This window comes from Cryptomeria japonica, chromosome 3 (genome assembly GCF_030272615.1).
Source record: "Cryptomeria japonica chromosome 3, Sugi_1.0, whole genome shotgun sequence".
Taxonomy (NCBI): domain Eukaryota; kingdom Viridiplantae; phylum Streptophyta; class Pinopsida; order Cupressales; family Cupressaceae; genus Cryptomeria; species Cryptomeria japonica.
The window spans coordinates 662164407-662308585 of NC_081407.1; the positions used below are offsets into that span (position 1 = coordinate 662164407).

Here is a 144179-nt window from a genome sequence, read left to right on the forward strand (position 1 = left end):
TTTTTAATATGTATGTTAATGGATATATATAGATTTATTATCAATTTATGTATGAAATATATTATTGTCATAAAATTTTAGAAATATTTATATTTTTAATATCATGCAAGATAAAAATTATGTTTTAGAAGAGTGATTTCAAATAATGAGTAATATGCTTCTTTATTTCATAAGTTTTATTATTTTTTAAAGATGGGAAAATATGGTTATAAAAAAAATTGAAGACTAATTTAAATTTAATCACATAATAAACAATAATCTTAGATAAATGAATTGGATTTTAATTGAAATAATGCAAATTAAATATGGTACTTAATTTAGATTTTATTGATAGAGAAATAATGTTGAAACTCCTATTATGTTCAAACCCCATTCATGTACTGCCCCTCCGAGAATTGCATTTTGATTTGCATCCTGATAGACTTATTTAGACATATGATGCTTACCTATATGGTTATTTATGACTCTTCTGCTATATTAGATGGTATCATTAATACTAGGACTTTATGTTGATTTATGTTATCTATTATGACTCTTTATGATTGGAGACTTTTATGATTGATGATGTGAGACTTATTATATGACATATGATATTTGATGGATCTTATGGATGTTGATACATAGTATCACCTTGATGGATGGATTTATATGACTACATATGATCGTTGTTTACATGGACTATGTGACTTATGATGATACTAACCCTATTTCATGATGATGATTCTATGTGATGCTTTGATATTATATTATGTGACTGTCTTCGCGAATAGAGACAATGTCATATCACTCATTGCGAGCAAGATATGTCATCGCGATTCTCTATCACTTGTCTGTTTATGAATATGTATCATATATGTTGCATTGGTTTTTTATGTAGGATTGCAGGTGCCAAACATCGACTCCACCTGGCTTCACAAGTCTGAGTGTGTCTTTATCCCAATGGAAAGTTGTCATACATGAGATAGATTCCCTCACATACTCTAGGTCTAAGATGTGTACCTTGTCAGTTGCACCATGGTGCAAGTTGTGGTTAGGGTTATGTATTGAGTATGTTCCATTGGAGTAAGTGGATTAGAGTCTATGTTTATGCAATTAATGTGTAATTATTTAATTGTTGGATTGTAGATATTTATTTGACTACTTTGGGTCATGATTTAATTGTGAGATTGTATCTATCCAATTAGGATTTGTTTAATTGTCTTGTTGATTTATCATGGTCTATTTTTAATCATCAATTATCTATTTATCGGTGGTTTTTTTTTTTTTAATTGATGATTGATAAGATTTAATTATTTTAATGATCTGATTAATTATTATTTCATGGTTAATCTATTATTGATTTATTATTTATTGGTGATGAATATTAATTTATTTATTTGAGGATTATCAATTATTTGGTATTATTTATTATTTTGATTTATTGATGAGCAATATATTTATTATTTATTTATTTTTTTGTTGAGCTTTATTTAATTATTAATCATTATTGATTTTTGATTTATTGACCTTATTAATTTGTTTATTATTATTTGTGATTTGATTTTATATTTTTAATTGGAGTTCCTATTTCTAAGGCTTTATCCTTTTAATTTATTAATTGATTATATTGAATAATGTAGCATCATTAATGTGTTTTTACAAGTTTATATTGTCGGTATTTGTAATTGTATTTATACTTACCTACCCTTGCATATGATTGGTGGAATTTTAATCGGTAGGTAAATTATATTGAGGAAATAATATATAACTTGAAACTATAGGATTTAGGTAAATAATATAGTTTTTAGAATATTTTCATTGATCGCCTTGCAATATAGTTTTCGTGTTTTATTTTTGTATATATCTGGCTTCTTGTGCATCCACGGGGATTGGAATATTTTTGAGGGTTTGAATATTTGGATTTTGGAGACTTTATATTTGGCTTTGGATTCGATTGTTGAAGGTTCTTTGCTAGATTTTGGATTGCACTTTCAAATTTCAAATTGTTTCATCTATTTCCAGGTCGGTTTTGTTTGCCAGCTCTCTACATTTTTCTTTCAAAAAGATTGTTTTAGTGGCTTGAAAAGATTATTTGAGGGAAAAGGATTCAAGATTTGTAGTAGTTTAATTACTATATGATAGAGTATTGATTTGGGGAAAATTTACATTTCATTGAATCTATTTTCTAGATATTGCATTGTAGCAAGCTCTTTGTGCTTTCTCTGTGTCTGATCATGTCTTTAGTTGGATCTTAATAAGAGATTGCATTTGTGTGTTCTTGAGTGTTGGTTTCAAATCTCCCCCTTGATTGAACCTATTTTGGTGTCTTGTTCTTGATCGGTGGCTGAGAGCTCTTTGAGACTCTCTGAGACTGCACTGCAGAATGTGCAGATGCATCCAACCACTTGCATTGGTTGCATTTTGTCCCTATTAGACTTTCTTGAGTTTTGTTTTGATATATGCAACTTTTTCTTACTCTCCTTTGATCAATTTAGCTCCCTAAACCTCAACTTTGTCTCTATGGGAGAAGATTTCCTTAATGCAATTCTCTGCAATGTTTATGTTCTTGATGTCTTTTATGTTTCAATTAGTAACTGGATGTCTCAGACCCTATGTATGCAATATGAGGGTCATTTTCGATCCGTAAGTCTTCCTAAGTCCTCTCCCTAGCCTTAGGTCTTTGTTTGGAGTTATTTTATGCACTTCTCCCAAAAAAAATATAAGAACTCCCACAAACATTCTTGTTTGGACCAAAAGTGCTACTGTACAAACCAAACACTCCACCATACATACCTAGGATGCTACTTTTCATACCAAAGGCACTGAGAGACATGCCATGGGTGCTAAGGTCCTAAAACTATAGACGCAAGAAAAATGACCAAAAAATGCTACCATATGGACCAAAAATACCACCATACCTACCAAAAAATTCATGTTACATACCAAGGGTGCCACTCTGCATTCTAGGGGCTCTAAGCTATGTTCTGGGAGCCCTAGATTGCTCCTGAGGTCCTAAAAAGTCAGTTTTTGGCCATGTGAGAGTCTTGTTGGGGTTTGTGCATACTCCAGAGGCATTGGTGATTTTTGTTAAGCTTATTTGAGTTGAATATTATGTATTTTGATCCTCCATGATGTTTCTTGTGCTCCAATAAGAGGGTTCATGCCTTACCACTAAGGTGTTTCATATGCGATTTGTGGCTCTAGGGATAGGGAGAATGCCTCGTTGCTGAGGGATTGGTTTTATGGCTCTATTTGGATGTGTTATGCCTCATTTTTGAGTATTTTCTATTAATTTGATCTTTTTTATGGTTTTCATTCATGATTGGTTTATCCTCGATGTTTCTTTGGTGAAGGCCTCTCTCTATGACTTTGGTTTATGAGTTCTCTTTACTCAATTTGTCCTTAGTTTGTTGTGACTGTTCTTGTATCATGTTTGAGCCTTTATGATGATGTTATATGTTATTTGGATATTTATTTTCACCCTATGGTTTTGGTCCATGGTAGGGAGAGTGGGATCTTGCATGTGTGGACCAAGGTCTTGAGCATTACGCCTCCGGGAGAGGGTCTAGAATTGATGGAACCACATGAAGAGTTTTATTGTAATTTAAAGTGATAAATTAAACAATTGATTATTGGGTTTGGGTATTTTGGAATTCACTAAACAAGATAATAATTGATTGTGTGCCCCTCCTCATAGCCCTACAAGCATGTGCACTCCGGATGAGCTTGGGAAGACCCTTGTAGTGGTAAACCGATCTCCCTTGAATGGATCCAAGGCTGAGATGGTTCCACATGTCTATCAAGGTGAGTTTTGGCCCCTTCTATTATGAGGATATAATGTGATGACACTCTTTCCCTACATGTGTCCATTCTCCATATGCCTTCCTTTAGTGATTTTTCCTCTAGAGAGTCTATTGCTGATTCCAGCCTTGTGTTGCATTTTTGTGTTGTGATCTCTTATTGGAGTCTTGTTGAGTCTTGATGTATCTTTTGGTTGATAGGTGTCAGCTTAGGTCATGAGTCTGAGTTGGAACCTTTGTCATCTCCTATCATAGGGGGGTGGTTCCTTGTTTGGTTCCACATGGTCTGGTGTTTGATGCCTTCTTCCATTGGGATATTCCTCTTCTTGGATGTAGGATGCGTAGATTCTTTGATTCTTCATGTGACTGTTCTTTAGAGCCGATTGTTATATTCTTGGAAGAGAAGATAGTGTATCATAATTAATTTTATATGTAACAAATATTATGTCTCTTTCTATTAGGTATCTTTTTGTAATTGTGGATGAAATTATAAAAAAGTCTAATGAAGAGAGTAGGAGAAACATTCCTTGAATATTCCTTGATGTGTCAGATTGTTCATAATGCAATAGGAATATATGATTTCCATGTGGAAGTGGACCAAAATAGATTTACACATTTGTGTTGCATTTGCATTGAAAGATGGTATCATGCTATGTTACCCTATAGAGTGTTCATGATAGAAAGGATAGTGGTGGTTGCTTGAATCCTAGGTGAAATAGTTAAGTAAATCTATGATGCATTATGATAAAAGGAAATAAGATTATGTACTTATGTTACTTGTAATATTAAGCCTTTCGGATGTCATGTAGCAATAGAGACTATGTGCTTATTCTATGTACTCCTATGTATTAGGTCTTGATGAAATAGAAAAAATGATCTTGTAATAAGATGAGGTATTGTTATTTTTTGTATCTAAGAAATGTTCATTATGTTAGGATTGAGATACTATACTTAAATGATCAGATTATGTTTATAATACTAAATATGATTCTTGAATTTTTTTAGTAGTATGGTATCCTATTTGGAGGATAATTGGTGCTTATTATTATAACCTTGCATATGAATATGGATAGTATTCTTGATGAGATGAATAATGGTTGTGATTAAGGAAATAAACAAGTCATATATGAAGGGAAAGGATAAATGCATTTAGATCCATGATGCATTAAATGATTGATGAATCAAGATGCTACTTAGACACATTTGATTATTCTTTTAAAAAGAACTTAAGGAAATGCAATATGATGGGTTATGCATATGTATTAATGTTAATCTAGTTGCATGGAAAGTAACTATTTATATGCATGGTAGCTTATGATCTTTTAGATAAGTGTTATGTTTACATGATGTGAAGTAGTGACGTTAATATACCCTAGGGAGTGGTTATGTCTGCAAGAGTATGTTTGGAGATAAGTTGATATTTAAAGAAATTTATCCGCTTGCGTAATTTAATTTTTATGGTTGTGTACATGTTGTTTCATGTCATCTTGAAAATAGTTAATGTTGCATTGATGTATGATGATGATAACTTATAGTAATGGATGATTTTTTTTTTAAAAACTCCATTTGCTAGTAGATTTTAGGTTATTCCTCTAGGGTATTTTGGCGGGCATTACAATTCATTTGTTATGAATTTCATGATTTATCTTGCCATTTTTCTCTATCTATTGTACTTATAGATTTTTATTTTCATATTACTTAATTATTATATATCATAACAATACATTTGTTTCAATGACACTGCATAATATTATTGAAGGACTAGGTCCAAAGAAAAACATAAAGATCTAAAAAGTGAGATGTGAGATCCATCATGATCATCCAAAGACTCTAGGCTATTTTGGTGATTACTTTTGACCATTGAATTTTAATATTAGAATATGATTATGCTACAGATGGATGTTTCTTACTAGTTCAGTTAACTCATTACATGCTTTCTGATTGACACATATTTTTGAGACCTTAAATGATAGTTATGTGTGTGTTATCATTGTCGTAACTAGTACATTTAAGAACACTAGATACTTAGTTACTAATAGTTATTATATAGTCATGAGTACACTGCAACACAATTATTAAGATGCTAATAGTTACTTCATGAAATTTTATAGTTAGAGTTACATGCTTGTCTCTTTATAAGATATATTGTTATAAGTAACATGATGAAGTATGAAATTGCATTGTTCTAATTATATACATGTTCCTTGCTCATTTAATTATGTTGTCATGATTATGTACATGATTAATTATTCCAATGTTGAGTGGATGCGTGGAATTGTTTGTTTTCAGAATTGAATTATATGATGTTATGGTGTATGTGTTATGTTAATATAGTTACATGTTATTATTGTTTGCTATATTTATGGTGTATACAAGTGTGCAAATATACATTTCCTTGGTCAACGGAATTGGAAGGCTACCCAAGAACCCTATATGAACTCAGTAAGGCCAAGGTGTTGTCCATTTTGAGGAGAAATGTCTCGTTTATGATGTAAAGTGTGTTTACAATGTGTTGCTTTCATGAGTGTTTGTTAAGTGTCATGTGTAAAAAGGTGTTGTCTATAATTGGTTCATGTTCCTTGTATTTTTGGTGAGATGTATCACTAATGTTTCAAATGTGTATAAGTGTATGTTATTACGTACCATGTTAATTTCAAGTGTAGTCTTGTGGATAACCAATGTGTAAATAAATGTATAACTCTAACGTCAAAAAAATATGCAATATAACCTTAGAAAGTAAGGTATGCCTTGGGTAGAATAGTTTATGCCATGTCCTTGTCATGTTGACCCATAGGTGATTTTTTAGAAGATTTTGGATGGGTCCAAAGAACCTTGATTTATGTAGTTTTTCTATTTATAGGACCCCAAGTCATGTGCCTATGGGTTAGGGACCTAACCAAGGCAAAAAAATTCCCTTTTGGATAATATGTGTCCATTCAAAGTTGGATTTTTGAAAAGTAAAGAAAATTGGAAACATGAAGTGGGAGTGTAATATTTATTGCATTGGGCTTTTCAGGTAGAGTGTCCAGCCACGTCTCTTTTTTTCATTACAAAGGTAACTTCCTAACTACAATCTTAACTTCCCCAAAAGGTTTGGTTAGAATAATTTGTATGATCCTTATGGAAGGAAGACTGGTGAATGAATGAAAAGGTGAAACTTGTCACCTTCCCTAGGGAAAAATTCAAAGAAAAAAGAGATTCAAAAAGATGCTAAGTGTGAGAGCTTAGGGGGCTGCTATTTTTTTCTAAATATGAAAGAAAAAAAAGAAGGAACAATACCGCACTTTCTCTTGGCTATTGGAAAGGCTTCTTGAAAGGATAGAAGGTCTTGTTGTTTCAAATTTTCTACTCATAATTAGAGGTAGGTGGCCTTGACATCTTTCTTCTTTAATTCTATTAAATACATATTTTTTTAATGTAAAGTTTATTGTCAAGTAAGCATGTATATGTCTCTTTTCCTTTCTAGTGTTGTGTATATAAGTTCTTTTGCATGTCTTTGGATGTGAAGACCAAGCTCACCCTTAGTAAGGAAGAGAATCCTTGAGGGTAAGAGAGTAGTGACCCATAGAGATGGTTGAGAACTACTCTCAAGGAGAGGAAGAAATAAAATGGGTATGAGAACCCAAGCTCTCATCATGAGAATTTTGGAATAGGCTTTCATGGGTAAGAGTACCCTTGTTTCTTACATTTAAAGAAATGTATTGGTGATATGTGTGGTGTTGTACAATTAAGAAGTGGGTATGAGTACCCTTAGAGCTATATGATTTTTGATAAATTATGTTGACGGTAATATTGTTGCACTTGTCTCCCCTTATGATAGTCTACCTCTCACCCCTTTGAAGGGTTTCATGAGAAACCCATAGTGTTTCAACCTAGGAAAGAAGTTTTCATGCTTGTTTATAACTCTTTCTTGTCTTGTGTAAATGTGTTTGAGTGTTACCTAAACCTTGGCTATCCTCCTAACTTGGGATGGCTTATTATAGGCCTACTATTGGGAGATGAGATTCCATTATACTTGGAAAAAACTTTAATTGTATGCAAGAAGTTTAAGTCTTAAGAATATAGCTCTAGAGGTCACCTAGTATCTTGAAGCAGATGTCTATTAAAGCATATAAGACAAGAGTTATGGTATATGACATATATACCAATTTATGATGTTGTAATAAAACCAAAATGGTTTTTTGTGGTAGAATAGTTCCATGAGCACTTCAATAGAAAGTAAAAACGAGTGCACATTTATCCTATAGGCCCATATTAATGAGGAGTCCAATAATGTATTCAATGTGAAACTATTAGTAATGTTTGTTGCAGAAATTTAGTAATACAACAAGGGATGTAATGTGTCAAGTTCTTACCAATAGTTAGAGAAGAAAATAGAGATATGTAGATGGAGATGGAGATAGAGAACAAGAGGGAGTACGTGCAACAAATAAAACACATGTAGCCTATGCAAATTATAGTAAGCATGTGATTGCATAAATATGTAATAAACATTATCTTAAGAAATTAAATTCAAATGAATGGTGTGCATGGCTCTTCATCTGAGGGAATATGAGCATTATGACTTGAAAAATTAACTTGTCATAGTACAATAACTAAATATTCTTGAAGTATTGAGTTTCTTGGGCTCTATATGGATTTTGAAATTTGACCTAGATTTATTGATGTAGAATCTTGAGGTATGGATTAGGTACAAGGAAACATGGCCTAAACATGAGGTGAATTTATAGGAACATAAGTACATAAGATATGGATAAGGTCAAGTATATACAAGTATGTGTTTATAAATGAAAATAAATAAGGATCAAGGAAAGTGACAAACTTAACACAAAAATGTTGTTTATCACTAAATAATTATAGTAAAATATTTTATTAAAATAAACCCAAAACCAAATCAAAATTAAAATAATTTATACACTTTATTATTACAATATATAACCTTATGTTTCCATCTGCCCAATAGATTCTACCTTTGCCAAAATGAGGAAGAGAATTTTAACCATATAGCTATCCATTGTCCCTTCTCTCATACTATTTGGTCACAGATTTTGCAGCTATGGAACCTAAATTGGTCCTTTCCTGCTTCTATTCAAGAGTATTTCACTTGTTGGAGATGCCTTTCCTTGAACATTTCCATAAAATTTCTTTGGGACCTCACCCTGCCTCATGTGGTTTGGGGAATCTAGAAAGAAAGGAACAACGGGATTTTCAGATACTCCTCCTCTCCTAAAGTGGTGTTTACTAAAATTAAGCAGGCCATTTGGGGAAAATTTGAAAGTTGATGGAAAGCCTCTTCTTTTTTAGGAGCAAGCATGATTCAAACCTCTTCAAAAACTAGAATGTTTATGCTTCAATAGATAGTGATGACAAGAAAAATAAGAGAGAAAGTAGTAAGTGGTCTTTTCCTCTAACTGGTTGGATCAAAGCTATTTTTGATGGGGCAGCCAAGGGAAACCCAAGGCCAACTGGGTGCGAGGGAGTGATAAGAAATGAGGCTGGCTATTGTATTGTTGTGGTGGAAATCCCCATGGGATGACAGGATAACCACTTAGTCGAGGCCATGGATTCTTACCAAACCCTTGCCCTTATTTAATCATTGGGATTTAGTAAAATTTGGCTTGAGGGAGATTATAATAAAATTGTTAAATGCCTAAAGGGTCTATCGTCCCCATCATGGACCATGAAAAATATCATATCTTAAGCCAAGGAGATAATTAAGTCTTTCGAGCAGTGTATTATATCTCATAATTATAGAGAAACCAACACTATGGCAGATTGGGCTGCCAACATGGTTGTCCATGCTGATCACATGATGAAATAGAGAGGTGAGATGGATCTTCCTCATGAGGCCCATGCCATCTTCATTTATGAAAGAGTGCATGGAAATGAGGGAGTGATAAAGAATAATGACAATGTACTTATCAATGAAAATGGCCATAATAAATCAAAAAAGTGACGCTTGAAGATTGAGTTGGCATTTAATGCAGACAAAACTCTACACGCTTTCTGGGTGCCCATTTCTATTTTGAATACTTTCCTGCTTTGCACTGTGATCTTTGCTTTTCCCTATTGTGCACTACGAAGGAAAGGAAAAATTTAGTAGCTGATACCATGGGAGGTAACAGGAAAAGAATTGAGCCGCTCTCCTATGATGAATGGAAAGATAAGCCAAAAGCATGGGCTATTCTGGAAATGGCCAAGATAATGGGGTATATGTAGAGAATTGTTGGGAAAAACCCTACCATTACCAGAATTTTCAAGAATAATTGGAAAGAAGGAAAAATTACCATAAGAGGAAGAAAGGTTGAAATTGACGAAGCGATGATTGCGGAAGTCACTGGCATGCTGATAGAAGACAAATTTTTTTACAGAAACAAAAAGCTCACTGAGGTTGCTATCAAGCGATTCACAGAGGGGGATTCTGAGAAAACTAGGCTAGTGAAATCCAACAAGACCTACTACTCGCCGAAGGTGATTAAGAAGGTATGGAGATGGGTTATGTTTGTTGTCATGCAATATGTTACTCTTGATGGTAGATACTCTTGTGTCTACAGTTATCACTTTGTGCTTCTGAATCATTTTCGCCATAAATATCTAGTGTCTATACCTTTCTATTTGTTTAGCTCCCTTAACACTAGCATTAAGGATTTTAGCACAAATCCAGATATTAACCCTCCCATGCATGAAGGGTTAATGTTTCTTTGATACAACCATGTCAAGGTCTCCTCTGTGTAGCATTCTATCATAGGGCTTTTAGATTTGGATGATGAGTCTGAGAAATTAGAAGATAGTGATGATGATGGGTCTGATACTGAGTGGGAAGATGACGGTGATGGGATTACCTCTACTAAAGGTTCTGGCAAGGGGAAGGACAAAGATATGGCTTTTGGGTCCAGAAAAAAGAAAGTTGGAAAAGGGGTCAAAGGGAAAAGGAGTAATTTTCAGGAGGAGGACAGCTGGCTAGAAGAAGATGAAAAGGATGATGAGGGGATGGAGACTGATAGTGATTATGTTGCCACACCGCCTAAGAAGAAAAATAAGCGAAGCCCTGTCACCATTGATATCAGCCCAGAGAAAGGGAATGATTCTCCAAATGTCCAATCCAATCCTCTAGACGCCAATAAAAGGATAGATGATGTTGAAGAAGATGGGAAGATGGTGAGGGAAGGTGATACTTTGACTCCCAATGACAAAACTACTGGTGCTAACGTGGAGACCCTAGATGATACTACGCCTGAGTTCAACATAGATAGCAGAAACTCTCCTATCACCATGCTGAATACTGTGAAGATTGGGATGATGGAGTTCTGCAAGGTTATTGATTGGGTCTATTAAGAGATGGATAGTTTGAAGAACAAACAAGAGGATTCATCTAGGAAAGTGGGTACCTTAGAAGTTGTTGGAACTGGTAAGCTCAATAGCCTGCCTAACTACCTAAATGAATTGACAAAATTCATTAGTGATACGGAGGCTATCACTGGTGCATATGGCTCTCAATTTAAGGTAGTGGAGGCTAGATTCAATGATCTGGAGAAGCGGGTACTCAATCATGAGAATACCCTAAAGAAAATTGGAGAACAAAACCAAAAATATCTAAAAGCCTCTACTGATAGCTTCAGTGTGATGATCAACAAATTGAAAAAGATCCATCAGGAAAAGAAGACAATTGATAATACCGAGGGTAAGGTTCCAACTCTTGAAAGGGAGTCTACTAGTCACGACAAAAGAACTCATGCAAGTACTAGGAAGATGAACCAACAAACCAAGGAGCTGGAGGAACTAAAGAACGTTTCTCCCTCTATGGTCCAGCTGGAGCAAGAAGTGGTGGAGCTTATCATAAACCTTTCTGAGGTATGTTGCTCGTGGATGTCCCTTAGCCATTTCGATGTTGTCCCTTTTCTTCTTTCAGTTTCTTGTTGGCTTTTTGTCTTAGCCAACTGTCTCTTTTTTCTATTTTGCTCTAACTAGCTGGACTTTAATGTTTTATCTTTTGATTTTCTCTCTACAAAAGGGTTTTGGGGCCCCTTTAAAACCTTATTTTCACTTATTCAAAAAAAATATATATGACCTTATGTTATAATTATAATATATAAAATTAAAAATATTTTCATAGACAGAAAAAGAACATCCTCCCTAGCCCTTAGAAATAGACTGAATAGACATGCTATTGGGAAAACATGGAGGATGTTTGTAGGTTTGTTTCCCTTAGATTTTCCTTTTTATAGATGAAGTCCCAACTAATATAAATAGAGGTTATGATGCTGTGTTAGAACATTGTTTCATAGATCCCACTAAATATTGATTCCTCCATTTAGAAAAGAAAAGAGAAAAGAAAAGAAAAAGTTCCCACACTTTATTATAGACCTATAGAAAATTTTTAAAAAACTATATTAATTTATTATTTATTATTTTAAATTTATATTTTAAATTAGAAATTTGACAAAAGATTAAAAAAATAATTATAAAAAAAATATTAAGACAAACAAGCTAACATCTAACATATAAAATAAACAATTACCTTAAATCTTAACAATTATATATAAGCTTTATCCAAATTAATAAAGTTAATGAATTGATTCTCAATTACTCATTGGTCTTTAAATTAACCTTCAAAAAATAAATAGTATAGAATTTTATTTTTCAAAAGTTTTGATTGATAAGAATATGGGATTTGATCACAGTTTTTTTTTAATTTCATTTTATTTCCATTTCAGAAACTTTTATTAGAAGTGGCAAAGTTTGTAATATTTAATTAAACCTTTAATATCTTAAAAACTATGCTTCATGAGCTAGACAAGTATTGATCATGAGGTACAAATCTGCCATTGGTTAGTACTCATAGCTAAGAGGGTCTCGGGACCCCCACCTACCACAATTTGTTTTTATTTTATTCTTCCTTTCCAAACAAAAAGTTGTGTGTGTGTATATGTATGTTATTTTTTAAAATTATTTTATAGGAAATTTTTATAGTGATGGATTATTTATATATTTGTTTATATAATAACTTTTTTCTACATACATAAATTTGACGGTCATCGAGTTGTGATACCAAAAATATTTTGCATTTTTTTTTAACTTTGGTCAAAAGAGGTCAAATTTTATATCAAAACTCATCACTCGACTAACCTAGATCTAATTGTGAGTTTTTTTTTGCTCAAGAGGTCATATTGTAAACTTTCCCAAAAAACCTTCATTTAAATTCATTTCCAAAAAACCCATTTGACCCATCATTTTTATAGCCCCAAATCTACTAGTAACCCATCGTAATTAAAAACCCAAAACCATTAGATATACAATAGACAACTTGGAAAACCCTTGTATCTTGTGATGTGCTTCATTCTTTCATGCATTCTATAGATTCAACTCTTAGGGTTATAACACCACAACCATGACTCTAATACCAATTGAAAGGAAATATGCAACCATAAACATACCAATTTCCACATTACCCAATTGAGAAATTAAAGAAAATATGCACTTAGAATTTGTATGCGAAGAATAGACAACATACCCAACAAAGATGACACATGATATACGTTGAAAAAACCCTCATGATCGAAAAACCTAGCCTCCAAAAGCATTTAGCATCCATGTATTATCAGCAATGCAACATTATAAATACAACCATGAAAGCTTTGAAAACCCCAACCATCAAAAAGAACTCCACGTGAACAAGAAAGTAATGACACATCTCATGTTTCATGCTTCCAACCTCCACAAATGATAACCTAGCATACCCAAACAACTACCCTTGTTGTTGTTTTTATACAGTCAAACACTCACAAAACCACCAAGTGGAATTACATAAAAACCATGTGCTAATACTATGGGATACCTAGCATATTGACCTCACATCTAGTATTGGGTACTTAAATTTACTTTTGCCAATATTAATTTATTATAATATAATAATATAATGTTACATACAACTTATCAAGTGGCCCCAAGAATATTCCAAGGGAGTCTCTACATGTTACACTTCCATGTGTAAAATACCATAATAAACAAATATTGCACTACATGTCCATGTTCAACTCATAATTAAAATATTACAAATATATCTAAATTATTATGCAAGGTGTACAACACCCATTTCTCAACAATTTGGGCTACAATGCACCAACCATATTCATGCATCTTACGAATGGGGTATTAAAAACGTAGAAATATATTTTATTGTTTATTGTGATGTCATTTTGATTTTCAATAAGACAATGGATGATTACCTAATGCATATTCAAATATCTTTTTACAAGATAAGAGGTGAGAATTTGTTCATTAATCTAAAGAAATATAGTTTTATTAAAAATGTTTTGTGTATCTAAGATTTTTCATCTCAACGAAGTATCTTAAGATGGCTCTAGAGAAAGTGAGGCTATAATTAAATGTCTCACACTTAGGAGTTTTATAGAGGTAAGCTCATTTCATGATCTAGAAAGTTTTTAAAGAAAGTTTGTAAGAACATTTAATAGTATTTGTGCATTCCTAATGAAGACAATTGCAAGTGATATGGCATAATTAACTATAATCTATAGGTAGCCAATAGTTTTAATATTTACAACAAGAATATCATAGAGCAACAAATTTTGGCATTTGTAGACTTTTGTAAAGCATTTGGGTAGATGTAGATAGTAGTAGCAGTGTTGTAAGAGTTGTGTTGAGTGAGAAATTTAAGTTGATTTCCTATCATAGTGAGAATCATAACAATTCAAATAAAAAGTGTTCAATCTATGATTAGGACTTTAGGATATAGTTCAAGATTAAAAGAAATGGAGTATTATTTGTTGGTAGAATATTTTTTTGTATGCTATTCATCAAGATTTCTAGTACTTTAATAGTAAAGAGAAGTTAAATCAAAGACACATAAAATGAGTGGACATTATGTGTAGTGATTTTTTTTTTGAATCATACAAGTGGTGCTTGATATATTTTCTAAGATGAAAAATTGCATTCCTTTACAAAAGACCACTGATGTTATTTTTTGATAGATTTTCTAAGATTGAAAATTATATATAGATTTTTTTTAAAGGGAGGTGTTAAGATTACATGGTCCAAACAAAAAAACATAGTTTATATATAGATACCAATTTATTCTAGTATTTTTAGGAGAGCTTAATGAATAATTTAAACACAAGTTTAAATTTTAGTTTAGAGAACCATCCAAATATTCAAATGTAAGTGAGTGTTAGTTACCACTAGTTGTGTTCCATTCTTGATATTTTGATGGCTATTGGAAGTTGGCATAATATGAAAATATCTTTACATTTCTATATAAGAAAATTGTTTATTATCCACAAATCAATCTATCAATTTCATTGTAAGACCTAATGATTGAGCATTGTTGTTTATCAAGGGAAAATATGAGTACCGAAAGCATTAATCAATAGAAACCTATCTTCAAGTATTTTTTCATGATACATTTTGTTATGATTTATCATGCTATTGAATTAGCACTTGGAGGAGTTTCCTAAGGAGAATTGCATCACCACCATTTTTAATTGTAAGTTATAAATTTATCAATTTAGCATTTCATTTTTTATTTAGCCTCTTCCCTACTAGAGGTAAGATCTCTTTTTCATAATCATTATTGTCATGGAGGTGGAAAAAAAACACATTGTTTGAGTAAGGAAAGCCCCTATCGAACACAACCATTTTTTCTTCTTCTATTTCTATAGGTTACAATTATGCAAACAAAAAGTTTTAGATTTGTACAAAATAGACTAAGATCAATAATCCTAGACTATTGAAAAGAAAAATCCTTGAACTATGTTGATTAGATCCATATTTTGATACTTTTAGGCTGAATTTTAGATAGAAATATCTACAAGTTGTCTTGATCTAGAATCCAAAACCTCAAATAATGAAAATACCTTCTAGTCTAGGGTGACTAGGTCCATAATCCAACACTTTTAGCTCTAGATTTCGATTATGGATTCCTTTTTGCATCGAAATTATAGATTTATACCTTTTTGTTCAATTTCACTTTTATAATATTTTTGTTATGTTGAATATTGTAAATTTTACATGATTTTAGCTAGTCATTGCATATTCATATCAAATCAAATCAAATAAAAAACAAGAAATAATCACACAAAGTAACTAGCTCCACTTTAGGAATAAAGTTGGATATCATTGGCTATTTACTATTATTAATGATACTGATTTAAGAATTAATATTTTAGTTTATGTCTCTGGCCTAAGATCAACATTTCACTATATTTCAATTAGTTGCAGACATGACATTAGATAAATTAGAATTACTAAGAGAATAACCTAAATCATTGGAATTCATCTTATTGAAGTTAGCCTTTGTCTCTTCTATTTTTTCACCTTGAATGTGTAATTTAAACCCTATTATTCTTAAATATATATTGAATGACACCACTAGAAATAGTGATACCCAAATACTTACTTAGGGTATGCATCTAGGAAAAATCTAAAGTATTCAACAATACTTCTCTACATTGTCTTCTTGTGTGAAAGATTTATTTAGATTAGAATTTGAAGGATTTATTAACTATCCAAAAGTTTCAATACAATTTTAGAATATTTCCTTTATTTATAGAACCAAATCTATATTCATAATCTCATACAAAAAGGTGTAATTATTTAATTTCAGTCGAGTTACTAGGTCAATATTTTGCAAGGCCTCGATATGTTTCCATCAATTGAAGTTGTAGTTATGGTCAATTTCCAGCCCAAAGAATCAACCATGATTAAATAAAATCAAAAAGAACTTAGATCCCTTTAATAAAGACCATTCAAGCTTTTAAAAATTAATGGAGACAACCATTAATCAAATACTGAATTTAATAGTGGGGAGAGACTAGAAGATTCATTAGAACCAATCCACCAAGAATTGGAATTTCATCAAAATAGACAACAAAAAACACCATTGGAATATGTTTATAATTAGATTAAGTAAGGAAGGGCCTAATCTCATTATCAAATTAAAATCCATTAGTAAAAAAAAGATCTTCCAGGTCAAGCTCATTAGCTAAAATATCAACAAGTTTATAAACTATCCATATAACAACTAAAACTAAAGAAGTATAGAGACAACAACCTAGGAAAATCTACTATCAAAAACAACAAAAGGAAACAACCCAGATGCATTAAGAGATATAACCCCATTCATCTAACATCTCCTCTAGATTTAGTTATATCCAATTTTTTATTACATCCTTCTAATTTACATAAGAAATAAAGTGTGTTGTTTCACTTACCCTTATAATCCCATCAACAAAGTCTCTCCTAAAAGTAAAAAACCTAACTCCATAAGATGATTTAAGGAAGAAATAACATAAGTCCATTGGCAATATTTTAAAATATAATCTCAAAATTATTCTACATAGTGAGATTGGCTTATAATCTATGAATGTTTGAGATGTTATCTTCTCGGTAATAAGAGCTATGATACATCTGGTTTTTTAGTTTGTTTTGGTTTGATTAGTCAAATACTACATGTAAGCTTTTTTTGGATAAATATAGGGCTCTATCCCCACCTTGATAGCACTTGATGATAAAAATAAATAAATAATAAGAGCTATGATGCTACTATTCAAAAATTTAACAATCTTCTACATTTTCATCTAGTATTCCATAATCACCCATACTTACTTACCTATGAAATACCAAAACCTATAAAAAAGAGTGTGGATAAGCAATAACAACCTAGAGCCTTACCCATATGAACTTGTAATGTGATTTCTTTTACTTCTTATTTACAAATGTGAGACATTGAAAGATTTTTTTTATATTTTTATGAGTTGTCAAATGTTATTGAAAAGAGAGCCCCAACCCAAATAGTCCTATAGCATTTGAGGAAGAAATGAGGTGCTAGAACTACTTGATTGCCTTCGATTTGAAATTTTCTATATATTTTACTAATTGGTCATTATGAGAGGTGATAAAATCTCTTTTTCTTTTTTTTTGAATTTTATGATCAAGATAGAGTTGTGGAATAATTTGGTGTTTAAATATGTTAAGAATTAATTTTAGTAAATTTACATGTATTAGAGGTAAAGTGAATGTTAGTAACAACTCACATACTTATTATGGACATTTGGAATTAGTCCTCAAAAGGGCTTGTTATGATTATTACCCACGCTTTGGTCCTAGTAACTATACCGAGACGTAAACTAGGAATCTACAAATTGAATTGATTTAGACCCTGCCTTTCAAAACCTACAATTGATATAGTAGAAAACTCTGGAAATGGATCTCTGATAGATTGCTAAGATTTCCCATAAATTGCCTACTTTGAACAAAAACCTGTAACTACACCTACAACCTAAACATGGTGTGTTTGTGGCTATATAGGATTTTTCCTTAATCAAAGATCTTGATTTTTGGTTATTTCCACCTGCACAAATAGCCAATAATATATTGAGTAGTGTGTGTGCCCTAGAATCTCATGTGTTTGTAAGATTCCTATGAGCTAAAATGCAAACTAGAGTTCCACCCTATGTTTTGAGAAAAAACCCTAATGAACATAAGATGCTTCAAATCACAAATGCAATGTATATATAAAGAAATAACATTTTTTAAATCTAAAAATAAATGATGTGTAGATCTGAAACTCACATAGTGATATAAAAATAACATGAAACAATACCAAACCCTAAGGGAGAGGTACAAGCTAATCAACAGTCAATGATCTCCTTATTATTCTTCAATATCTCCTAAGCTTCTATGAATGATGAAAAATATTGATGAAGACTTGATTCATTATAAATTTGTTGATTGTACAATTCATATAAAACCTGCACTTTCACTTCATAAGAGTCTCCTTCAATTGCTAGATTTTTAATCCTCAAATGAGGGAAAGAAAAGGTTATATATATATGAAATCCTAACTTTAATTTTGATAATAGACTGACTTATAATTGATGAAAAATTGACACAAAGAGGGATTTGAACATTATAACACTGCCAAATTAAGCTCCCAAAATTTGGGGAGAAAAAGTCAGGACCAAAATGGTGGGCATATCGATTCGGCTGACATTTTTTCCAAACTTATACAGATGCAAGATGTTGTGATTATATAGTCAAATCCACAATGGTAGGTCCCAAGATGTTTAGATATGTGAAAATGTGCTTTGAAGATTGAAATTAGGACTTTATTAGGATTAATTAAAGTAAAAAAAGGGGTCCACTTAAGGTAGAGGGTCCAATTTTATAATATGTGAATTGTTGAGTGAGGACTTTAGATTTAATTAAATTCATAATTAAATGCCTAAAGGAGCCTTATAAATGAAAGATGAAATGGGACACACTAAGGCAGGTGCTAATCTAAGTGTGGAGTTGGACAAACCCAATTAAGGGTGTACAATTTATGACACTACCCTATTAAAATATCATGAGAAAATGATATTATAATGTGAGATTGAAATGTGCACGTGATTTGTTAAGACAACTCACATAAAGATTTAATAGTAAAAATAGGACGGAGAAAATAAGGTGGTTGAACAACCCACTTTTAGACTTAGTGTAATAAGTTAGTGGTGTTGTCTTAGGAGTTAGATAAATTATCTTATATAATTTGTAATATCCTATTCAATGTGATAATGTGGAATAGAAACATAATATATTTTGTGCATAATTTTTTGTTTAGCTTCTATAAATTTTGCATATTTTTCTAAAATGATATTAGAGAAAATTTGTACATGCAAATATCTCCTCTATTGCAAATTAAGTAAAATTAAGATTTCTTACTTAAATTCTTGGAAAAATAATTCAATATTAGAAATATTCTGAAAAGATGATGAATGAGAGAATAAAACTTGGAAATATTGATGATATCATTTGTATTCAATGAGTTGTTTTTCTAGTAGAAAGAAAGCCTTTTTAGATTCTAATTTGTTCCCTTCCTTCGTAACACGAGCTACAACAACTTTAGTTCTGGTAGGGGAGTAATTGAAGGTGAACCAAAAAATTTTGTGAAGGACAAAAAGGAAAAATATTTTGTGTGGAATAGTGAGCAGCTAATATCTCTAAGAAAAGGAGTAGTGTTGTTGAAGTAGTGTCACTTCAACAACAGAGTTTGTGAATGAGAACATAAAAAGAGGGAGTGTGTGGAGCATTGGTTTTGTTTACATCAAGAATAAAACAATGCTTTTGCTATATATATGACGTGTGAAGAAAATGAAGTGGCTTCCAACATTGTCCAAGCAGTCACTTTGATTCGATTGAATTCTTCATCACCAACACTACATTTACTCTCTCAATTGCCCACGGTCTAGTGTTTTCTAACAATTTCTAACATTTTTTTCATTATGATAGAAGTGTGTAGGAGCATGTAAAAAAATGTCTATATCATTAGCAAATTAATGAATACAAGTGGTTTATTGGGGATTTTTGTGTACTTTTTCTATATTCTTTGTATGTTGTGGTTTTTTCTATTTGTATGATATATTTAAGATTGTTTAGACTGATGTATAAAGCAATAATGTTTCTTTATTGTTAGAAATATTCTTATCACTTTATTCCTCTGCTGCCATGAATCTTCTTGTATGTTTTCACATTAACATTCCATAGGAAAAGGTGGTTTCAGGGAGACTAGAGATCAAAATATATTATCCCTAGTTGAAAGAAGTGCGTTGAATAAGGATGCCAAGACCTAGGTTTTTTTACAACTAGTATCAGAGCACTTGGTTGTTGGAAGGATTGGTGTGTGTGTAGGGTTTCGTTAAGCAACATGGAGACAAACATGAGTGATATTGAGAAGTTAAATAGGGCTAAGTTTTCCCTACAGAAATCCCAAATGGAGGATATATTTACTCTCGAAAGATCAATATCTGCCAATTGAGGGAATATCAAAGATACCCACAACAATGTTGAATGAAGACTAGAAAAAGTTGAATAGAAAGGCGATTGCAACCATCCGATAGTATCTAGAAAATAATGTTTTCTCTAATATGGCTGGAGAGAAGACATCACAAGACCTGTGGACAAACTTACATGATTTATATGAGAAAAACACAACCTCGAATAAGGTTTTCTTAATGAAGAAATTATACAACCTCAAGATGAAGGAGGTTGCTTTAGTAGTAGAGCATTTAAATGAGTTCAACATAATCACCAACCAACTTGCCTTTGTTAAAATTGTTCTAGATGATGAGATTGAAGTCATCCTACTAATGCGCTCCATGCTTGACAGTTGGGAGAACATGATTGTACCCATAAGCACTTCTGCATTTGTAGGAACCTTGAAGTTTGATGATGTTAGTAGTAGCTTAATGAATGAGGAGATATGATGAAAATCAAATATGAAAAACTAGGGAGGAGAAGACTTAACTACAACTGATCGTGGTACAAAAATTGATCAAAACCATCAAGGGCCTTCAAGGTCAAGAGGAAAATCAAAATCAAAAAGAGGCAGGCTGACTTGTTATCATTGTGGAAAGCCAGGACACATGAAATAGGAATGTTGAATCTAGAAGCAAGAATAGAAAGATAAAAAATCAGCCATTACAAATAATAAATCAACTAGCACAAATGAAGGTGAGAACACAACTATAGTTTCAAATAACAAGATTTTATTTACTGTTTCAATGGGAGATGCATGTTTATATACCTCCAGCTATAGCATTGATTGGACTGTTGACTTTGGGCTATATCACCATGTAACCTGAAACAAAAGATAATTTTATTGTGTATAATCCTCGTAATTATGGTATAATCCATGTAACCTGAAATAAGCATTTTTGTAACATTGTTGTAGTAGGAGATGTCCAAATAAAGACAAAGGATGGGCAAGGTAATTTCATGTAACATGTTAGGCATGATCTAGAGATGTGCATGAGTCTAATCTCTATAAGACGTTTGGCTGATGAAGGCTATTCCACAACTTCTGGAAAAGGTGGCTGGAAAATTTGTAAAGGGGCATTGCTCATGGCTAGAGGATCTAAGGTAGGAACATTGTAGACATTAAGAGAAATAGAAGAGAAATTAGATTTTTTTGTTGTTACAAAAGGAGAAATACTAGTAGATTTGTGGCATGTATTTGGGTCAAATGAGTGAGAAGGGCCTAAAGATACTTATGGGCAAAAATTTGTTGCTAGGTTTGAAATCTCATAATCTTGATCTTTGTGAGCATTGTATATATGGTAGGCAAAAAAGGGTTTCATTCCTTAGAGGTATTCATCAACAGAGAACAAATTTGTTAGAATTGATACATTCTAATGTATTTGGGCTAGTAAACATTTGCTCATGAGGAGCCTCGTACTTTATCACATTTATAGATGATGCATCTAGGAAGTTTTGGGCTTGTCATATGAAAAGAAAAGATGAGGTATTCAAGATATTTCATAAGTTTCATCTTGTTGTTGAAAGATAGACTAATAAATTGCTCAAGTTTTTGAGAACAAACAATGGTGGAGAATATTGTTCCAATGCATTGAAGGAGTATTGTAACTGGTTTGGCGTAAACCATGAGAAAATAGTACCTCTTACTCCTCAACAAAATGGTATTGTAGAAAGAATGAATCGGACTATCATGGAGAAGGTGAGGAGTATGTTGTCAAACTCTGGATTGGATGGCAACATTCCTAAATCGATCTCCTACTATAGCCTTGGATGGCAACATTCCTAAAGAAGTTTGGATTGGTAAGAAGGTAAATCATTCTCACTTAAAAATATCTGGATGTGAAGCATTTGTGCATATTTCCAAAGAGAATAGAACTAGATTAGATGATAAATCTATGAAATGCATTTTCCTGGGATATGCAGATGGTGAATTTGGTTATCGTTTATGGGATCTAGTAAAACATAAGATCATTACAAGCAAGGATGTTATATTTAATGAGTTAGAGATGTTTAAGAAGATTGCAAGAAATTTGGAGGTAAAGAAAGTTATTGACAGGATTGAAGAATTGCAAGAAAATATCCTACCAATGCAAGAAAATGGGCAGCAATAACAAGAGTGTGATGGACAGCAAGAGGAGAATGACGAACTAGAAGATGAAGATAAACCTTATAGGAGCCCTTAGAAGAGATTCAACTTGAAAACACAACACAACAAATGGTTCATAGATCCACTAGGCCTCATAATCCTTCACAAAGGTATATTCCCTCAAACTATATTTTATTAACTGATGAAGGTGAACTAGATGGTTGTCAGGAAGCTTGTGAAGATGAGCATAGTAAAGAATGAAAGAAAGTGATGGAGGAAGAAATGGACTCCTTGGTGGAAAATAGAACTTGGGAGTTGGTAAAGCTTCTAAAAGGAAGAAGAGCTATACAAAACAAATGGGTATACAAGATCAAGGATGAGGGTGACAAGAAAAGGAAAAGATACAAAGCAAGGTTGGTGGTGAACGGATTTGCTTAGAAAGAAGGTGTTGACTTCATTGAATTTTTTTCACCTGTTGTTAAAATGTCACCCATTAGAGTTATTCTTGGTCTTGTTGCTACTCTAAATTTCGAACGTGAATAGTTAGATGTAAAGATAGCTTTTCTTCATGGTGAATTGGAGGAAGAGATTTACACAGAGCAGCAAGAAGGTTTCAAAGTAAAAGGTAAATAAAACTTGGTTTGCATGTTGAAAAAGAGTCTCTATGGGTTGAAACAAACACCTCGCCAGTGGTATAAGAAATTTCATTCATTCATGTTTGAACATGGTTTCAAAAAGCTAGAAGTTGATGATTGTGTCTATATTAAGAGGTATGACCAAGAAATGTACATTATATTATTGCCGTATGTAGATGACATGCTACTTATTGGACATAATAAAAATATGGTTAATCAGTTGAAGAAGGATTCGAGTAAATAATTTGCAATGAAAGATTTCGGTCTAGCACAACAAATACTAGGCATGAAGATCATACGTGACAAAAATAAGAAGAAAATATGGCTGTCACAAGACAAATATATTCAAAAGATTCTTGATAGGTTCAATATGAAGGATGCCAAGCCAGTTGGTAGACCTCTTGCATCCCACATTAAATTGAGTGTTGATTTGTGCCCTTGTGATGACAAGGGGAAGAAGGAAATAAGTAAAATTACTTATGCTTCAACTATTGGCAGCCTGATGTATGCCATGTTATGCACTCAACCAGATATTGCACATTCAGTGGGAGTAGTGAGTAGGTTCCTTGCAATCCAAGAAAACAACATTGGGAATCAGTAAACTGGATTTGAGGTATCGTAAGGGAACTAGCCATCATTGTTTTGTTTTTGTAATAATTATGTTGTGCTTAAAGGTTACACAGATCCAGATATGGTTGGAGATGTGGACACTAGAAAGTTCACCATTGGTTATTTATATACTTTTGCAGGTGCTGAAGTATCTTAGGTGTCTAGACTGTAGAAACTAGTAGCCCTTTCAATAGCAAAAGAAAAATAAATAGCTGTAACAGAAGCTTGTAATGAGATGTTGTGGATTCAAGGACTTTTAGGAGAGCTAGAAATAAAACAAGATAGATATACATTGTTTTGTGATAGCCAGAGCGCCATCCATTTAACAAAAAAAACCCAACATATCATTCAAAGACCAAGCACATTGATCTAAAGTACCATTGGATTCGGCAGGTATTAGGAGAAGGGCATTTCAATTTGGAAAAGATCCATACAGATGAAAACCCTCCTGATATGCTCACTAAAATTCTGCGAAGAGAAAATCGTGATCTCTGTAGAAACTTGGTAGGTCTGGGGTGATTTGATGACTGCAGTTCTATCTGACCCCCCTTCATTGGCTTCAAGTAGGAGAATGTTATACATATGACGTGTGAGACAAATGAAGTGACTTCAAACACCACCCAAGCAGTTACTTTGATTTGATTGAATTCTTCATTGCCAACACTGCATTTACTGTCTCAACTGCCCACAGTCTAGAGAATTCTAACAATTTTCGTATGTATGATTTTAAATAGTTGTTGTCAACTGTTTCTACGGTTTCATGTAAAAAAATGTATATATCACTGGCAAATTAATAAATAGAGGTTTTTTTTGTTTTTTTGTCTTTTCGTGTGTGTTTTTTCTGTATTCTCTGTTTTTCTCTCTTTGTTTGATCTGTTGCAAATTGTTCTGACTGCTGTATAATGCAATAATGTTTCTTTATGACTGGAAATATGCTTATCACTTTATTCCTCCGCTGCCATGAATCTCCCTGTATGTTTTCACATTAACATTCCATAGGAAAAGGTAATTTTAGGGAGAACAAAGATCGAATCATATTATCCCTGGTTGAAAGAAATGCATCGAATAAGGAAGCCAAGTCCTGAGTTTTTTGACAGTTTTATATCTCTGTACCATTGATTTCGTTTACGTCTAGATCAGTTTCTATCATGTGTCTACTGCATGTGTTGTTATATGGATTTTATTTCAACAGATAAATGTCTAAGTTTTGTAGTAGATTTCTGCATTACATAATCAACACAATCAGATGATAGGTCATATAGTATGATATAAAAAGTGTAATATAAAATTCTACAAGTGTAATATAAAAATCTACAAGTATAATATAAAAATCTGCATAATGTAATCTAAAAATCTACTACAAATCTTCATCGACTGTAGAATCTACATGACTTCAAAAGACAAGTTCCCAACAATATTTTAAGCAACATGTTTGATAAGCTATTTAAAATTCAAATTGTGCATGACAGACAATAACCTAACATAACATCTAGTACATTCTACAGTATATAGAACATTTTTTCATTCCTGAAACCTCAGAATAAGTAAAGAGTGAAGAATTTAATTCCAACATTCTCTCTCGGCATGTGGAGGATGATACCATCTATAATCCTTCGAGTGAGTGCGCGTCTTTCTCAGCTAAATCGAAGACGAGGTAAAAAAATCATCGGACCTTTCCTCTTCGGAAGAGCTAAGGAACTATTACTAATGTGAGTGGAAGTAGAATATTTCTTTTTATCTTCCAAAGACTTGATACTCGTATCGATACATGCACTTTATGCTGGCCTTTAATTTTTCATCTATCATTTATTCTTTCCTTTCTATGTCATGCCAGCATACATTCGATGGCTCCCACAATTGCCTTATTTCTAACGCAATTGTTGCTTTTGCCTCTTTAAATCCACTAACAATGAGAACGCTACATCCAAAGTTTCATTTGCTTTTGCCTCTTTTATGATTAACTAGGAACTACTGAGCTGGTGATTGAGAGAAACGTCTGCTAAGGTTTTCATTTGTTTTGATCTCTGAATGCTTTTGGTACTGGTAAATTTAGAGGAAACCTAATAGAATTTAATGTTTGATTGCCAGTTTACTTTGGTGAAGGTAGTAATGGAAGCCACGACTGTAGTTATGATCGGCAAAACGGGAAATGGGAAAAGTGCAACGGGTAATTCCATCCTAGGACGGAAAGAATTTGTGTCCAGACGGAGTCCTGGTTCTGTGACATCAGAGTGCAAGCTGGGGCAATGCAAGCGGAAGGATGGCCGAACCATAAATGTGATTGACACTCCTGGTACAATTTTATGCCTTTTTGCCTCTTGTTTATCAATAATCCAATATTATTGAAACGATCTTTTTCTACCTTATGAATAAATTAAAGTTTTTGTTTTTTTTTAAATTTGAATTAGGTTAAAATCAATTATTATGAATTTCTGAATCTTAGAAAATAGTTGTTGCATTGTGTTTCTGGATTCAATTGTGTAGAATTCTTTTGGATCAGATTTCATGATCTATCAAAAAAATGAAAGAACAGTAGAAAAAAAAATCCCAAATTAGAAAATAGTTCAGGATATCAAATCAACAAGATGAAATCATGCTATATGCACACTTACATATATTTATACTTATAGTACAGTCACTTGTTAATTGAATTTTTTTTTCAAAATTTTATATAAATAATTCTTACTTATTTTAATAGATTGAGTAGATTTTTTTTTAACTTTCTTAGAAAAATAATATAATAGAAAATTTACTAATATTTTTATTATTTAATTTGATATACATAAGGTTATAAATCTTATTATATCCTATTTATAATCTACTAGTGAGTTTTAAATTTTAATATTCTATTAATTAATATTAAAAAAATTCTTTTATAATTTTTATTTTTATTTTAATTTAATAATTACTTATTATCAAAAAATTATCTTCTTAAAATGCGTTTTCTTAATTGAATTTATTTTCAATTTTATTCTTATTTTTTATATTTTTTAAACATACAATATTGATTTCAAATATTAAACAGTCAAAAATCCATAATTTTTATTACTTAAGCAAAGGAAGGACCTTGATCACTCATAAAGCAGCTGGCATCATCCAACTAAAAGGCTGAAAATAATAAAAAATAAAAAAAATATTATTGATCGTATATACAGCCAACTAGGCAAGCCTATCCACCCCTGTCAAAAACATATAACCATAGATCATCATAGTGTCATATAAACCATAACTAGAAGAAACATTACTAGCATTATTTCAATCAAAAATATGCAAAAGTCTTAGTAGGCGCACAAGTCTTATATATTTCCATCAAAAATCCATGTTATTAATTAATGTATATATTTTATTTTGCAAAGCCATATAGTTATTTAGAATTTTATGATTGTTATATTCTTGTAATTATAAAATTAAAAGTGATCTAATTATTGTATGGTATATTTATTATATTTGTTATTTACATAAAATTGCATTCTATCAATTTCAATTTATCTCATCTCAATTGATATGCAACTACTAGTCAATAAATACTATTAATAATACAATTCCAACCACTGGTCACTAAATAACACTTATTTTATATATATTTTTAAAATAAACCATTTTTATAGAAACATATTGATCATTAATCTATTTTTTTACTAATGTAAATATTTATTTTACATTAAATTAAGATTACTTAAAACTATTATGGAATAAACTATCAATGTAATATTTATAAATGGTTTCTTAAGAATGTTAATTTAATTTTATGAAAGTTATTGTAGGGGCATAAGACTTGTGAGAAGTCCGCACCTAACCCTAAGATTTTGAATATGAAGAGGGTCCATTGCAAATGTTAATTCTTTAACCTAAAGAGAGGTATGACTAATCTCTAGAAATATGTAGGAATCTCTAGATTATTTATCAATTGGGGGATAGACACCCCATTATAGGTGGAAGATGGTTGAGTTGTTCTAAAGTTGTCACAAACCTTGTTATGAACTCTTTCTTAGATTTTACATTCCTTTATGAAGTTCCTTATGAGATGAAAAATTGAGTAGTCTAATTTAGGGCTTTGAAGATAAATTTATTGCCTCCGTGAACCATATTTAGAATTAATATTAATGGGTTTTGGGATTACCTTAGTTGTACAAAGGACACAAAAACAAATTTGAAATTCTAGATTGTCAAAGAAAGTATGATCATGTTTTAGGAAAATTGCACTTTTGGTTCCCTAGGATTTCAATAAGTTCAATTTCTCTATATTCTAATAAAAGAGAGTGTATTTGAACCCAAAAAGGGATGAAATTTCTCAAATTTTAGGATGGATATAAGATTGGTAGTAGAGTTGAATATGTAGCCAAGAACCACCTAAGAACTAGGATTTAATTTTATAAATTGCAATTCTATTTTTCTTTGTACAAATTGTAATGACAAAAATGTTGAGCACATCTGGATGTTGAGAGGGGGGTGAATTAGCATATATAAAAATTCAACCAAATTAACTATTCATTTACCATTCATACACAATTGATACTACCGATCCATTAGGAAAAAAACACAATTGATACTAACAAGGATAAGGTTCTGAGTCTTGAAGTGGTCACGGCAAAAGAACTCGAGCAAGTACTAGGAAGATGACCCAGCATGCCAAAGAGCTGGAGGAACTAAAGAGCGTTGCTACCTCTATGCTCCAGCTGAAGCAAGAAGCGGTGGATCTTATCATAAACCTTTCTTAGGGTCTCTTGCTCATGGTTGTCCCTTAGTTTTTTATGTGTTGTCCCTTTGCCTCTTTTGGCTTCTTGTTGGCTTTTTGCCTTTGCCAACTGTCTCTTTTTTATGTGTTTTCCTCTATCTATCTGGTCTTTAATGTCTTATCTTTTGATTATCTCTCTGTAAAAGGGCTTTGGGGCCCCTTCAAAACCTTCTTTTCACTTAATAGAAAACTATTCATTTACCATTCATACTAGTTACCATATGTGCTCAAGTAAATAACTGAAAACAAAAATAAATCACATATGAACATGAAGATATTTATATGGAAATATCATGAGAGAAAACCATTGTGAGAATAATCCCACTATATGAAAACAAGATAGAATGTTTTAGGCTTAAGGCCAAGGCATCTCACTACTCTTGATTTGGACTTGCAAGACCGAGGTGTAGAACCTCAAGGCAAGATACAAGAGAATTGAAAACAGTAAAGAACACTTCTTCAAGGCAAGATACAAATTTCTGAATACAATGAATCAAAATGATTGAACTACAAAAAAATGTATCGTCTGATATATAGATCATAGCTCACTATGGTTACAAATCCGAAACTACCTTCATCACAACTCAACTATACTTTCACACCTTCACACTGAGAATACACAAATTCACATTCAACTCACACAACATATTAAATCATCCAAAATTATTTCATCCTTTCTATACCGTTTATAACTAAATAAACATCAATTAGGTCAGCCTAATTAGATGAAACATGTAGGATACAAACAATTGGCCCAAAAACAATCTTCAAAGTATTGCAGAAGAAAAACTGAAACATGCAAAACTATCGCACTATGATAATTTTTTGTTGATGAGTTGTTATAGTTGTCATTGATGTCAAACTTGTTATTATGGTGTGGTCCAAAATGTCTATGTTGCAGAGTTATCTTGTTGTGTTGATGTTGTAGTTGTTCTATTGGGTGTTTAGCTCCAAGAAGTGCTATTGGAATTCACTATTATTATTATCTTCATTGGTTATGGTTTGGCATTATGGATATGCTAGTTCTATGGTCTATAAACATCTTTGTATTCTCTGGGTGTTCTGACATTGTTTATTGTTGGTTAAGGACTTCTATGTTAGACCTATCCTTAGGTTTAGATATGATTTATGAGAGATTATTTGATGTGTTATGGGTCTCACTAGAGCATGTGGAGATCTAGATTTGAGTTATTTGCATTGGAGAGTATTTTTTTATTATCAATTGCTTATATGGGTGCCTAGCATGTGGATATGTTGTTGGTTTTGTTCTGGTGATTGTGAATCAATGAATTGATCTTTGGAGGATTCTTTTTGTTCTCTCTTTCTCCTATAGTGGATCAGCCTATGTGTTCTTGGTTGAGAAAGTATATTTTGGTTCAAGCTGAGTTCATTCAAGATCTTGATGATCCATCTTATATATAAGGATGAGTGTAATTGATTTAAATGATAGGGAATGAGGTGTATATTTTACATGTATGATGCTAAGATAATCAAAGAGGTTTAATGAATAGTAGAGAAGAAGAGTTGTGTTCGAATAATATGCAAGTTATGCTAAGACTATGACATAGTTTTAAGATAGAGTGTTGACTATTGAGGTTTGAGTGTGTGTGTTGATGTTGTTCATTTGATACAACATTCAAGGATAGGTTTATGATTAGGAGATTCATATCATATCATTTTTTAATCTTTCCTTGAATGCAGTTAGCTTCAAGTTTCGCAAGTCCTCTTTTATAGCTTCACCCATGAGTAGTTAACCTTGGTGTGCAAGTTTGGAGCAATGAGTTTTTTTCTTTATAATCTAATATACATAGTGGATATATTCTTGTGCGTAGGTGCTCACCATGGTTTTTCCCTATTTGGTTTTTCCATTTATAAATCTTAGTGTTCATGTGTTGGATGTGGATGGTTGATTAATTATTTATATGATGCAATAATTGTCATTTTGGTCTAATTTTGTCACCCCATTCTTAGTCTTGTCTTGGGTCCAACAATTGGTATCAAAGAAAACCACTTGAGGTAGATCTGGGATCGCACAGGATGTGCATTACAAAGTTCCTATCTTTGATGGTAAAAAAAATCGTACTAGAAGGAGAGAATGGAGTCACATTTGAAGACATTGTAGAATGGAATTTGGGGAATCATTTAGAATAGATATACACCTTTGTAGGGTGTTGCTCAAACTCTATATGAGATAAAGTTAAAGGATTCTAATGCAACGGCTAGAGCAATAATCCTCATCTATATAAGTGATTTAGTGTTAGGAAGGGTAAAAGGATTGAAAGAAGCCAAAGTAGAATGGAACAACTTGTGTTTGGCATATGAAGGAGATCCAAAAACAAAGTAGGCTAGGCTAATGAATCTAAAATAGAAGTATGAGTACCTATGAATGGTTGAAGATGAAAGTGTTCATAGAGTGATTGATCTTGTTGATTTCATTAGAGTTATCAGTAGAAATTAGGAGGAATGTGATCTTGTACATAAGATCTTTTTGACTTTGCCTGAATCCTACAAGCCACAGAGATGTGTTATATAGGAGAGAAAAGATTTGAGTAATTATACTATTGATCATCTTATTGGTACCTTATAAGCCTATGAGATTTCAAAAATGGAGGAAGAGAAAAGAGAAAATAAAGAAGCAGCATTTTATATTTCAAGAATTAATGATCCAAAATGCAGTGGAGATATATATGAAGTTGAATCAAATTTAGTGAGAAGATTACAGCAAGTCACTGGAAAATACAAAGGTAAATTAGCTCTAAAATATTTTTCTTGTGGTAGAATTGAACAGTATGCTTCTAATTGCACATACAAAGAAGACTGTGAGACGCCAGATGGTGATGGGAACAATAATAAGTTTAGAAGATGCGATTTCAACAGAAAGGAGAAGAAGGGCTTATACTCTATTGAAGAACAGACATCTAAAGATGAATTTGATGATGACTCAACTGAAGAATCTTTGCTTCTAGAAATTGAAGACAAGGAGAATTCTTTCAAGAAACCAAAAGAAGAGAAAGTTATTAAGACTGCATTTCATGCTAAGATATAACAGAATACATGGATTATAAACTTTGGATGTTTAAATCATATGACCAGTGATAAAGACAAGTTTACTAATATCAAGAAGTATGATAGAAGATCTGTGAAGTTTTCAGGAGAAGATGGTGAAACTATTCGAGTTATTGGAAGTCTTTCTATAGTTGGTAAGCATAAAATTGATGATGTTTATTATGTTGAAGGATAAAGACATAGTTTGTTGAGTGTCAGTTATATTGTAGAAAAGTTTATGAAATTTTGTTTAGTAGCACTAGATGTGTGATCAGAAAAAAGAAGACTAGTAAAAGAGTTGCAGAAAGAGTTAGAATAGGTGGAAATGTATACTACATTTAAGATTTAAAAGACAGTAAATTTTCTAACATAGATTAATTAATGTTAGTTGTGGCACAAAAGAATGGGACATATGAATTTTGATAGCATGATCTAGATTTGTAGATCGGAAGTAGGTAGATATTTACTTAGACTTGTGAGGCCTACTAATACCATGTGGAAAGAATGTCAATTGGGAAAACAAACAAAGATGAGATTCAAGAATAAGGAGTATTCTACTACAAAACCATTGGAGTTGATTCATATAGACTTATGTGAACCTACAAGGAAAATAAGATTGAATGGAGAAATGTATTTCATGTTCCTTATTGACAATTTTTCTAGAATGACTTGGGTAACATTTCTAAATTTTTTAAATATATGGTTTAGAATCAACTAGATGCCAAGATTAAGTCCTTATGATCAGATAGAGGAGGAAAAATCATTTCATGGAATATTGATATTTTTTGTGAAATTCATGGGATTAGAAGGAACTTTTCTACTCCAAGGACTCCTCAACATAATGGTGTTGTGGAAAGAAATAATAGGACTATTATTGTGATGTCTAGGACATTGTTAAAAGATGCTAATCTAGCTAATCTGTGTTGGAAAGAAGCAGTATATACTCCTGTGTATCTTTTTAATAGGGTGTAGGTCAGATTAAATCTTACCAAATCACCCTATGAGCTATAGAATTGTAGACCACCTAATTTAAAATATTTCAAGACCTTTAAAATAAAATTAATCTTAGAAGAGATGAGTACAAGGGTGGGTGCAAGAAGTTGGGTCCCAATTCCGCAAAAGTCTATGAGCAGAAAAAATTGCCACTAGAAACGAACGCCCATTTTTTAAGAAAAGGACACCTATTTAGCTTCAGGGCCCTAACCCATAAAAATAAAATGGATGCACATTTTGAAAAATGGGTGCCTGTTTAGGATCAGAGCACCATAGAGAAACGGGTGCACAATTTTTAGAAATGAGCACATGTTTCTAAAAATGGGTACTTGTTTCTAAAAAACATGTACGTGTTTATAAAAATGGGTACACATTTCTAAAAATGGGCACACATTTCTTAAAATACTACAAATTTCAAAATAGGTGCCCATTTTTTGAATTTTAAATAAGAGACACCTATTCCATACAAGATGGAGCAAGAAACACACCTATGCCTTAGTTTTAGCTTCGAGTTAGGCTTAGTGGGACCAAGTCTATGCTTGGACCTCCAAAAAAATGGTTGGCACTAGAATACCAGATTTCTGCCTTGCCATAATTTTTTGAAGGTCTTCCGAATCATATTTTTTGATGAAACAAAAACCCATTAGAGTTCTCACTATTCTGATTTAGAAAATGTAAATTTCATAGTGATATGATTATTTTTACTTTTTTTGCATTATTTATTAATCAAAAGTGACACCTAAATGTAAAATATTGAGGTTTAGTAAAACTTTAATAACATTTTTCTTTTTAGGTTTTTTGGAAAATAAATTATATGACATCAATCTACATATAATTATTTTGAAGATTAAAAAAAAAATTTAAATATGAAATTTTCATCAAATTATGGTGGTTGTACACTAGATGTTTTGAAAATATACTTAATAGTCATTTAAAAATTAATTAAAAAAAATATATCCAATAAAAAAATAAGAAAAAATATTCTCATGAATATTTGGTGTCTTAAGTATGCTTTCCTAGAAGGATTTACAAAAATTCATTTATTTACGTCAAAATATGGTGGTCATACACATGTGTGGTATGTGTAGACACTCAAAATTGTCATGTCTAATTAAATAAATATTTTATTTATTTAATTATCTAAGCCTAATTCTTCTATTAATTAAATAAATCTTTATTTATTTAATTAATTCATTTATCCTCTTCTAGCCTTATTTCTCATTTAAATAAATACATTTATTTATTTAAATTATCCTTTTCCTAAATTAAATAAATATTTATTTATTTAATTGATCCCACTTCTTCTATTAATTAAATAAATATTTATTTATTTAATTAATTCATTAACCTTTTCTACTCATGACACATGTCATTCATCTCTTAATTCCTACACTACCTACCTCTTTCATTATTTTATTATTTCTTTTACCTACCCTCTAATCCTAGCCAACCTCCTTTTTACACCTCTCAATCTTATCCCTCCATTTCATATTGTGTCTTCTATTTAAGGAGATGCTTTCTTCATTATCAAACCCTAATGATCTTTTATGCAATTGACTACATTACGATCCTACTTGCAACCACATTCTGTTCTTTGTTGAGCTCTTGTGCACATAAAATCTGAGAGCAAATATATCAAGCAAGATCAATGGAGATAGGAAGAATGGAGATCAAAACCCTATTGGACATGTGATGGTATAATCTTTGTGATTTCATTTGATTTGAGTTGTCTTAGGTAATCTTCATATGTTATGGTGGATCTTTGTTGTTGTTAGGCTAGGGTTTGGTGGTTGAATTCATTTAGCCTTTCAATTTTGTTATTATTGTTATCCATTTTCACCATATACATTTTGGCACACCCGGTGGGACTCTTGTCCCTTTTGCATTTAACATCCTTGTTGCAGATTTTGTAATGTGAAGTTGCAGATCCGACGTTTTAGGTAGCATTTTGTTATTTCCGCGTCTGCGCACTTTTGGACCACGTTTTTGATTTTCTGGTGCATCTGCGACATCTGGATCCGCGTCTGTGTTTTGGCAATATTTTATTTTGCAGGTTCCAAGAAGGCGCGTCTGTGTGGTAAAGTCGTGTCTGAGTCATTTTAACCAGCATCTGTGTCACGGAAGCGCGTCTGTGATCTGCAGGCGCGTCTGTGAATCACAGAACCACGTCTGTGTTATCCAGTCGCGTTTGCGTTAAGGGTAACCGCGTTTATGCTCGCCCGATTCAAATTTTGGGTTTTCGTTGATTCAGTTTTTCGGATTTTGCATTTAGGGTTTCAGATCTGGTTTATTTTGAGCTAACATTTTCAGATCTAGCTAACGAAATTGGTGCAACTTGTCTTGAAGGAAAAATTGTTTGGTTGAAGGCCCCTATTTCACAAAGTCTTTTGGGTTTTAAAATTTACCTAACTTGTGTGTTTGCAGGAATGGGTGATTATTTCAAACAACCCAAACTCCTAACAACTTTTTGTTGCAGGTCCTTGGCAAGGGTTTTGGATTTTTATTGTGTGCCTTGTTTTCATAGACTAGCAAACACTTCCATTGGTGCACTAAAATTGAATCATTGTCTTTTGTGTCTTGAGCAATAGGCTCTTTTTGTTTAATCTTTAGAGGGCCTGTCTTCCCGTGTGGTCATTAGGACTACTAGTGAGAAGAGAACGACCCAAGTGGTAGCAAGGAAAACCCACCTCTTCCGAACCACTATAATCAAATATATTCATGGTGAAAACTATGAATAACGTGTGCTGATTAGATCATACCGATACTATGTCTCCCCATAAACCCATTTGATCAAATTTATTTGATCATTTGTAGGGCGTAACCCCTACCGGATGGGAGCCTTCTATATTTACAGAGCTAAAAGTGCCGCATGTATGGCCACATGAGCGGATGCCCTTACTAGCACCTTTTTGTTTTAGAAGCCCAAATCCTTCTAGTTGTTGGGGCAGGAGGTCGGACCTCTGGTGGCGGCCCACACACATACGGTTCTTAGTAGAGATACAAAGTTTGCCATGGGGAGTTTTCATGGGAACTGATGCTTGGCTGACCCGAGAAGTGAGTGCTGAGGGTGGAGCCAGTGAGGTCAAGCATCTAAATATCCGCTCTGAATAGCGTAGCCTCGGGGGTAAAACCCCATGTGGGATCAACAACTATTATCTTGGCCAGCCATAAGAATTGTGCTTGACTTATTTTAAACATTCAAACATTCAAGACCAAACAGCAAAACATTGTGTCTTTTGTGTCTTTTGTGTCTTCAAGTGTATGCAAAACAATTTTACATCAAATAAAACACTTTGCTTGGAGTCATTTTGAGTCTAAACACTTGCAAACATTGAGTCTTCATCAACATTGTGTCCTCTTGTCATGAAAAACAGTCAAACAGTCATATTTGGTCACAACAAAAATGACTTCACAGATTGGAAAAAATTGCACAAATTTTACAGAAACGCGTCTGTGTTTGTTTTAATCGCATTTGTGTTGTCTAAGCGCGTCTGTGAAGGGCATAATCACGTCTGTGTGTATAACAGCATCTATGTTGAATAGAGACGCGTCTGTGTCGGGGAACCACGTCTGTGAAGTATACAGGCGCGTCTGTGTTCAGAATTGCAAAAAAATTTACAGCCCAACAAACAAAAGAAATCAGTTTCAGAATTCTTGAGCTTCCTAGGTTGTTTCTCCAGGTTTCATTTAGCATTCAACCTGTCTTTGGGTCTCACACAGTCCATCATTGCTTCACATCTTGCATCACAATCACACTTGTCTAAACTTGAGTCAAAAGGTCACTTGCTTATCCTCATCATACTTTGTCAACACATTACATACAACAACACTTTGCTAGGTGGTCACTCATCAAGGTTTCTTACCTTTGGGTCTCATTTGGTCTTACTTAGAGTCAAGGTCAACTTACCTCATCAAGAGAAACTATCCTCTCTTTGGAAGCCACACCTACTCTACTACATACATACTTGGTCTTACACTTTGGACATTGAAAGTACACCTCAGATTCATTTACACTCCATCCAACTCTTGGTCTTCCATACTTTTTCCATTTTCATCTAGTCTCACACATCTTGGTCAATACCTAGTTCATGGTTGAAACTCATCTTCAAAAATCTAGGAGAGAAACTAAAGAGGCTCAAGAGTCTGCAAACATGAGTTCTTATGAGTATGACAATGATATATTTTTCAATACTGATCACACTACATTACCTGATATGGATGTTTATAGAAACATTCCAAATGTTGAGAACACGGACACTACAAACAACAATGCTACACACAATGACAATATGGACAATTTTTCAATACATTCAGCGGATGTGGAAGAATCCATTATGAATCCCCATTTCAATCGGTTGGTTGAGGAAATAATGAGGAGGGATAGACAATACTTCTTACAAATGATGGCACAAAGTGGAGCCAAGATACCTCATGATTTTGACATGTCTCAAATAATGGAAAATCGACCTTTGCAAAAAACTCACTCCAACATGGATCAAAGGAGACCTAATAGTGGAGGAAATAGAGGACCATATATGGTACCTGAATCACCATCATCTTTGCTTCAAAAACCAGAGGTCCCACATACACATGGTCAAGTATATGATACTCACCTTCATAGACCATTATGGAAGTCTTATGTAGACAGATATGCTCAATCACATACTCAAGCTACGGATCAACCAAAGCAATTGTATATTCAAAGGCATGCTCAAAATTTGGACACAAGGAAACCCCGTGTCAAATTTGGGGGCAACACATTAGAACATGACATGCCTGTAGAGTATGGTATACATGCACAAAATAGATATGGTGTTCCTCAACATGAATCTATACCAAGTGCTCCATATACACAGCATCACTATAGACCTCCTCCATATGAACATGTGTATGATCAATATCATCCATATATGCAACATGCTCCTCATCAAATTGGTGCCTCAAACATGGGGTATGGTCCAAGAAGTTGATCCCCACCTAAGAGCAATTTGGAGCAACAAATCAGGGACTTACAAAAGAAAATGGAGGACATAAATACACCGAAGCCAACATACACAATGAGAGACATATGTCCTTATCCATTCGACAAGAGCATTCCAATGCCTCCATTTCCTACACACTTTGTGATGCCTAAATTTGATAAGTATAGAGGAAAAGGGGATCCTAAGGCACACATAAGACAATTTTTCACAGCTTGCATTGAAGTAGCTTCAGAAGAGACATATTTGATGAGATTATTCCCACAAAGCTTAGGTGATCAAGCTATGGAATGGTTCTCCCAACTCCCACCTGGCATTAAGTCATGGGGTGACTTAGCAGAGGCATTTATTCAACATTTCTCCTATAATATATAGACAGACATATCAGTCACTACTTTGTGCAACACCAAGCAAAAAGAGGGAGAGTCTTTTGCATCATTTTTACAAAGATGGAGGAATCTAGCTAGCAGATGCTCTTATGAAATTCCACAAAAACAAATGGTAGAAATGTTCACCCAAAACGTTAACAAAGACATTGGCTATGATCTAAGGAAAGCTTGTTTGTCCACCTTCAAGGATGTCATTGAAAAAGGCTTAGCAACAGAAAAGGTTCTAATTGAACAAGGAGTCATTAAGATATTCAAGGAAAACAAAGATGACTTTAAAGGAAAAGACAAGCCAAGATTTTGGAATAAAAACAAGAACACAGTCAATGATGGTGTTGTTGATGCCAATACAGTGCGACCCAAATTCATCTTTTCAGGACCAAGTTCTACAAATAATCAAGTGAATACTCAAACAACTTCTAGATCACGAAGGAAGTACACTCCATTGGGAGAACCACTTGAGTCAGTCTTCAAAAAGTTAGTGGCAAACAAGGTAATCACAGTTCCAGATTTTCCTCCATATGAACCAAAGGTTAAACCAAATTGGTGGAATGATGATGAGTATTGTGAGTTTCATAAGAGCAAGGGTCATAAGACAGGAAATTGTCATCGACTGAAGAACATCGTACAAGATCTCATTGATAGAGGTGAAATTGAGATTGAGGGACACTCATCCAATCAAGAACATGAGATGTTTAAGGAACCATTCCCAAAACATGACAAGGGAAAAGCTAAAGCCATAGATGATCAAACCAACTATACTAGAGCATCGTACAACTATGATTCAACCATCAATCACATCTCGATGGACAATCATGTCTCTACTATTATCATCAAGGACAAAACTCCTGAAAATTCCACTCAGAGACCCAAGATTGTCCTAAAAGGTGTTGGATCTTCTTCCGAACCTACCTTTGAATGTCATGTTACAACCCGTCGAGGTAAAATCACTTTGCAAGGTGCCTCCACTAAAAATATCGCTTCTTCATCAACCAAACCTGAGTATGACCTTGTAGAACAGTTAGGGAAGACACCCGCGCTCATCTCCATCCTTGAGCTCTTACGCATATCTCCCGCTCATAAAGCTATTCTTGACAAAATCTTGAGAGACACTACGATCCTACTTGCAACCACATTCCGTTCTTTGTTGAGCTCTTGTGCACATAAAATCTGAGAGCAAATATATCAAGCAAGATCAATGGAGATAGGAAGAATGGAGATCAAAACCCTATTGGACATGTGATGGTATAATCTTTGTGATTTCATTTGATTTGCGTTGTCTTAGGTAATCTTCATATGTTATGGTGGATCTTTGTTGTTGTTAGGCTAGGGTTTGGTGGTTGAATTCATTTAGCCTTTCAATTTTGTTATTATTGTTATCCATTTTCACCATATATAGTATGAACTTGAAACAGACATTTTGAAAAAGTGGTTTTTAAACATGCCTACTAAAAATCAATTTCTACTATGTGGGTATTGAAATAAATTACATATTTTAAAGTTAGACTATTAGACTCTGAGCACTACATTTTCTATTATTGGAGTTGTTTTCAGATTCAATCTCTAAGTGCCTCAAATTTTGACATCAATTGACAAAAAATTTGAAAAATAGGGAAAACACTTCCACTTCTTGCCCAAAAGTGGGACTCAACTTCTTGCAGCCACCCACAATCTTGGGAAGTTGAACCATTGGATGCAAGTTGAGAAAAGATGATGAGTCTCTGAAAGTTGAATAGAAGAAGTACAGGTTGATGAATGGTATATTGTTCTATTTGACTGCATCCAAACCATATATTATGCAAGATGTTTGTCTGGTAGCTATATTTTAGGCAAATCTAAAGGTGACACATGAGCAAGCTATGAAAAGAATTTTTAGATACTTTAAAGTTACTATAGAGTTTGGACTTTGGTACAAAAAGGTGGAGATTTTATGTTGAAAGCCTATACTAATGCAGATTGGGTTGGAAGTGTTGATGCAGGCTTTGAGAAACAAAAAGGATGTTGGTTGAAGGTAGAACATAAGCATATTGATAGATAGGAATCCCCCCACTACTAACATGGATAGTATTTCCATTTTATGGAATCATATTCATCATAGAAGATGTGTATGTAGCAATGTTTTCTATATATATATGAATAGCCATGGATATCTCAACTATAGTGCCCTGCCTATGAACCTTAGAGGACAAGAGAAAAACATACAAGGAATACATGAAAACTTTGTTTTGAAGTAAATAAATTTCACATATGAAACCAAACCAAGAGAAAATGAACCTATAGATGGGATCAATTTGTTGATACATAACAATGCACATGAAAGTTACTACACACTACAACCACAAAAACATAATTCAGGAAAACCCACACACATATACATTATATGATTCATATTATAGCATAATATGATTTAAAAATTAATATCAAATATACTTACTTCCTTCACTTACTCTATTTATAATTTAAAACATAGGTTCAACACCATTTATAAACTTCTCATCTATGGTAAGGTTAGAGGGACATCACATCATCTTTGATTGGAGGAGTTGAATGTACAAGCACTTCCATGAAACTAGCTAGCTTCCTAGTGTTATCATCCACTATGTAAGCCATAATAGGTGGAACATCCACACATTGTTCACCATTTTGAATTAACCTTGTTAAACCTTCATTTAATGTGATTGACACTCTAGATAAGTGCTATTTACTTGAAATTATTGAATATGAGATCCAATTTCTTGTGAATATTCTCTAATTTCTCATTAGACACTTATGTTGAAGATTGATCATTATCATTTTAAGCATGAAGGGAAATAATGTCAACAATGTTAGGTAAGGTAGGTGTTGGATTAGGATAACAGGATTTACCCATACTCCTAGGTTAGAATAACTCAATTAACTCAAGCTTGAACCATTTAGTGTTTAAACCATCCAAAAACATGAGTTTATATCTTACTTATCATTGGGATATTAGTTTCAAAATAATGGGTTATGAAACTCATACACAACCACAAGATCTAATAACACAATTGTTCCTAGGAAACAAAGAAGGAATGCTAAAGACCAAGAAAAAAGATTTGATTTATTATTTTAATACATTTATACAATTATGAATGAAAATCAAGTAATTAAAAAATGACATGCAATTATAGTAATTAAATAAGTGATTAAACAATGCAATATAGCAATGAAATGATCCATTAACCACCTATTTAAGCAATGAGGGTTATAAAAATGATTATTAACTAATGAATACAAGCGCATAAGAGATGAATTTATGAAATTAATGTCTCTAAATCTTAAAAAACTTATGCATTTAACTAAAATTTGAACATCCAAACTTAAAATCATGCAAGAAATATTGGGTACACCAAAATGGAATGAATGGAAAATAAATGTTCACTAGTCTAAATATGTGAACTAGGAATCATTAAAAATCCCACCAATCATTGGAGAATAACCAAATAGGCCCATATTTAGTCCCTTAGGAGAGCTAGGAACTTGTGCTTGATTGTTCTCTTTTTGGTTGATATGATTAGATATGAAATTATGCAAGAATTGGGTAAAATGACAAGAAATTAACAACACTTGGCATAAACACAAAGATATAGAACTAAAATCAAACATAAAAGGATATATCTTGAAATAATTCACATAAAATAACTTGTCATTAAAATTTGGGCTTGAAAGTGATTGGCAAGAATTCTAGGTGCCTTAGTCATGATGGGTGCTTTGTAGCTTGAAATATCAAATCCTAGATAAGAATGCTCTTTAAATTGTGATCTCAAAAATTAAGTCAAAAAGTGTAAAAAATATGAATGAATTTACATATTCTAGGGGATTTTTAATGTTCAAAATATGAATTATAGATCTCAATATACTCTCTACAATTATACAACTTTTAGCAATCAAACATTAACCTATACACAAAATATAGGGGAAAATGTTGGGTTGCATAGGGACTTGCCTAAGTCAAACCCTAGGTAGGAATCAACCTCCACTATAGAAATGATGATTATAAAAGAGAGTTTATCATAGGTAGGCTGGAGGCACAAAACCTTAAGGAAATGAAAATTTGACAAATGATACCTTCACTATGAATCTTCTTACCTTGAAGCATCATGAAAGGTTCACATTTCTTGATAAGAGTTTAAGCATGCCTTCATTTATAGACAAACACATTAAATTGATAATGGATACTAACTTGAATTATTGACTTCAAACGTCTCCTTTTTTGCAATGAATATGTTTAATTGAAAGAACTTGATTTAAGTATGAATTTGAATTGAATTCTTGTAGAGAGATGTCCAAATAAGAGGGTGGAATTTTTTAAATTTATACACAACTTCATATGTTTCATGGTTATTTTTTGTAGAAGGCCAACATCAAGGAACACTTACTCACTCTCCATTTTCCCAACCATTGGAGATTCAATTTTGTCATTTTTTACTTGACCATTGTGTTAGGCACCATAGTCAAGGAGGATTATAGATCTAGGCACCATAGTCCTAATCTTTTGAGACAAAATTGAGGTCAATGAGCTAAGGACTATGTTGGGCATCCATATTTGTCATCAAATGTGTAATGCCTCATTAAGGAGCCCTAGAGGATAAGAGAAAACTATACAAGTAATGCCTGGAAATATTTTTTTTGAAGTAAAATAAGTGTCATAATGCATAATACACATAAATATAATGTTCAACCTCAAGATAAGGTCAACTAATAGTTAGCCATATATGCACATGTGAAAGGATAAACTGTTGGAACTCTAACCAAGATAACTCATGTCAACTCTAAGCATTCCCTATAGTTTCTACCTTAGAAACATATCCAAACTAGGTCAATTACTCATAACCAACTTGGAGATGTCTAAATCAACCTCAAACATAATAGTAACACATCTAAGTTTATTTTAAAACACTGGATCAATAGAAATTCTCATATGACAACATCATGATACATCAAGAGTATAGAAGTGTAAGATATCATAAATTATGTCTAATTCCAAAATTGGTGCACAGAAACTGACACCAATACATATCCAATAACAAATATTAAATCAATATCCCATTGAAGAGTCCAACACATACATGATCAATGATACATCATACGATACAATATATGTTATTACATCATATAAGAAAGATAAGAGAATAATAATCTAGCATTGAGGAAGGAGGTAGAACCCATCAAGCTAGTCACGAAGCAAGTCATCTAATCCCCAATGGAGGTTGGCAATGCCACCTAACCATGTGGTACCCTTAGGTCTACCCCACTATGCTCATGGAGATAGTCAGACAACTCAAATATTCGTACAAGTATACTATTTGGAGATGAGAAAATCTGATCTGAAATCTTATGAGAGAATATTCAGATAGATCAATCACCCAACAATGAAGTACCTACAAAGAGCACACATGCATGCTACGAAATCCTACTCCATTGCACTTCTATCAAACAAGATCTTGTTTTCAAGAATGATTCTCTCAAAAGCACATGCACAAGAGGCTATGGTGAATGAGGATTTGACATAATTGCAAAGAAATGTGAAAATGAGAAATGTAAGAAAGCAAGAATCAACTTTCAAAATGTAAGATATAAATACAAGAGTTTGATTGCAAAGTCATGGATAGAAAAATGGGAGAGGGGCTTTGCTTTAATAAGCATTCTCCAGGTGAATCTGGGTTGTGGTTCAAATGTGGGATAAAGAATAGGGATTGAGAATTTGATCCCACATGTGTGAGGTGGATGCAAATAGGTAGAGAAGAAAGCATAAATGAATAATGTAAATGCTTATTCATATATTTGTGAAAATTGATAGATAATATTATTATTATTATTAAATATATAAATGATAGACGATAAAATAATAATATTATTAAATGGTAAATGTAATAATAATATTAATAATATATAAATGATAATATAGATATTATTGATGATAATGAAATTATGGATAAATAATAATATTTAATGGGTAATATTTGATAAATATAGTAGATGGAATAACACATGAAAATTAAGTGCATCCACCCGAGATTAAGATGATAAATTTTATGTATCTACACTATGATATCAATGGGTTTACACAAGAGCCAAACATTGATAAAATTCTCAACATAACCATAACACCCAATCAAGAGTTATCAAGCCACATTAAGATGAAATTACCAACAACGCATCACTCACATTATAGAGCAACAGTCAAAAAGAGAAGGTGTTCGAGCAACAATAAGTAAAATATCAAAAGAACAAGGTTTCATCCTCAATTGGTAACAACAAGGAGAAAGAGGTACCCACAAGAGTAACGCCAAATTTTCCATATGTTATATATCACAACGAGATAACCTTGAAAGATAAAACAATAATTAATCTAAAGGGTACTACTCAACTATCAAGACCTACATACTAGAGTGTTAGTGAAGGGTGTATCATCATGTGTGCTCATCAGGACACACCATGTTAAACCGATAATTCTCTCATATAGACAAGAATTATGATCATGCAAGTCCAATCATTGTATGTACGAGCATGTCTCTTTGAACAAGTCTCAATCGCTCCATGTGTGGGTATGCCTTACTAAGTCATTCTTAGCCTTGTACTAGCAATCAATCCATGCTCAAGAAACCAATTATCTTAATTAATATTTTTCTCATCCTAAGATTATTATTATGTTCTCGCTATATTACAAAACTTCCTAATCGGATTACCAGGTTTACCACTTGTAGGCCAAGGACATGATTGGAAACCACTTCCTAAATGCACTTTAGTACCTATTCCTAGGCTTATCCCATTCATTTGAATGACAAATCAAAATTAAAACATAATGCATTGATTCACTTTTTCATATCCTCAATCACATCCATTATCTCTTTTACACAATGCCATTTTACACAATGCCATATTGACCATATACAAGGCATACTCAATTGGTCATGCTACTAAATGAATGGGCCACTTGATCCCACAATAAAATGCAATAACATAAGAAGGTGTAAGATAACCATTCCAAGATTTACATAAGTACTCAAAAATTCATTTCAAGTGCTTGTAATAAGATCTATCAATTCATTACACAGAGAAAGACACAAATCAAACAACAATAGCAACCTCACTGCAAATCAATGTACCAAAATTAATTCATCATCTCAAAAATAAATAAAACACACTCAATTTCTCATACATGAATGAAACAAGGTATATATACAAAACATAATAATAATATCACTAGAGATCACATAATCAATGCATAACAAGCCATAACTCAAGGACAAACCTCTAGATCTTTAACTCAAGAATCCAATCCCATAGTGATCTCAATTCAAAAGTATAAATGTAAAAACTCTTAGGCATCTCATGCAAGCATGCCTAGACATCAAAATCCATCATCCTACAAGTCAATTGGGCCCAAACACTAAACCAAATAGGCAGGAAAATCCATCAGACATACAAAAAGGTCAAAAACCAAAATGATAGTTTAGAGAAACCAATTTAAAAATTCTAGGAGCAAATGTGCAATTCAATTGGAAAATGTGAAATTCAATTATCAAATATGAAAATCTAGATCCAGTTGCAAGATTGCACTCTAGAAAGTCACTTAGGGCATCAAATTTGATCAAAATAAAGTATGAGAGGAAAAATTAGGGACCAACCTATTTGATAAATACCTCATGACACTTCACAAACACATTTAAAACACCCTTAAAATATTTCCACAAAAGAATTTTACCAAGAAGCTCCCATTTTCACATTAATTTCTCACACCCACATTCACAACAATGAAGAAATCCATCAAACACTAAAAGGGATTGGATTTAATTAATAAAAAAGGTTTCAAATCAGCATTAAAACACATTTAAAGAACTCAAATATAGATAAAATTGAAAGACAAGATGGAGATTAGGGTCTCTTACCTCAACCTGGAGATAAATTGCATACACAATCTGCCTTGTGCACTCTCCACCAATAGCCTAAAGATTCAAATAGAAACATATCCTCCTCAATACAAATATATCAATACCACCCATAAAAAAATACCAAGCAAGTGTTGACATGTTTGGCATAACTGATACAAATGGAGAATGATGACTGAACCAGTATAACACTGTTTGAGATGACATTATGATGAAGAGATCAAAATTGCACGATGGATGACTTTGCTCAATTATTTGTGTTGTTATTGATGGAAACTAATGTTTACTGATGTTGACTTATTTTTTATTGTGTCATCTAATTCTTTTGGTCTACCGAAGAGATCTTACCGATAAAGAATCAAGAAACTGGAAGTTAGGACCTTAACCAGTAAACGAGCAAATATTCTGATTGTATCTAGCGATTCGTGATGATTGAGGCTTTATGGTTTTTAATATGATTTTTTATCATTGTAACATGTATCTGACTGGGACCGCATCATGCTGTGACAATCAAAAGTTATGTTTATAATTTTTTTTGAGTTTTTGCCAAGGTTTAAGAAGGGTTTAAGGACCGGTAGAGAATTCTCTTGACCGGTAATGATTTTTGGTTTGGCGGTGATCTACATCAAGTTCACATGTTGGTGATAACACAACAAAAAATGTGTGAAGTGTTTGAAAGATGTTTTGGTGCGTTTAGAGAATGAATTTCTTCGGAATGTGCAAAGTGCTTAGCAAAATGATCTAAGGGTTTGACTTTGTACTAGATTGACTTTTTGTGATGACTTATGATTATTCAATGGTTGATATTAATTTTTAATTGATTGTAATGATCCATATGATGATCTATAATGATTTGTAAAGATCTGTGATGATCTATGTTGTAAGTCTTAGGGTTTTGATGCTGACTTAGTTGTAAAGGTTATTTATGTCAGTAAAGTTGATGTTTTGAAGTGTTAGTGATTTTGAGAAGTGTGCAAAGATGAACCAAGGTATAAGAGATCTTTCAGAGTGATGCAAACTTAGAGCTTAATTGGATCTAATCAAGCAAGCAGTTGAGTGCTATACAGAGATCATTCGCTGTTGTTCTCTAATAATTACAACAGCTAAAATCCCTTAACCGAGTAGGTCCTAACAGGCCTCACATTGTAAAATCCCCTAACAGGGTGACTCGATATTTGAGTTCTAAATCCTCTTGCAAGGTTGATCTTAATAGATCAAATCTCCTAACAGAGTTGTGGTAAATCCCTTAACTGGGTGACTCCTAATAGGGCATCATTGTAAGCTTCCTACCGGACTTGGCTCCTAATAGGGCGCATTCTGAAAGAGTGCAAAATATTTATGGGTACCAACTCCCACTATAATTTTTCCCTATTTGAGTTTCCACGGGAAAAACGTGGTGTTCATATGCTAAATGTTTTAAATCTGATGGTATGCTTTACTTTCAATATATGCATGGTTAATGAACACATAATGTGCAGTATTGATATATCAGTTTACAAGATGTTTATCACTAGATACCGGTACTAGTAAATGACTCTAGTGTTGGTCTATGTTTAATTTATAGAAAGTTTTATGAGTCTAAGTTTTTGATTTCAAATTATTGTTAATACTGATTCACCCCCCCCCCCCTCTTAGTATTAACCAGATCCTCTAAGACTAGCAATTGGTATTAGAGCATTGGTCCTCTATGTGCAAAAAGCCTAACAACTTGAGGGAAAGATCATGTGACAGATGATGAAGAAAGAGGGTCCCAAGTTCACCGAGGACAACTATCGGATTTAGAGTGATTGGATGAAGATCTACATTAAAGGAATGGGTTCATAGTATTGGAATCATGTGGTAACCAACTCTATTGATCCTACTATGAGTCCCTTGACACTAGATGAGCTTAAAGAACAACCAGAAAACATTCAGGCCCTTGAAGCAATTGTAAGTACTTTGTCTAACTCTGAGTATATAGATGTTCATGGATTAATGACTGCAAATGAGGAATGGGAGAAATTAAATCTAGCTTATGGAGGAGATGAACATGTACAAAGGGAAAAGGAAGAGAGGTTGAGAAGAAAATTTGATGATATGAAAATGCTTGATGGTGAGAACATAGCACAATATGGTCGAAGGACTAAGGAAGTTGTAGGTGGTATAAAGAGTGTTGGAGGTAAGATTGAAGATGATACTATTGTTAGTAAAATTATTAGAACTCTTTTACCACAATATTCTATGATAGTTTCTTCTATTCAAGAACTGAGATCTATTTCAAAAGATAAAGTCACTGTTGATTCTCTAATTGGAAAGTTAACTGTATTTGACCTAAACAGTTTTGATAATATTGTTTCTAAACCTTTTGAATCTACATTTAAGGATTATGTAACCAGTACATCAGCAATGAAAGGAAAAGATGTTTGTCATAATCATGATTGTAGGTCTAGTCATGGCAGTAGCAGAGGTGCTGGTGATAATGAAGATCATCTGATGGAACTTGAGGCATTACTAGCTAAAAGATTCCCTAGAGGAATAGATAAATATAAAGGTAAATTACCCTTGAAGTGTTTCTCTTGTAGTAAAATTGGACACATAGCTGCTAACTGCCATAACACTGACAAGAAAGAGAAGTTTAGGAGATTCAAAAGAAAAGGCAAGAAACATTGTTATGTTGTAGTGGGTGAAGGTGTGACCGATGATGAATCAGAAGAAGATGGCAATGAGGAGATAGTATTTATTGTTGTGAATGAGGATTTGATTGATGAGAAGGCATTAGTGTCTCACATGGATAACAACGATGAATGGATAATAGATAGTTGTTTCTCACACCACATGACCGGTGATAAAAGTACATTCTTATCCCTTGAAGAGTTTGATGGAGGTTTTGTAAGATTTGGTAATAACTCTCCCTAAATGGTTAAAGGTAAAGGATCCATTTCATTAAATGGGAAGAGTAATTCAGATGATGTCTTTTGGGTTGATGGATTAAAACATTACCTCTTGAGTGTTGGACAACTTAATGATAAGGGATATCTACTTGAATTCAAAAGTGGAGTGTGTGGGACTCTTGGAAACAATGGTGAATTGATTGCTACTAGAAAGCAAACTAGGGGTAATATAATTCATTTGAATACTAATATAAATGATTGTTTGGTGGCAAAGATTGAAGACAACTGGTTGTGGCACAAGATATTTTGTCATGTCAATTTTGACAATTTGATTAAAGTTAGTAAGTCAAGTATTATGAGCTGTTTGCCCCAGCTTGTGAAATTGGACAATATGTTATGCATGGACTGTCAGATGGGTAAGATGACCTTTATATCTTTTAAGAGTAATTCTTTCTCTTCAGAGAATATTCTTGATTTGGTGCATACTGATCTTTGTGGTCCTATGAGGACTAAGAGCTATTTTGGTGAGAAGTATTTTATGATCTTTAGTGATGATTTTTCCAAAATGATGTGGGTAACTTTTCTGAGAGAAAATTCAGAGGCATTTAGTAAGTTTAAAGCATTTAAATCTCTTGTTGAGAAAGATACCGTGAAGAATCTAAAATGTTTGAGATCTGACTGGGGAGGTGAATTTACTTTTGATGAGTTTGTGAAGTTTTGTGATGAACAAGGAATTAAGAGACAGAAGTCATCTCCTAGAACTCCACAACAGAATGGGTTAGCTAAGAGAATGAATAGAATAGTTGTTGAAGTTGCTATAACCATTATGATTCAAGGTGAAGTACCGAAGATGTTTTGGAGAGAAGCAGTTAGAATTGTTGTTTATACTTTAAACCAAGTATTTATCAAGAAAGGTAACAACAAAATACCTTATGAATTATGGCATGGAAATACTTGTAGTGTAAGTTATTTCAAAAAATTTGGGAATAAATATTTTATTAAGAGAGATGATTACACTGAAAAATTTGATCCTAAGTGTGATGAAGGCATTTTTCTTGGTTACTCTACGAAGAGTGAGGCATTTAAATGTTATAACAAGAGAACTACCAAGATAATTGAGAGTGCTAATGTGAAGATAGATGAACTCTCTAAGAAATCTAATAAGACTAGCAGATCTGATCTTGAGAAAGATGAAGAAAGACTTGTGTTTATAGAACCAAAAGTACAGAAGGATGATAAGAAAAATGTTACAAAAATAGGGGCTCAAACGGTAAATACAGAAAGCAATGAAGAAGATGAAGAACATGAAGCAAGAAGCACAACACCGGAACTGGTAACACCAAGTTATGTCAAGATAAATCACTTAGAAGAACAAATAATTGGAGATAAAAATGTTGGAGTACAAACAAGGAGGAAAATCAGAGAAAATTCCTGTTAAATTTCTTCTATTGAGCCAAAAATAGTAAGAGAGGCATTAAAAGATGATGACTAGATTAATACAATGAATGAGGAACTAGATCAAATTGAGAATAACAAGACATGGTCACTTGTTCCCAGGCCAGAAGTCAAGAATGTGATTGGAACTAAATGGGTCTTTAGAAACAAGTTAAATGAAGAAGGTAAGGTTGTGAGAAATAAAGCAAGATTGTTTTACAAAGGATATGCACAAGAAGAAGAAGATTATGATGAAACCTTTTCACCTGTGGAGATATTGAAAGGAGTAAGAATGCTACTTTCTTATGCTACATTTAAAGGATTTAAAGTCTATCAGATGGATGTTAAATCAACTTTTCTTAATGGCACCGTTAAGGAAGAAGTGTACATAGAACAAACAGCTGGATTTTCTTTGTTTGAGGATAAAGATATGGTTTGCAAACTACATAAGGCACTGTATGGATTGAAGCAGGCACTGAGAGCATAGTTTGAAAGATTGCATGCACACCTGATCAAGATAGGATTCTAGCGTACCAGTGAGGACAGTAACATATACCTAAAGACTGATGGAGACAAAGTATTGACAGTTGAAGTATTTGTGGATGACATAATTTTTGGTGGTAATGATAAATTATGCATGGAATTTGCTGAGGATATGAAGGAGTTTGAGATGTCTCTTATTGGTGACATTAAATTTTTATTGGGCTGCAGGTCCAACAATTGGATGGTGGAATATTTATCTATCAAAGTATATCAAAGAGGTATTGAAAACATTTGGCATGGAGGATTTTAAACCGGTTGGTACTCTGATGTTGATAGGATGAAAGTTGTCTAAACAAGATGATTCGCCATCTATTGATGAGAAAGAATACAGGTCTATGATTGGTAAATTGCATTATGTTGTTCATAGCAGACCTGCTATTGCACATGCTATTGGATTGGTCACTATATTTCAAAAGGATCCCAAGGAGACTCACTTGGTAGCAGTGAAAAGGAGATTACGGTACCTGAAAGGCATAGTAGATTATGGTTTATGGTATCTTTATAAAGGAAATTTTTCTTTGAATGTGTTTATTGATGCAAATTGGGCAGGCAATGTTGATGACTGGAAAAGTGCTATCAGTGGAGATTTTATTCTTGGAGGAAGATTGGTTGCTTGGAAAAGTAAGAAGAAAAATTGTGTTTCTCAGTCAGCAACAGAGGCAGAGTATGTTGCAGCATCAATGAATTGCGTACATGAAATTTGGATGAGACATCTGCTTGAAGGATTCAAGCTTGATATGTCTGAATCGGTAACTATTTACTATTATAATAATAGTGCAATTAATATTTCAAAAAATCTTGTGTTATATGAAAGAACAAAGCACATAGAATTTAAATATCATTTTCTAAGGGAAAGAGTATAGGAAAAACAAGTCAGAATGGAGTATGTGACAAGAAAAAAGTAGCTAGCAAACATTTTCACAAAACCATTGTCAAAGATGACCTTTGAATATCTCAGAGATAAATTAGGGGTCAGACCCCTACTCAAAAAGATCTAGGATATAGGATTTGCATCAATCAGTGGGCCTAATGACTATTTTTCACTTTGGATTGATGAGATGCAGGCTACTCCATAGGGGGAGCATCTTAGACGAGTTTGCAGACATGTTGAAGACAACAAGAGTAGATTTGATGATTGATGATGCTTATGCACCTTTGGCATTGCTATTAAAGGTGCAGAAGAAATATGATTACTAATGGGAGAAGAAACATGATAAGGAGGAGAAGATATGTAACAGAAAGAGGGAGAAGAAATGAAGATAAAGTGTAACCGACAGATGAGGTGCACCAGAGAAGAGAAGAGTTGCAGAGAAGGTCCAGAACAGAGCAGAAGAGTATGAGTTGAGTATGTTGATGTTTAGTGTTGCCATCAATGCCAAAGGGGGAGAATGTTGGCATGTTTGGCATTGATGGTATGATGAAAGAACAAGGATCCATTCAACTACTAAGAGGGGGGAGCTGAATCAGTAGATAGAAAAACTAATAAACTTCACCAATCTCAAAATTAATCTCTCAAAGTAAACTTAGAACTATCAATGCAATATCACTGTCAAGTTTAAACCGGTTGACTGTTACAACAGATTAACAGTAAACAACTTGAAACTCATAAACATCCAAATAATTTTACTGACATAAGTAAAACTTCATTTCATGATGTTTCTAGTTATCATCACTTATCAAAGTGGATTAAATAGTTAAGCAAATCAACCATAGAAAACATAACCACAAAAACATTCACCACTTGACACAATATTTTTGACAAGGAAACCCAAATGGGAAAAACCATGGTGAGATGAGACTCACAAGATAACTATCTAAACTCTTCTGAAGTTCACCATGTTAGGAGCCAAGCCTGTTAAAGCTTTACAAAAAGTCTTGTTAAGAATAGATCCTATTAGGGACCACCCAGTTAAGGGATTGAATATAATGCCTTGTTAGAAGCAATACCCTTTAAGGAGTAACCTTTGTAAAGGATTTAGAATCCAAGATAATGGACCACCTTCTTAGAGGATTTGAATAGCACCAAGCTTGTTAGAGCTTACCTGGTTAGGGGATTTAATTGCTGTAATTGTTAGAAAACAACAAGAGTTTGTTGATCTGTTTGAATATCACTACACTTGCTTGTTTAGATCATTTTCATGCTCCTATCTACCTTTAATTAAACTATAGATATGTCATCTGGTTCAGCAACCAAACACTCAACAAAAACTTTGCCAACTCTGAAACTAAACAACTCATTGACCTTATAAACAAATCAACTAGGTCGGTAACACAACAAAAACCTAATTCACATAGAGATTACAAACAAGTTGGTTCAAGTATGACCATTGGATTACATAACAATATCTATACATCATTCAAGAAATCCTCAACCACTCCTTGTTCACTGCTTCACTAAACTTAGTAACTCATCACGCGATTTGCATTACATGAAATACACTTGCTCATTCCCAAGACAAAAACTGTTACTTCAACACGCCAAAAACACTTTGAAACTCTCTTCATACAATATGCATACCACTCACCATTAGATCATAAACCAATATAAACAATTCACCAAACTTAATTGGTTAGGGTTTCTCAAAACAACAGGTAGGGTTTACCAGTTCAACTCTCCAATACTTAGCAATACCAGTTCACTCCATAAACTTACCTACCGGTTACAGTTTCCTTTCACTAGCTCTTCCTACCGGTTACAAAATAACATTACAACAATATCATTACCAGTTAATTGACATCAATGACAACATAACATTTCATTAATGCAATTTTCATGCAAATGCCAATAGGTATAATTGATACAGATGGAGAATGATGACTGAACCAATATGACTATTTGAGATAACGTTGTGATCAAGAGATTGAGATTGCATGATAACTGACTTTGCTCAGTCATTTGTGTTGTCATTGATGGCAACTAATATTTAATGTTTAGTTATGTTGTATTGTGTCATCTAAATCTTTTGGTCTACCGGAGAGAGCTTACCAGTAAAGAATTAAGAAACTGGGAATTAGGACCTTAATCAGTAAACGAGAAAATATTTTGATTGTATCTGGTGATTGGTGATGATTGAAGCTTTGTGGTTCTGAATGTGAGTTTTTATTATTTTAACATGTATCTGACTGAAACTGCATCATGTTGTAACAAACAGAAGTTATGTTTATAATTTATGTTGAGTTTTTGTTAGGGTTTAAGAAGGGTTTAAGGACCGGTAAAGAATTCTCTTGACCGGTAATGATTTTTGGTTTCACGGTGATCTACATTAAGTTTGCATGTTGGTGATAACGTGGCACAAACTGCATGAAGTGTTTGAAAGATGTTTTGGCATGTTTGGAGAGCGAATTTCTTGGGAATGTGCAAAGTTCTTAGCGGAATGATCTAAGGGTTTGACTTTGTACTAGATCGACTTGCTATGACAACTTATGATCATTCAATGGTTGATATTGATTTGCAATTGATTGTAATGATCCGTATGATGATCTATAATGAGTTGTAAAGATTTGTGATGATCTTTGTTGTAAGTCTTAGGGTTTTGATGTCCACCTAATTGTAAAGGTTATTTATGTTGGTAAGGTTGATGTTTTGAAGTGTTGGTGATTTTGAGAAGTGTGTGAAGCCAAACCAAGGTGTAAGAGATCTGCCATAGTGATGCACACTTAGAACTTAATTGGATCTGATCAAGCAACCAATTGAGTTCTATACACAGATCATTACTATTATTCTCTAACAATTACAGCAGCTAAAATCCCTTAACCGGGTAGGTCCTAACAGGCCTAACATTGTAAAATCCCCTAAAAAGGTGACTCAATATTTGAGCTCTAAATCCTCTTGTGAGGTTGATCCTAACAGATCAAAGCTCCTAATAGGGATGAGGTAAATCCCTTAACCAAGTGAATCCTAATAGGGTCTGCTCCTAACAGGGCATCATTACAAGCTTCTAACTGGGCTTCTCTCCTAACAGGGCACATTTTGAAAGAGTGCAAAATATTTGTGGTTACCAATTCCCACCGTGGTTTTCCCCTATTTGGGTTTCCGCGTGAAAAACATGGTGCTCATATGGTGAATGTTTTTTATGTGATGGTATGCTTTACTTTTAGTTTATGCATGGTTAATGAACACATAATGTGCAACATTGATATATCAGTTTAGAAGATGTTTATCACCAAATACCGGTACTGGTAAATGACTCTAGTGTTGTTCTATATTTTATTTGGTGAAATTTTTATTAGTCTAAATTTTTGATTTCAAATTATTGTTAATATTATGTTTTACTTTTAGTTTATGCATGGTTAATGAACACATAATGTGAAACATTGATATATCAGTTTAGAAGATGTTTATCAGCAGATATCGGTACTGGTAAATGACTCTAGTGTTGGTTTATGCCTGATTTGGTGAAATTTTTATGAGTCCAAGTTTCTGATTTCAAATTAATATTAATACTGATTCACCCCCCCTCTCAGTCTTAATCGGATCCTCTAAGATTAACAGCAAGAATCTCAATATCTCAACAATTCCAAATTCTCATGAAGAGGGTTTTGAATGAAGAACATGGAAAATGCTACAAGTGTTAAAATGAACTTAGTAGCCAAATATAATCTCACTTTTAGGAGTGAAAATATTATAATAATAAAAACTAATTTAAAATTTAATTATCCTATAAAATCCCTAAACAACCCTCATAAGAAATCATTCAAATATTATTAAATCAAATTCATATAATACATATTCCACGTTAAATATTGAATTACTATTATGCATGCAATAAGGTGATGGCAAATCGAAATTGACTGGTTATGTATAGATAGTCATTATGGGATGACTCAACATGATAAATGGAAATTTGAAAGCTACCAATTGTGGTAGTTGATGCTCATAACCATAAAATAATTAAAATAATCAAAATAAAACAAAATTAAAGAAATTTCCCTAATCAAGGACCACAAGTTTAAGCTCGGGGTATTTGGCCAATGTGCTATCTCCTATTAACCATTGTCTAGGATGCAAGCATGCTCAAACCTACGGAGCCGAGTGGATTCAATGCCTTGTACCTATTGTCACTGAATCATTCACATGTCAAGTGTACCTACTCATGCATATATATGATAATCACATTAACTCAAATCATTGAAGGGAATTTTGGCATTGTATCCATTCTCATATAATTGAATGATATGATATCATCTCTTTCACTTCAAATTACCAATTAGACTTTCATAATAATAATTATATCTAATTACTTGCATTAAAAAAATCATCAATATTATTCCCCTATTATACTAACCATATAACTATATTCCTCATACAAGGTCAACATCATAATATCATTAGTAACATGATATCTCATCAAATCAAAATAACATAAAATATGATTCATCACTTTTAATTAACTAATTTAGCTAATATCATTATCTCATTGTAATCATTACTCAAATCACCATTTCACATAAGATATTACTGGAATCATTAAAAAGGCCTATCTCAATCATCAAAACACATTAGGTCTAGCTCATGCAATAGCAACCATCCAATGAATCAAGTACCCAAATAAGTCAAGAAATTGTTCTCACAACCACATGCAAGAGAGAAACATAGATCTGAATACAACATCATCAAATAACCATGATCCAATATAGCATATCATTGGTCCAGAATGTTCATGAACATACATCCAAATTGTGCATAAGATAAACACTCAAAATTCATAGACACCACAACAGTGAAGAGTCCAAAGCAAGATCAAACACCACAAAATGTTTCACATCCAAATTACAAGAGATACAATCTGTGGTCCGAAAACCAAGTACACATAAAGAGTATGCAATGCAACAAAGCAGGTGAGAGGGGCATTATATGATGAGAAAAAACAATAAGAAATTAGTGGCATCAAGGGTAACCTACAAAGTGAGCCCAAAATGAGTATAATCTATATGTGATAATTAAATATTGGTATATATTATTATTCCCTTAAAGGCCTAGCTCTTACTTGATATTCTTTCTCATGTTAAGAAGTTCTATAGATGACATAAAATCCACTAGTAAATATATTTTCTCTCTTGGTTCTGTATTAATTTTAAGGTGTATTAAGAAGCAATCTACTAGTGTTTCATTGATTATAGATTCTAAATATGTTGTAACAAGTGAGGTAGGTGAATAATTTATTTCTGTATAGCCTATTCTCCTTGCAACCCAATATCATTAAAACAAATGTATGCACTCTACTATGATAATTAGAGTGTCTTTTAGCTTTCCAAGAATCTAGTGCTTCATCCTCAAACAAAGTACATTAAATTCTATCACTATTACATTGAACATCTAATCCAATGGTAGGTGGTCTTTATATATTATTCCAAGATGAGAGATCAAACAATAAATATTTTTACCATGACATTATATGAGGGTATTCCAATATATCTCAGTTGTCTCTTATGCTTTAGAGAGATCACATAAGTATTTGGTATTAGAACTTAGCGGATATCATTATGAATGCAAAACTCCAATTTATCAAAATAAATTTTATTGAGTTTTATGACCCCTAACAAAGAGGGATGTTGGTAATCTTGTATTGGGAATTCAAATTCGGAGTTCTAATTAGATACCCCAATTATTTAGTATTGCTTAACTAGATCATGTTCTAATTTTCTTGCTTTAAATTAGTGACATGGTTGTCTAAACATCTATATATACTCTTGTATAGAGTGAAATGAATAAATCCTACTTAGCCATGAGCCCTTTCAACAAGTACCATGTACTGATGAGTACTTTCCTTTTTAGACTTGTAATAGAAAGTGCGTACATTAGGTTATGTTTAATTTATTTATAATGAGTGAAGGAGATAATATAGAATGATAATTAAGTAAAATTATTTAGTTATTTTATTTTGTTTTGCTTTCAGCAATAGTAGACAACTTGAACTAATAATTGTAAAGATTCATGGTTGTATAATTTGTATATATTCATATTAAGTTTCATTTATACAATATGCATAGAAGATAGCAATTGATATATACATCGAATGTGCTAAGTAGTAGCAAAGTATATTTAAGGGTCCATTGGTTAATTAATATCTACATATTGTAGATTCTTAATTAGATTTTTAATTTCAATTGTCAATCACAAAAAAAAAATTTTAAAGATTTAGTGTAGTTTTATATATTGTTTGAGTATTAAATTACACCTAAATTTTGTAATATTAATCAAATTAATCTCAATTTTAATTTTTAATTATTATTATTTTAAAATTCACTTTTCTTTTATGTCTTTTTCTGAGTTAGTCAACTTCAATATTTATATTTTTTAACTGATAAAAAAAACTTTTTGATTCAATGATCTCTTTGGAAAGAACAACACCCCTATAGCCAGTACAATAGTTCCAAAATTTGTGATTGACAAATAATATCAATGGGATACTAAGCTTTGACTTAAATCACACACACTAAGTTTTGACTTTTAGATTTAAAAGTGTTAAGATGACTGACATTTTTTAGACTTAATATAATGTTTAGTGTGTGTGATTTAAGACTAACCGAATGCTAACATGGACAATGTAAGGTGGTCGATCTATTGGCCGTCGAGATCTCAAATGGCAGAATCAGCATCCTGCTCCTTCACGTACCGCACGTAAACGTAACCATTAAACTCAATGGTTTTTCAGTGGGGCCATATTTGTCAATTCAGGCTTGCACCATTTGTTGGGTGAGAGGATATTCATGGTTGGCTCTCATTATAACAGTTCGCCTGAAGTATATCAGAGGGGTTGTCTCCGAAATCAGAAATAAGTATGGGGGATCCTCAGCCATACTATTTCCATTCTCAATGTCATAAACAGGCAAACTCCTCCCCACGCTACAGACGCCCTTTGCTCTCCTTTTCCTGAAAATACAGAGAGAAGTTGAGAGAGAGAGAGGGAAGGGAGCAAAATTCAAATATTTTAATTATAACTGTCACCTTTTTTTTAATAAGTAAATGGTACTAGTGAGGGTACCTCCCTCTATATTAAAATACTAAGAAAAAGGTTATAATACTTTGTGCGTGATGTACATCAGCCCATCAACACATTAATACATCCTTTCTATCTAAGATGGGGAGAAGTCGTCAAACAAGCAGCAATGTCCTTAAGATCGTCATTTTCAATCCCTTCATTGAACAATCTTAGGTCTCTTTTTCTCTTTTACTACTATTCATAGCACTAAAATCAAATATCCCTACAATAGTACCAACAATCAGTCTCACAATGATGGAATGGTTGGCATTCATAACTACATCATAGTTGCTCATCGGTATGACAAATATCCTAAACCTTATCCGCCAATGAGATTCACCTTGAATCAAAATGAATGTGTCTACCACCCCAAGTTTCCCTTCATATACTGATCCTTCTCTGCTTTACAACAAAGCCTATCGTTCAACACCTACATCAAACTCCCATGGTCGCCTCCTCTGCCATAATGTTTTTCTCTACTCTATTGCATCATCGTTTTTTGGCCCACAGCAATAAAATTTATCTCCATTGAACCCATTTCCAATGCGCACAATTTCGACGATGATCAAATTTATCATTTTTCTACTTCCTTGTTTCGTTTATCTACATTATGATAAGGCCAGCAGGATTTAAATTCCTTGTGTTCTTCTCCAAATTTCCTATCTCAAATCCATGTCTTTGGATCGAATGGTAAAACTTATTTTGGATGACATATCTATCGTCCTCCCCTTTTGGTTGATGTCACTCACTGAAAATTGTCAAAGTACAACTCCCATCGAGTTGTCCATCACCTCACAACCAGTGTGAGTACATGGCTTCACCTGGTTATAAATATTTTTTTATAAGATTGTATTAAGCCTAAGCCATGTCATATGGTTGAATTCCACCTCCACCTTATCTTAGGTGACCCTATACTTTGCAACGCAATCGCTAGCACCATTGTCTTCTTTATACACGTGTGTAATTGAAAAGTCTTCCATTCTCTCCGAGCTCTCCTAGATTACTAGAATCCACATTTTTTATTTCCAATTCGATATTTCTCTCTTAGTGGCTACATTTATTTATAGGAAAACATCTCCTTGATATCTATATGATGTAACCTTTTTCCCCTACGCAAACACAAACCTTTGCTAATATGTCCAATTACACTACATTGTTGATAAAATTTTTGAGTTTCCAAGATATGCTCCCCATACACCTTCCCTGATCATCATGGATAATGCAACAAGCTCCTGCAAGTGTACGATTACGCTTTAAAACTTTGTTAAAATTATGTTTCGATCTACCACATGGGGACCCCTTTTTAATCTTATATTTCATTATTCTTGACATTAAGTTTTGTTTTTGGTGCCTTCAAAGATCCCCATTAGTTTTAAATATCATTATTCGGCTTAGTGAATCTGGAGCTGGACTTTAGAGCATATTTTGAGATTTCTAATTTTAGATGTAACTTTTGATCCTCCTAATAATTTCGTCTTCATATAAAATTTCAATGTAGAATATCATTCTACTTCTTTTCTTTTAAACTTGTCATGCTATCATTGAGGGAGCCACATGAAGGACACATAATATACTAAGAGGGGAGGTTAAATCAATATATAAAATTGAACTTTTATTCTAACTTAGCATATATTTAGAAACACAATCACAAAAGAACAAATTAAATGATAAGTATAAACGCACAATCACAAAAGGGAGCACCAAATATACATGGAATTCTAGAAGGGAAAACCATAGTCAAAATAACTACTTGGATATATTGTCCAAATCCATCGTCACAAATAATAGATCACTTATAATTTGAAGTAGGCAACAACCTTCCAGAAACATCAATCTCCAAATCCATTTAGACACACAAACGTACATGAGACACCAATCTCATCAATATTCAAAAGGTGTGAATTTAAAACCTTTAAGGCTAAGCATGCATATTCTACCAGATCTAAACAACATTAGAATTACTTTTGTAGTACATATAATCTTATAATAAAATTCCATAATTATTGGGATACTACTAACATTGCATCACCCCCATACTCCAACACCAACCTCTCCTTATAGATCCAACAATAAATGGTCACACTAGGAATGAACCTACATCAACTATATATATGAGTTACAATGATAATTACATTCACATGCACATTTGCATGTTAGCCACAAATAAGTTCCTTAATCAAACATCTAATAGGTCTGGTTCCATATACAACACGTTACACCAAAAGAAATAACAAGCTATGCATTACCCAATGTAGAATTATCTAGTCCCAATGATCATCCACTCTCTATCACCAATGACCACATGTAACAAATCTTTGATGCATCAAATGGGAACACCAACTTAGTTAGCTAACTCACACAATGACCACTTTGTCATTGCTAAATTTGTATTTTCCAAATCTCAACATATGAAACCCTCAAATTTGATACAAAGTGAGTAACTTTATTTTGATTTTGAACCATAAATATAAGTACCAATTTTGGCGAAATTGTTAGCCCCAACCAATGCTGAGATGGGAGGGGTGAATCAGTACTATACTATTTTTTACAGATTTAACCAAGTAATCAAAACTTCTATTCAAATTTAACAGTTATCAGTATAAGAAGCATTGATAAGAAACATGCACACAAAAATGAAACACACATGACTACCAAGATTTATCACATGTAAACCCAATTGGGAGAAAACTACGGTGTGAGTAGAAACTCATAAAATCTGCACTCTTCTAGATTACGCCCAGTAAGGAGCCATGCCTATTAGGAGATTACAAAGACACTGTTAGGTGCCACCCGGTTAAGGGATTTTCTTTAAGGCCTGTTAGAATCTTTACCCTGTTAGAGGTAGCCTTGTTAAAGGACTTAGGATCATCATTCAAGATGTCACCCGGTTAAGGGATTTTCTTTAAGGCCTGTTAGAATCTTTACCCTGTTAGAGGTAGCCTTGTTAGAGGACTTAGGATCATCATTCAAGATGTCACCCGGTTAAGGGATTTTACAAAGGGACTTGTTAAAGTCCACCTGATTAAGGGATTTTATTATTGCGGTTATTAGAAAACAATAGAGAGAATGATCTATTGTAATAGCTACTCTTAGCTTAATCAGATCCAAATGAAGCTCTTCGGTTTGACCACCGGTTACACTTTCTTTGCACTCTACCAGTGCTCTGCATCACACTTCCTCTACACTCTTTTGGTTCTTTGCATTCTTTCTCTTCTCTTCACACTATCCGAGCTCTGTACACTCTCTTCACCACTCTGCTATTCACTTAGCAGTCCTGCCCTCTTCTCATCTTACTGGATTACCTCTCCTCAAAAATTCACTTTGCAATTTTACGATCAATCATTTTGGTTTTCGCCAAAAACATTTATACAAAAATTACTAAATTTGAAATTAAAAACTTTCCAAATCTTCTCGCACTCTCTCTACATGCTCTCCATCAATCTTGCCAGTGACTCATCCTTAATTGCCTCTGCAACTCATAATTTCACCAACCTTTGGGTCGTGTTCTGTCTTTTTAATGTGAATCAAAAAATCTGCACAAATCTCACCTTAACTGGTTGTTAACTATTGTAAACTTTACTATCTATTTATTTGATGATATCTTGCCATGACTGACTCACCTTTCGTCATTGCATCCATATTACAGGTCACTGCTCCAAGATTCCCAATGAATATCATCCTTCAACTTGTGTCACTGGTTCACCGGTGTAACTCTTCACCTTTTGCCTCTGGTCATTGATCATGAATTAGATTGATCACCTGCCTGTCCAAAGTGTTCTGGTCATGCATAAGAGTACTAAATTACAATCTGAGTCACCTCTTGTGACAGCATCATTATTTTATTTGCAAGTTTCAAGAAACGGATCTCAACACCTATCAGGTGCATGACTGACCAATTGACTACTCTTTTTATCCTTCAATCGATTAGTCTTCTACCAACACACTTCTTAAGTGTGTCAATGATGCATATTAGGGAAGTACTGAATCCTCCATATTGTTTGCAGCCATGAGTAAACCATTGAGGTTTACCACATCTTCTTGCCTAAGAGCTTGGCATTATTCACTTGTAAGTGTTAGTCATCAATGACAATACTAATCTGATGAACTGGTTGTGCTAAAACCATCAGTTATGCCAACAATCTCCCCCTTTGGCATTGATGGCAACACTTCAAACTTCTCTTTTAGCAACCAGTCACTTCTGCTTCTTTTGTATTGGTCAGCTTCTCTATTTGATCTTGTAAAGATGTTACTCCCCCTTTCACTAGATTCCATTCATGTCACATCTGACTTCATCTTCATTCATGATCCATCTGACTTCACTCCTCATTTGACAGCAATGCCAAAGGTGTAGTCTAGACATCCTATTTCACATGCTGCAATGAAATGCTCCCCCTAATAGGAGTAGTCCATAATCATCAATCCAAATACATAGAATTTTTAGGAAAATCATACTTGATTAATGTTGTTCTGATATTCACTCACCTTAGAGTATGTAGGGGAATTGCCCCTAGCTTACCTTTGAGATACTCAAAAGTATCCTTAGGTAGCGGCTTGGTAAATATTTCTACAACCTGTTCCTTGGCTAGTACATATCCAATCTAACTTCTTTGTCCTCCAACTATTCCCTAAGATAATGATATTTTATTGCAATAAGCTTGGTCTTAGAGTGCATTACTAGGTTTTCTGATATGTTAATGGAACTTGTATTGTCACAGTGTATCACCACCAGTTCAGTCACCTTTTCTTGGATACCTTCCAAGATCTGCTTAGTCCATACTACTTGTGTATAGTTGATTGTAGCAGCCACATACTCTGCCTCAGCTATGGATTAAGAGATACAATTATGTTTCTTTCTTGTCCATGACACAATCCTATCTCCAAGAAAGAATGCACCTCCATTGGTGAAGACACTTAAGTTGAAATTTCCCTTATGTGGATACTAGAGACCGTACTCATCAGTCGCTTTAAGATATCTAAATATCCTCTTAACCGCCACCATATGAGTCTCTTTTGGATTTGCAGCAAATCTAGCAACCAATCCAACTTCTTGTGCTATATCCGGTCTATTATGCATTGCATACTGCAACTTATCGATCATGGATCGATATAATGTCTCATTCACTTTATTAGCCTCATCATTTTTGGAGAGCTTGCAACCTATAACCATCAAAGTTCTAGCAGGTTTGGAATCTTCCTTTAGAAAGTTCTTCAACATTTCCCTTGTATATTTGGTCTGGCTAATGAATATACCATTCTTTAGCTGAGATACTTGCAGACTGATGAAGAATTTCATTTCATCGATCATGGATATTTCAAATTCTTTCTTCATTTCTTCTGTAATTTCATCATCTCCTCTAAAGATGATGTCATCTACAAAAATCTCTACGATCAAATGTTTTCCTTGTTGTCCAGTCTTCAAATACAAGTTATTATTGTCACGGGTTATCATGAACCCTATACTTATTAGGAATGAGTGCAGCCTCTCATACCAAGCTCTTAGTGCTTGTTTTAGCCCATACAAAGCCTTTTTCAACTTACATACCATGTCTCTTCCATCTTCTGAAGAAAACTCTTCTGGTTTCTCAATGTACACTTCTTCCTCTAGAAGACCATTCAAGAATGTCAATTTGACATCCATTTGGTAGACCTTAAACTTCTTCTAGGCATCATAAGAAAGCAAGACTCTGACTCCTTCCAACCTAACCACCGGTGCAAAGGTCTAGATCCATAGTCCAAACCTTCTTCCTGTGCATACCCTTTGTAGACTAACCTTTCTTTGTTTCTTACTACTTGACCAGTTTCATCCATTTTGTTTCTAAACACCCACTTGGTGCCTATTACATTTTTGTTTTGCGGTCTGGGCACAAGGATCCAAGTTTCATTTTTCTCAATCTGCTCTAGTTCTTCCTCCATAGCTTTGATCTAGTCTTCATCTTTTAGAGTCTGCTTTGTTGTTTTGGGCTCAATTTTAGAGAGTAGATAGGTACTCTCCCTCTCTTTTCTTCTAGTCAATACTCCTGCATTTTTGTCACAATTAATTGTCAGTGGGATGATTGTTTCTAACATACCTTGGTTGTACCAGTTCATTTCTTGGAGCTTCTTCTACCAGTTGTGCAGGTTCTACTTCACATGTTTCCTCATTTGCAGCTACATTAGGATTCTCTAAAACAGGTTCGACTGGTACAGGGTAAACGAATCCTTGATAGTCCTCTAGTTCACTCTTGTTGTCATGTTCATTTTTCTCAGAGAACTCATCTACTCTGACATTTGCACTCTCCACAATCTTATCTGGCCTTTTGTTCAAACGCTGGTATGCTTTACTCTTTGTGGAGTAACCTAAGAAGGTTCCTTGATCACTCTTAGGATCGAACTTTCCACAGTACTCATCCCTCTTGATGTAGCACCTGCTTCCAAATACCTTGAAGTAACTCACATTGGGTGAGTATCCACACTATCATTCATAGGGAGTCTTATTTGTCCCCTTCTTCACCTAAATCTGGTTCAAGGTATACACAATAGTACTCACTACTTCTCTCTAGAAGACATGTGGAATATCCTTCTGTATCATCAGAGTCCTTGCACAATCAATTAGAGTTTTGTTTCTCCTTTCAACAACTCCATTCTATTGAGGTGTTCTAGGTGCAGACATCTGCCTCATAATCCCCTATTTTTCATAGTAATTTATGAACTCTTGAGAGGTGAACTCTCCTCCTCTATCTGATCTCAAACATTTCAGATTGTTACCAGTTCCTCTCTCCACTCGAGCCTCGAAGACCTTGAACATGTGAAAGGCTTCAAATTTTTCTTTCAAGAATACAACCCACATCATTCTTGAGAAATCATCTACAAACAACATGAAGTACCGGTCTCATAGAAACTCTTAGTCCTCATAGGACCACACAAATCTTTATGCACTAGGTCCAACACATTCTCAGATGAATAAGATTTGCTGTTGAAACTAGATCTGGTCAACTTTCCTAGCTGACAATCTTTACACATAGCATTCTCAGGTTTCATAATGTCAGGCATACCTCTAACAGACTTCATTCTACTAACCTTTGCTATGCTATCAAAATTAACATGACACAATCTTTTGTGCCACAGCCAATTGTCTTCTACCTTTGCCATTAGGCAACTTCCTACAGTGGTGTCTAGGTAGAACATATTACCTTTAGTTTGTTTACCAGTATCAATCAGACCTCTTGATTTATCACTTATTTTGCATATTCCTTAATTAAACTCCAATCGATAACCCTTATTGTTAATTTGTGCAACACTTAACAAACTATACTTTAGCCCTTCTACCCAGTAAACATCTTCATAATTGGTTTTATCATTTAGGGAAGTAGATCCCTTACCTTTTACCACACAGGGAGCATCATTGTTGAATCTCACCAGTCCACCATCAGAGTCCTCCATGCTGAGGAATTTGTTACTGTCACCAGTCATGTGGTGAGTGCAACCACTATCAATTACCTAGTCTCCACACCGGTTTGAACAGGAAATCAGTGTCATATCACTTTTCTCTGTACTATCTTCCTTTACCACTACAAATGCAATCCCTTCTCCATCAGATCCTTCTGATTCTTCATCGGTAACTCCTTTTGCAAAATAGCACTCATTCTTGCTCTTCTCTTTGTATCTTCTAAAGTTATCCTTTCTATCATTGTTAGGACATCTAGATGCAATATGACCTATTTTATTGCATGAGAAACACTTCAAGGGTAGTTTACCTTTGTACTTCCTTTTTCCTCTTGGCAGCCTTCTTGCTATTAGGGCTTCAAGCTCATCTTGTTCATGTTCTTCAAATAACATGCTATCATGTTCATGAGAATGACCAGTTCTTGCAGTAGAACTACTTCCAGTTTCTTTTCTTCTCATTGTTGGTGCAAGTGTCATGGAAGATTTGAAGGTAGCATCAATCTTAGGCATACTGTTATCATAGTTGGTCAGTTCAAAGGTAGTCAACTTACCAATCAGAGAGTTAAGTGTAACATTAACTATTCCCAAAGATCTGACTTCCTGAATTGCAAAAATCCTTATGACATATTGTGATAGCAAGATTCTCAAGATTTTGCTAACCATATCATCTTCTTCAAGTTTTCCCCCAGCACTTCTGATGGAATTTACCACATCCTTTATTCTTTTGCTATACTATTCTATATTTTCTCCTTCTTGCATCCTCATCTCATCAAATTTGCCTCTTAAACTTTCCACCTTAGCCTTTTGTACATGAGGATCTCCTCCATAAATAGTCTTCAGCTTATTCCATATCTCATGGGCTATTTTTAGATCTTGATCCTCACCATACTCGTTATCAGATACAGTACTAGCAATCATATCCATAGTTGCAATGTTATCTTACTTCTCTTTGATCTGATCTGCAGTGAGAACCCTTGCAGGTTCATTGTATTCTATGATTACATGATTCCAGTATTGATCTCCTAGGTTTCTTAGGTAGAGCTTCATTTTACCACACCATAATGTGTAATTCTCCTTAAAGAACTTGGGGCCTTCCTTTCGCATCATTTTGGATCTTTTCTTAAGTTTTTAAGCTCTTCTAAATCTAAGCACCAAGGTTTTGATACCAATTGCTAGTCCCAAATAGTGCTGAGAGGGGAGGGGTGAATCAACACTATACCGATTTTTATAGATTTAACCTTAATCAAAACTTCTATTCAAACTTAACACTTATCATTATAAGAAGCTTTGATAAGAAACATGCACACAAAAATGAAACACACATGACCACCAATATTTATCACGTGGAAACCCAAATGGCAAAAAACCACTATGTGAGTAGAAACTCACAAAATCTACACTCTTATGGAGTACGCCCAGTAAGGAGCCATCCCTATTAGGAGATTACAAAGACAATGTTAGGTGCCACTCGGTTAAGGGATTTTCTTTACAACCTATTAGAACGTTTACCCTGTTAGAGGTAGCTTTGTTAAAGGACTTAGGATCATCATTTAAGATGTCACCTGGTTAAGGGATTTTATAAAGGGACCTATTAAAGTCCGCCTAGTTACGGGATTTTACTATTGTAGTTATTAGAAAACAATAGCGAGAATGATCTATTGTAATACCTACTCTTAGCTTAATTAGATCCAAGTGATTCTCTTCGGTTTAACCACCGGTTACACTTGCTCTGCACTCTACCGGTGCTCTGCATCATACTTGCTTTGCACTCTTCTAGTGCTCTACATTCTTTCTCTACTCTTCACACTATCTGAGCTCTGCACACTCTCTTCAGCACTTTGTTATTCACTTAGCAGTTGCGCCCTCTTCTCATCTTGCAGGATCACCTCTCCTCAGAATTGCACTTTGCAATTTTTACGATCAATCATTTTGGTTTTCGCCAAAAACCTTTATAGAAAACTTGGTAAATTTAAAATTCAAAACTTTCCAAATCTTCCATCACTCTCTTTGCACACTCTCCATCAATCTCACCAGTGATTCATCCTTAACTGCCTTTGAAACACATAATTTCACCAACCTCTAGGTCGTGTTCTGTCTTTTTAATGCAAACCAAAAAATCCACGCAAATCTCACCTTAACTGGTTGTTAACTATTGTAAACTTCACTATCCATTTATTTGATGACATCTCACCATGACTGACTCACCTTTGGTCATCGCATCCATATTAGTGGTCATTGCTTTGAGATTCTTGGTGAATATCATCCTTCAACCTATATCACCGGGTCACATATGTAACTCTTCACCTTTTGCCATCGGTCATTGATCATCAATTAGACTGATCACTTGTCTATCCAAAGTGTTTCAGTCATGCATAAGACTACTAAACTGCAATCTAAGACACCTCTTGTGACCGCATCATCATTTTATCTACCAGTTTTAAGAAACTGATCTCAACACCTATTAGGTGCATGACTGGCCGATCGACTACTCTGTTTATCCTTCAACCGATTAGTCTTCTACCAACACACTGCTTAAGTGTGTCAATGATGCATATTAGGGAATCATTGAATCCTCCATATTGTTTGCAGCCATGAGTAAACCATTGAGGTTTACCGCATCTTCTTGCCTAAGAGCTTGGCCTTATTCACCAGTAAGTGTTAGTCATCAATGAGAATACTAATATGATGAACCGGTTGTGCCAACACCATCAGTTATGCCAACATAAATGCAAAGCAAAAACTTTTACTAGTGTAAGATACTATATGAGGAATAGACCATTCCACAAACCCTTTCTTGATCACCTCAAACAACAAAATTTTACTAGTGTAAGACACTATATGAGGAATAGATACAAGATGATACAACAAACATTCTACAATGGATATTATCAACATAACTTACCACTATCCTTTTTTATCCTTCCAAAACTCAAATGCACAAACATATCTACATAAAAAATAATTACATTCTTCTAGATAGCTTGACATGAATGATATAAATGACTGAAACCTTTCACATCAATGCAATATTCCCCTTTGTTATTGACGAAAAACCAACAAAATTCTCCCCCTAATAATAACACACCTTCTAAAGGTTTTCTCCTCCAATAATTTTTTGTTTATGCCTTCCCCTTTGAAATCAATAGAAAAGGTCCACCTTGATGAGACCTTCTCTCTCCCTATTTGAGAGATGAACCATATACTTACCCAGATTGGTCTTCATTGCAAGACCACAAATCCTCCTTGTGGAAGGGAGTCAACGCTTTGATGTCATGCCTACTAACCTTTCTACCAAAAATATTTTTGTTGTAACCTATGGTGCTCCATTTTCATTGTCACCTACATCATAATTTGACAAAATTCCCAATATTACCACCCAAAATGAATAACTCTTGCCTTAATAAAAGATAACTATAATTATAATTAAAAGATTAACCTTAATTTAATAAAAAAAAAATTATTATAATTATAACGATAAGATTAAATCTAAAATTCATTCTTAAATAATTTTAATTATATTTATGTAATATTAATTTTAGTTCTCACATCAATATAATATTATTTATAGTTATAATATAATAAAAACATTATAGTAAAAAATAATGATGAATTTTTTCAATTTAAAATTATTAAATTATATTTGTAGATATTTAAATAATTAGAAACAAACTATGCTCTTAAAAATATTAAAAAATACGGCCCATTAACGGGCTTAGTTGGGTTCAAACCAACAATGGTTGTCCTAGTGCTAAGTGGGAGATACCTATGGAGGGATGGTGGACAGCGAACTTTAACGGAGCTTATAAAGGCAACCTAGGACCATCACGGGCAGGAGTCATTGTGAGGGATTGGAAGGGTGAGGTTATAGCATTAGGAGCTCAAAAATTGGAAGAAGGCATAAATAATTTGGTTGAAGCATCAGCAGATTTGTTAGAAATTAGGATGTGTAAACAATTGGATGCTAGAAAATTGCATTTAGAGGGAGATTCTTTAATTATTATCCAGGCATTAATGAAGGACGGAATTGAGGCATGGCATCTACAAGGTTGGATTTACAATATCAATGAAGAACTAAAATCCTTTGATGAGTTTCAAATAAGCCATGTGAGGTGTACAAGTAATGTAGAGGCGGATATACTTTCGAAATGGGCTCTGACATTTGAAGCAGTTGGCGAATTAAGAGTGGAGGACTTTCGAAATGTTTTTTTTGAGGATGTGCAAAGATGACATTAATGATAATGAATTTGAGTTCAATATGGATGACAAAGGTGTGTTTACAAAGGGTGGCGATCATGTTATGCAATGAAGGCCTTTTAATGATGGCTTTCAAGTTGATTGAATTCGCATTTAACATTGTCCTTATTACTCTTGAGGCTTCATTGAGAAGGAAGCCGAAAACAATGCAAGGTTTCTTAGAAGATCATTGAAATAGAGTTGGGAGGTGGTGAAGTGGAGAGAGTGGTGATAATGGAAGCTAATTTTACATTGCAGAGTAGGAAGCAGATTTATCCTTTCTATGGGGAAATTACCATTAGGTAATTGCAAAGGAGTTCAAATTCTTGGATTAATTATTGGCCCAGAGTGTTGCAATAATGGTGGGAGGTGTCTTCAACTTGTTCAAATTCAAGTATAAAATGGAGATGGATTTTTTTTCGCTCATTATGGCCTAGGGTTTGGAGCTGGGAGAATGAACAGCGACAGCGAGAAGAGTAATGCAGATGATAGTTCATGAAGTTTTTTGGTGGGGATAGATTCCCTCTTAGAATGGGTTGAACCAGGTGTGGGTTTTGATACGCGGGAGGGCTTGGAGGCAGGTGCAAGTGGTAGAAATGTAGGTCGGTATCCTTTTCTTCAGTGGGCAAGGGGCATATGCAAATTTCACCGCAGAGAGGAAGCAAGGCGTGGCTAGGACGTGTTGAAATTGGTGGTGGAAATTAAAGAGTTGTATGTGGTCATTGCACAAGCCAAGGCAGAAGCCGAGGGAGAACCGAGACGGGTGTTGTGCCCAAGAGAGCCGAAGGTGACAGAGAACCGAAATACAGGGGTGGTGATGGGAAAGCATAGGAGGAAAGTCTAGTGAGTTGAAGATTTTCCTATTTTTTTTGTGGTGTTCATGTCTTTTTTGCTATCCATCTATATAGATTATGCTAGTTTGGGGACTTGTGATGTAATTGGGTGGTTTATTTTTTGACTTTTGTAATAGACATGTTTGGTAGGAATTTTGTAGTATTATGTCGTAGTGGCTGAATTGCCTTTTTCACATAATCAGATACTTGGGGAGCAGTTTCAATGTTATTTACACTTTTTTGGATATCAATAAAACTTCAATTATTATCGAGCAAATATATATATATATATATATATATATATATATATATATATATATATATATATATATATATATATATATATATATATATTAAAAATACAAAATCTAGTTTTAAAAAAAAAAAAAAAAATTTAAATTATATTATTAATTTTAAGTGTGGGTTGTATTCATATTTACACATATGTTAAAAAAATATATATATATCATTTAAATCAAAATCATAAATAAAAAATCACTTAAAAAAACTTGATAATCTTAATGGGATAAAATCCATTCTATAAGACCAAAATGTTTTGTAAGATAAAATAACTTTCACAATTTAAAAACTTAAAAAAATGTACACATAGGATATAGGAAAATCCTATTTTATATAAAAAAAATAAATTTTAACTAATTTAAACAAGTTTCTTTAATAACTAGTTAAATCTAAATAAGTATGAAAGGATTGCAATATTGTTGTGTGACAAATACAAATTATATATTTATACCCAGCTGTATCTCTTAAATTTATGTTATAAATCTATTGTTTTATTTCTATTATTCATTATCTTTGAAAATTTTACTAACAAACTGATAGGACTAAAACCATATCCAAGGATGTAATCGGAAGTTTTTTTTTCCCTCTGTATATACAGAATAATTCGACATGACCGACCTTTTGTTGTGAATATAATTTTTAAATAAACTGCATATGAAAATTTTAAGACTATTTCAGATTTAGTATCGAAATCTTATATATTTTGTTGTTATTGCTGCTTTAAAAAACATTATTTACTCAAGCTTTCATTGTACATTCTTTCACTGCAGGTGTCTTTGACACAAGTGTAAGCCCAGAATTTGTCTTCAAGGAAATTGTCAAATGTATTGATCTTGCAAAGGATGGGGTGCATGCATTTATTCTGGTACTGTCTGTTAAAAACCGATTTACCAAAGAAGAAGCTGAAGTTCTAGATAACATGCAAATGCTGTTTGGGCCAAAAGTCATAGACTACATGATATTACTCTTCACTGGTGGTGACGACTTTGATAATGATGATGGTTTTACATTAGAAGACTACTTAAGTACCTGCCCAAAACCTCTCTCGGTAAGAGTTTTGTTGTGTTAAAATGTCTCTTTTTCTTGTTTGTTATGCTCTCTAATAATTATAATGGAAAGCATGTGAATATACCTGTGCTTCAATTTGTACTGGATTATTCAAGCTATTTTTTAAACATATAGAAAGACCAAAAAGAAGAAATTGAAATTGTTTGCAAACATATGCTTAGGACACTAAAAGAAAATATTCTTTAGCCTTCAAGAAAGACAAAATATGGGAACTCTATTAATACTAGTACAAACTTATAAACCTTAATATTATTAGGGAAAAATAAAATGTCTCTCATACCTTATCCCAGACTCGTTTAAGAAATTATTGTTTAGAATATGCAACTGTGAACTTTGAACTTTGAATTTGGCTATGGAATATTGATGTGTTCTAAATAATGAAAGAAAAAATATGGAGCAACTAGTTGGTCAATTATTCTTAATTTAATTATATCATCTAGACACCAGCAAAGCCAGTGTTATAAATCTCCTCCTACAAATCTCTATTAAGCCTAAGCCTGCACCACTAGAGAACTGCATGTCAATTCTTGCATACAATAACTTAGAATAAATAAAACTAGTATATGGGTTTTAAATTTTCACGTAATTGAAAGTATGCATCTGTGGTTGCCCTAAAAGATTGGGAAGTCCATGTAACTAAGTTTAAAAAATTGAAACTGGTCGCCTTAAAAACTAATTAGACCACTACAACCAGAGAACATTGACAGCTATATAATGTCTGAAATCTCCTCTCAAACAATTGCCATCAAAGAAAAGAAAAAATGTTGATACAGCACTAAACATCATCTTAATAACTTTAAACCAAAGAATTAAAGCTCTCATCTTAATAATTTCTAAAATAAAGATAAGAAATTATGAAATAAATTTCTAATTGAGAGACTGTCCATTACATTTTAGATCTTTGTAGAAATGTTTTTCTTAAAATTATCATAATTGCAAACATTATGACAAGTGTATTTTTAATTTTTTTACTGAAATTTTATAATATTCTTAATCATTTTGATTATGTTTTTTTTTTTTTTATAAAAGTGGATGAAACCACTAAAATTATATTAAAAATTTTGTTTTTTACATGTGTCTGGTTTAAAGAGCACTAAAGGGAAAGAATCAGTAAGAAAACTCTTTAGTATTGCTTAAGAAAACATAGGCCTATCTACCCATTACAAAAGCCCATAGGCTCCCCAAAAACCCTCCCAGTTACATAGCCATCTGCATTAGATATAAAAGAAGCTACCTCAACCAACATATGGAAAAGAGCATATCAAAATAGAACCAGTGTGTTCAACCCAGAACCATCCTATCTAATCAACACATGTTTCTAGACCTCTGAATAGAATAAAACTCACAACTAGAAAAGAACCTATGATAAGTGACCCTGTCAGCACAAAAATGGTGAGCAAACATGTGACAATCCATATAAGAAGAAGAGAGGGATATTGAAGACCTCGAGGAAGCAGAATAAGACCAAGCCATAAGGTAAGCCAAAGCAACAACCAAAGAAATAGCAGCAAGATGAGAAACCATCTGATACACCAAGCTATCTGCAATTTCCAGTTCCTCAAAAACATCCACCAACCACCAATTTTAACAAGTACTCTCCAAAGAAAACAAAGCATTTTGTGTTAGTAAAAACTAATGCTAAAGAAAGAATGAATACCAGGACTACAAGCCTCCATGAATATAAATAGAAGAAGAGACATCAAAAACATGATTAGCCCTCCAAATCATGAAAAGGCAACTCACAAGAAAATGAGCAAAAAATGCAGGAGCTCAGCAGATGATGAAAAACCAATGATGAAGCATAATCATGTAGAAGAACACAACCTCCTCGCACATCATCCCCAATCATGAAATGAGAAGCTCACAAGGAAAATGAACAAACACAACATCGGGTGACTATGAAATGATGAGGCCAGCACAACCAATCCTCACTCATGACCCAAACCCCTGCCAAACAACCACCATGCCCACACCACAAAATCTAATGAGTTAATGATTGCCAAATAATGCAGAAAATTGAACACCTCTGAGAATCTAAGACACACCATCAAATGAGCCTAAGTCACCCACCAATTACAAACTTTAACTTATATACATACATACATACATACATACATACAGTCATATATATATATATATCGGTTTCTTATACACAATCTTTAAATATTTTGTTTGTTATCACATTTCTATTTCCGTTTCTTGTTTCTAGTAATGTAGAATTAGAGACACATAGAACACAACTACAACCACAACAATTATTTCAGATTGTTCATCAAGCTAGAGTGGATGGATTAAATATAAAAAGAATAACTATCAATAATAAAGTATTATCTTTCTTACAAATCACTGGACACTGGAATTACTATAGCTGTCAAATAATAGCTGAAAGAAAAACCCACTCTCCTGATTCCTTTTGAAGAGTTTTTTTCTAGAGATGAACAACCATTTTGAGCAAAAATATGAAGACTAAGAAGTAAACAATCATTTTGAGTACAATTTATATAAAAATGTATCACATCTATTGTTACTCATGGACCTTCATAATAGCTGCTAATTTTGTGGCCTATCTATTGCTTCTCCTTAACTTTTCTAATTTAATCATTAAAAACAAAAACACAGATTCATTATTTCTTCTTACATCATCTACTGTCTTGACATAGAAGTCATTGGACACAAGTAAGTAAATTTGATTTGGAAGTAGACTCAACATTCATCTTGATATCTCCTTTCCATCAATCTACAAACAAAAACTTTATCAAGTCTTTGGTCAAAGAATGCATGCAATCTTCCAATTACCTCTCTATAGAGAATGACCCAAAAATAACAAGCGTTTTTATTAATTTTCCTACAAATGGGCCTCCGATACCCCTCCATCAACAATTTGTAACACCTACTTCCTCTCTGAATAGTAGGAGGATCAGCATTGCCAAAAGCCAATCAATGTAGTGGATACCAACATGACAACTAGTGACTGCTATGGTGGTAATCTAAAACCCCAATATTTGATGCAGGTAGAGGGATATTTGAAAGTGGTAAATATAAACTGTGACGATCCTACAATGATCAGATTGCAAGTAGTGGTAAATTTCAGTTGAGGACGGCGGTTTGCAAGACAAGGTGATGTTTATAAAGTAACATATCTAGTGTGGTAAAAATAAATGATAATGACAAGTATAATGATGAGATCAATAGATACTAAAACTTCTGCAACAATCAGATTGCAAGTAGTGGAGAATGTCGGTTAAGGAAGGTGGTCTACAAGAAGTGATTATATTTAAAGAGTAACATAATCACTATCAATGTAAATAACCAACTTAAACTCATTTTTTGTAGTGTATACAATATCATATCTTTTGGTGTTATTCACATACATTAGGAATCTCTTACCTGCTTGCCAATGGGTGTTGTTGGAGTCTTGATAAATCTGAAAATTAGACTTACTGATTGCATTAGCCTAGTTGTTGTCAAATACATCAAATGTCCAACCAAAATTATGTACTACATGGTCAGATCCACATTGTTGTTGCAATTTTCCTTTCTCAGCTTAAGACCCTAGATTATGGGTGTTGATGCAAGATTACTATCTAGAATTCTAAATCTCTTCAAGAAATCTATTACGTACTTTTCTTGAGAGATAAATATAACATGAAGCATTTATTTTACTTATATGGATATAAAATGTCTCAAGAGACCTAAATCTAACATCTTAAAATCCTTTTTCATGGCCTCTCTAAAACCAGCAGTGAGAAAATCATCATCCCAATGAAAACTAAATCATCTACATACAAGACAATAATTAAAATATTTCTATTAGTTTCCTTCACATATAGAGTGGTCTTACTGTTTCTTTTGCTAAAGTTGTTTCTCATCAAATATGAGGCAATATAATTGTAACATAGTTGTAGAACTGTATTCAACCCATAGAGAGCTTTCCTAGGCCTATACAACTTTCTTTCTTGACCTGAAATCTCATAACCAAGTGGCTATCCACATATGCTTCTTTCAACACTCCATTCAAGGTGGTGGACTTCATGTCCATTTGAAATACCTTCCACTTGTGTTGGGTGGCAATTGTTGTGACTATTCGCATAGTTTCTATCCTTGCAACTAGAGCATACATCTCATCATAATCTCTTCCAAAGCATTTTTTGTACCCTCTAACAACCATTCTTGTTTTGTGCCTTTCTATTCATCCTTAGTCATTTCTCTTGATCTTGTAGACCCATTTAACCCCAATAACTTGCTTATCAAGAGGAAAATCAGTTAGCTCCCATGTTTTATTTTTCTCTATTACATCTATTCCCTCATCAATGGCCTCACAACATTTCTCCTCTTTAATAGAATCCACAAAATAAAATGGATCACTATGAAAAAATAATGGAAAATTTATATTTCAATCAAAATATTCATCACCTTTCATTTTAGTACATCTCTCCTAGAGTCTTGGTCTTCATTGGCATTAGGGAAGTGATAGAAGGGTCAAAACTCTCACTATTGGTGTTGCTAATTGTGTAGACTCTATTAGGAGCCATCTGGAGCCTTTTGGAACTCTTTATATAGTAGTTCAAAGCTATTGGTAGCTATTAGGAACCAAATCTCTCATTGTGCTTGGCTACTCACCTTTCTACCTACTTATGTTAAGAGTTTTCTAAAGCTATTTCTTTGATATTTTTTCTATGTTAGGAGTTGTTTAGAGCCACTCAGAGATTTCTTTGACTAAGTTCCAAGATAGTTTGTTTAAATGCATGTCTATATTAGGATCTCCCTCAAGTTGTCAACTACATTTTGTCTATTGTTACTCCATCTTTCTTATCATCAAACTCATTTTCTTCATCCTCAATGGGTGCTCTACTTGAGATGACCAAAGAGATCTCCATCAAGTCATCCCATGATTCATTTTTATTGAGCTCAACATCTCCATTAATGATTATGTTCTTGGTTATATGACTGTACAATCTATATGCCATGGATGAAATACTATGGCCCATGAAGATGCAGTTCACAACATTGTCATCAAACTTTTACCTTTTCTCCTTTGGAACATGTGCATATGCCACACACCCAAACACTCTCATGTGCTCAATTGTCCACTAACATTTTTTAATGCCTCTTGTGGAATCTTATCACAAACAACCTTTGTGGGACCTCTATTTATCATATAAACATCTATTCATATAGTGTCTCCCCAATATTCATTTTGGAGTCCCTTTTCTTTAACCATGCTCCGTTCCATCTCAACAATCATCCTATTCTTCCTCTTAGTCACTCTATTTTTTTGTAGAGTGTAACTGACTGTTAGCAACTTCTTGATGCCATTGTGCTTGCCAAAATTTACAAACTAATTAGAAGTATAATATCCCCCATGATCTAACCTTAGGATCTTGATAAAGTGTCCACTGTCCATTTCAATCTATGCCTTAAATAATAAAAACTTATCCAAAGCTTCATTTATGCTACAAAAACTATGTATCCATTTTCTATGGTTGTAATCATGTATGAAGGTGTAATGCTGAAAATTAGGGTTTCACCATTAAATGTAATAAAATTACTAATTTTGCTTAGTTACCATATTACATTAGGGAGGGATAGGAACTTAATAGATCTTTTATCTTGAGAGATCAATATTTTGATCATATTCTAAGCCTCCTAAGTGGGGTTTTTATTTCCCTAAGATTGAATTGAATTTGTATTATTTAAGTATTAGGAAAAAATAGTGAATTATTGAATTAATTTAATAGAAACAATAAGCCTTAGTAATCATATGGATCCAAAAACCTATATCTAAGTAGAAGATGATGGTTCAAATCTGTTCCTATATGTTCAACTTGATTTGTCGAGACCATGGTAGTGGTCGTCCTTGTCCTTTGAATTTTCCATCATCAAAATGTGAACCTGTTTGACTCTATGAATCCTATTAATCATTTCAAATGCAAATCTATATCTATTCTGACATGGTGAAAAGAAGAAAAGTGTTGGGAATAGGGGTTTCCCTTAGGTCAGACCCTAGTATTGGAATTAATAATGAAATTAGATCGAGGTATAAATGAAGTACTGTAGTAAAATGTTTTCCTTTTGAGGGAAAGGTTGAAAATGAATTAAAACCTAATGATATACATTTAATGAAGTTTTGTTTGTCTTCACAAGGAATTAGGGTTTCATGTAGATAGCCTTCATAAAACATAGAACATGAATATCATCTCCAATTCTTGATAAAAGACTAATTTATTGCTCACTTGAATTTTCTATAGTGCAATTGAGATCTTGAATTTTTAGATTAGGTTTAAAATGAGATGAGTAGACCTCCTTTTATACTTGCTGGTCAAAAAACAAATTGATATTTTGACACAAGCCAACATGGGATCTACGTCCCTACCCAAATTAGGTGATTTTTATGAGGCCCCAAGATGGGCCCTTTTTTAGAGGACTATGGTGTTGGGTACCATGGTCCTATAAATCAAGGATCCAAGATCAAGAGGAGTCAGAAAAGATGGTGAAAAGTTGTGTTTAATAGTTGATGTGGGCAAAATCAATGCTCCAGTTAGACCTTATAGGAAAAATGCCAAAGTGAGGCCTAAGTGAGGACAAAATTATAGGCGAGTAAAATTTAGGATGCTACACTTAGCCCCCACTTTAGTGGAATATAGAGACTAAGCATACTCATAGTAAATAACAAAGGTGTGCATTGAAAACTTTCATCAAGACATTAAAGAGACAAGACACACTAAGCCACAAGGGACTTTAGGATCTGACTACTCAAAAATAAAGATAAAATGGACATCATAAGAAACAAGAAAGAGAGAGAGAATCATGATTTCTAGACTAATAAGGTTTACTTACTACAAGTCATGAAAAAATAAAAATACCAAATTACAAAGCAAAAGACTCAGTTTGCAAAGTAACTTAATTATCAAGACATGTTATTATATGTGCATAAAGTGAAACATTGAATGGAGTGTATACCACCATATTAAAGTGATTTAATATGCCATATAGAGCATGCATCGAAAAGAAAAGCATGTTACCACAATCAAATGCTCCCAAGAAAGGACAAATTTTAGGATAATGGTCACAAAAAATAAAAAACATAAGGGATCCACTAACTTTGGGGTCAATATTCTCTTATGATAAATAATGTATATCATGAATATTTATATTGAATTTACCTCATCCCCCAAAGGTTGTAGAACCACAAACATAATGGAAGAATGGAACATGTTCATTTTGAGTCAACATGGAAGAGGCCAAAAGAGATCTCAATGTTTTGCATCATCGCCAAGTATACAACACAAGGGACAACAAATAGAAGAAGTGAGATACAAATAGAAGAATGTCACATCAGATTCAATCTCTTTAAACTATCTAGCAACAATTAAGTGACAAGGTTCATCCAAAGAAAATATAACATAACACATCATGAGGGAAGCACACTATGAACAAGCAAGCGAGGAGAGAGATAATCTACGACACGAATGAAGCTAATTCAAGCAAATCATCTACCTCCTAATCTTGTTGAACATTGTTTTGGGAAGATGGACAAGATGAGAGAGAAAAAACTTTGAGCATGGTAGATGGAGCTACTGAAAGTTCCAAACAAGAGCCATGCTCTAATGATGAGTCACTTTGACTATCACTAGGAGCTAGGATTAATGCTTTTAAAAATGTTTAGATAAATGATTATCAACATCAGCAAGCTCATACATTGTTGGTGTTTTTTATTTTCCCAAAAGCTTGAGCTATCAACGAACACCACAAACACTATACTTACCCAAATCCATGGGAGGCGATTAATCCATGCCACAAATCCCAAAGGAGGTACTGAGGGACTAGCAAACAATCTCCCCTCAGCACCGACTAAGGGTTGTGCAAACTTCTTTAAAGGAGACCATAGGGTGACCTCCAAGGATTCAAAACCATGACCCAAGGCTCTGATACCAATTGTTGGTATGTTTTCCATTGTGCCAAAAGTATGAGTTATCAAAGAACACCAAATACAACAAACTTACCTAGATCCACGAGAGGCAGTTAAGCCATGTTACAATCCTGAAGAAGGTGTTGACTGACTAGCCAACATACATATCATTTGAATCATTAGAATCAACATTGCTAGCATGAACAACATCATCATCTATTTCTTCATCAAGATTAATAAAAATAGGATCTCTCACATGAAGAGAGCATGAACCATCTTTTTTTGTAAGAATTTTTAATCTTGGTACTTTATGTTTAACATCCTCCCTAGGGTTAGGTGAAGGTTGGAAAAATGGGACCAAGTCAACATTTGGTTTCTGTAGGGAGAAAATAGATTGGGAAGCAATTTCATGATCCTTAGCATGACATCTTCCTTGGTGTTCCTCTCACAATGGTTTATTTCAATTTTAGACAAGGGTTGTGAAGGATTAGGACCAATGGACATAGGTTTCTTTTCTTCTTTCAATGGAGGAGTAATGGAAGAAAGTTTATTATATTAATAAATAGGAGATGTTGTGTGTTTTCCTCTATAAGACGTAGGAGGCAGAACTGCGAACATATCTATGATAAATAGAAGGTGTAGGAAGGATACTAGGTCCGTCATGAGGAGGAATAGGTTTTGGATCTCTACACTTACTCAAAGATAAGACCATCTCATTCTTCCACTTTTGTTAAGAGAAAAAAAAGGGCATCACTTCAAGGCTTAAGAGGCTCAAATTTTTTAGGCCAAAATAAATCAAGGGTGACATCTCCACACCTCACTATCGGTTGATACATGCTATGTTTAATTGTTATGGCAGTTCCATTATGAAGTAATTTCAAACATTTATGAATAGAAGGGATCACTTTCATGGAAGAGAGCTAAGGATGTCACAACTTCACATGAAATTGATCGGCTATAGGAATGATAGCAAATTTCACATACAAGAGCTTAGTACCAACCTCAACGAGAAGAGTAATAGAACCAATAGTATGGCAAGAGAAACCATTATACACCTTTACCATTACATCAAATTTATCATATGTTACGTGATACAATTGTAAAGTATAAGGATGTTGGATATTCTTGACAAGTTTGCTAGAATGATGTTTTTTCATTAATGTCAAGATATTCTTCTATGCATTCCAGCGTTATAGTCAGATTAAATGAGTTGGTTTCGTCAGTGTGTTACAGATGAGTCATTGCGGTTTAATGGGTTTTGAGATGCTTATCTCTATGTGATTAAGTAGAAGTTTCAAAGGTCCACATGATGTTTTGATTGAGTTGTGTGATCCTGTATTATGTTTTTTATTCAGTTGTTTGTGTTATTCAGTATTCCGGTTTGTACTCTCCATTGCTCTAGAATTTCTATATCTTAGTTTATGGATTTGGCTGAGTGTTTGGGACATTTAGGTGTGTCCTCAATTCAAATGGTTCATGATTTTGACGTTCGCAAGTGAATCTTTCAAGTTGACAATCAATTATGTTGGTGTTTTTAAGCTTCAATAGAGAGATGACAATGATTCTAGTAATCTGAATTGTTGTGGTTTTTGTGATGCAATTCAAATTTCTTGTGAATGTTTCTAGATCTTCTTCTATTTTTGTTGTTGGTCCACATTGACCGTTGTTTGTGTATTGACCATTTTCATGATTTGGTGGTGTTCTTCATGTCATGCAACATTTATGGTGATTGTAGTATGTTGTGGATGGTCAAGACATAATTCTTTGAAGCATTTAATGTTTACGGTGGTGATTTGCATCCGGACCATGTTTTAGCCAACATTGTTTTGGTCGCATTTGTTGTTTTAGCATGTGAGGTTTTTATTTTATAATTTGCATTGAGGGTTTAGCTGACCTTGAAATATAGGTTAATGAATTGTATAAATACATGTAATTATTCATTTGAGAGATGTATCTACATGTGCAAATATTGTTTTGATCTTTCATTGGTAGAGGAGAAAAGAAAAGATGTGTGAAGGAGTGTGCAGAAGTGTGAAGAGTAGAATTTGAGTATATGTGCTTAACCAAAACTATAATCAAGCGTTGGGAGATTCTATTTGATCAGTTCATGTAATCTAGATTTTTCTTTGAAACTTTTTTAAGATAGTGAGTCTTCCTCGGGGCTATAGCCCTTCTTTTACTTGACCAGTGAGCTCTAGGAAGTGTGCCTAAATGCATGTGCATTCCCCATTGTAATATTTCACTTACTCCTAATAGGGTATTATCTCATTGTGGGTAGGTTTCCACTATGGTTTTTCCCTTAATTGGGTTTTCCATGTCCAAAATATTGGTGTTATGTGTGTTATTGATGTGGTGTTGTTTCATGCTTTAAACTATTAATTATATGATCTAATTTATGATTTAAGTTATATTAATTTTGTGTACAAACTGATTCACCCCCCTCTTAGTTTGTTGCATTATTGCCTACAATTGGTATCGAAGCTAGATCCTTTGGAAGAATCTTGACTGTTTGAGGTGATCTAGGATGGAAACCTTTGCTTTTAAGAAGGATAGTCCAAGGTTTGATGGAACGAAATATACTCTCTAGAAGAACTAGATGGAATGTCATTTGAGATGCATCATTCAAGAATATTGGAATATTACTAAGAATTTTTATATTGTTCCCATGAATGGTCCTACATCTCCTAATGAGATTAAGGAAGATGAATTTAATATCAGAGAGAAGGAAGCATTGTCGAGTGCCTTGTCTAATTTTGAGATGAATAATGTGATGCATTTTCAAACTACTCATGAGATCTGGAAGAAGCTAGAGACTTCGTATGAAGGTGATAGTCATGTGAAAGTTGCTAAGTTGCAGAGATTGAAAGGAAATTATGAGATGCTAAAAATGGGTGAAGATGAAAACATTACCTCCTTTATGCAAAAAAGTAATGAGTTGGTATTCAATATCAAATCTATTGGTAGTGTATTGGAAGAATATGAGATTGTTCCTAAGGTATTGATATCCTTGCCTCCTACTTACAAGCACAAGGTTGCTTCTATTGAAGAGATCTGAACTGTGATAGATGTGACTAGAGACATGTCGATTGGCAAGATTGCTACTTTTGCGTTGAGAGAATTCAGTGAAGCCCCTCCTAAGTCTGAATCTGCATTACAAGCTACTATATCTAGGAAGCAAAAATATGATCCAAGAGAAAGTTCTACAAGGGTATCCAAATATGAGAAATAGATGAGAGAGATTGAAGAAGAAGAGAGAGAGAGACCTTGAAGAGCTTGAAGCCCTGATTGTTAGAAGATTACCTAAAGGTGCCAATAAGTATGAGGGTAAGTTACCTCTTAAATGTTTTTCATGCAATAAGATAGGACATTTTGCCTCAAGGTGTCTAGAAAGAGATAGAAATCCTAAGAAACCATTGAATCCATATAAGCCTAAATATCAAAAGATGTGTTATTTTTCTACTGATGAAGGTGTGACAAATGATGAGTTTGAGAAGGGAAATTCACGAGATGAATGGGTGTTCATTTCTATTAAGGAATATGATTTGGTGATTGTTAATTCTACTAGATGCATTGTTGAAGAGAAAGATTTAGCTGCTAAAGTTGAAGAGAAAGATGAATGGGTTATTGACAGTGATTTCTCTCATCATATGATAGGTGATAAGAGTAAGTTTGTGAGTATGGAAAAGTATGATGTTTTGTATGTTGAAAGGAAAAATAATAATCTTCTGAGTGTTGGACATATGGTTGATAAGGGTTATTATTTGTAATTCAAGAATGAAAAATGTAAGATCTTGAGTAGCTCTGCAATTGAGATTGCATCCAGTACACAAACTAAAGATAATATCTTTCAATTGAATTTTGGCGGTAAAATTTGTTTCATTGCTTAAGTTGATGAAAGTTGGAACTTATAGAATAGAAGGATGTGTCATGTGAATTTTGATTGCATGGTTAAGATAAGTTCCACTCAAGTTGTAAGAGATCTTCCTAAGATTGTAAAGCCTTCTATTTCGGTATATAAGAAATGTCAGTTAGGGAAGCAGACAAAAGTTTCTTTCAAAACCAAATAGTATACTTCTAGTGGAATATTGGATCATGTGCATACTAATTCGTGTGGTCCCTCTAGAGTGAGAAGCTTGCAGCATGATAGGTACTTCATGTTTTTTTTATGACTATTCAAGGATGATGTGGATTACTTTATTAAGGGAGAAGTTTGAAGAACTAGAGAAGTTCAAGATTTTAAAGCTATGGTTGAGACAGAAACTGATCTGCAGCTGAAATGTCTGAGATTTGACAAAGGTGGTGAATTTACCTCTGGTGAGTTCAAATCTTTCTATGAAGAGCATGGGGTGAAGAGACAGTTATATGCTCCGTAGACCCCTCAACAGAATGGTGTTATGGAGAGGAAAATTAGTACAGTTGTGGAAGCTACTAGAACCATGATGATTGAAGGAAATGTTTTGCATATCTACTGGAGAGAAGTTATGAGTACTACAATATATACTTTCAACCGAGTTCATATCAAAAATGATACTAGTAAGACTCCTTATGAGTTATGGTTTGGTCATGTTCCTACAGTTAGATATTTCAGAATTTTTGGTAGTAAATTCTATATCAAAAGAGATGAAGATATAAGGAAGTTTGATGCTTGAAATGATGAAGGAATCTTTCTTGGTTATTATACTAAAACTAAGGCCTACCAGTGTTATAATAAGAGATTGAGAAAGATAGTTGAAAGTGCTAAAGGGAATGTGAGACAGATCAGATCTTGCAAATATGATTCAGATGATCAGGATGTCAGTGAAGATAAAGGAAAGAAAATGCAGACCCATAACCAAGTGCAGATTGTTCTGGGTTAGCCTAAGATTGAAGAAGGTGCAAATGCTAGTGTAGAAGAAAGAGGTCAAGAGTTTGAAAATCATGAAAATCCTAAGACTCCCAGGTATGTAATATTAAATCATTTAGAAAATTATATTATTGGTGATAAGAATAGAGGTGTGATGACTAGGAGAAGAATTGTTGAAGAATATTGCTTGATTTCTAAAATTGAACCTAAAGATGTTGATGAAGCTTGTAGAGATGAAAATTATGTTAAAGAAATGTAAAAAGAACTAAATTAGATTGAAAAGAATAATGCATGGATTCTTGTTCCAAGACCTAAGGATAATAATGTAATTGGAACTAAATGGGTGTTTCAGAATAAATTTAATGAGCAAGGTGAATTTGTTAGGAATAAAGCAAGACTTGTTTGTAAGGGTTATTCTCAGATGGAAGGTATTGATTTTGAGGATACTTTTTCTCTAGTAGCTAAAATTGAAGTTGTTTGACTATTTCTTACTTATGTTGCTTACAAATATTTCAAAGTTTACCAGATGAATGTCAAGTCATCTTTTCTTAATGGTGAGATGGAAGAAGAGGTCTACATTGAGCAACCAGATGGATTTCAGTTGACAGGTGAAAAGGATATGGTTTGCAGATTTAAGAAAGCACTGCATGGATTGAAGCAAGCTCCAATAGCCTAGTATGCCATATTGGATAATTATTTAATGAAGCTTACATTCAACAACGGTACTACTAACAATAATTTGTACTTCAAAACCTTTAATGATAACATTTTGATTATTAAAGTTTTTTTTAATGACATTATCTATGGTGGAAATGATTTTTTGTGCAAGAAGTTTGTTGATGATATGCAGAATGAGTTTGAGATGTCTATGATTGGTGAGATGAAATTCTTTTTGAGATTGCAAATTACTCAGTTTGATAAAGTTATTTTCATATCTCAGGCTAAGTATGTGAAGGAATTGTTGAAGAAATTTGGTTTGGATGATGTTAAGCCTATTGATACACCTATGATAACCGGATGTAAGCTGACTAAGGATAATAATTCTTCAAAGGAAAATCAGACTAGATATAGATCTATGATTGGTATATTTTTGTACTTGACTCAAACTAGACCTAATATTATGCATGTTGTTTATTTTGTTGCTAGATTTCAAGCTAGTCCTAAGAAATCTCATGTTGTTGTTGTCAAAATAATTTTCAAATATTTGAAAGGGACTGTTGATTTTGGTTTGTGGTATCTTAGAGATGATGATTTCACTTTGAGTTCTTTTACTGATGTTGATTGGGCAGGTGATGTTGATAACATGAAAAGTACTACTGGTGGTGCATTTTTCTTGGGTAAGAGATTAGTTTTATGGGAAAGTAAGAAGTAGAATGCTATATCTTTTTCTATTGCAGAGGTTGAATACACTACTGCTATTAGCAATTATACTCAGTTATTATGGATGAAGCAGATGTTGAAGGATATCAAAGTTATTTTTGATGTGCCTACTGCTATTTACTGTGATAATTCAAGTGCTATAAATATTTATAAGAATCCGGTATTGCATTCAAAGACCAAGCAACTATCAATCAAGTTTCATTTCTTGAGAGAGAAAGTGAATGAGAAGGAAGTCATATTGGAGTATGTATCTACAAGAAAACACAATATAAATATCTTCACGAAGCCTTTGCCTAAAGATAATTTTGAGTATCTCAGAGAGAAGCTAGGGGTGATTTCCCCTTTTGATGATAACTAAGATGCATGGAGTTGCATCAGTCCGGTGAGCTTCACGGAGATATCTTGTGATTCAGATTGATGAGTGTGGGTGCTACTCAGGGGGAGTAGTTAGTGTTGTGGTTCAAATGTTCAGATTTGTTTGTTTATCTAAGAGGAAGAGAATCAAGATTTGTGTTGTATATGTCTTTGGCATTGTTGTCAAAGGAGGAGAGAAGCATGTGAAAAACTACTATATCCTACATTGATCTCAGGAGGAGATTGTTGAGAGTTATTGGTTGTTGACTTCTTTCTTTGCATTGATTGTTTTTCAAACTCATATGTTGCCTTCAATGCCCAAGGGAGAGATTGTTGGATATTGTTGAGAAGTTTGTTGGAATGATATTTTTTCATTGCTATCAACATATACTTTTGTGTATTCTAGTGTTGCAGTCAGATTAAATGAGTTGGTTTGGTTAGTGTGTTGCAGATGAGTTGTTATGGTTTAATGGGTTTTGAGATGCTTATCTTTAGTTGATTTGGTAGAAGTTTCAGAGGTCCACATGATGTTTTGATCGATTTGTGTGATCCGATATTATGATTGTTATTTAGTTCTATGTGTTATTCGATATTTTGGTTTATGCTTCGCATTGCTTCGGAATCGCTATATCTTGGTTTGTTGACTTGGATGAGTTTTTGGGACATTCAGGTGTGTCCTAATTTCATATGGTTCATGATTTGAAAGTTTGCAAGTGAAACTTTTAGGTTGACTGTCAATTATGTTCGTGTTCTTGAGCTTTGGTAGAGAGATGATGACGATTCTAGCTATCTAAGTTGTTGTGGTTGTTGTGATGTAATTCATGTTTCTTATGAATGTTTCTAGATCATGTTCTATATGTTTTCTTAGTCCACATTGACCGTTGTGTGCGTATTAATCATTTTATTGATCCAGTGGTGTTCTTCATAAATTATATTATATTTATGGTGATTGTAGTGTGTTACGGATGATCAAGACATAATTCTTGGAAGTGTTTCATGTTTGTCATGGTGAGTTGGGTCCAGAAATTTTTTTAGCCAACATTGTTTTGGTTTGCATGTGTTGTTGTAGCATGTGAGGTTATTATTTTGTAATTTGTGTTGAGGTTTTAGTCGACCTTGATATATAGGTTGATGTATTTTATATATACATGTAATATTAATTTTAGAGATGTATCTGTATGTGCGAATATTGTTTTAGTCTTTCAGTAGTAGAGGAGAAAAGCAAAGAAGTGTGAAAGAGTGTGCAGAAGTGTGAAGAGCGGAGTTTGAGTATATGTGATTAATCGAAACTATAATCAAGCATTGGGAGATGTTATTTCATCAGTTCATGTAATATGGATTGTTGTTCGAATCTTTTGTAAGATAGTGAGTCATCCTCAAGGTTGTAGCCCTTCTTGTATTTGAGCGGTGAGCTCTAGGTAGTGTGCATGTGAATTCCCCATTGTAATATTTCACTTACTCCTAACAGAGTATTATCTCATTGTGGGTAGGTTCCCATAGTGGTTTTTCCCTAACTGGTTTTTCCATGTCAAATATCTTGGTGCTATGTGTGTTATTGATGTGGTATTATTTAATGCTTTAAACTATTAATTATCAGATCTGATTTATGGTTTGAATTGCAGTAATTTTTTTTGCAAACTGATTCACCTCCCCCTTCATTTGTTGCATTGTTGCCTACAAATGATATAGTGATGTTGTGTGCCTATGATAGTGATGCTTGTGATTGCGAGGAACCTAGGGTTTCCTCAGTTGTTCCTATCATTTCTAAAGTGGTCGTGGGAGTTACTCAGATGTCGCCCTCTCTGTCTTCCATTTCTCGGATTTCTCCATCTAAGGTGGATAGGGGCGTTAGGGTTTCTTCAAGTGTAATGGATGGGAGAAAGTGATGCCATATGCCAATGCCTGTGGGTGGATCGGGATCTAAGGTGTCTTCCCCGTTTGCTTTTCCTAGGGCTTCTTCGAGTGTGACTAATGGGGGATGATGTCGGATGTCGATGTCTATGGGTGGATTGGGAGTTAAGGTGTCTTCCCCATTGGCTTCTCCTTCCACTTCGCGTGCTCGTTCATTGGTGCTAGCTCTTTCCTCTTCATTGGTCCTGGCTCTTTCCTCTTCAGGTGTGGGTGTTGTGTCTGCTCCACCTCCAGGGGGTAACCACTCCAATGCTAGGGCTGAGAAGAATATTCCTCTTGCCAAGCCTTTTTCTATTTGTAGTTCCATTGCCATTTCTCTGAAGGAGGATATTGAGGTTGAGATTGATCATGATGCCTCAGTTTTTGTTGCTTATGGTGTTATTTATAGATTTATAGGTTTTTGGCCCAACCTTCCAAAACTTCATTGTGGCTATCCAAGCACTGGGAGCCCATCATGTCTGGTACAGTTCATATCTTTCCTTTGGCTAAAGGGTTTTTCATAGTAAAATTTGAGAATGTTGAGGATAGAAACTGTATTCTATGTGATCATTTCTTCAGCTCGAACAATCATTTTGTGTTAATGGTTAAGCCATGGCACAAAGATTTCAACCCCTATTCTAAAACTTTCAACAAGATTCCTATCTGGGTTAGGTTCCCTAACCTCCCACTTCATCTTTGGGTGGATTCTCTTCTTGAGGAAGTGGATGGGGCTCTTGGGGAATTTTTGATGATTGACGATGATTCTTTTAATATTCGTCATTCTACCTATGCTCGCATTTTGGTGGACATTGATGTGTCCAAGGGTTTTCCTGCAGAGATTAAGCTTATGTCTTCTAAGGGCCATTAGATTTAGTCTTTGGACTATGACGGGATTCCCTTCAGGTGCAGAAAGTGCTTTAAAATAGATCATGTTGCTACTAAATGTGATCTTGGTGTTACTAAGAAACGTTTTGTGTCTTGGTGGAATGGTGCCTCAGCCCACCATTATCATGTTGCGAAGAAATCCTCACAGAGAATCTTCTCTCAAGTGGTTGCTTAGGATTGTCTGGTTGCTCCTACGACTCCTCTAGCAAATGGGGAAGCTTCCTCTAAGGAGGGTGGCTCTATTTCTTCATGGCCTACGGTGGTTTTTGGGGCTTGCGGGCAGCAGGCTGGTGTTTCTTCTGATATGGTTATCCTCCCCGATGCTGACAAGGAGGAAATTGAGGTTGTTGGCTATTTGGATGATGTTGGTCCTTTGGTCATGGTTGGTTCTTTCTCAGGTCCTTTGCATGTGACTTCTTAGATGGACTCCGCAGTGAAGGTGGAAGAAGGGTGGATATTGGTGAAAAGGAAAAAATATGAATCTATGAGTGCTTTTGATATGACCCTTCACTCCCATAAAGGAAAGAAGTAATGTGCCATTTGCACTCTTCTGGTTGAGGGAGCCAACTAAAACCCTCGTTGATTTTTGGGGATACTTTCTCACTGTCCTATTTTCTGGCGTTGGTTTGGGTTGTTGGTGTTTAATGCCTATCTATCTGGGCAGCCTTATATGTTGGGTTCTAGTCCCTGATTCTCTTTTGTAAGGGGTTTTAGGTCCCCTCAAAACCTTTTTTTGCCTTAATCAAAAAAATTTAATTTTTAAATATTACATTTTAATTTATCAATCTAATTATATTAATTTAATCTAAATTAATAGTTATATATATTTATTTTATTTAATTAGCCTAAACTTATATTAAAGTAATTTACACACTAGTAAATTTCACATTGATCACACATTACTAATGTTATTTACTTTTTATTACCCTACAACAATCTAAATTGGTCAATCTAAAGTAATGATTAGGACACAAATCCAACATTTATGACACATATATCTATCAAAAGTTATGCTATTTGATTTAATGGTGCAATAAGATGTGACTTGTATCTTATATTTGTTTATAGAAGATGATCTAATTATAAATCTAACCCTAACAATAATTCTATCTTTAATCTTAATCTTAACCCTAATCATATTTCTATGCCTAACCTTAATTTTAAACCTAATACTAACTCTAATGGTATTCCTAATCCTAACTCTATTTTCACCTAGCCCTATCCTTAAATATAACCATAGCCCTAAGCTTAACCCTAGCCTTAACTCTATTTCTAATCCTAACTCCATCCCTAACCCTAATCCTTACCCTCACCCTATACCCAAGCGAAACTCTAGTTCTAACTCTATCCTTAATCCTAATTTTAAGAAAAACCTAAACCATAATCTTATCACCAACCCTAATCCTAATCTTAATACTAACCCTATGTCTAATTTTATCTCTAACCCTAATCCTAATCTTAATTTCAATTCTATATCTAATCCTAAGCATAACGCTAACCTTATCCCTATCTACAAATCTAACTCTCTTTGTAACCCTAGTCCAAAAGCTATTTCTAACATGAACCCTAAGTCTAACCTTAATCTTATCCTCAATCTCACCCTAATCCTAATAATAACCTTAAAATTAACCTTAATTCTAATTAACCTTTATTTTAACCCTATCTCCAACCCTAACTCTATTTCTAATCCTAATGACAACCCTAACACTAACTCTAATTTTAATCCTAACCCTAAACCTCTCTTTCTCCCTCCCTCACTCCATAAAGAAACATCACTAATCATTGTTTATTAGAAGAAAAATTCTTCTTTAACTAAAATTCTAGTTATATGTTTGAAACTTTCATAATATTGAACTTGTCCCTCACTCCCTTCCTTTCTCCCTCTAAATTATCACAAATCATTGTTTATTTAAAAGAAACTTTATGTTTAAATTCTAGTTATATATTTGAAACTTCCATAATATCTGAACTTGTCCCTCACTCCCTCTCTCGGATTCATCAAGAATCCTTGTTCATTTAGAAAAAACTTCCTTGTAAATTTCTAGTTAAATACAATTTCAAGTTATATATTTGAGACTTCCATGATATCTGAACTTGTCCCTCACAACTCCCTCCCTTCCTCGTCAGGAAACATTGTTTATTTAGGAAAGTTCCTCTTTAAATTATAGTTTTATGTTTGAAACTTTCATAATATCTCAACTTGTCCCTCGCTCCCTCCCTTCCTCCCTCGGAATCATCCGGAATCATTGTTTATTTAAAGAAAACTTCTTTAAATTCTAGTTATATGTTTGAAACTTCCATAACATGTGTACTTGTGCTATTTAGCTGAACTATTTTTCTGTGTAAATACAATGACGGTGTGTTGCAGAGACTTATAGAACGTTGCAATTCAAGAATTGTCGTCTTCGATAATATAACTAAATCGAAGGAAAAGAAGGAAGATCAAATAGCTAAATTACTGGAGTTAGTAGACAGAATTGTGGCTCGCAATGAAAATCGTGCTTATAGCAATGAGCTCTTCGAAGAAGCAAAGGTGTGTTGATGTTTGAAAATGCAAGATGCCAAGAGCATTGTGGAACTGAATATTTTTATATAAAATATAATGTTTTTGTTTCGTCCTTCACCCCATTTGTTTTACTCTTTCAGAAAATGGCGGAAAATTTGCCCCACATTGACGACCAGATGAGAGGAAAGGATGCTGATATTAAACGAAAGGATGAGGAGATTAAACGAAAGGATGAGGAGGTGAAATGGACAAATAAGGTTCGTGAAGAGGAAATGAAACGAATTGATGAGGAGATTAAACGAAAGGATGAGGAGGTGAAATGGACAAATAAGGTTCGTGAAGAGGAAATGAAACGAAAGGATGAGGAGAAGAAACAAAGGGATAAGTTCCATGAAGAGCAGACGAAACGATTACAGGAGATGGTAATATTTTCAGCTTTCTTCTTGCAAACATAAATACAATATTATAGTTTCAGCCACCTTTTTTAGATGTCTTTGGAATTCTTTTCATTTTGATGATGAATCACAGAATGTGATTGGAAATGTTGATGGAAAAAAATACACACAATCGAATCCAGAAAAATACATTAGAAAACAATTGTCTTATCAAGTTTTCAAATACAGATTAAATTGAAATGGAGGAACAATCTCAACTAGCAGCAAATCATACAATCAAAGATTGTCTATTCAATTGATAACTCTTCATTGTTAGAGTGGCGAATAGTCTTTATTAGTAGCATCTTTATTTGGAGAGGATCTATTATTTTTCACAAGAGAAATTAACAATATTAATTTGGGTAATTTATCACTTTGCTTATTGTTATACTCTTAGTGTGATGATACTTTTGGACTTGATTATGTAACTTTTCTTATCATTAAATTATTAAAAAAAAAATACACAACCAAATCAAAAGCTATTACCACATTAATATAATAGACTGCTGAAATTTCATGATTTTACCCATGATAATCTTACTCGTGGATTTGTGATATAACAGAGGACTAACAAGAATCCTAAGACTGTCGCTAAGATCTTGTAAACAAGAACCATGAGAGACATGAAAAGTCAAATAACTATTGTCACATCCTCATTGACGTCCAGAATGTGATGTTTGAATCCCATATCACCCAACTAATCTAACAACACATATAAATAAGCAACCTTTAATGCGAACTTATTAAATTATACTTGATCTATGACCAATATAGGAATAAATAATTGATTTTATATCTTTACAATTATATTATAACTCTCAAAGCATTTCATATCTATTTAATCTTAGTAGGAATCTTTTATTGATTCCCAAGATGAATCATTCAAAGAAAGGTTTAGTTTAAAAAGCTTAGATTATCTTTGAACCATGTCCAAGCAAACAATTTTTTGTACAAATCAAAAACTATTTGGACTCTACATTGTCATGGGCTAGAAAAAGCACTATAAGTACCATCTATCATTAAAAATTTCACCCTAAGAATATGTTGAGAGAACCATGAATATCCTTTGCGAAGTTTGTAGTTAAAAAAGTAGTATCATAGTACTATTTTCTATCTTTTCACTAAGGTTTATTACAGCTTACCTTAATAAATTATGTAATAGTATTTACAAAAATAAAATCAAGAACTATTTTAAATGATTTCAAATCTCAATTAGAATATATTTTTTTTTTTTTTCCTTATTTTATTAGAACAAAATTCTATTTAGCTTTAAAATTATTTTGATAGAGTCTTAATGCTCATGTGAAAAACACCATGGTACTAACATAACAAACCTTAATGAAATGTTCATCCTAATAAGTGATCATTGTAAACCACTAAATATACCATTTCTTAATAGACAATCCATTTCAAAATCTAATATTTTATTGGTATGTGTACGAAGTTAGGTGACCATCAAGCCACAAAAACTTCTTGAAAACATGCTTGTGTTTTGAAAAACATAACATGTGTAGGTACTAACATGCATGCATGACTTTTGGACTGATCAAATACCCCCCTTAGAATTCAAACAAGTTCAAATTTAAAATTTTCAAGAAATATGAAAATAGAAATCATAGGAAATATCAATAAATGTTGAGTGCAATGTTCATCAATTTCATATATTCTATGATTAAATTTAAAGAAAAACCATTAAAATATAATGTTATATATATTTACTTTATAAATATATATTTGGCTTTGTAGGTTATAGCATTTCACAACAAGTTAAGCTCTACAACTTCCTACTCTTTGAAAATTCAAATTTTACTCCCATGAGATACAACTGATACAACTATTTGAGGATACGGTGACCCAACCGGTCCCCAATGATTTTGACTCTAACTTTGGAGACCATGCTACCTCTGATGATGTGAATAGATGCTTCCCAAATAATGTTCATGTTGAGAATAAAGCTATTCCTATCCTATTTTATAAGAGAATTGAAGAGGGTGAAAAAGATAATATAGATTTGTCAAAAGGAGAATCATTCTTTGGACAGGTCTTCCCTACCTCATGGGTTGATAAACTCATCAAAAGATAAAGTGTTATGCCTATATACTCTACCTCTTCTTTGGTAAAGACTTTGGAAAAAGTAAATGAGATCTCCTTGCCTGACTTATTTATCGATAATGCAGCCTTAGATCTTTCTTTTTCTCTTGTAGGTAAGTTATTTACCTTCAAACCCAATGTAGATTTCATTAGACAATGGGCTTCTAATGCTTGAAAACTAAAGGGTAGTATTTTTAATCAATGCTATGTCAAAAGGATTTTTTTATTTGAATTTTTTATAAAATAAGTTATGTCAGAGGCCCCTAGTTCTTTAAAAAGGGGTATAAGAATGACCTCTCCCTTTACAAATAGAAGTTTGGGTTTGACACCAAGTTAGATCTAGGAAGGCTAGCCCCAACTTGGATCAAATTACCTAGACTCTATCTAGATTATTAGAGTCCAAATACACTAAAGATAATTGTTGACTCTTTTGGATCTCTGATAACTATTGTTAAAATTAGGTTATAAAAGACAAATTATTTTTTCTAGACTTTGTGTAAGTGTAAAAATGAATATTTCCCTTCACCAATGTGTCACCCTGAACTCCAAGTTCAAGAAAATACTCCAACCCATTGTTTATGAAAATGTGGGGCTTTTTTGTCAAAACTATTTTAACTTTGAACACCTTGTTGATAAATAAAGAATTCCTAATCCATTAAATCATGTATATAAAGGAAAGGAGGTCTTCTCTGACCTTGTTAGCCAAGTTATTTATGGTGGGTGCTCTTTCTAGGGATAACCCTCCTCCTAGGTTGTAGGTTGCTTCACAAGATTTTATTGCTATTTCTCTTGCTTCAAATGGAGATATTGTTGGTGTAAACTACGTCTCATGATTACACTTTATTTAAGTTGATGTAGGATAATGCATTCATTGCAGTTTGCATATGAGACACTTAGGGAAGAGTGCATCTAGGGAACATTGTTGTAGGATAAATTCTACCTTTTGTGGTGTTATCTTGGTATCGCATTCCACTTTTGGTGGGTGATCCACCTTTAGTGGAATATTCTATTATTTATCCTACATGCCCCTACCTACCCTTGTATCTTATTGGGCCACATGTCATGATTGTGTGCTCCCATAGCCTTGCCTTTATAAGCAGGCTCATTATACATTGAATCCAATCAATAGAATCAACTCAGTTAGTTGGGTATTTTGCATCTTGATAGGAATACAATTTATTCTTTTCACATATTTGGTTCTCTCTTATTTGTGCTATCAATTGGACTCTAGATCTTGGCAAATTCTCATAGATACTATTGAGGAAGGAGAAATCATGGACCCCACTCTACAATATTCGAAGGGTAAAGTTAATTGATTTGATAAATTAAATAACAAATAAATTGAAATCCCCCCCTTCACTATTATTCCCACCCTAGTGGCTTGAGGTGTTGTCTTACCTACCAAGTTGATATCTTTAATTGTGGCTCTAAATATGAATGACCCTATCTTGGCTTCTAACATGTGTGATCCAATTTTTAGGGAATCCAAGCCCTCCTCTAACCCTAATAGGTTTGCTTCTAAAATTCCTTAAAAAGACAATTTAGGAATTTTATACCAATAGATAGTATCCCCAATAAAGGGACTAATATTTCTACCAAGTAAGTGATGAATAGTTGGGCTAGCATGCAAACTCCTAGTAAAGGAATCAGTTTAGAGGAAGTGTTGTTAGACATAAGCAATTCGTTAGGATCTCCTACCCATTCCACTAAAGATAACACTTGGACAATGGTTAATAACAAGAGTAGAAAAAAAAAAACAAGATGAAAAAAAGTAGATATAGAGTCATAAAGAAAATAGGGAAGACATTTACATATGGTGACTAGACAAAGGGAAGTACCTAAGGATATTGTATGGAAAAATAGGGAACACTTGATAATGTGTCAGGTGTGAACAAGATGAGAAAGATAAAATCTTATCTTTGAATATTAGAGGACTAAATATCCCTCTTAAGAAATATATTATAAAATGTCTAATTTTTGACAATAAAGATGATATCTCAATGCTCAAGAAACCAAAATGTCATATTCATTTTTTGTTGAAGTTGCTAACAAAATTTGGGTCCTAATGCTAAATGCAATTGCAGATTTCTTGAAGGTGCTTCAAGGAGGAATTACTACAATGTAGAACCCTATTGGATTGATTGAAAGGACAAGAATATAAAGAGGGGGGTGAACGAGTATTCCCATAAATGCTAAAAAATTTAACAAACTTAACCTTCTGCTAATAAATCAAACTTCATCAATTATGCTTAACAGACATCAAATAGAAAATGTAGAATAAACATGAAAAACAAAGCCACAAGAGAAACATCAGATTTTATATGTGGAAAACCCAAATGGGAAAAACCATAGAGAGTGTTAACTCTCAAGAGAATATAACTAGTTATACTATGTTTTATAGAAGGGGTGGCTTATTGTTGGGTGGCTCACTACCAAATTACAAAAACATCTCACGGTTGGACTGCTCAATGCAAAGATACAAAGAAGACTTACTATCAGAAAGCTCACTGCAACAGGTATGATTGAACTGAATAGAATTGCATCTCCAAATGCATGAGGTCAGTTTCAAGATTAAGATTAGATCATAATTCACAAACTCTACAGAAAATCTGGTGAAATATATTTATACAACTATCTTGTAGAAAATCTAGTGAAGGACTATTGGAACACTAACTGCACTCTGACTCTGCACCAACTGCCTTCATTGTCCACAACTCACACTTCACACTCTACTTCTCCGATGTCCTCACTACTATGTCTCTTTCACTAATTACTCACACATATTTCCACATGCATACATTACATGCACTTTGATGCTTTTATATACACACAAGGACTCATACGTAGGATAATGTGACAAGGAAGCTCAACATGTTATCCAATAAAGCCTTGACCATAAATGAGATAGAAAAGTCATCCTTCACAAGATCTCTACATGCTTCCTTTTAGATAATTCATTTATCAATGCATATAACTTAATTACTAGAATGGGACAGGGTCATTCGGACCCATAGATGATGAGCCATTATAAGCATAACATCTCCAAACTCCAAAGTACAAATTTCACACACAGCAATAATACCGAAACACAAGACATGAAGAGATACACTAAAATAGCTCATACTGGAACATGTAATTGATACCGGAACCGAAGGTGGAAGAAGGGTGGATATTTGTGAAAAGGAAAAAAATCTAAATTTGTGACTACTTTTGATATGACCCTTTGTTCCCATAAAGGGAAGAAGAAATGTGTTGTTTGTTCTTTTCCAGTTGAGGGAGCTAGCTAAAACACTCGTCCCCCCTGGTTCAGGGTGCATGTATTTGGGATGGTATCTTTCTATCCTTTTTCTTGTGTTGGTCAGGGTTGCTTGTGTTTTATATCTATCTATTTGGGCAGCCTTGTTTGTTGGGTTCTAGTCCCTGGTTCTCTTTTGTAAGGGGTTTTGGGTCCCCTCAAAACCTGTTTTTACCTTAATATTTCGAGAATCACTCCATTATATCAACTTCATCTTACTGCATCATTTCTCATAGCAATATCAAAATGCACAACACCTACTCAAAACAAAAACTACACATACCGACTGCATACAATATCCAAACTAAATCAAGTAACAAGATTGACAATAATGAACTGCATATGTTGTCTAGTCCAAACGAGATAACTGGTTTGACATCAATGACAACAATATTCACACAAGTCTAACAATCTCCCCCTTTGTCATTGATGGAAAAACATATCCAAATCATATATGTATATAACTCAACTCCCCCTAGCTCATAGAACTCCTTAAATCCAAAAACCTCAATCCTTTCTCCCCCTTTGACATCAAGGACAAAGGATGCCTTTGATGAAAAAAGAGAAAAGAAAGAAAATAGAGTATATACACAACTATAAAAATTTCAAAAATTGAATACCAAAATAGATACAACCTTCAATTGCTCTTCTTTGAAAAGATAAGATTGTATTTCTCCTTCAGTTCTTGAAGAAGAACTTGTTGCATGTTGTGTGCCCTTGGTTTCCTTGTGTTGTGCAATGCAAAGCTCAGGTTTGTTACATGGCCTAACTACCCCCTCTGGATTCTATAAGTCTAGTGGTTGTAGTGGGCATTGACAGGTTGATCTTTTGGTGCAACGGCAACCACACTTGTAACAAGTGGTATCATAGCTTGGTCATAGGTTCAAACCCCTTGGTTGTGTTAGGGGGGGATTATTTCAAGGTGTGCACCCTTGGTATCCTTGTGTTGTGTAACACAATGCTCGGGTTTGTGACATAGCTTAATTGCCTCTTGTATCTATTCTATAAGTCTACTAGTTGTATCGAACATTGACAGGTTGATCTTTTAGTGAAATGGCAACCACACTTGTAACAAAAATTCTCAAGAATTTATGACCAATTTAATGCTAACTAAAAGGCTTATACACTCTATTGATAGATCAACAACATGGAAGAAACTATCCAGAGTAGATGGATTCTACTTATACTTAACTGTACTGCCAAGAATGCTGAAAAATGCTCCAAATTAGCTTCAACAATCTCTTTCATTTTTCAAAACATATTCAAAAAGTCTTCTCTCTGTCTCTGCAAGAATAAGAATTCAGCTTGAAGAGAGTAACTTATCCTTTTCCTCTTCTCACGGTCCTTATCACTCATGAAATCAAAGGATTTGCCTAAAGAACTCAATTCATCTTCAATAGCATCAATTTTGGCTATGTGCTTCACTGCAGCTGTCGGCCAAGAGATACAATACCTATAGACTCTGTTGTCATTGCAGATATAGTATCTCAACTCCTCAAAGAACACGGATAAAGATGTATGTGCATCAACACACTCACTTAACAGATTCTACATATCAACACTTTTATCCTTATATACTCCACCCTCAACGGATTGCACAAATAACTTCTCCTTAAGATTTTTATTCAAAGATTCCAGAACCAAATTACTGATATCATCAATGCTCATGCTATTCTAGATCAAGTAATTCAATAGAACACCTTCAATTCTATCTGACTCAACTGAAGTCAGCCACATCACACTAATTTTCTTAATACGATCCATACTACCAACTGATTCAAGCAAATTTGATTCATCATTTGGCTCTCTAACTTCCTACTCTACAACCATCAAATCTCCTTCAGCTACAAGACACTCTGGATCCTCAATTACAATAATATCTCTCTTTGACATCCTTCTTGCTTTTCTTTGACACTAAAACATAATCAGAAATAGACTATCTTCTTTTCTTCTTTCCAAAGGAAGAACCTCCAAAACTAAAAACAATGGATATCGGGCCAACACTCCACATGTTTAGAAATGCTTTGAAATATGCATTCCAAACTTCCTCTTTATTATCCAAACTATTCAAATATCTGAATATTTGTCTCACAACCAAGACACAAAATTCCCATATGACGTTGTCTTTTACTGGAAGGGATCGCAAACAAGACATGACCAAACATACAAGAAATGAACCAAACCAGAAGGGATAATTTAACTCTTTTGACATCTTAACATTTTTCAAAATAAATTCTCTCACCAATTCACACAAGTCAAATGATTTGTTCTCCATTAAAAGCATGTGTGCCATATATACTGCAATTGCCGAAGTGGCACCTTCCTTATTCCTGAAATAGATATTATAAGAGATATTGTAGGCAACATACCTCACACAAAGTTGATGATATTGTCAATGATTAGGGATCGCTAATCACCCTTCATGTCAGTTAGGGTTTCCACTTCTCTATTTTTAATTGAATTCTTAGCCAAAATCTCTCCATTGTCACACAAACTAGTGATTACAAAGATAGCCTTCTTTGTGATTGGATAGGATTTGTCCAACATGATGTTCTCATCCTATACATGGCTAAGGATCACTCAGTTAACTTCTACATTATCAAACCAGGGGAATTTCGTCCATAGATTCAGACCATTTCTCTTCAATCCCTTAACCCTCTGCAACTCAACATCACTTGGACCAACTTCCACATTTCTAATTTTCTCTGGGTTAAATTCGTCTCGAAATACCTTTTCCAAAAATTGAAACTCCTTGAGCTACTAGATTCTCCAATGATCATTTTTCCTTCCATGATTGTTGGCACTACTCTCTTGCTTTGTCGCCCCTCTACTATTCACAATATTCTTAAGCACAAATGACTAATAATGAAAGAATAAATTTTAAAAGTCGATACTTATCTCTCCAAAAAAATTCCTTTTAGGGTTTTTCCACCAAGAACTGTCTTATTGATGATGCCAGCAAAATATCTTCAATTAATGGATAGCCTCTAAATACAATCATGTCAGATCAACGAAATGATCCACTCAAACAAGGGAGAGTGAAATATTTTTCCTTCAAAATAGAACTCCCCCTAAGCCAAAGCACTATACTCAATTACTGGAGGAAGAGGTGTCTACACTGGATTCTAGTACATCAAGCTCACTTCCTTTGTTCACTTCTTTTCCAGACTAAATTTTTCTTCTTCTTTGATTTATCATTCTTCATTACACTCTTCTCAACAGATTTTTCCACTTTTTCATTTCTACATTGATTATCATAATGTCCAGACGGTTTCCACTTGAAACAACTGATAACCTTCTTAACTAGATGAGATCTATATCTACATTGATTATCTTTATGACCATAGTCATTGCAAGTATAACAATATCCATGAAAGTTGTAATTCATCTTGTTTTCTTCAACCAGATTATGATTTTGACTTACAATATGATTTCTATAGTGATTTTCTTTATGACCAAACCTCTTACAATTATAACATTGAAAGCTTCTACAGTTCACAACCTTCTGTCCAAATTTATTAAATTGAAAACAATAACTATTAAAAGATGGGTACCTTTGTGCATTAGGTTTTCGAACTGGTGCCCTTCTCACATTAGTATTATAATTCCAAGTCTTTCCTACATCTTCTGATTTCTTCTCAACTTTAGCCTTAACCTCTTTGACTTTGTCTTTATCACTCTGATCCGAATACATACTGGTTGGAATCCAAGTTAAGTCTTGTCTTACTAAGCTTTCTGCATACTGATCAAATATTCCAGGAGCTTGCTACTATCAAGGACCTTATTTTCTACCTTCATATTCTTCACTTCTTATTCAATCTTTCCACATTCTTTATATTTCAGCTTGATTGTTTCTTTCAACGATTGCTCTATCTTGTCTTTATGCTCAATGTGTTGCATCAAATCTTTAATAGTCTCATTTTCCTGCTTCAATTGATTGTTAACCTCCTTGTGCCTTAGTTTAATTTCCAAATTTTCTCTCTCATCTTGTGCACACATTCATTTTCTACCTTCATGTATTCTCTTTCAACTCCTCATTCTCTAATTCAACACTTTCCAAATATTCAAGGGTTTTTTGCAAGTTTTCATCCAACTGAAATTATTCAATCATGCACATGGGTGCAATGATTCAACCAACATGGATCTCCCTCAAGTGGTAAAGCTTCTAAGTAAGGGACCAAAGCTCTGATATCAATTGTTGGATTGGTTGAAAGGACCAGAATACTGAGAGGGGGGTTGAATTAGCATAACCATAAATACTCAAAATTTTACCAAACTTAACCTTCTGCTAATAAATCAAACTTCATCAATTATGCTTAACAAACATGAAATAACAAATGTAGAATAAACATAAAAAACACAGCCACAACAGAAACACCAGATTTTATACATGGAAAACGTAAATGGGAAAAACCATAGAGAGTGTTAACTCTCAAGAGAATATAACTAGTTATGTGGTGTTTTACAAAAGGGGTGGCTAACTATCAAGTGGCTCAATACCAGATTAAAAAAGTGGCTCACTGTCAGAATGCTCACTGCAAAGATACAAAAGATGGCTTACTATTGGAATGCTCACTGCAACAGGTATGATTGAACTGAAGAGGATTGCATCTCCAAATGTATGAGATCATTTCAAAGATTAATCTCACATCACAATTCACAAACTCTATAGAAGATCTGGTGAAAGATCTTTGTACAACTGTCCTACAATAGGTTCGATGAAGGACTACTGCAACACTAACTGCACTCTAACTCTACACCAATTGCCTTCGTTGTCCACAACTCATACTTCACACTCTACTTCTTTGTTTTCTTGGTTTCTATGTCTCTTTCGATACTTACTCATACATATCCACACATACATACAATCCATGCACTTCCATGCTTCTATGTATATCGGAGGACTCATACATAGGATAATGTGTCGACCAAGCTTGACACGTTATCTAATAAAGCCTAGAACATAAATGAGATAACCAAGTTAGCTTCCACAAGATCTCTACATGCTTCCTTTTACATAATTCATTTACCAATGCATATACCTTAATTACTAGAATGCGACAGGGTCATCTGAACCCATAGATGATGACCCATTGTAAGCATGTATCATATCCAAACTCCAAATTACAGATTCCACACACACTAATAATATCGAACCATGAGACATGAAGAGATACACCAAAATAGTTGATACAACACAGGATTCTAGAAATAGAGATCTTCCAATAGTCACTCCATTATATCAAATCCATCGTACTACATCATTTCTTATAGCAATATCAAAATGCACAACACCTGCTCAAAGCAAAAATTGCACATACCAACTACATACAATATCTGGACCAAACTGGATAACATGATTGATAATAATGAAATGTATATATTGTCCAATCCAAATCAGATAACTAGTTTGACATCAATGAAAACAATATTCACACAAGTCTAATAGAACCCCTCAACTATCAGTTGAAGAATGTTAGATCAATGCAAAAACAACCTCATTGTCAACTTTAATTTGATCTACTCATGTTAAGTAAAATATCTCTAATGTGTATGCTCCAAATTCTTAGGCTACTTGGAAGTCACTTTGTGAAAAACTAATACCCTTGGTGTACTCTCAAAATAACTACCATTAGATGATGGTTCCAGAGATTTTAACACCCCCTTTTTTCCCTTGGAAAAATTGGGTATACTGGAGGACTATTTTGATAATATGATGGGTCTTGTGGAGATTTTAAATAGCATAGGTCTAATGGATGTTGACCTTAAGGAGGCCCTTTTTACTTGTCCAAATAGTAGACTTGGAGATGATCTTATTTAGGTGAAGTTAGACAAGTTCATCATTTCAAATGGGTGGAATATTCTCCCACACCCTACTTTATAAGCCCTCTTATGATTGGTTTGGACCATAAACCAATTCTGTTATAGTAGTATCTCACTCCCAAGATATTTCCTTTTCCTTGTTTATTTGAAATTTTGTGGACCTTACATCCTGAATTTAAGGTTTTGTGGCTTGTTTGAAAAGTCTTGTTATAGGTACTCTAATGTTTAGAGTTGCTTCCAAACTTAAAGTTATCAGGAAAGAGGTTAAGGTTTAGAATTAGTAAACTTTTGGTAATATATTCCAGAAAAATCTTAGCTACCAATTGAGCTAAAGGAGATTTAGGAAATCATGGCTACTGAGAATATGGAGGTGGAAATTCTACTAAAAGAAAGGCATCTAAGAGGAGAATGGAATTGTATTCTTAAAAAATAAGAAATTATCTAGAAACAAAATTTAATAGTTCAATAGCTTCAAGAAGGTGATAAGAATACACAATTCTTCCATAAATCCACCTTAAAACATAAAAAAGAAACACAATCAAGAAAATTATTGATGCTAAAGGTAAAATTTGGGAGGATGAAAAACATATTGGTGACATTAAAGTTTGGAACTTTTTTTCATTACTATATTGGAAGTTTGGATTTAATGACTAATTCGTTAAACTTTGCATTGGTGATAGAAGAAGGGTTTCACAAACTAAGATAATAAAACCACTAATCTTACCTAAGGAAACAATATATTAAAAGAGGAGGGTAAATCCAATAGATCTAGCAACAATTTAATTGGAAATGAGGCCGAGAATACTGATCAGATTTACTAATTTGTTGTCTCCCCCTTTTGAGTTGATATTTAGTTGTAAATTGTGAAGTTAGGGAAAGACAATAGATAATTTGCCCTAGTCCTCTCCTTTTGCTCTGTCAAAATTTGAAACTATTCATCGTCATCAACTCTGTCAACATATTTGAGTATAGATCCTGATTCAATTAACTACACATAGAAATAGAGGAGAAAGGGTTTGGGTTAGGGGTTTGCCCTAGGTCAAACCCCAATCTAGGAATTAACCTTGAATTGAATAATGTAATTGCCAAATTAAATACTAGAAGATATACCTCTCATCTGTAATGGTTGATAGAAAGATTGATGATGCAATGATATTTGAAAGTAATCACAATTGTTGGATTTAAGATCATGACAAACACATAGACACGAGAAAGGAAATCCTAATAAAACACATATACTTCCATGAAGATTGATGTAACTTTTCTGCATAATGCTTGAAGGATAAAATGTTATCTTGAATGTTTGAAAATGTTTGATGATGAATACCTGACTACATGAATGCTAGGGTATGGATTCTTAGATATAAAATGAACTGATAGGATGTCCTTATATAGGGATCATTAGGTAAATTACAAATTAGGCCAACCTCCAACAATTAAGTGTATCCACGGGGACCAAAATTCATTGAGGGAGACAACCCACCCATATTTAATTTGGGTCCTATATAAGGGGGACCAAGGGGTGCGAGGCACCCTATTCTAGGATCAACAAATCAAAAATAGGGGAAGAAAGCTATAGGATGGGGCCCACTTAGCGGTGTCAACAGGTGACATTAAAGTTGGAGTAAAGAGGACATAAGCAGTCCCAAGGGGAACGAAGATAGGACATGCTAAAGTAGGAGTACAATCATGAAGTGTGAATTATACCAATTAAAATTTACGATGCTACATTTAGCCCTCACTTTAATGGGATTATGAGCCTATGTAAAGACACATAATAAAGTAGAAATATGAGAGAGAGAAAAACAACTAGGAGTGAGATCATAAGGATATAAGACATTACTAATTCTGAGGAACCAAGCCTAAATCTTAGGATCTTAACTTACACAACCATATGGAAGGACACACAAAACAAGAACGACAAAAATAAAGACAAAAGACAAACAACACAATGGGTTAGTACTAAAAGAAAAGGCTCCAAGTCAGCTAGTTGTTGAGACCTCGATAATAAAAATGCCTTAGACACTAATATCATTATCATAATGTTATTACAAGAATACAAGTAGTCACATGAAAAGAGAAAGAGCACGATTCAAGTGATGAACCATGATCCATGAACTAAAATGCTATGGGCTCGTAGCAAGGAGAGAGGAGAGAACATGGATGCCACAAGATAGAAATATGTGTTATTCTAGGTGATCCATGAGAAAAAAGAGAAAGAGAGTCATATAACCCATAGGCTAGCAAGTTGTGTTATGCTAGGTGATCCACGAGAACATGGATACTCATAGGAAAACAAGCTATGGTATGTTTTATTATTCATGTAGAGAAGGAGAGTTTGAATAGTCTAGCAAGTTGTCTTATGCTAGTTTCACTCATCTTGAAAAAGGAAAAGCTAAAAGGTCTAGCAAGTTGTGATATGTTAGTCAACTCACCCTGCTACATATGTCATGTCTAGTATTAGGAGTTAAGTATCTCGTATAAGAGTTACATCAAATTTGGAGCGTGCAATAGCTTGTATAAGACGTGTAATTGAAAAACAAAATACCTGGTTTTGTGAATATCTCATATAAGTGTTAAGTTTGGTTTCGAGAATGTATACCCTATATAAGACATATAAAATCACTACATCTAGTTTTAGGAATGAAGCATCAAGTCTGAGAGTTAGGTCTAGTTTTGAGAATGTACACCCCGTATAAGACATATAAAATAAAAAACATATGGCACAAATAGGTTGATATGTATGCCCCGTGCTTAAGATGTCAACATAGAGGTATGTTGATGTCTTAAGGAAGCTATAAATAATGAGACACACCTTTAACACAAAGGAAATATCCTTTAGGCAAAAATGTATATAAATCCAAGCTAAAGAGGCATGACTCTTACAAGAAAGTAAAATATAGTTGTAAAAGTGATCTCTTGCAACAAGTGTAAAAGGGAATCCTTTGGAGGAGAAGGAGGAAGAGATACTTGCTCAAAGACACCTACCTCCAAGAGGAGATTTTGAACAAAAATAACATCATTAACTAAAAGAAAGGAAGGAGAACAATAATTCATACCTTTCTCAGGCTATTGCTAGGTAAAAGGGATTCTTGATGAAGAATGACACACTTTTGACCCTAAGTAAGGGGTTTATTTATAATAGACATGCATTGCCAAGTAAAGAAAAGGTTGTATTTAAGCATACACACCCCTTGCATGATAGATAATCATTGAGAAAAAAAACAACTCCACATAAGGAATAACATCATATCATAAGCAAACACCACTCAAAAAAGGAAAAGTGGATCCTTAGAAAGGATAAGAGATAGAAGATAGAACCAATGTCCCTCAAGCGTAGGGATAAATAGAAGGATTACACAACCTCTAAAGAGAGATTATACATAAAGATATACCACTCCAAGAAAAGATTAAGTCCTAACCAAGGAACGCACATGTACTCATATGAAGAACCATTCAATGCAAGAAAAGACAATGAGCTATGAAAAATATAACTCAAAGGAAGAGGCAATCTTTGAAAGGAGACAGAATTTAGAATATATTATCCTTTCCCTATAAGCAAGGAGACAAGGAAGAATATGGTACTAAACACTATTTGAGTGAATTTCAATGAAGTTTAACTAATTATTATCCTATTTTGAGTTTATAATCTATCATGTCATTTTGGAATATAATGTGTTATCATTTCCTCAACATAAACCAATTGAATAAGGTAGAAAAAATTAGTAAGAAAGCAACTCCAACCAACTTAGTGCAGCCCAAGGAGGAAGAAGATTCGAAGAAAAAATAGTAATCCACCTCCCTTTTATCTCATTTTAATCATTGGACATAATATAGTCTACAACTATATGACTGATTTAGGAGCTAATAGTTCCATTTTTCCCAAGAAGGTAGTTGATATTCTTGGAATTAAATATGAACCTATGGTAAAGAGAGTTGTACAATTAGATACAACCTTTGTTCAGATTATGAGGATCAATAGTAATTTTAAGTTAACCTTCCATCATTGCCCTTGTTGCATTATTTTGTAATACATATCATCCTTTGACCATCCTACCTTCCTTTCCATCTTCTTATCAAGATATTTCATAGAAAAAATGGGTGGGTACTTATCCTCATATTGGTCCCACATGCTATTTTAAACAAGATATGGTTCAATGATTATCATAAATGCAGAGCCTATTGCAAAAAAAACACATTAAGCCCTATATTCCTAGCCACATAAATATGAATTATACTTTGCAAGATTGGCATAACTGATACAGATGAGGTGATGCAGTTAAAGACTGATGACTGCACTGGTAGATGATAGAAAACTATTTGTAATGAAGAAATTGAGATTTTGTGATTAGATGACTTGATTAGTTACTTGTGTTGTCATTGATGGCAACTGATGTTAAATGATGTTAACTTATGTTTCCTGACGTTTGGTTTTTTATCTAAGTGATTCGGTCTACCAGACACAGGGTTTACTAGCATTTTATAGAAGACAGTGAAATAGGACTTTAACTAGTATATGCAGAGATGTTTTACTTGAAGCAGATGATTGGTGATTATTGGTGATTTTTTGTTTAGAATATAAGCTTTTATCATGGTAATGAGTAGCTAACCAGAACTACATCTTGTGATGACTATCGGAAGTCATGTTTCTAATTTCTGATGAGGTTTTGCTAAGGTTTAAGAAGGGTTTTTAGAATTGGTGATGAAATCATCAAACCAGTAATTATTTTTGGTATAGCGGTGATCAATAAGAATTTCACATGTTGGTGATAATGTGGCACAAACTACATGAAATTTTTGAAAGATGTTTTTGTTTGTTTGGAGAGCGAATTTCTTGGGAATGTGCAATGTGCTTAGCGGAGTGAGCTAAGGGTTTGACTTTGTATCAGATCAACTTTCCATGATGACTTATGATCATTCAATGACTAATATTGATTTAAAACCGATTGTAATGATCCACATGATGATCTATGATGTAATTTAGGGTTTAACGATCGACCTAGTGGACAGCATTATTTATGTTGGCATAGTTGATGTTTATTGTGTTGGTGATCTTAGAGAAGAGTGTGAAGCCATACCAGAGAAGAGTTAGGTCTTCCTCAGAGTTGAAGATAGTGAAGCATAACTAGATCTAATATAGCAAGTTGTGAAGTGCAAGTAACATATCACTTTTTCACTATTGTTCTCTAACAATTACAGCAGATTAAATCCCTTAACTGGGTAGGTCCTAACAGGCCTTAAACATTTAAGTCCCCTAACAAGGTAGTTCTTAAAAAGAGTGGTAAATTCTCTCACAAGGTTGATCCTAACAGATCATCAAAGAAGTTGTTGGTGGCATAAAGAGTGTAGGAGGTAAAATGGATGATGATGCAATAGTAAGTAAAATGCTTAGAACTCTTCAACCTCAGTATGCTAAAAGACTATCTACAATCCAAGAACTTAGATCTATTTCAAAGGATAAGGTAATTGTTGACTCATTGATTGGTAAGCTTACAACTTTTGAGTTAAATAGTTTTGACAATAGTGTGACAAAATCTACTGAATCTGCCTTTAAAGCTTATGTTACCATTTCATATGCTAGAAAAGGAAAAGATACATGTCAAAATCATGAGTGTAGGTCAAGTCATGGAAGTTACCGAGGAAATGAAGACAATGAAGATCAAGTGATGGAACTTGAGGCACTGTTGGCAAAAAGATTTCTAAGAGGCACTGGTAAGTATGAAGGAAAGCTACCTTTGAAGTGTTTCTCTTGTAGTAAAGTTGCTCATATTGTTGCTAACTGCCCTAACACTGATAAGAAAGAGAAATTTAGAAAATATAGAAGAAAGGGCAAAAAGCAATGTTATGTTGCAATAGATGAAGGTGTGACCGATGAGGAGTCTAAAGATGAAGATGACAATGAGGAAATTGTGTTTGTAGCCATGAAGGAGGAACTAATAGATGAAAAGGCACTGGTATCTCATATGGAAAAAGTGATGAATGGATTATAGACAGTGGCTTCTCACACCACATGACTAGAGATAAAATTAAGTTCATAACCCTTGATGAATTTGATGGTGGTGTTGTTAGATTTGGAAATAACTCTCCCTACATGTTCAAAGGTAAAGGTTCAATTTCTCTAAATGAGAAGAGTAATGTTGATGATGTGTTTTGGGTTGATGGTCTAAAGCATAATCTTTCAACGGTTGGTAAGCTCAATGATAAAGGTTATGTGCTTGAGTTTAAAAGTGGAGTCTACAGAATTCTTGGAGGTAATGGTGAATTGATTGCTACCGGGAAGCAAACTAGAGGTAACTTGTTCCATTTGAATAGTAATATTAATAATTGTCTGGTTGCAAAAATGGAAGACAGTTGGTTGTGGAATAAAATATGGTGTCATGTTAATTTTGATAATTTGGTTAAGATAAGCAAGTCAACTATTGTAAGAGGATTACCCCAACTTGTTAAACCGGATAGTGTGATATGCAAAGATTATCAAATTGGTAAGATGAACTCTATTTCTTTCAAGAGAAATAATTATACTTCTGAGAATATTTTAGATCTGGTACATATTGATCTTTGTGGCCCTATGAGAACAAAGAGTTGTTACGGTGATAGGTAATTTATGATTTTCACCGATGACTATTCTAAAATGATGTGGGTGATATTTTTTAAGGAGAAAACAAAATAATTTAGTAAATTAAATCATTTAAAGATCTGGTTGAGAATGAAACTGGTAAGAACTTGAAGTGTTTAACATTAGATCGGGGAGGAGAATTCACATCTGATGGATTTGTTAAGTATCATGATGAACAGAGTATCAAGAGACAGATGTTAGCTCCGAGGACACCACAAAAGAATGGCATAGTAGAAAGGATGAACAGAACAATAGTTGAAGCTGCTAGAACCATGCTATTATAGGGTAATGTACCTAAAATGTTTTGGAGAGAAGCAGTCAGCACTATTGTATACACTTTAAACTGAGTACTAGTAAAAAGAGGTAACAATATAACACCCTATGAGATATGGTATGGAAAAACTCCTTGTGTAAGTTATTTCAAAAACTTTGGGAGTCAATGTTTTATTAAGAAAGATAATTACACTGAGAAATTTGATGCAAAACCTGATGAGGGAATATTTCTTGGTTACTCTACTAAGAGTAAGGCATATAAATAATATAATAAGAAAACTAAGAAGATTATTGAAAGTGCTAATCTAAAGGTAGATGATCTCTCTAAAAACTCAAAAGTTACCAGCAAATCTGAGCTTCAAAAAGATGATGACAAACTTGTGATTATTAAACCGGAAGCACGAAACAATGAAGAATTGGCAAATAGAGAATCAAGTGTTCAACCGGTAAGTGATGATAGCGATGAAGAAAATAAAGAACGAGAAGAAGAAGATACAAAAGCAGTACCAATATTGCCCAAGTATGTCAAATTAAACCATTCACAAGAGAAGATTATTGGTGATAAGAATGTTGGTGTGCAAACAAGGAGGAAAATAAGAGAAAACTCATGTTTGATATCTACAATTGAACCCAAAATAGTAAAGGAAGCACTAAAAGATGATGATTGGGTTAATGAAATGAATGAAGAATTAGATCAAATTGAGAAGAATCAAACATGGTCACTTGTTCCTAGACCGAAAGATAAGAATGTAATTGGAACAAAATGGGTCTTTAGGAATAAGTTGGATGAAGAAGGAAAAATTGTAAGAAACAAGGCGAGTTTAGTATTCAAAGGGTATGCACAAGAAGAAGGTGAGGATTATGGAGAGATCTTTGCACCTATAGCCAGATTAGAAGGAGTGAGAATGCTACCAGCATTTCATGCATATAAGGGATTCAAAGTTTATCAAATGGATGTCAAATCAACCTTTCTGAATGGGATTCTAGAAGAAGAAATCTACATTGAACAGCCGGATGGATTTTCTCTATCTGATGAAGAAGACATGGTATGTAAATTGCATAAAGCACTATATGATCTAAAGAAGGAACTAAGGGCATGGTATGAAAGATTACATGCACATGTGATCAAAATTGGATTCCAACATACCAGTAAAGACAGCAACATTTATTTGAAGACTGACGAAGACAAGATTTTGATAGCAGAACTGTTTGTAGATAACATAATTTTTGGAGGAAATGATGAAGTGTATGGATTTTGCTGAAATAATGAAAAAGGAATTTGAAATGTCTCTAATTGGTGAAATAAAGTTCTTTATTGGGTTACAGGTCCAACAACTGGATGGTGGTATCTTTATTTGTCAAAGCGAGTATGCCAAAGAGGTGTTGAAGACATTTGGCATGGAAAATTGCAAACTAGTGGGAACACCAATGGTGATAGGCTACAAGTTGTCCAAACAAGATGATTCTCCTATTGTTTGTGAAAAAGAGTACAGGTCTATGATTGGTAAGTTATACTATGTTGTTCATAGTAGGTTGGACATTGCTCATGTTGTTGTATTAGTTGCTAGATTTTAGAAAGTGCCTAAGGAGGCACATTTGGTGGCAGTGAAGAGAATTTTTGGGTATCTCAAAGGCATAGTAGACTATGGTTTATGGTATCCTTATAAAGGAGATTTTAATTTGGATGTCGTTATTGATGTAGATTGGGAAAGTAATGTGGATGACCGGAAAAGCACAACCGGTGGAGATTTTCTTCTTGGTGGAAGATTAGTGGCATGGACAAGCAAGAAACAAACATGTGTTTCTCAATCTACAGTTGAAGCAGAGTATGTTGTTGCATCCATGAATTGCACTCAGGCAATATGGATGAGACATGTACTAGAAGGATTCAAAATAGATATGTCTGAACCGGTGACTATCTATTGTGATAATACAAGTGCAATAAATATTTCTAAGAATCCTGTATTTCATGCTAGAACCAAGCACATTGAATTGAAGTGTCATTTTCTAAGGGAAAGAGTTCAAGAAAAAATGATCAAGATGAAATATGTGAAGAGTAAAGATCAGATAATTGATATCTTTACTAAGCCCTTACCGAAGACTGCCTTTGAGTTTCTTAGAGGTAAAGTAGGGGTTAAATCCCTACACCAAATGAACTAGAATGATGGAGATGCGTCAATCATGTGGATCTAATGTTTATCTTCACTAAGGATTAATGAGGTGCAAGCCATTCTATAGGGGGGGCAGATCAAATATAAAATTTGGATTTAGTGATCTGATATAATGATTGAATATAATGTTCTGATTTGGTTAGCAGAGATGATGATGACAAAAGTAGAAGTAAAGAAGATCGGTGATGCACATACACCTTTGGCATTGTTGTCAAAGGGGGAGAAGAACAAGATCAGATTTGAGAGAAGAAAAGGATCAGAGAAGTTGGAGAAGTATTGGTTTAGGGGGAGAAGTCAAAAGAAGGAGAACGACAGATGATATGATACCGACAGATGATATGATAACGGCAGCAAGTAGTAGTGATGGTGTTGCAATCTGATTGGTATATCTTATTAGTGTTTCCATCAATGCCAAAGGGGGAGATTGTTGGCATGATTGAAATAACTAATACAGATGAGGTGATGTAGTTAAAGACTGATGACTCCATCGGTATAGGATAGAAGACTATTTGTGATGAAGAGATTGAGATTTTGTGATTAGATGACTTGATCAGTTATCTGTGTTGTCATTGATGGTAACTGATGTTAAATGATGTTCATTGATGTTTCCTAATGTTTGGTTTGTCATTTAAGCAATTAAGTCTATTGAAGATAGAGTTTACCAGCATTTTACAGAAGAATGTGAAATAGGACTTTAATCGGTATATGCAGAGATGGTTTACTTGAAGCAGATGATTGGTGATTTGCACCATTTGGAATATAATATTTTATCATGGTAATAGGTATCTGACTAGAACCGCATCTTGTGATGACTATTGGAAGGCATGTTTCTAATTTATGATGAAGTTTTGTCATGGTTTGAGAAGGGTTTTAGAACCGGTGATGAAATCATCAAACCGTTAATGGTTTTTGGTATTGTGGTGATCGACAACAAGTTCATGTGTTGATGATAACGCGACACAAGCCGTGTAAAATATTTGAAAGATGTTTTGGCATGTTTGGAGAGTGATTTTTTTGGGAACTTGCAAAGTTCTTAGCGGAGTGAGCTAAGGGTTTGACTTTGTACCAGATCGACTTGTCGTGACGACCTCTGATCATTCAACGACTGATATTGATTTGTAATTGATTGTAATGATCCACATGATGATCTATAATAAGTTGTAAAGATCTATGATGATCTATGATTTAATTTAGGGTTTAGTGGCTGACCTAGTGGAAAGCATTATTTATGTTGGCTTAGTTGATGTTTATTGTGTCGGTGATCTTAGAGAAGAGTGTGAAGCCATACCAGAGAAGAGTTAGGTTTTCCTGAGAGATGCAGATATTTGATAAATGATTTTAGATCTGATATAGGTTTGATTTTGGTTTAAAGTTTCAATTTGTGTTAATACTGATTCACCAGCCCCCCCCCCCCCCCCCCCCCGCTCTCAGTATTAATCGGGTCCTCATAGAATTAACAAAGGAATGTATTATTCGTGAACCTACTACTCTTTTCATGGAGGTTCCCAATCATTACCAGGTGAATGGGGCTATTCTTTTTAGTTTTACCCATTAAGGGAGACAAGAGAGATCGAGCTTGGAACCTATTGCATTCATTATAAGAAAATTATCCCAAACCTCTTAAAAACTCAAAAAGATCTAGAGGGGCTCTGAAGCTTTTTTTTTTATTGTTCAAGAGACAAAAATGGTTTGAATTCTCATGTAATGCTTATTTCTCATAGTCAAGATAAATATTTCTTCTCTTTTAGGCTTCAATTTAGTTGTACCAATAATGTAGTTGAATATGAGGAACTTATCCAATGTTTCCAACTTGCACAAAAGAGAAGGATCATATTGATACAATTATTTAGAGACATGAGTTGGTTGTTAATAAAGCTAGATCCCAGAGCAGAGCAAAGAACAACCTATTGAAATCATACAAATACAGTGTTTAAAATTTGATAAAAGGTATTGAGGCCTTCAATGTCCAATTATTACTATACATTAGAATAAGTTATGTTAAAAGACTTGGATGAGGGATACTACTCTTGTAAACACAAACGCACAACAATAATAGAGATGTAAGAAAAAAATGCAAGAAAGGAACACATGCCTTCTATTATCTCAATGATATGAAATTAAAACACTAAAAAACTAACATGCTACAGCCACATGGGTGTTCTCATTACAATCTTCTCCAAGCCAAAGCCATAATTTGCACTACTAGAACTGTCTTCTATAACCCTCATTCACCCCTTAATATTGCACCTATAACTACCTTAGAATGTTCTAAGAAGTGTAGCTTTTTTTCTTTTGGTACCCAATAATCAATCGGTTCATTTTTCCTACCAAAATGAAATTTCATTGAAATTTGAGTTTTGATGGAACAACTTCTAGGAACCATAACTTTTGACTCAGACATCTAATTTGCTGTCTGAGCCCGAATCATGGTTTGGTGTATGTGGCTAGGCATTCTATATCAGATCTGGCACATTATTTACTAGATACCATTTTATTTGATAGTCCCCATCTTTCACTCAAATCTATTTTTATTTGGTAGAGATTGAGGGCATTTTTATTTGTTGGCGATCGAATGTATTGATAGACTGGCTCGGCGTGTCTTTTATAGGCTGCTAGGCCGTGATTGAGGTTGGTTCTGCATGTAGTATTCTGCTTGGTCGTGTCTATTTGAAGTTGTCTGTACCCACACATTATTATTTTGGGTTGGAGTGCGACTCAAGTAAAGTTAGGTGTGGGCTTTTGCTCCACTATTGATTTGTGGCTCTTCTTAGCATTGTTGTAAGTTCCTTAATAGGTCAAGCTTCGACTTGGTTGGTGGATAATTTGAGGAAATGAATTTTTTTAATGGAGAATGATTTTCTAGTTATTGGAATTAACTTTATACCAACTATTAGATTGTTCTTAAGCTTTGACAACCAAATCATATCATTTCGAAAGAACTTGACCTCCTAAACATAACCATGGGTAAAACTTCAGAACTCAAAGCTTTGAAGAAGCATAAAAGTGCACAACAATATCATGTCTAACACACTTTCAAATACATTTGTGTTCTTTCTATTAAAAAAAATTTATAAGAGGACCATGTATAATGTCCTTCACAGTGTATCCTTCAAAGGCATTCTAATTTTAGGGTTGATAGAGGACACAATAAAATATAATTAATTGTATTTAGTTTTGTGTGTCTATTAGTTATATGCAAGGTAATAAACAATGGTGTGTTTTCATATGGTTATTTAAACTCTTATTTCAATTTTATAATATTTGATTCAACAAATTTTGAAAAGGATCTTATACACTAAAACATATAAAATATACATGAAATATATTCTATTTAGTTATTTTTCATTTGAATTTTCCTATTTTAAATCAATGCTAATATGAAAAATATTGTGTCTCCAATGTTTATATATGAATTGTTCTACATAACATTACATGTTTCTCATGCTTTCAGATGGAAAGGAACAAAAAGGAAATGGAAGAAAGGGAGGCAACTCACAAACGAAATATGGCACTAGCAATAATAGGGGGTGTAGTTGCACGTATTGTTCCATGTGCAATTTCATGAATAAAACAAGTGCCACATAGTGGCAAGTACTTGTCTTTAGTAAATAATTTATGTTGTAGTTGATAGATGAGTGATACCATAGTAAAAATGGAGAATTGCAATCAAATTTGATTTTCTCAAATTGAGAAATATGAATATTTTATCTATTTGAGTGATTAATTAGCATAATAAAAAAATCATGATATTTAGTAATAATAATTTTATTTATATTCTTTTAATTAATAACAAAACTATTATAGTAGTTCTAATTCTAACTCTTACTTGAATAGTCTATTATATGTAGTATAAGAGCAAGGTTTGAAAATTCGATACTCTATCTTAGACCAATATCTATATTAAAATCTTGTCTCTTTTGTGTCTTTCAACATTGTCAAACACATTATATTTGTACTTATTTTAGATAAAATTTAGAAAAAAAATGATAATACTTCTAATGTAGCTATGAAAAGAATGAGAAAAAATTATTGTTAGAGAAAATATTAGATTGCAATCATTGCTAAAAATTGACTTAGTACATTTAAACTCATAGGAAGAAATAAAAAATAAGAATTCAATTAGTGTAATATATTCAACCCTTATCTAATTTTTTTAATTATAATGTTATAGAAATTTAATATTGTATAATAAGAATATATAATAGTTTATTTTATGAAAGATTATATGTTATATTATTAAAGATGAGATAAAGATCATCTTTAAAATTTGTAACTTATTTAGTGTACCTCTATCTAAACATATAGATGAGCATTCTTTTTAAATACAAGGTATGGGGTTATAAACAATACTTATATAGATAGATTTTTAAGCTTATAAATGTAAAAAGAGACCAAATTTATAAATAGAACATTTTCTTCTTATCATAATGACATCTATTGATCTTCTTAATTTAGACTCATTATATTATATAATATAAGAAATAAACAACATAAACCAAACTTCTCTAGTCAAAATTGGTGTACATGTGTAATTACATTTCTATATATTTTCCCACACTTTTATACATGATAATGTAAGTCAAAATAACTATCATAAATCCAAAGTCATCCTATCCAACAAAACTTCCATGAATTTTTTTTGAGGCATTTCACCTTGAATTAATTGCAAATACCATATTTCTTTCCTAGTAATTTTAGTTGCAAGCGTTTGAAATTTTGTTCGAAAATTCTCTATTTCACCATTTGGTGCCTGCAAATTCAATTCATTTATTTTCCTAAGTCGTTTTATTATCGACACTATTGCCTGTATATCACTCCTTCATCCTTTGTGTAGAGTTGTATATCTTCCTGGGTGAAGGCTTTATTATTTTTGATCGAGGGTTTCTAATTTTCTTTTTCCAGGCACCTATATCCATTGGACCATGCATTTGCTATTTCTTTTGGCTTGACTTTAACATATTATGTGCATCAAACTTGGGCTCTCATAATACTTTGTGGCACTGTGTGCATATTCCCTCTTTCCGTGGCTGTATTCTTTCTTCTATAGGTCTATCGTACACGGTTCTATTGTGACCTATATTCATTGTGTGCCTAGATTTCATCTTTTGATCACTTATATCTGTGATCGATGTCAGTAATACCATTTTTTTTGTGTGCCTAGATTTCATCTTGTGATCACGTATATCTTTGATCGATGTCATTAATACCATTTTACCATTTTTTCCAACAAGCAAGGGCATGTTTACCTGTAAATCATATATATTAAGCAATATATTAAGTGTAGAAAATGTTAGTCAACTTTGAGTGTTTAACATTATTAAGTCTAAAAATGTATTCTAAGTATGATCACACCTTAAGTAATATATTAAATCTAAAAAATATCAACTAACTCTGATGTAGTGCCCCTCCTCGACCTGTCCTTCGTGTCGTTCATATTAGACTTATCTAGATTTCCATTTGATGTTTAAGATTACCACTATGACTCTATTGTGTTTTAGATGCTCTTTATGATGCTAGGCATTATTTGGACATGCTATTTTGATGGTTTATATAGATGATGACATTTTCATTATTGATCATGTGCCTAATGGATCATATATGTATTTTTGTGCTTGATGGATTTTACATGCCTCACTATATTGATGGATTATAATGATCATGCACTTGATAATGTTTTAGATGTACTGACCCTATTTCATGGTTACCTATGATAAATTGATCTTATGGTGTGTTTGAATGTTGTATGATTGTCTTCATGATAGTGATGTGCCGTTGCGATTCTCTATCACTTGTCTCTTGTTATGTATATGTATATGTTGTATCGTTGCTTTGTGGATGCAAGATTTGCAAGTACCAGACACCGACTCCACCTGGCTCCACAAGTCTGAGTGTGTCTTTAAATCCTAATGGCATGTAGTTCGAAGTTGGCACAAGTTCCCCTCACATACTCGAGGTCTAAGTCATTCACTATGAGTCCTCAGCGTCTTAGCATAATTCATCATGGCAGTTAGTAAGCTTGGTTTTGTTGGTGATGTGAGTATGTTTATTGATTTATTTATTTGTGTGCAATGATGTGATTATTAATGTTGAGACTAATTATTTGATTATCGATGAGAGATTAAATAGTTAATAATGCTTATTTTTTATTATTTGATTATTTAATGTTTAATTTAATTTATCAAATTATTGGCCTTTTGAGTATTTAATTATTTGATATTTAATGTTTATTTATTTAATGTTGATTTATTATTTATTTAATATTTATTATTTAATTTATATTTGTGGTTTATTTATTTATGTTTATTTAATTGTTGATAGCTTAATTTATTTATCCAAGTTTTTGATATTTTATTTTGTCATTCAATTGTTTATGGAGCTTTGATCTATTTATTTATTTATGTTTATTTAATTGTTGATAGCTTAATTTGATTATCCAAGTTTTTGATATTTTATTTTGTCATTCAATTGTTTATTGAGCTTTGATCTATTTATTTATTAATTTCCCTTTTTATTATTTAAATTAAATGTTTCTAGCCTATGGTATATTTATTTAATAAAGTTGATTATTATTTGCTTTGGGTGTATAAATACATTAGCTTATCATAATATTATTATATGCCACCTGTATATTGTCGATATGTTTTATATTAATCCCACCTACCACTTATTCCCATTGGTTGAATTTGAAATGAAGAATTAAAATTATAATCTAAGACGAGTAGGTGAAATATATTCCAAAATGGAATAATTTGATTGGTCGTGTGTGTTGCTAGGGTTTTGGTTTTTCATGGATTTTTATTTTCAAGTTTGTGATGGTTTACAGGTTACTTCTCTTGGCTTCCTTTGTAATTTTGGATTCTTCGCTTTTGGAATTTGGGGATTTTGGTTCTGGAGCTTGTTGGAGTGTGTGTGGGATCTTCTTCAGCTTTCTTCCATCACTCAAGTTGTAGGTTGGAGCTCTTTTTCCTTGTATTTTAGTTTTTGGTTCAGTATTTGTATGCTCCATGTCTGCACATGATTTCTGGGATCTTGGGTTGAAATATTCTCTTCCCATATAGTGAATATAGTTATCAAAGAAATATTTGGGGAAAAGACTTTGTATTATGCTGCATTTTATATAGTTTGGGATTTTGATATTTGTCTCTGTGATTGGCCTTTTCCATGAATGCATAGATTGTATATTAATGATGCTTTGAGTGTTTAATCTGCAAGTCCTCATGGGATGTGATTTGTTTTGATTAAAGATTATTTCTCTATTGCTTGTTGTTTCATTGTTCAGATTGGGTGAGGTTGAGCTCTCTGTGAGTATCTGGGTTTGGCAATGTCATAAGGGAAACTCACAGGACCTCTCCTCTCTATGGTTTTTATGTGTATTGCTTATTGTATAAACTTTTTTGAGTCTTGCTTAAGAGTTTATTAGCTTCTGTGAAAGTTTTGTGTAAGCCATTTGAGTGGTATTGGTCTTCTTGTGAGTTATGGAAGTAGTTTTGACTCTATGACTATGCAATGTATTTTGGAGAGATCTTCTATTTTACTTTATCTTATTTCAATTCGTTTTTCACCTTTTTGAAAGTATTTTTTGGGCGTCTTCAGTGTAGTTGGTTTTAGAATTTTTCCCTACTTGTGCAATTTTTAATTTTGATTTGTAACTTTAGTTGTTTTCGTCAATTTTTTCTTATGTTACATATGTGCCAGAAGATTGTACATATGCACCACATGATTGTACATATGTGCCACAAGATTGTACATACACACCATAGAATAGGATGTATGCACCAAACTGCATATTTTGGTTGTTTGTCAAGTTTGTCAGTCCATGTGGTATTTTCTCAGGTTGACTTTGTACCATAGGCTTTTAGGAAGGTCTGTAGATGTTTTCCAGTATTGGCATTGATCTAATTTGATAATTTTATGTGATTTTTGCATCTTGGTAAGTTGATATGCCTTACCTATGAGTTCTTGAGATTTCTCCCTTCATGTTGATGAGCCATGATTGTGAGGATTTCTTTATTGTTTTTGAACCAACATGTTGATGTGCCTTGTCGCTATCTTTGATTTCATGTTGAGATAGATTTGGTTGCCTTATTATGTCTTTGATGTTTATTTTTTATAAGAGGCTCAAGGTTGTTCTACTTGCTATTATAACTATTTGGATGTTCATGTTTATGTGTATGTTTATGGCTGTATAATGATAATTATGGTTTCAGATTTGCATATGATTTAGAGCCTCTTGTTATTTTTAATGTTATTTTGGGAACATGTTAGGGGGAGTGGGATTCCATGTGATGATCGGGATCATGAGAGATAGGCGGTGAGTTGATAAGCCTCTCATCTAGATCGCCAAGGCACATTGGAAGTTTTCCTATTGTTAAACAAGTGATAACATTGATAATGAATTAGATGGGTTGGGTAATTAGGATAAACCTAAACAAGATCATTAATTGAGCCCCATGTCTCGATCTTAGGGAGGATGTTTTAGGATAAGCTTGGGAAGATCACTATAGTGGTAAGTCAAATCTCCCTTGATTCTCTCATGGGTAGAGATGGCTCCACATGTCTATTGAGGTTATGTTATGCCTTGAAGAGGTGTGTTGGCAGTATTATGGGGAGGTTCACATGTGATGACACTCTGCTCCTACATGTGTCCCTACTTGAGTTTTATAGATGCCTTGTTGTTTTGCACGCCTCCAAGATTTTCTACTTGTGTCTGCTTGTAATTGGTTCTTGCTTGAGACTCCTTGTATCATTATTCTCTTTGATTTTAAGTGTCAGCCTAGATGTAGAGTGTGTGTTGTGACCTTGTGTCATCTCCTAGCATGGGGGGTGGTTCCTTTGGTTCCACATGCTCAAGTGGTTGGTGCTTTATAGCCATTGGGATAAGTCTATCTTTAGATTCATCTTGAGTTGATGTGGACACTTCTCCAATATAGTCTATGGATGATTATTTCAGCAAGAATGTAAATGATGTCATGGTGTATGTAACGAAATTATCTTGTAATGGTTGTAAATAAAATCATGTAATAAGAGAACCCTTCTCATGGAAAAGATCGTTGTTCTAATAACAGTGTTAGCACAAGATGTAGCATAAGATGTTAATGATAAAACATTGAGTTGTATTATTATGCATTTATAGTTAAATGAAATAGATGTATGAGATGTAGATATGTGTTATGGAATGGAATTTGATGATGCAATTGGTATTCACGATGAGTCGTGTTAAAAATAAATTACGCAAATGTATTGATAATGGTGTTAGCTTAGAAATGATGTTGTTGGTTAATGCATTAAGTAGGAGAAAAGCTATGCCCTTGGTAAGTTGATGGTATGTATGTATATTGGTAGAAGATGTCTTAGGACATGTTTATGATTTGTGATTGAAAAGATTCGGCTTGTTGTGTTGTACATCATATTTTGTGATCTAATGATGGATTGAAACCTTGTAATGCTTAGGTTGTAAATGGATGTTTCGCATGAATGTGTTCTATGAATATTCTTAAAGGAAGAATTTTTATTCTTATTAATGAATATCACTAGTACATGGAAGTAGACGGTTGAATGGATGATTATCTTAAAGGAAAAGAATTAGATTGTGTTAGTTGATGTGGACTAAGATTATATCTCTAATTGAATGTTGAATGAGAGCATATCCTATCATATCTTAAGTTTGTATTGAATTGAATTCATGTAGCTAATGAATTTGTAATGAGTTGTTATTCAAATGGAATAGATTATGTGTTGGTTAATTAGTATAGTTTAGAGAGAGACTATATGTTTTAAATGAGTCGTGGATCATAATGTTTAATAAGTTCGAGTGTGTGAATTTGCTCTAATGTAGGGATTGTGGTAGCTAAATGGTATCATGTATGGCTAGTGGCATTCTCTACTTATGGTTGAGTTGAAAAGTCAAAGAATGTATAGTATATAAAATAAGTAATTAAGGAATAACCTTTTTTTGCAAGCGTATGTGTTAAGTCTGATCATTGATTTGGCTCGCGTTGATATCTCTGTCGGTCTTATTAGGCCCGCATTTCTTGTTGAGGACAGGCTCATTGGTTGGGCATATTTCTGAAGTGGCATCTTATTGTTTTGGTGAGCATTAACAGCAAACCTCATTTGATAAAACTTCATTTATCCAACATTTCCTATTGGCTTGTGTGAACTGTAAATTACAGTTAATCAACGCAGCTTGAACGGTATTGTGCTTTATTCCTGTGATATCATTGGTCGATTATTCAAACCAGTGTATTATTATCTGTTAACCCATACACTGGACATTGTCACCCTTAATTACAACATAATTCCTTTGCCTGTGGTTAGGCCGAATCTTGGTATGGTGTATGTGGCTAGGCATTCTATATCAGATCTTGCACATTATTTACTAGCGCTTGCACCTGGGTAATGCCGATACAAATTCGATGGAGGGGCCCTACCATGGCAATAGGGAACTGCTAGTGGCGGCTACCAAGAAAATATTTAACTGCATCGAACTCTAATTTACTGGATATGATTATTTTTTATTTATTTACTGTTTTTAATTCTAAATATTTTAATTTGATTATGCTAAATCATGCATTTTTTTAAATAAAAAGTCCAATTAGAAAAGAATATGACTACTATATAATTTTATGTATTTGTTTTATAAATAATTAAAAAAAGACTTTGCAATATTTTATCTCCCTAATTCTTATCATATCATCCGATGGGGAAAGATGTCTTTGATCTCCACCGAATCAATATCCAATCTATTAAAATTTTATAAAACAAAAACAAAATCTATATATTGAACCGCTAATTTAACAATATAATATTGGAGACATAAAAAATAATTTAGCTATGAAATATACAACTACATAATTTAGTTTATATGTAACTTTTTTTTTATAATATTAATTATGTTCATAATTATGAGGCACGGGATATTTAATACTATGCGCTCACCATTATCTCATTAGGCTAACCTTAAGCTGGTTTAAAGATGATATGCATAGAAATACAAGAATTAAAAAAGAACACAATCTTGAATCATGGTTGTAAGTGTCTGTTTTGCATGGATTTCTGACATGGGTAAAAATTTTATATGAAACATAATTTTAAAATTCAAGAGTTTGGATAAATCTCACCAAATATGTATTTAAAATGGGTTTGGATAAATCTCACCCAATATGTATTTGAAATGAGGACGAGGCCAAGTTGCCACACATTTCAATGCAACAATCAAATAAAATATTTTGTGGCAAAAATTCTGAGCAGCCGCATTGGGACATGGGTTACCTGTTTTTAATGTGAACAACATAATTATGGCATTTACTATTAATGGATGTAAACCAAATTGGAATAGTTTCAGAAAGTTAAAATATGTTTTTAATTTTGTTTTGTTTACTTTTCTAAACCCTAATTTGCTTGGACCACCAATTTCATAGTATCTTGACTGGAGCAAATCGCATTAGCTATTTGGTCTACTTGGAATTACTCTGAATTCTACTTTCAATGCTGCAAATTCACATTTGTATCAGTAACAAAGCATATACAACATATAAGGAGATCTTGCTATAATTGCATTCCTAGGAATTTTGGGTGCACAAGCCCTTTACTAGATGTTCCACAGTCCCCATTGATGTATACTTGTTCAAATCCTCCCTTTTCTATTGCACATGCTTTATTAGGTATAGATTTGCCTAAGGTTTAGGATCCAAGAAAACCAATCAAAAAAAATAGAAAAATAGAAAATAGACAAGCCGAAGAAATCAGATTTTTGACCTAGATAACTATCAATTTTTTTCTAAAAAGGTCTTTTAAAAAGAACCGAGAAATACAAAATTGCAATTCATCAGAAAATTGAGATACAGATTTTGTAAATGACGGGCACATGTGATATGAATATATCAACATATTCGTATCATTGAACAAAATCATGCCCTTTACCTGTATTTTTAATAGTACACAGCCATTAAGGAATCGAATCTCTTAATCATTCAAAAATAGGTAGTTATTTTTTTTAAGTTCAATTTTTTTGTTTCTTTGGTCAGTTTCTGAAAGCATTATATCAATAGTGTCAAAATCAGAGCAAAATCAACATAGAAAAAATTAAAATATACAAGCTACCAGGGAAACAGTTTTTTTTTTTTAAATCCAGAAAGGAACAGGGAAATACAAAAATTTGCAATTGAAACTATGTTTTTTAATTAGAAGAGTTGTCTATTAAAATCCAGACAGGAACAGGGAAATTCAAAAATTGCAATTGATCAGGAAATTGAGATTAAGTGGAGATTTTGTAAACCACAGGCATAGAATGTGAGAATAATATGAATAATATATGAATATATTTCTAACATGAAAAGAAACATAGAAACCATTAAATTTGATAGAGAATGTGTTACCAATGTGAAATGAATGAATTTCTAAAATAAACCATTTAAAGGATATATAAAAAAATATATTATTAAGTCTTACGAAATATCATTCCAGTATAAACGATGAGATAATTAAATTTCATTTCAGATAAGAAGCATACGATGGGTTATGTTTAAAACAAGTTATTAACACATTTGTGGGTGAGAAATCTCTTGCTTAATCTTAATGAATGAATCAACAAAAAGTTAATAGTTCCAACCCAAATAAATAAAAGATAAGACCATGCAGAGGGATCTAATACCTGAAATAGCATGGTTTTCTTGTTTTTCCCCGTGCCATGTCATATTTGATTTTGTCTGTAATGCACAGATTATCAAATCTCTTTGCCTGTGAAGGATGCATTACAAACTTGAAAAACAATTCCCTATAATTCCAATCATAAAATGTTTCAGAAACAACAGCCAGATAAACTAAAAACAAACCTGGAAAAGCTTGATATTATTTTTTTGTTTTTTCTCCTGTCTTAATTTTGTCACTTTTGACAATAATATTAACCCTAATTTCTGGTGATGTTGAACCATATGCACGACAATTGTTAGCTAGTAGAGTTGTTGGAGAACAAGATATAAACACATGGAACGCAGCAAACACGTGGGAAGGAGTAACAATATCCATCTACATGATCGGTGCCTTTGCCAACTACTCACCGCGAGCCTTTTTGGAAAGCCCCAAAGTAATATGTTATCTTTAATAAACCTTTCTGGGAAGCACCAAACTAAAAATGAAACTTGTTCGGACGAAGTTTCCCCACAGCCGGAAAACAACCATATTTTAATGGCATGAGACAATTTCGGTGGGGGTGCAACCCCACAGGGAATTGCCTATCGGCAAACTAGATACCAAAGTGCCTCGCACTAAAAAAAAAATTCCAAACTCATGCAACTCAGGTTCTTTTTGGCTCCCTTTATACCATCAAGGGCAAGTTTTTTTGGGGGTTTTTCATAACTTTGGGCAAACGGAGGCAAAATTCAGTAAACAAGATATCAACAAAAATCTTTTTTTGTCAACTTTATAGTGGACAAGGTGTTTTTTAGATATTTTATTATTTGATGTCAAATTTTGTCCATTCATGTTTGAATCTTGGTTTTACACTATTATTTTGTTGATCTCTATTATGATGTGAGAAGTGTGCCACATGGATGTCACAATGGCTCATGCAATACATCCTTCTGCTATTGCATTGACTAAGAATAATTATGAGTTATGAGAAAAAGAAATCGTCTCACATTTGTAGATGGATTAATCTCTTACCTAATTTTTAAAATTAATAGCTAAGGCAAAGACAAAATGGAAGCAACTAGTTTAGGGAAATACGAATGATCATATCATAGGATTGATTGGATCTAGTATCAGTATAAGTTTTATCCATGATATCTACCCCAATTTTCAAGGTATTAAATGCCCACACATAGTTTGGACCATTTTTGGGGAGTTTTTTTGGATATTCACATGTGTTGGCATTTTTTATGATTATGTTGTGATTGTCATTGATGGTCACACACTTTCTATGAGATCACTTTGTGAATGTATGAGTTATGCTCAACCAGTAATTGTTCCAAACCAGTATCATGTTTTAGTCTTTAGACTATCAATGTTATGCAGAAAATGTTTACCGATCTCAAGCGGTATAAAGACCCAAGCGGCATAGAGAGATCAAGTAGTCTAAGGATCTCAAGCAGAGTGGAGCAAAGGAGCCAGAAGCGGCAGTTATCTTTTTCCCAGTCTTCAAGTTTTGTCAACCGAAAGTTTGTCCAAACCGGTATTATGCAGAGTTACCAACCGGTAACCGAAAAGTTGGACAAACCGGTAATACTCTGTGATGAGTTACCAATCGGCATATTTTTGTGATGAGTTATCATCCACCAACACTTTGACGGTGATTTTGTGTCGTGTTATCAAATGTGTCTAGATACAATGAACCTAGGAACTTGCAATGTAATCCTATTGGACCGACATGAAATCAGATTCCTTTTAAGGACATCATGTCTAGGGTTTTCAATATGTATGGATATAGCTGTTAGGTTTTGTAGTGGTTGTAAAAAGTTCTTGAATGTGCAATCTTAACTAAGAAGATCAAGTCTGTGAGCTGTAACAGAGTGTGGAGTTACTGAAGACTGAAGTAATGCTGAAATGTGTTAGCTATGAGCTAGAATGGATCTAATCAAGCAGACTATGCTATTTGCTAGATCATTCACTTGTTGATTACTCACATCTTTGACAAGTTTGAAACCCTTAACCGGGTAGGCCCAGAAAAGCCTTTGTAAATCCTCTAACAAGGTGGTTCACGTCTGTGGATCTAAAATCCTCTCACAAGGTAGTCTTTAATCGAACTTATCTCCTAACAGAGATTGAGATTCCTAACAGGATCTATTCTGGTAAAGAACATTGTATGACCTTAACCGGTCTGGTTACTATTCTGCAGATAGTTACTTGTGAGTTTCATCTCACCGTGGTTTTTCCCATTTGGGTTTCCATGTCAAAATCTCTTGTGTTATGGTGATTGTGCTTCTGTGCGTGAATGCATTATTTTCTATTTGGTTTGCATGTGTGTTAACCGGTTTGCTTACTAAACTATTTTACCAGTTTACTACTAGACTATTAAAGTGTTTAACTACAGTAATTTTTGGTATACTAATTCACCCGCCACCCCCCCCACCCCCCCGCCCTCTTAGTATTCATCAATTGGTATCAAAGCCAACCTTTCTATAAGTCTAACCACTTGGAAAGAGATATGGGGGAATACACTGTGAGGGAACTTACTCATCGGCTCACTCAGTCTGAGCAAGCCTATGATGAACTTATGGTCAAATATAAGGCCTCTCAGGCAAAAAGAAGAGAGCATGCTGAAAAACTAATGGAGCTAACTGAAAATAGTTCTTCTGATGAAGCGAACATGGAAGCCCTAATTTAAGAAGTAGAAAATCTGAATGAATCCAATTCCAACCTGAGAAAGGAGTTGGAAGGACTGACTATCTGAATGTGTCAAGAGCTTGAAAACCGGAGAAAAGCTAAAGATCTGGTAAAAGATAAAGATTATGAGATCTCCAAGCTGAAGCAAGAGATCAGTGCACTTACTGCTCGTCTTCATGAAAGAAAATGGAAAAAGAAGAAGTAAAAGGTGAACTAAACATGGCTATTTCTAAGAATGCAACCTTGAAGGAATCCAATGCTGCTATTTCCAAAGAACTCACTGAGTCAAAGGAAATACTTGCCAAATTCAATAAGAGCACTGTCAAGCGAGAGCAGAAGCTAGAATCAGCTAAATCGGTAAAGAATACCAATGGACTTGGTTTCTTTGATTATGAGGAAGGTGAGACCTCTGGAACAAAAGATGAAGCATCAAAGAAACAACCGGCATCAAAGGATAAAGGGAAGCAAAAGTTCAAACCTGTTTGCTTTAACTGTCTCAAGGAAGGACACACTGCTAATGTATGTAGAAGTAAGGCTTACAATAATTTTCCTTATTTTCTAAATGATAAGCCTAGATCCAATAGATTCAATGGTAATTGTTATGCATACAACAATTTTGGGCATAGAGCATTTGAATGCAAGTCTGTCATGCACAATACCGGAAGGTATCCTCAAAGGAATTGAGGAGTTTTTACTGAACCCTCTGGGAACCAGAACCCAAACTGGTTTAATACCTATAGTCATCAGTCAGGTAGCGGTGGCTATCAAGCAGCAACTGAATGGAGAGCAATCTATGTGATTTGTCATGATCATGGTCACACTGTTGCAACATGCAGAAGGAAGAATGGAAACATGAATAATAGACCTTGGAGAGCACCTGGAATGGTTTGCTATCATTGCAACAAACCGGGTCATTCAGCAAGATTTTGTAGAAGTAGAAAGAGTATATCGGATGATATACTAGTCACTCCGGAAGGAAAGATCGATGTTGAAATTATTCATGCAGATATGAAGAAAACCTCAAAGTAGAAGCCAAAAGAAGTGATTCAAGAAGAGCTGGTTTCTGCACCCAGTGTGGAAGTTGTTGAACTGGCAAACTAAGCATCAGAAAGCTTAGGGGGAGCAAACAGTGAAATATCTCGAACCCCCAGTTGACACCGATAAAAGACCTTAACTGGTATGAGACACCTGTCAGATTGGTAGAAGACCGGAAACGGTATAAGGTAGATTAGGGTTTACGCCCTAATAGTGGATCATTTATTATGGTAGGTGGAGAATCTATTTAAAAGGAATTTTGAAATCATTTCTCGCTATCATTTTTCGAGCAAAGAAGTTTTCAAGTGCAGAGCAAAGAAAAGCGATTTACATTGCGATTCAAAGAATTTATCAAAATTCTGAAGAAGAATCTGAAGAAAACATCTATTGGAGAAGTGTAGAACGCAAAGTGGTATTTCAGCAACCGAAGGAGTGTGTAGCAAAGTTCAAATTGCAAAGCCCTAAATTTTGATCTACGAAGGTATTTTTCATAATTCTTTGTTTATCATAGCTTCCGCATCACATGCTAGCTCTAGTGCATCCGTTGATTCTCTAGACTTCATTCAACGGAAGGAAAAATACAATGCCCTATCTTAAATTCTTGTTGGTGTTATAGTAGAAGAAGGCATTTCAGATTTCATTGACTACAAGATTGAAGACCTAGGATCCTTGATGATCCATTCCTAGTTGAGTTTGTTCTGTGTGAAGGATAAGAAGATTAAACTGGAATTCAGCATTCTGGAAAAGAAGAAACTTCACAACGCAATCTATTTTCTTGAAGAATTTTCGGATGATCACATTTGCATTATTCTGAGCTGAGTACATGGTGATAAGATGTACTTAGAGCAGATGCATGATATCACACCAAAAGCGATTCATGCCATCACCAGTTTCTGCAACGTCGGTGAAGTGTCAGCCCTAAGAAAGTTTAGCAAGACAGAAATGACTAAGCTCACTAGTTCTATAAGTGATTCACGGGGAATGACTGTCAATTCAATCAAGGACAATCTTGTCAAATATGCATGTATGGTGATAGGATACCAGATGTTCTATGTCAGCAGAATCAACTCTGTCTCTAGTATAGCGGTAAATGCCGCCTATAGGTTGATCAAGGAAGATGCATCGTTTGATCTGTGCACCTGTATGCAAAGACAACTTCTATTGAATCTCAAGTCGATCAAATAGGACAATGCACTAAGATTTAAGTTTGGACAACTACTGGTTGGGTTGTTCTTTTACTTCCAAGGCTACTTTCCAGGAGTAGGTGATATTCAGTGGTCTGCTGACCAACCGGTGACAAAGAAAATCAAAAAAATCTTACAAGCGGTTGGAACCGACTATCCGAAAGTACTGAACAAATACTTTGATGAGTTCAGATGCAAAATGAACCAAAGGGTAAGAATATCCAGTGATATAGTCAAAAAGTATGAGGAGGACATATGCTTCACCATCAAAGTTGACGTGTGCATAATAGAGGCGGTTGAGCCTAGATAGGAAGAAGTGGAACCAATGGGATATGAGGTAATGAATGATATGTTGGATGGGTATGCCTCTACCCTACTTGCCTCGCCACTTGATCCAAAGGCAAAGAGAACTAGCACCTATCTAGAAAGGGTTACACTGGTTAAATAACCCTCAGTAAAGAAGGGAAAGGCAGTGCCTTTAGTATTGGCATCGGTTACTCCAACAAGTTCCAAAGTGACCAAGCGGTCACCAGTAAAGAAGAAATCAGAAGCGGCACTTGCCAAAGTCTTCGAGAGAAAGTGGAAGACAAAGAACAATACTCCAGACTCAGAGGACACTGTCTCTGAAGAACAGCCTAAGAAGACTAGGTAAACAAGGAAAAAGACAAAGAATGAACCGGCAACATCAGCACCGGTAAATATTGACATTTCTTCTTACAAACCTTCGACACATTGTCAAAGAAAAATTAAGAATATTAGAAGAAAAGTACTTGGTGATTTGAAAGAATGTTTTGATGATTTTAATGATGTTGAAAAGGAAGAAGTTGAATAGGAAGTTATCAATTATTTATGTATTAATGACCGGTGGCCTTTAGAAATTAAGTCTGAGACACCTGATTCTTTATATAATTCTTTAGATAACAAATGGTGCATTGCCATAAAGAAAGAACAGGAAATAAGAGAAGAAGTATTTTCACATTACTTCACTAATGTACCCAGATTAGAATTGTATGAAGTAGTGGAGAGATACAAGGGCCTCTTCTTCATGAGAAGAAGAAGACTCCAGTGGCTGGAAGGAAAATTTTCAAAAGTGGTCAAAGATACCCACTCCCTTGCTCAATCAGCATTAAGATTGCATCAAGTAGCTGAAGCCAATGAAAAGGCTGAGCAAGAACCAGAAATCACTCAACCGGATGAAGTATACAACAGTGAAGGAGAATCGGTCACCACCCAAATGGAACCAATTGATGTTGATGCCTTAAACGGTGACAATGTTACTCTGGATGCACTAGCAGAAACTGAAGGTTAGGACAAATGGAAGGAAGACAAGAGAAAACAGGCAAAGGAAGAGAAGAAGAAGCAGGAGATAAAAAAGATAAAACAAGCAGAACAAGAAAAGGAGAAAGAGGAAGAGAAGAAAAAGAAAGAGGATGAGAAGAAAAAGAAAGAGGAAGAGAAGAAAAAGAAAGAGGATGAGAAGAAAAAGAAAGAGGAAGAAAAGAGAAAGGAAGAGGAGAATAAGAAATAAGAAGATGAGAAGAAGAAGAAGAAGGAAGCGGAAAAGGAAGAGGAGAAAAGAAAGGAAGAGGAGAAGAGAAAGGAAGAGGAGAAGAAAAAGGAAGAGGAGAAAAAGAAGGAGGAAGAGGAGAAGAAGAAGAAGGATGAAGATGAAGAGAAGCGGAAAGAAGAGGAGAAAAAGAAGGTAGAAGAAAACAAGAAAAGAGCCAAAGAGAAAGAAGAAGCGGCACAGAGCACTTAGATGGAGACTCCAAAGGTAACTAGTAGTCAAGACAAACCAGATGACATTACCAGTCCCATTGACCTCCAGTCTGCAAATGAATCGAAGCTATTGCAGAGCATTAAGCGTGCTCAAGAGAGATTGGATTCTCTAAGGAGGAAAAAGGAGGAAGATGTTATCCAAACTGGAGTGGAAACACTCGCCAACTTGATACCTAGTACGAACCTCCCCAGTACCGATTCCTCACTTGCCCAATTAAAGCTTCTATGTACAGTTGTGGAAGACCAGGTCCAAATCCTGGAAGAAGTTGCAAAATCAAATGCCCAAAAGGAGCATGAAAAGGCTCTGAACATTTCCTTGGTGAAGAAGTTGAATGAGCTTCGGTCAGAACTTTAGAAGGCACAAAAGGACATCAGAGATGCAATGGATGAGGTAAATCTACTACTTAGCAAGATTTCTCAACCTCATCTATTTTGTGATGATGTGCTCACTCAAAAGGACAAATTGCAATCTGATATGCAATCATTTATTAGCACCTTCAAGATGCCATATGATTTCTTCTCCACATATGGACAAACTACTCACTAGTTTCAACTCCAGTCTGCAAGACTTGAGGTAGAGATAAGCAACTGGACACGTAACTTGCAGGAACTTCAACTGGTCCTACTGCCAAGACTGCAAATTCTCCAGAAATGCTACCTCAATATAGATGCCCTAACGGTTACTTAAGAGATGAGTACCATGGATGCCATGGAGGAGCAAGTTTATAAGATGCAAATAGAGAATGAGGTTGCTACCTCATTGCTTGAATCATGGTCTTTATCCATGAAGACATTTATGTGGGACTTTAAATCAGTTTTTGACAAATTTCACTCTTTATTCTCATAAACTCTTATTTTGTTAATGCTAATAGAATAGGGGTTATTCAGCTGTACTTTGTCATTGTTGGCAAAGGGGGAATAGTATACTTGAATTAAAATTTTGATGGGGAATAGTATATGTATTTAAATTTTGATGCATGCTATGTATACTTTCATGTCTATCTCTGTAAGGAAGTAGTATACATTGTATAGTTTGCAAAAGGGATAGTGTATATGCTTAGGGGGAGTAATTTTATTTATGGCATGATTTTGTTTTAAAACACTTAGAACTCAAATTTTTTTCCTAAGTGTTGCCATCAATGCCAAAGGGGGGGATTGTTGGCATTTTTGATGATTATGTTGTGATTGTCATTGATGGTCACACACTTGCTATGAGATCACTTTGTGAATGTATGAATTATGATCAACCGGTAATTGTTCCAAACCAGTATCATGTTGTAGTCTTTAGACTATCAATGTTATGTAGAAAGTGTTTACCGATCTCAAGTGGTATAAAGACCCAAGCAGCATAGAGAGATCAAGCAGTCTAAGGATCTCAAGCGGAGCGGAGCAAAGGAGCTAGAAGTGGCAGTTATCTTTTTCCCAATCTTCAAGTTTTGTCAACTGGAAGTTTGTCCAAACCGATATTATTCTTAGTTACCAACCGGTAACCAGAAACTTGGACAAACCGGTAATACTCTATGATGAGTTACCAACTGGTATATTTTTGTGATGAGTTATCATCCACCAACACTTTGACGGTGATTTTGTGTCGTGTTATCAAATGTGTCTAGATACAATGAACCTAGGAACTTGCAATGTAATCCTATTGGACCGACATGAAATCAGATTCCTTTTAAGGACATCATGTCTAGGGTTTTCAATATGTATGGATATAGCTGTTAGGTTTTGTAGTGGTTGTAAAAAGTTCTTGAATGTGCAATCATAACTGAGAAGATCAAGTCTGTGAGTTGTAACAGAGTGTGGAGTTACTGAAGACTGAAGTAATGCTAAAATGCATTAGCTATGAGGTATAATGGATCTAATCAAGCAGACTGTGCCATTTGCTAGATCATTCACTTGTTGATTGCTCACATCTTTGACAAGTTAGAAACCCTTAACCGGGTAGGCCCAGAAAAGCCTTTGTAAATCCTCTAACAAGGTGGTTCACATCTGTGGATCTGAAATCCTCTCATAAGGTAGTCGTTAATCAGACTTATCTCCTAACAGAGATTGAGATTCCTAACAGGATCTGTTCTGGTAAAGAACATTGTATGACCTTAACTGGTCTGACCTTAACCGGTCTAGTTACTATTCTGTAGATAGTTACTTGTGAGTTTCATCTCACCATGGTTTTTCCCATTTGGGTTTCCACGTCAAAATCTCTTGTGTTATGGTGATTGTGCTTCTGTGGGTGAATGCATTATTTTCTATTTGGTTTGCATGTGTGTTAACCGATTTGCTTGCTAAACTGTTTTACTGGTTTACTGCTAGACTATTAAAGTGTTTAAGTATAGTAATTTTTGGTATACTAATTCACCCCCCCCCCTCTTAGTATTCATCAACATGTTCCTCCATTCCCAAATGATCTTTCTGCAAATAGTCTTCTTCCACTTGATGATGTTGATAATATTCCCTTTAATGATTATACCTTAGAGTAGTTTGAATATGATGCAACACTTGAGAGTTATGATAATCAAGTGACTCCACCTACTACTCTTACTTATCCATTTGATTTCACATTCATCTCTTGTTGGTGATTCCAATGAGTCATTGTAGGAGGTATCTATGTGTCTTCCTGATTGGGATTCCAATTTGCTAGACATTGGTTCATTGTTTATGGAGTCTCACATTTTAGTTTTGGGAGACACATTTGAGGGGATTTTCCTTCTCTTTGATAGTGATTTCTTCATAATTGGAGATTCATCTACCTTGTCTTTAGACATTGATATTTATCAATCTCCTCCTTCACTTGATTTGTCACCTTTTATGATCTAATTTGATCATGATTTTTTGATGGCTTCTTCGAGCTTGAAGACTCCTATTCAGTTTTCAAAGGAATATCTCTTATTTGATGATAGATATGGTAGCAATACTTCATCTTTGTCTTTGGATGTTGTTCAAGATTAGTTTCTAATGGTTCGTTGTTTGTCAACTTCTTTTATGATTTGATATTTCCTTGACTAGTACATGGTATCTCCTTCCAAGGTTTTGGTGATACATTAGTAGATTTCAAAGGCAACGTCATCATCTTTGTGAGGCCCTACCTATTTATTTTCACCTATGTAAAATCTATTGGTTTTAATGTCCACTAAATATGGTGAAAGCAATCAAAATTTATTAATATTGATTGTTGAATTCTATGAGGTTCCACCTATGGGCATAATTACTTCATATTTTAGTGCTACTTGGATATGTTAATCTATTCTAAATATATAGGTGTTTGGTTTATGAGATGATTTATATTTGTAGATATGTTGATCATGTAGGGTAGTATGATAACACTCCTAGAATCCTATATTGTTAATAAAGGAAATGAAATATTTTAAATAATGCTTACTCCTTTCAAGAGATAGAATTTCTTTGTCTTGTAGGGCATTAGGTAAAATTAAGGAGTGTCCAATATTTATAGTTAAGCCCATAATTGGCCACTTCATCTACTACCATATTTTCTTCATGAAAGACATTTTGAACTTTAATACTAGGAAAGCGCCTCATTAAAAATTTGCTTTCTTCCAAAAAAAAAATATTTCCCAAGGAATATCCACTTTTCTATTTAAGCAATTCATCATTAGCTTGGAGTTTCCTTCAAGGATGATATTTAGACAATTCATCTAACTTAGTCTTTTAAGTCCTTGCCATGCAACAAGAGCTTTTGCTCTATTATTAGAATCCCTACCCAAGTTCACATAGTATCCCTCAATTAGGATTCCCCTTCTATCTCTAATGATTCCTCCAACACCTGAGATCCTTGGGTTTCCTTCAAAGTAGCTATCAAAATTGCATTTAATCCATCCAACCTATAGAGGCGACCTTTTACACTCCCTTCTTAAAATCAGTTTATTCTTGTTAATCCTCATAAGGTTGTGTTTCATTTCCCAAATATTCTTAATTATGAAATCTTGAAAGCTAGCAATGGTTTTAAACATACCATAGGAGGCAGCATTCACATTTTTTTTATCTAATGTTTGATCATATGGAATAGTATTACCTGTCTCTTCTCTAAAAATTCTATTGTTTCGTTCCTTCCATAAATTCCAGACCACAAAAGGAGGGATTTGAGACCATAATTTTTTGATAATAAGATGACTTAAGGGACACTGGCCCCACTACTCCATCAAACCTCTCGTATTCTCAAGAAGGGGTCAAGCGACCAAAAGGACAGCAAAAAACCTCTGACCATGCCTCACAAGCATAATGGCAATGCAAGAAAATATGATAAATACTTTTTAGATCATTGCAACAAAAGATGAATCTATTAACAAAAGAGAATCTCCTCAAATTCATAATTCCTATGGTCAATATATTATTATGATTCGTTACCCACCAAAAGTCATTAATTATGTGGATAAGGTTGTTTACCCATATATTATTCCAATTTAAATTCTCTTTATTTGAATCCTCCATCACCCTACAAGCGAATTTGACTAAGAATTCTCCCGAGGACTCCAAATCAAATCTTCCCTAAAGGGAGAAAATAAATGTTGAACCCAAGGTAGGAATGAGAGGGGGGGTGAATCAATCAAAAAAATAATTATAGCAGTATATAAACAATTACACATGAACACATATCCACCATATGAACACCAAGATTTTTACATGGAAAACCTAAACTAAGAAAAACCACGATGAGAACCTACCCACAAAAATATATCCACTATATATGAAATGATTACAAAGATAGAGCTAACTACTCTGGACTTCTACACCATGGCTAATTGCTCATGGTACAAGATACAAAGAGGACGTGCAAAACCTAAAGCTAACTGCACTTAGGGTAAGATACAGAAATGAATTTTAAAGAAGTATCTCCTAATCATGAAGTTGTCCTTGAACTCTACATCAAGTGACCAACAACACACACACAACTTTCATCTCAACTGCCAACACTCTGTCTCAAATCACTGCAATATTCTTCAACATAGCTTGTATATCACTCAAACACAACTCTTTTACTCTACTCAACTTCTTCTTATTTTCTCTCTTCACTTCATCGTCCTAATACTCTAACTCAAACATACAAATGCCTAATATACAATATAGATCCTTAAATCTTGAACCAAGTCGACCTAAATATGATAAATACTTTCCAAACCAAAAACAAACACGTTGATCCACTCCAGGAGAAAGAGAGGACCAAAATACATCTTCCAAAGATCCATTCATCGATCTGCAATTACTAAAACCTAACCAAGAAAACGTCCACATGCTACACATCAAAACACTTATCAAAACATACACTTCAAAGAAAATAACTCAAATCCAAATCTCCACACACTATGGTGAGACTCATAACATATCAACCATGTTTCCACAAATCATATCCGAACCTAAGGATAGGTCAAACATAGAATCTCTCAACCAGCAATGAACAATATCACAACGCCCAGGAACACAAAGATGTTTCCAAACCTCAGAACCATCATATCCATGATACCAAAACTATAACCAAAAAATACAATAATAATACTCAATCTCAACAATAGATATTGGACCCAAACACTTCTGGAACAACCAATAGAACAACTGCATCAACAACACAACAAGATAACTATGCACCATAGACATTGTGAACCAAACCGAAACCACAAGTTCCATAGCAACACTTCAATACGTACTTCTAACAATGTCCCCCTTTGTCATTGATGGCAACACTTGAATCACAGAATTTGAATTATTCGATAAGCACTCGATAATACCTGCACCTCAACCAAAACTCAAGTCAAAATAATACTGCTCAATATCTCTCAAACTCTTCCAGAACAACTCAATCTCTCCCTAAAAACCCAATCTCAATCTCTCAAAACTATTTTACTCATAATACTACTCAATCTCTCCCCATTTACCATCAAAGAAAAAGGTCACAACAACACTGCATATACCTTTACATACTACTGAACACCATTGCACACCACTGCTCCCCCTAAGAGCAGCCACATCATCAATCCAGGTAAATAAATAGGCATGAAAGCTCCCCCTAGAAGGATGCATCCCAAAATTCACCTAGCTATAAGGAGGGGACATGACCCCAATCTTCTCGAGAAGAAACTCAAATGAATCATTTGCCAATGCTTTAGTGAAAATATCTGCAACCTGCTCCTTTGTAGAAATGTATTCCAACCGAACTTTCTTCTCAGCAAATTTCTCCCTTAAAAAATGATATATGATTGAAATATACTTTGTTCTTGAATGCATAACAAGATTATCTAAAATGTTTATTGCACTTGTATTATCACATAGGGAATTGTTTCATCATATGTTACCTTGGTATCCTTATGAGTTTGTCTCATCCACATCACCTGAGTACAACAAGATGTTGTAATATATTATGCTTCAATAGTAGATAGGAAAACTGAATCTTGTTTCTTACTAAACCAAGAAACCAATTTGTCTCCAAAGAAGAATGCACCTCCACTTGTACTCTTCTGGTCATCAATACTTCTGGTGCAATTTTCATTAGTATAGATTTTAACATGAAATATAGCTACCAAATAAATAGCCTGCGTGATATCTATTCTAGACACAATTAAATATAACATTCCACCAATCATCGACTTGTACTTCTTCTATTCAACTTTCGGAGGCTCACTATCTTTACTCAACTTGCACCCAATGGTTAAAGGAGTAGTAACCGGTTTGCAATCATCAAAACCAATCTTCTTCAACATTTCTTTCACATACTTGCTCTGAGAAATAAAAATTATATTTTTTTATTGACTAACTTGAAATCCAAGAAAAAATGATAACTCACCAATCATTGACTTCTCAAATTCAATATGAACCTCTTTAGCAAATTATTTACACAAGCTACCATTTCCTCCAAATATAATGTCATCAACATAAACTATAACAATCAACAACTTATCTCCATCAATATTGAAATAAAGATTATTGTCCACTGTACATTTCTTAAATTTATGTTGAAATAAATACCTATCCAACCTCACATACCAAGCCCTGCATGTTTGTTTAAGTCCATACAAATCTTTCTTCAGCATACACACCATATCAATATCTTCTATCAATCTCAAACCATCTGGTCGCTCAATGTAAACTTCTTCTTCTAGATGTCCATGCAAAAATGCTGATTTGACATCCATTTGATAAACCTTAAAGTTATTGTAAGCAAAAAATTCAAATAGTTTACATCCTTGCTTTAGGAGCAAAAATTTCTTCAAAGTCTATACCTTCTACTTGAGAATATCCTTTACATACTAGTATTTCTTTATTCCTTGTCACATGTCCTTTCTCATTCAACTTATTTTTCAATACCCACAATTACATTCTTGTCCATCTATCTAGGTACCAATCCCCATGTCTCGTTCTTCTGAATCTGATTTAGTTCTTCTTCTATAGCCTTTACCCAACTTTTGTCTCTTCTTGCTTCCTCATAAACCTTTGGCTCAGTCACTGATAGAAAACAATAATTAACTTGATCTTGAACTTTTGCAATCTTCTTTCTTGTCTAGACACCTTTTTCTTTATCTCCAATTATCTGATTCTTTGAATGATACTTCTGAACATATTTAGCAAGAATTTTTGTTGAATCTTCTTCTTCTTCTTCTTTATTATTTGATTTCTTCTCTTTTCTTTCTTCCATATGACATCTTCTCAGGAACTATAGGGACAATCTCAATCTTTTATGCTAAAAGGCATATGTTCTCTTCATTATTTTTAATATAGTAAACACTTCCTCATATTCTAACTCCTTCTACAACTCTTTTACCAGTCTTCTCTTTTCTAATTACACATTCAGTACTACTAAACAAAACTTCATTACCCTTTTCTACACATCTAACTAACACTTAATAAACTATGTCTTAATCCTTAAAAAAAAATATCATCATTCTTATGCTTACCATCAATTGAAACACTTCCAATCCCTCGAATTTAGTTGCACCATTTTCTCTAGAAAACTTCACAGATCCTCCATCATATTTCTTTAGATTAATAAACATTTCTTTGTCACTAGTCATATGATTTGAAAATCTGGAGTCTATAATCCATGTATTTGGTTCTATCTTAGCATGTAATGCAATCTTAATTTATTTCTCATCTTTTGGTGTCTCTAGAACATTCTCCTTATCCTTAATTGTCAAGAACAAAAAAATCTTCATTCGAGCCACCATCACCTTCATCTTCAAATGTTTTTTCTTCAATATAGCACAATCCCTTTTCTTTTTTGTTGAAATTGCATCTTCTAAACTTGTTCTTCTTCTCATTATCATCTGATCTCTTATAATGATCTTTGTAACTGCAATTAGAAGCATAATGTCCAATTCTACTAGAAGAAATGCATTTTAGAGGCAACTTACCTTTATATTTCCCAATGCCTTCGTGCAATATTCTCACAAAATTTTCTTCTGCTTCATCTAGATCTCCAGTGCATCCTGGATCATCAAATCTTGAAACATTAAATTTTCCTTCTTTTTTTCCCCCTTTCTCTTCCTCCATTTCTGAAATCTCATAGGCTTCTAAGGTACAAATAAGCTGATCAATCATATATTTGTACTCAAATCAGTTCTCCTTTATAGAACATATTTGTGGCTTGTAGGATTTAGGAAAGGTCAACAAGACCTTATGAACAACATCAAATTCCTCTAAATGTCCTCTAGTAGCTCTAATACCATCAACAATATTAGCCACTCTGTGAATATAGTTCTCAACACCTTCATCTTCAAGCATTCTCATGTACTCATAATTTTGCTTCAAATTTATTAACCTAGCCTGCCTTGTCTTTTGATCTCCTTCATGTGCCAAACATAACTTGTTCCACACAATGTTAGCTTCCTTCAAACCCTTTATTCTTCCAATCACTGAATCACTTATACAGCTTAGAATTATAGCTCTATCCTTCACATTAGCTTCCTTTGACTTTATCTCATCTGGGCTCCTAGCACCACCCTGTGGCTCTATATAACCAATCTGAATAATCTCTCACATTCCATTTTGCAATGTCTCCAAGTGTGTCTCTATTCTCTCCTTCTAGTACGGAAAGTTTGTACCATCAAAGATAGGAACTTTTTAATGCACATCCAATGTCAAACCTAATCTACCTCAAGCGGTTAAGCTTACTTAGGAGGAACCATACTCTAATACCAATTTTTGAACCCAAAGTATGACTAAGAGGGGGTGTGAATCAGTCAAAAAAATCAATTACACATGCATATAAACAATTACACATCAACAAATATCCACCATATGAACACCAATATTTATACGTGTAAAACCCAAACTAGGAAAAACCATGATGAGCACCTACCCTCAGAAATATATCTACTATATATGAAATGATTACAAAGACAGAGCTAACTTCTTTGACTTATGTATCAAGGCTAACTACTCATGGGACAAGATACAAAGAGGACTTGCAAAAGCTGAAGAAAATTGCACTCAAGGCAAGATAAAGAAATAAATTGAAAAAGAAGGATCTCTTAATCATGAAGTTGTCCTTAAACTTTGCATCAAGTGAACAACAACACACACAACTCTAATCTCAACTGCAAACACTTTTTCTCAACTCATTGCAACAATCTCCAACATAGTTTGCACATCATTCGAAGACAACTCTTCCTCTCAGCTCAACTTCTTCTATTTTTTGTTCTTCACTTCATCATCTGCACTCTTTCCAAATTGTGACACTCTAACTCAAACATGAACAAATGCCTTATATATAAGATAGATCATTAAAGCTTGAAGCAAGATAGCCTGAACAAGATAAATACTTTCTAAACCAAAAACACACACTAATCCACTCTAGGAGAAAGAGAGGACCAAAATACATCTTTCAAAGATCAAATTGTCGATCTACAATCATTGAAAGCTAACAAATATCACATGGACATGCTACACATCAAAACATCAATAAAAATATACTCTCCAAAGAAAATAACTCAAATCCGGATCTCCACACACTATCCATAATATATCAACCACACTTCCGCAAATCATATCTGGACTTAAGGATAGGTCAAACATAGAATCTCTCAACCAGCAACTAACAATATGACAACACTTGGAGAACACAAATATGTTTCCAGAACTTAGAACCATCATATCCATGATACCGAAACTATAATTAAAAAATATAACAACAATACTCAATCTCAACAATAGATACTAGACTCAAGTACTTCTAGAACAACCAATAGAGCAATTGCATCAACAACATAGCAAGATAACTCTACACCATAGGCATTCCAAACCAAAATAGAACTACATGTTTGACATCAATGACAACCATAGAAACACTTCAACGCATACTTCCAACTAGAAAGATCAGTTCCATAGAAAGTAATTCAACAACATAGACTCCTATCCCATATTTATCCTATCAAACATTGGAATGCCATCTCTATACCCTATCTAGTCCTAAAAAAATTTCCATCTACTATGACCATTTTGGCAGGAAAGGTAACCCTACAACATAATAATATTTTTTTTAATGAGGAAGTTTTTAATCAAATTGAAGCAGTTGGTAATAGACAGGGATTTATCCTTTAACCATAGGTCATCCCAAAATTTGGTACATCTTCCATCACAAACAATCTTCTTTCCTCTCTTCCTTAGAGCATTCCTGATTTTAACAAGATTATTCTAAATGCAAGAACCTAAAGTGAGGTCAATATCATATAACAAATTGTTACTAGGGGAATTTACTGAGATATTTGGTTTGAAATATTCTGACCCAATCTTTTTCACCTTCAATTATCTACCATCTAATTTGGTTAAAAGAGCCTTGTTGAACCCTTTGGGTTTACACAATATATCATAAGCTACCAAGGCTATGTGATTCTTTTCTCCAATACCTATCCAGAGAAATCTTCTTTGAATTTTTCAATCTTATCTGCAATAGGACTAGGCATTTTGAAAAGGGAGAGGTAGTAAACTCGGATATTTTGCAAGCAAGATTTAACAAGTTGCACTTTACCAACAAAGCTTAAAAGATTCCCTTTCCACCCTAAGATATTTTTTAGAAATATCTCAATAATTCCATTCTAGAATTTGATTGGAGGTACTTTTGGGATAAAAGGAAGAGCTGGATAGGAATCTGGGAAGGATGCAACACTACAATCGAAGGTTCTAGTTATTTTAGCTTGTAGGGTAGGGGGGGAATTAAAGAAGTATACTTTACACTTAATATAATTAATATGTTGACCTAATAGCTTAGCATAATTATCCAAGATCACTTTTTATCTTTTAGGTTCAAATAAATATAAGCTTGCCCAAAAATTATGGTGTCCTCAATAAAATGTAGGTGGGTAATAAGGTGAGAAGCAACTTTAATACCCTTTAGCTAACTTGAATCTGTGTATCTTTGAATGTTTCTCCCCAAGACTTTAGTAACCATGATGAATAAGTATGGTGAAAGGGGGTCACCTTAATGAAGTCCTCTACCATAGGAGAATTATCCTTTCCAAGAACCATTAACAAGCACCAAGTACATAGGAGAGGTGACACATTCAACTATCATCCTTAGAAATTTTACTTTAAACCCAAACTTTCTTAGATTCGTATCCTTTTTGTGAACCATTAACAAGCATTGAGTACATAGGAGAGGTGACACATTCAATATCATCCTTAGAAATTTTCCTTTAAACCCAAACTTTCTTAGCAGTTTAAATAGGAAGTTCCATGAGACTCTATCAATTGCTTTAGAGACATCAAGCTTATGGGCCATACTAGATGCTTTTTTGTATT

The 144179-nt window shown here is 33.8% G+C and overlaps 1 protein-coding gene across 1 annotated transcript; it reads left to right on the forward strand.

Moving 5' to 3' along the window:
* Positions 1-25797: 25797 nt before the first annotated feature.
* On the forward strand, positions 25798-116832 carry LOC131068411 (immune-associated nucleotide-binding protein 9). Its single transcript, XM_058003600.1, has 6 exons — positions 25798-25922; positions 26007-26211; positions 72354-72631; positions 92281-92445; positions 92559-92840; positions 116573-116832. Exons 2-6 carry the CDS (start codon positions 26028-26030, stop codon positions 116684-116686), a joined length of 1023 nt encoding a protein of 340 aa, XP_057859583.1. The 5' UTR covers positions 25798-25922; positions 26007-26027; the 3' UTR covers positions 116687-116832.
* The last annotated feature ends 27347 nt before the right edge of the window (positions 116833-144179 follow it).

Bases quoted from the DNA above. Each gene is read 5' to 3' on its own strand.
- LOC131068411 (XM_058003600.1), top strand. From the start codon at position 26,028: ATGGAAGCCACGACTGTAGTTATGATCGGCAAAACGGGAAATGGGAAA. The intron at 26,212-72,353 runs GTACAATTTTAT...CTTTCACTGCAG, and splicing joins AAATGTGATTGACACTCCTG to GTGTCTTTGACACAAGTGTA. The intron at 92,446-92,558 runs GTGTGTTGATGT...TTACTCTTTCAG, and splicing joins AGCTCTTCGAAGAAGCAAAG to AAAATGGCGGAAAATTTGCC.